The sequence below is a fragment of the Coregonus clupeaformis genome, chromosome 27 (genome assembly GCF_020615455.1).
Source record: "Coregonus clupeaformis isolate EN_2021a chromosome 27, ASM2061545v1, whole genome shotgun sequence".
Lineage (NCBI taxonomy): Eukaryota > Metazoa > Chordata > Actinopteri > Salmoniformes > Salmonidae > Coregonus > Coregonus clupeaformis.
The window spans coordinates 32803075-32924970 of NC_059218.1; the positions used below are offsets into that span (position 1 = coordinate 32803075).

Consider the following 121896-nt stretch of genomic DNA (forward strand, 5'->3'; position numbering starts at 1 on the left):
CAAAAATCTCAAATTTAGACTCCAGACCAAAGGACACATTTCCACCGGTCTAATGTCCATTGCTCGTGTTTCTTGGCCCAAGCAAGTCTCTTCTTCTTATTGGTGTCCTTTAGTAGTGGTTTATTTGCAGGAAAGTGACCATGAAGGCCTGATTCACACAGTCCCCTCTGAACAGTTGACGTTGAGATGTGTCTGTGACTTGAACTCTGTGAAGCATTTATTTGGGCTGCAATTTCTGAGGCTGGTAACTGTAATAAACGTATCCTCTACAGCAGAGGTAACTCTGGGTCTTCCATTCCTGTGGCGGTCCTCATGAGAGCCAGTTTCATCATAGCGCTAGATGGTTTTTGCGACTGCACTTGAAGAAACTTTCAAAGTTCTTGAAATGTTCTGTATTTACTGACCTTCATGTCTTCAAGTAATGATGGACTGTCGTTTCTCTTTGCTTATTTGAGCTGTTCTTGCCATAATATGGACTTGGCCTACCTTGTCACAACACAACTGATTGGTTGAAAAGCATTAAGATGAAAATAAATTCCACAAATTAACTTTTAACAAGGCACACCGTTAATTGAAATGCATTCCAGGTGACTACCTCATGAAGCTGGTTGAGAGAATGCCAAGAGTGTGGAAAGCTGTCATCAAGGCAAAGGGAGGCTATTTGAAGAATCTCAAATATAAAATACATTTTGATTTGTTTAACACTTTTTTGATTACTACTTGATTCCATACGTGTTGTTTCATAGTTTTGAAATGTAAAAAATAGCAAAAATAAAGAAAAACCCTTGAATGAGTAGGTGTGTCCAAACTTTTGACTGGAAGTGTATATAAACAGCATATATATATATATATTTATTATTTTGTATGTTCAGTTCATATTGTATAATGTTAAAGTCTGCATTAAGGTGTCTGTAATATAATATACTTGGAAAAAAAAGTAATGTAGAAATTAATAAATGCATTTCTATAGCGTTCAATATCTTTTTTACTTTGGTGGAGGAGTACCAAGATGTCTGCACAGTGGCTTCAATATAGCGCCCCCTGTCAGTCATCCAGGGTTTATACACATTGTGCAGGACGGATCCCCTCCCACCCTCTCACCTTCTACTTCCTGTTCATTAGTTCCTTTGGGCGGGGAGGGAGGAGTCTGACTAGAGGAGGTGAAATGGTACACTCACGTTCCCAGAAAGAGAACGTCATGTTGTGTCACCAGCTGCAAGCTAATAGTCCCTGTCACCAGTGATTGATTCTACCGCACTTGCAAAGATGGCAGCCTCATTTTTATTGAAGGGACTGTATGTCAAAGAGGATTCTAGGAAATTGGTAAGAGAAGGTAAAGATTTAACACCCCCACCCCCACCCCCGCTCTCGAACCCCCATCTCCATCCAATTTCCTTTAGAAGAAAATGATTTAGACTCTATCCCCCAATCTTATTCTTATTCATTTAACATGTTGTATCTTCGTGGCAGATATAGGAGCTGTGCAAGTGACAGATGTCTTTGTCCAGCCCGGCTGGATTGATGTTGACAACTGAAAAACACCTCAGCAGTCAATCTGCTTCTCAGCACCCCAGCATGAGCTGCTCAACAATGAGGTGGCTGGATATGCAGCGGGAATACAGGATACAGCCGTTTGATAAGGTTGCATAAAGGGAAATTCCTTTGTTGTTGTTCTGTCTTCCCAGTCTCCAAGACAACGTAGCAGCAACAGACAAGACAGTAATGATCCCCAGAACCACAGGGGTGGTTGTTAGTAAGTGGTAATTTTTGTAGTTATGTCAATTACCACATAAATAGTCTGATAAGGATGTACACTTCATTATAAAGACTGTGAAATGAACTACAAAGCATAGCAGCAGCAAAAAAAGAAGTTCATGAAATGAATCTGTGTTTTAGAGTGCCAGAATTGCTTGCATTAAATTTGCTCTCCCTATTAAATAAGACTAATGCATTCTGTGAGTCGTTTCATAACTAGTAAGCAGATACACACTCCTTTCATGAATAATATCAGTAATATCAATAACTGCAATATATCTTCAAATACTTCATATACCTCATATCCACACTGATTGTATTATAGATACAGAAGTGTACACGGGGGATCAATTCTAGACCATGGTAAGTTCCCATAAACTTCATGTATGATTCTATAGAGAGAGACTCAGTGGTGTCAGGGTGAAGTGTCAATGTATTCCTCTCCTTTCTCCTCTGTGATCTCTCTGCTGAGTCAGCTGCTTCTCTCTCTCTGTGTATCGGAGGAAATCAGAAAACGCCTCAGATACTTCCAAGGTCTGTTTGGCACAGATAAGAATACTACTCATTGGTTGTGTTTAGCCTCTGTCCTGCAATAGGACAAAGGCATTTATACTCCAACCTTCACTCTTCATACATTTAAAAAATGCAGTTTCCATTAGGTTGTATGTCGTTGAGTATTTTTCCATCACTTTGAATTATTGTGCAATGCTCATTGCTGACTTGTCAGGGTTATGGGACAGAGGCAAAAAAAATCACTGCCTTTCATCAACAGAGACCTGCATCCCCAGAGGCACACAACATACCTGTTTATAGGAATCACTGATGCCTTTTTAAATTCCTCTCTCAAGGTGAACGTTGCTGATAGTGGACTGAAAATAGCCAGAGGTGGTGAAAAATCAATGCAGTTCTCTCCTGCGCTCCATTTATGTGCAGATGCCTTCCTTCCAACTGTTTATATACTGTACTTTCTATAGCTTTTACAGTAATATAAAGAGCAGACTCCAGAAGCAATCCAGTTGTATAATCCTGGCTCGGTAGACTAAATTGTTGTTATTTTTCTCGTCACACCTTTCTCTATTTTCTGGTAGAGGTGGTCTGCGATCGTGTGTCCGTGCACATCTGTGTGCATGCGTGCACATGTTCTCAAGTACATGGGCCAATAAATTGCCATTAGCCTCAGTCGTGATGTTAGCCGATCCAGGCCTCTCCAATACACCACAAAGGAATAGTACATTTATCTCTTGTAATATTGGCTCTAATGGCCATATTGTAGATTATTAGAAAAGTGAAATATTCCTTTGACCATTAGCATTTAATCTAGATGTGGCTTTCAGGTGACAGCCTGAGTGTGACTGAACAAAAACAGCAATCAAAATCCCAAATCACAATTTGCCAATAATGTCCCCTTCCCTGAGGGTGAAAGGCTTTACGATAGTCATTGTGCTGCCAAGTGAAAGGTTTTACGATAGTCATTGTGCTGCCAGGTGAAAGGCTTTACGATAGTCATTGTGCTGTCAAGTGAAAGGTTTTACGATAGTCTTGTGCTGCCAGGTGAAAGGCTTTACGACAGTCATTGTGCTGCCAGGTGAAAGGCTTTACGATAGTCATTGTGCTGCCAGGTGAAAGGCTTTACAATAGTCATTGTGCTGCCAGGTGAAAGGCTTTACGATAGTCATTGTGCTGCCAAGTGAAAGGCTTTACAATAGTCATTGTGCTGTCAAGTGAAAGGTTTTACGATAGTCTTGTGCTGCCAGGTGAAAGGCTTTACGATAGTCATTGTGCTGCCAGGTGAAAGGCTTTACGATAGTCATTGTGCTGCCAGGTGAAAGGCTTTACGATAGTCATTGTGCTGCCAGGTGAAAGGCTTTACGATAGTCATTGTGCTGCCAGGTGAAAGGCTTTACGATAGTCATTGTGCTGCCAGTGTCTGAAGTACCTGAGAGACGATGAGAAAAGGCTTATTGATGTCACTATGGCACTGATAAAACCCCTCCACCCTGACATTAATGCCATAAATTCTCATTGCATGTCCTCCAATTTCATTCCTCCTCACTTGATGGGATCTATCTTTTGTGAAACACACCCGTGCTCTTGCTCTGCCACCGGCTTTGTAAGGCTGATGGAGAATAAATGGAAACTCAGTTTCTTAAAAAAAAGATTTAAAAAAAACCTTACGTGCTTTCAGTCTACCTCCAAATTGAGGGGACTGAATTGTAAGTAACACTTATCCACTGGACAGTTGCACAAAGAACTGAATGCACAGTTCACAGCAAAGGAACTTTTAGTCCTGATCGGTACTAAAAGCTTGTCTGGGTCAAACCTCTGATATCTTTAGAGATACAAAACATGTTTATCACTGCCACATACACTGAGCGTAGAAAACATTACGAATACCTGCTCTTTCCATGACATAGACTGACCAGGTGAATCCAATCAAATCAAAACAAATTGTATTTGTCACATGCGTCGAATACAACAGGTGTAGACCTTACCGTGAAATGCTTACTTACAAGCCCTTAACTTACAATGCAGTTCAAGAAATAGTGTTAAGAAAATATTTACTAAATTAACTAAAGTAAAACATAAAATAAAAAGTAACACAATAAAATAACAATAACGAGGCCATATACAGGGGGTACCGGTACCGAGTCAATGTGTGGGGGTACAGGTTAGTCGAGATAATTTGTACATGTAGGGAGTGGTAAAGTGACTAATGTAAATAGTCCGGGTGGCCATTTCATTAATTGTTCAGCAGTCTTATGGCTTGGGGGTAGCAGCTGTTAAGGAGCCTTTTGGACCTAGACTTGTTGCTCCGGTACCGCTTGCCGTGTAGTAGCAGAGAGAACAGTCTATGACTTGGGTGCTTTGACAATTTTTTGGGCCTTCCTCTGACACCGCCTAGTATATATGTCCTGGATGGCAGGAAGCTTGGCCCCAGTGATGTACTGGGCCGTACGCACTACCCTCTGTAGTGCCTTATGGTCGGAAGCCAAGCAGTTGCCATACCAGGCGGTGATGCAACCGGTCACGATGCTCTCGATGGTGCAGCTGTATAACTTTTTGAGGATTTGGGGACCCATGCCAAATCTTTTAATTCTCCTGAGGGGGGAAAGATGTACCCTCTTCACGATTGTCTTGGTGTGTTTGGACCATGATAGTTTGTTGGTGATGTGGACACCAAGGAACTTGAAACTCTCGACCCGCTCCACTACCAGGTGAAAGCTATGCTCCCTTATTGATGTCACTTGTTAAATCCACTTCAATCAGTGTAGATGAAGGGGAGGAGACAGGGTAAAAAATGATTTTTAAGCCTTGAGATAATTGAGACATGGACTGTGTATGTGTGCCATTCAGAGGGTGAATGGGCAAGACAAAATATTTAAGTGCCTTTGTTTGAGTGTGTCAAGAACTGCAACACTGCTGGGTTTTTCACACTCAACAGTTTCCTGTGTGTATCAAGAATAGTCCACCACCCAAAGGACATCCAGCCAACTTCACACAACTGTGGGAAGCATCGGAGTCAACATGGGCCAGCATCCCTGTGGAACGCTTTCGGCACCTTATAGAGTCCATGCCTCAAAGAATTGCGGCTGTTCTAAGGGCAAAAGGGGGTGCAATATTAGGAAGGTGTCCCTAATGTTTTGTACACTCAGTGTAGGTCAATGGTAGCTCAAATAAAAAAGAGGAACTCCAGTCGACTAAAACCTAAAGTTCTCCTGTTTGTGTTGTTTGTGTTGTGTTGAGCACAATCCTGTTCTGCTCTTCAAAATGTATACCTCCAGACAGTGTTGTAGTACTCGAGACCGGTTTCGGTCTCTAGTCTGGTCTCGAGACCACATATTGAGTGTCTCAATTTTGTCTCGGTGTCGGATACATTTGTACTCGGTCTCGGACAGTGAGGACTCGTAATTTCTTCCCGAGACCAGCCAAGACCAACGGAGTAAAAAACTCTGAATTATTAGCTTCCATTCAGTCAACGAATAAAACCGCTTTGCCAGGCCAAATATATACACTGCTTTCTTACATTTACATTTTAGTAGACGCTCTTATCCAGAGCGACTTACAGTTAGTGAATGCATACATGTTTTTTGGTTTGTTTTGTTTTTTCATACTGGCCCCCCGTAGGAAATGAACCCACATCCCGGCCGGCCGAACCCTCCCCTACCTTGGATGACGCTGGACCAATTGTGCGCTGCCCATGGACTCGAACCAGGATCTCTAGTGGAACAGCTAGCACTTCAATGCAGTGCCTTAGACCACTGCGCCACTCGAAACTTGAAACATTAATATCTAAACATCTATTATAGCCATGTTTGCACAGTGGCGAACCTATAGGCCTTCAGTGTGTTTCAGATTCATGATTCTGAAAGGACAGCAACCATAATACCAGCACACTCATGTAAGAGAGTGCACTTTTTGTCAAATACAAAGGGCCAGTGGTGTAGTGGAGGGTATACGCAGGTATAAGCCGTATACCCACTTTTTTCAGTGGGCATTGCTTATATTCACTTCTTAATCCCTACTGATGGATATCAAAGTAGTGTAGTGGAGGTATACGACTTATCAATTATGTAGTACAATAGAGAAATCATGCACAAAGTAGCCTACACAATCGCAAAGCACATGAAATATATTCACATGCGCGCCTCACACATAGCCTAGCCATCTGCAGGCAGCAAGAGTGTGCAGCTCACAACTGGTTTTGGCATGGAGCAGCTCACAGAAGAATGACATCGGTAGCCGATAGGGTAGGAAAAGACTGATATCTACCAGTAAATGCTAACTAAGGCAACAATGGGTATGCAAACCAGGTATTTAAAAAGTTGAGTCCAAAGTGTTGGTTAGTCAGCTATTTGTGATGCGCAATTGCCATCATGTGTTGTTTGCATCAGGGGCTTAGACATGGATGGGCCTAGGTGGACAGAGGCTCACCCACTTGGGAGCCAGGCCCTGACAGGCCCACCCAATAAGATTGATGTGGTTTAAGCATTGTTGTGGACATAGACCATCAAATTAGTCTTTCTTCTATAAAAAAAAAAGTGTGGTTTTGACAGTGAAAATCTGACAAATCTATAGGAAAACACATTTTTAAAAATTGGAAAACATAGGATTTTTCACACAGGGTGCCTTTCCTTCGCTGGGCGGGACGTTTGGGAACTTTTTGGCAAAATTAGAGTATACTAACTTCTCCAGGCACCACTACACCACTGCATAGGGCCGATGGAAAGACAGCAGTTACATACAGCATGATGTTAAAGGACAAGCTGTCCATAAACTCTGACATAATAAGTCAGTAGGTCCCAATCATAAAAATACAAAAACACAACCGTTAAGCATTTCCCAATCGAAATGTACAACTATTACTTCCCATTGCCAAAAACATTTCACGTTTAGCACACAAAGTAACTGGTGACCCAAAGTTTAGAGTGGAACTGACAACGTTTTAATTACTTTGCAGATGTGAAACAAACAGACAATCATAATATCAGTAAAAAATATCAAATTCCCAGTTTATGCTACAAAACCAACTTTATAAGAGGTTTTAAAAATAGGTTATATTTTACTTAACTTTCCATGATGTACACTAAGGCATTGTTGGCGGAATAGATGGATGCAGTTCAATGCATGATTAATATAATTCACCAATACGTTTCTTGGTAGTCCAAAAAATATTGTTATCAGCTTGTGAATCACAGCTGGCCTGGTACATTGTTTGCTGCCTCCATTCGGGATGCACTGTTTTAGTTTCAATGACTCCATATTCTGGACAAAAACAGACAAATGTAACTAAGACTGGGAATGTCAATACAATCAAACTAGCAAGGGCAATGATCACAAGTCAGTCATAACGTGGCTAATAGGCTAGCGTATCTATTTATGTAGCAAGCTAAAAACACGGAGCCTAACCTTAGCTGTATAGCTAGCTGCTAGGAGGATGTCTTGTCATGCCATTGGAGGAGTGGGTGAGAGACTGACTTTTTCCCCTCATATCATTAGCATATCTCTTGCGTTCGCACATTCACTCTGGCTATCTACTCCGATTTCAGAGCACTCTGGTCTGACAAATGTTATTTGTCACATGCGCCGAATACAACAGGCGTAGACCTTACCGTGAAATGATTACTTACAAGCACTTAACCAACAACGCAGTTTTCAGAAATATAAGAGTTAAGAAAATATTTACTAAATAAACTAAAGTGAAAAATAAAAGAGCAACAATAAAATAACAGTAACGATGCTATATACAGGGGTACCGGTACCAAGTCACTGTGCGGGGGTACAGGTTAGTCGAGGTAATTTAGGTAATATATACATGTAGGTAGGGGTAAAGTGACTATGCATAGATAATAAACAGCGAGTAGCAGCAGCGTAAAAAAAGTCAATGCCTATAGTCCGGGTAGTCATTTGATTAGCTGTTCAGCTGTCTTATGGCTTTGGGGTAGAAGCTGTCAAGAAGCCTTTTGGACCTGAGGGAATTTTGACAGCCAACTAGCTGAAAAAGTTTGAGAGGGTATATCTAATGTTCTTACGTTAGAATTTGGCTCATCTTGCTCTGGCTAGCATTAGTTGTTGATCTTGTTGTTGTTGATGTGCATAACTGAGGGAGAGGGAGCCTACCTTTTCATGGTTGTTTGATCAATAGGACTGTAAAGTTCCCAAATGTAAGAGGACTCCCGTGGTGTTTACATATTTGCAGAAATGTATTTTGTGGCTTTTGGCGAATGCGTTCTAATGATCTAAAGTCGCACTGTTGCAACTGCCTGTAAACACACAGTCCAGTTTAAAGTGAATGATGGCAGGCCTGTGTGGCAAATGGCTTGTTTGTATAAAGGTCTACTGTAGCTCTGATAGGCTATAGCGCACCGGTCTGTGTAGACTCCGGTCCTGGACAAGACAGATATTTTTATTCCGTTTTATTTACTGCAGTGTCTATTAATTGTCCAAATGCACAGCCACTTTCCCACTCTATATTGCTATAGAATTTTCACAAATGTATACATAATTCCCAAACATTCTAATAATTTATGAAAACTTGAAAAATACCATATCTAAGTGGTCGCTTTTTTTGTGTCATATTCTTCCTGGGGGTGTATATGAACAGATTTTAATAAGATTTCATGTTTCTAAAATGCTGTCATTTACACTTTAAATGCATGGCTAACAACAGCAAGCGTGCTGCAATAACAAACACAGTTCCACTCACCAGATGATGATCATTTGAAACTTAGCTTCTTGTTGAAAGTTATTCTTGAAAAGGGAGAAGCTAACAAATTAGCAACAGCACCCTCTTTGATAACACCTGCTGCAGCCGCAAACTAGCCGACAACAAATGCTAGTTAGCTAGACCGTGGGAAAACTACTGCTCGCTATTGCGCAGTGACCTGTTGGCCTTCAAGAAGACAGAAGTTTCCATACGTTTTTGTAAAACTCATTAAGTAAAAATGTGATTAGTTGATTCCACTTTCACTCCAAAATGTTGTCCTAATACAGTTGAATGGATGATGCCTTTATCTAGCTTCTGATGGCCAAGCCAATGGCTGACTTAGCTAGCTAGATTTATCTCCCCCGAGACAAGCAAATAAAAATCCTTATTGGATGTTTTTTTATCTTCAGTGTTAAAACTGAAGAGATGAAATCAGAACATCATTGAAAATAATAATATTATTATCATTATTATTATAATAATTATTTTATAAATTCTTAGCCCTTCTCTGAAGGCGTAGAAGGCCCATTGTTCCCCACTGTGTTTGGGTTAGTAATAATTTGTAGAGTGGCTCTATTTACCCTCAGCATGCATGTTTTCACTTTTCTGATTGTCTAAAGAATCCATATGTTGTTCTGAAATATGAACACAGAAATACTGGACATTTTGAACTCTTATTATGGTGGTGATTTGACAAAATTACATTCATGGTCTTGAATTGGACTCAAATTTTTCTGGTCTCGGTCTTGACTCGATCTCGGACCCCTTGTCCCCCTCCCGGTCTCGATCTTGACTTGGTCTCGCTTTAGGTGGTCTCGAACACAACACTGCCTCCAGACTCCATTGTTGAAGAATGTGCCAATAAAGACCTGAAGCTAGAAGGGTGGGTAAGACATTGACATATCCATCGCTTCAACTGAGAGCTAGTAGATTGACTCTGCAATGGATAGATTTGTACATCCATCTTTCCACTGCATTTCCCTCAGCCATTTACATAGTTTCCTTTTGTGCTCCATGAACAGCATATGTCACTTTGTTGGCACTGGATGCAGTGTAGCAAATCCAGATAGCACTTACAACATGGGAACACATATATTGCTGGCTGGGGGCAGAATGAACAGGTGTGGAGCAAAGTGTTCCTAAAGCCTTGTGTGTTCATTTAAGAGCTTTCATTTTAAAGGGGATGTTGGGGTCTGCATAAATCACACTCCCATGATTATCTTGTGTGTACACCACGGTATGCATTCAAATGTCTTTGGGTGGAAAGCAAGAGATAAAGGATGTCATGGAAGACTAATTACAATGTGCTGCTGTTTCTGCCCCTAGATGGTTTGCCACCGAATGTATCTGTCAAGGCAGGATTCATAATGAAATGCATCAGACACACGTCTGAAACCAGCCGCCTCTCAGCCCAAACAGATGTTGTGGGGGTGCTGGACGTCCCTTTATTTAAGTTTGCACTCCACATAGTTCCTGGGGGGAGGATGGGAGGTGGGAGAGAAGCAGGGAGAGGAGAGGAGTAGGGCAGGCAGCAGTGTAGTGCTTCAGGGAATCCTAACCAAGGGGAGAGAGGCTGAACAGCTGGTCAGAGTTTATCTAACCTGGCTGAATGAACAGTGAACAGGCAATGCCGGCACAAGTTACCCAGCAGCCATGAGAATGAGTAATGACAAAAAAACTGGGAAAGAGAGAGGGATGCCCATACACTGAAGGAGTTAGGTGTAATAATAATATATTTTTTATTTAACACTTTTCACAGTGAAACAATCCTCAGCAATAATACTACAAAATGGTGGCCAGTAAAGGGTTTCTACTGTAATGACATGTGTTGGTTGATAACGCTCCCTAAAATGGATTTGTGGCAGGGATGAGTTAGTGGCTGTGTCTTACTGCTTTTGGAGTGCTTGTTTAGTTTGTTTGTTTGGGAATGAGAACAAAAACAGACACTGAATATTTGATCCTATCATTGCATCGTTATCTATTCATCAATCATTTGCGCTGCCATAACTTTAATAGACATGGAACTGCTGGGTCTGAGCAGATGCACCTCCCTCGTCACTGGGCTGAGGAAAGAGAAACTATTACATTTTTTAAGTTATGAGATCAAGGGGAAACTGCCCACTTCCATTTGGTCTGTCCTGTTAAAAGATTAATCATGAAATCCATCTAGTCTCCCCTTCTGTGAATTGGAGACACTATTTATTGATTCAACACAACTCTCAAGTAAAATTGACTCCCCTATTTTTTGTGGATGCATGTATAATGTACACTGTGTTGGAGAGTAGTGAACTACATGAAGGTAAATATAAACAAAATATAAACTCAACATGCAACAATTTCAAAGATTTTACTGTTACAGTTCATATAAGGAAATCAGCCAATATAAATAATCTATGGATTTCACATGACTGGGAATACAGATTTGTATCTGTTGGTCACAGATACCTTACAAAAAAAGGTAGGGGCGTGGATCAGAAAACCACCATTTGCCTCATGCAGCGTGACACATCTCCTTCGCATAGAGTTGATCAGGTTGTTGATTGTGGTCTGTGGAATGTTGTCCCACTCCTCTTCAATGGCTGTGGGAAGTTGCTGGATATTGGCGGGAACTGGAACACGCTGTCGTACACGTCGATCCAGAGCATCCAAAATATGCTCAATGGGTGACATGTCTGGTGAATATGCAGGCCATGGAAGAAGTGGGACATTTTCAGCTTCCAGGAATGGTGTACAGATCCTTGCAACATGGAGCCGTGCATTATTATGCTGAAACATGAGGTGATGGCGTCAGATGAATGGCACAACAATGGCTCGCCCACACGACGCCATACACGTGGTCTGCGGTTGTGAGGCCGGTTGGACGTACTGTCAAATTCTCTAAAACGACGTTGGAGGCAACTTATGGTAGAGAAATGAACATTCAAATTCTCTGGCAACTGCTCTGGTGGACATTCCTGCAGTCAGCATGCCAATTGCACGCTCCCTCAAAACTTGAGACATCTGTGGCATTGTGTTGTGTGACAAAACTGCACATTTTAGATTGCACCTGTGTAATGATCATGCTGTTTAATCAGCTTCTTGATATTCAACACCTGTCAGGTGGATGGAGCAAAGGAGAAATGCTCACTAACAGGGATGTAAACAAATTTGTGCACAAAATTTGAGAGAAATAAGCTTTTTGTGCGAATGGAACATTTCTGGGAGCTTTTAATTCAGCTCATAAAACATGGGACCAACACTTTACATGTTGGGCTTATATTTTTGTTCAGTGTAGTTCAACTAGTAATTTAACTATATTTTAGGTTGGTGGTAGTTTAACTAAATCCAATTCTTGGTAGTGTTTTCAGTTGTTCATTACTTTTTTTGCCATGTAGCAGTGTAGCTAACTACTGGAACTACACACTACTTTTTTGGCATAAGATATGGGTGAAGTAGGCAATAATTTATTTTCTTCTTCAGCATCAGACCTGCCTAAATCTCACTTGAAACATAGTTTTTGTGTTTAATAGGCTAAATTACACATTCTTTCAACATCTGACTCCAGAGTGATCTGTTCTTGCAATTTTTAGTCTATTACATTTCAGATTTAGATATGATAATTTATCACAAAGTAGTTTTGATATAGTGAACAACTCCCAGAGATAAAATGTAACATAGTTTTGTTTGATAAAATAATTTTTTATATTCAAATGTAGGAACTGGGTTCTACAGTTTGAACCCCTGCTGTCTCTGGCTCCACACCCACCCCGCCCGGCCATCTAGATGTGTGAAAGTTAGTGTATAAGCTAATGATCCATCATGTATGACATTCCTGGGAGTGTGTAAACTTACATTTTGTATTACCATATCATTTTTGTATGTTCTCTATAGTTATGTACTTGAAAATATATCAATTGACCAATTCGCCACATTTGAGCAGACTCTTAAGACTCTTAAGAGGTTAAACCTTATTCTAAACGTAACGGATTTTACCTAACCTTTTACATAAATTAAGTGTCGTTAGCTTCCCTAACCGCCAAAGTAAATTCTCCCCGTAATTCTCCATTGTTGTTACAGCGCAATAAGCAACCTGGTCTCAAGGAAAGATATATAACACTATACGTCAGCCAAGTTGAAAGATAAGATACATCATCCAATACGTATTATATTGTACGACTGGGTAAGATGTATGACACTATATGTCCTATAATTTGTATGATATTGTACAACCGCTATTCCATTCATAATGTAACCTAATGTAACGTAATATATCATACTAAATGGAGTGTCACAGATTTACGTACAGAATAATACGAATTGCCCTGAGACCAAAAGCATTCCCATGTTCTCCGAGTTTGAGCCCACACAGTACTATTATTGAGCAGGGAGACTGGAGCACAGTGCACACGTTCGATATCTCTAGTATATCAACCTGCTACTGTATTGACATTCTTCCCTGCACTGTACTTGAATTATGTACAGAGCATGTGTAAAACATGCTCTCTCTCCCCAGCATCTCATTTTATGTTGCCTCCCTCAGATCATTACCTTGTGACTCACCCTAATCAGACTGATTAATAGGGTAGAAATACTGAAAAACCAATCTAAATTCAAGATGATGATGATGTTGTAATTCTCTTCATTATCACAAATACTGATGTCAATGTTGTTGTGTTATGTTCAGCACTGATTGGTTAGTGTAGCATCCATGATTCGGATCATCGATTGCACTGTCTGCTTTGTTTGCATGTTGTTTTGGGAAATCACTAGGTGATTTGGTTGTCCCATTTCTAATGTATCAGTGATGTGACTCATTCAGATAAACGTCAGCCTCAACTGAGAACAAGTGTTTGTTTCGTTCTTTTAAAACATAATATTTGGCGAACGAGGATGGCTGAATGTATTTCTACAATATCCCTACCTCCACCAGAGCCGTTCTTACCTCACGTGGGTGAACCAACAATCCCATGGGACAGATGGAAGTTGTCGTTCGAGACCACAGAGAATGGCCACTAGAGGCCTCTAGTGGCCAAATAGCCATATTAGTGTAGCACTCTCTCAAGCAAGTGTCCCGCTTGTGTCGTCTCATTAGCTAGTTTTTGAGGTGGCGCAATCGGCTAAGATGCTTGAGGGAGGACGGTCACGTACATTTGTATGGCATAGGTCCGAGTTCGCGCCAAGTATGGGTCGAATCGTGAGGAAGTGGTACTCGCTAAGCAAGCAGCGTGACATCCTTTACAGTGGTGCCTAGTGACTTGAATTTACTGTTGCGCTCAGCTCACCGCTGGGGTCGCTGTTGAGTACGTTTGAGGGGTGAATGTACCACATGGGGATGTGTGAAACTTACTCCTCAGCCTGAAGTGTCCCGCTTGCGTCGCCTCATTAGCTAGCTTTTGAGGTAGCGCGGTCGGCTAAGACGCTTGAGGGTGGACGGTCACGTGTGTTTGTGAGGTAGAGATCGCGAGTTCGTGCCAGGTATGGGCCGAATCGGGAGGAAGTGGTACTCGCTAAGCAAGCAGCGTGACGTCCTTTACCTTAGCATGGGCAGCGCCATTGAGGGCTTCCACCATTTTAATGTAGTCAACTGGGTGGGACTTCCAACTTCATTGGCTGATTCCTCCTGGTGAGCCTGTTGGAGTCATGTCCAACCAGGTCATCAGGAGGGATCAGCCAATCGTGAAGAAGAAAATGGACTACTTAAAAATTGAGATTGTCTCAGTGGTGCTGCCCATGCTTTCACAGACATTAAAATAGCACAGACACAAAGATGAGTCCTCTATCTATCTCTATGTTAACAACGTACATGCTAGCTACTGGCCTGGATGTGGTTAGCACTGAGAGGAAAAGGGCCATTCTTCTCCACTGTCTCGGCGCCGAGGGCCTGTGCATCTTCCAAACACTAGGGGAAGTGCACACATATGGTACAGCTGTTGAACCTTTGGATGGACATTTCGCTAAGAAACAGAGTGTGCTTCTGAAGAGGCTACATTTTTGGTAGCGAGCACAGCGCACGGGTGAGTCAGTGACATAGTGCGTAACAGCTCTTAAAAGGGCTAGCGCAGTCATGTCAGCTTGGATATCTTAGGGATTAAATTATCAGGGACCAGTTAATTGAAAGAACCTCAAGCTCACTTGTGCGGGAGAGGCTTCTCCTTGAAGATGACGATCTGACATTAGCAAAAGCTGTAGCCGTAGCTTCCCAATTGGAATCAGCAGCTCACTGTGAAACTAAGATGTCTGAGGCACAGACACATGCTTCCAGTATTGTTCAAGCTGTGCAGCAGTCTCAGTGCTCAGACTGTAGCTGTCACTCAGACAGTGACATGAGTGCCCCACACTGGGCACATGCTGGTTGAATCAAAGTTGAACCAACGTGGAAGTTCAGTTGATGAGATCCCAGATGTGTCAACGGTGTGCCAACTGTGGTTCCAATAGACACAATGTACGTGCTCCTCTCGTGCAGAGTAAAAAATATATATAATAATAGTAACACAAGAGGAATAAAATAAAATACACAAGAATGGAGCTATATACAGGGAGTACCAGTACCAGATCAATGTGCAGAGGTACAAGGTATTTGAGGTAGATATGCGGGTGAAAGTGACTTGGCATCAGGATAGATAATAATAAGAGTAAAATAAAGAACAGACCAGCAGCAGCAAATTATGAGTGCAAAGGTGTGTGTGTGTGAGTGTGCGCGTGTGTGTGTATGTATGTATATATGTTTGTGTTGCGTCGGTCTGCATGTGTGTGTAATGTGTGTGTGTGCGTATGTAGTGTATGTGAATGTGTGTTGGTTTTGTGTGGGAGTGTCAATGTAGTGTTCGGAAAGTATTCAGACCGCTTGACTTTTTCCACATTTTGTTACGTTACAGCCTTATTCAAAAATTTATTAAACTGTTTTTCCCCCTCATCAATCAACAAATAATAACCCATAAGGACAAAGCTAAAACAGGGTTTTAGGAATTTTAGCAAATGTATTAAATATTAAAAACTGAAATATCATGTTTGCATAAGTGTTCAGACCCTTTACTCAGCACTTTGCTGAAGCACCTTTGGCAGTGATTACAGCCTTGAGTCTTCTTGGGTATGACGCTACAAGCTTGGCACACCTGTATTTGGGGAGTTTCTCCCATTCTCTGCAGATCCTCTCAAGCTCTGTCAGGTTGGATGGGGAGCATTGCTGCATAGCTATTTTCAGGTCTCTCCAGAGATGTTTGATCGGGCTCTAGTCCGGGCTCTGGCTGGGCCACTCAAGGACATTCAGAGACATGATGCTGCCACCATCATGCTTCACCGTAAGGATGGTGCCAGGTTTCCTCCAGACGTGACGCTTGGCATTCAGGCCAAAGGGTTCAATCTTGGTTTCATCAGACCAGAGAATCTTATTTCTCATGGTCTGAGAGTCTTTAGGTGCCTTTTGGCTAAACTCCAAGTGGGCTGTCATGTGCCTTTTACTGAGGAGTGGCTTCCGTCTGGCCACTCTACCATAAAGGCCTGATTGGTGGAGTGCTGCAGAGATGGTTGTCCTTCTGGAAGTTTCTCCCATCTCCACAGAGGAACTCTAGAGCTCTGTCAGAGTGACCATAGGGTTCTTGGTCACCTCCCTGACCAAGGCCCTTCTCCCCCGATTGCTCAGTTTGGCCGGGTGGCAAGCTCTAGGAAGAGTCTTGGTGGTTCCAAACTTCTTCCATTTAAGAATGATGGAGGCCATTGTGTTCTTGGGGACCTTCAATGCTGCAGAAATGTTTTGGTACCCTTCCCCAGATCTGTGCCTTCCCCAGAACCGTGGCTCGACAATCCTGCACGTCGCCTCCCCATGCCAAATGCAATGGCCCACCCTCAGCAACGGCATAGATGCCCTGACAGCGTTCATACTTAAGCTTCTCTTAGATCCTACGGTGAGTCCAGTCAATCAGCCTCTACAACATATCCGACTGGCTCTACATGAGGAGGTCACAAAGGATCTACACAAGCAGCTGGAGGATGGATTCATCGGGCCAGTGGACGCCTCCCTATGGGTGTCCAACTTGGTCATCGCTAAAAAGAAGTCTGGAGATCTGCAGGTCTGCTTGGATCTGAGAGCGGTCAACAAGGCCGTCATACCTGATCAGTACCCACTGCCGACCATGGAGGAACTGACCACTCACTTCTACAGGTCGAAGGTCTTTACAAAGCTGGACCTACGCAATGGCTACCTACACCTAGATAATAGGAATCTGGCAGCTTTTGTCGGGCATATCAAAGTTCCAGGGTGTGATCTCTGCTAGCTTTAGAGTTATGATCTAATATGTAAGCATTACCAACAGAGCAAAGGTGAAAATGGACTCAAAATGGTCGCCCTCTACTGGTGATTTGCAGGATTTGCAATAATACAAGTAAAATGAAGGTTGTGATTGGTTACATTGCCTGCTGTACCAATTTCTTTGTATAAAATGGGCCATAACTTTAAAGCTGGCAGAGATCACACTCTGGAACGTTGATATGCCCATAGATTATATTATGTTCAACAATATATAGAAACATTAGAAAAAATCAAAAATGACATATTTTCAATATTAATGTTTATATTGTTCAATATTAATAAATTAATGTAAGAATAATTTTATTGAAACCAAAATACTACCTATTTTACAGAGCAAGCGGTAAAGCTTAACATAACACACATATTTTCTTTGTTGTACCTACAGATGAAATATTAAATATAGTCTTAAAGGAGGCCTGGGTAAAGCCAAAATGTCACAAATATTCCAATTTCAATTAATTATTTCTAAATTATGCTATAGTCACTTTCCTGCAGTCAAATGACCAAATCGCCCTCTAGTGGCCTCATGGGTGGAATGTTATTAATATTTTTCATAATTAATAAACATTATTACAAAAAAGCTGCCGGAAATTCTGTGTTTCTATGTCAAACGTTAAAAAATATATATATTTCAGTCTTCTGTATTTTTATTTTTATTTGTATTTGTATTTATTATGGATCCGCATTAGTTCCGGCCAAGGCAGCAGTTACTCTTCCTGGGGTCCAGCAAAATTAAGGCAGTTATACAATTTAAAACATTACAATACATTCACAAATACATTCAAATTGGCCAGAGGTCACACCCATGGGCTTTATCACATCAGGGGCCAAACTTCCTGGATATGCGCTTTGCTCGCTGGGGACTGCCTGCAATTCTGATCACGGACAACGGCCCTCAGCTGGTCTCCGCCAAGTTCAGCTCTTACATCCAGAGCAAGGGGATCAAACACATCAGAACAGCCTACTACCACTCTCAGGCCAATGGAGAGGTTCAATCAAACCCTGAAAAACGGACTGAGAGTTCAGTCAGGAGCACTACAACAAAAGAATGAGAGCACGGCTTCCTGGAATCCAAGTGAGGGATGGGGTCAGGGTGCAACGACCACACCACACAGACAAGCTCCACACCTTCTGGTCAACACCATGTCAAGTTCAACATCAGCTGGGCCCAGCAACGTTTCAACTAACTGACGGCTCTCTCTGGCATGCCAGCTATCTGAGGAAAGTGCCACCTCCTGCATGTCCCAGCTCTGCCATTGATGCCACCCTGAGTGGGGGTGGAGAATCTTGTGTTATGCTCAGCACTGGTTGGTTAGCGTAGAATCTATAATTCGGATCATCAATTACTACAGTCTGTTTTGTTTGCATGTTGTTATGGGAAATCACTAGGTGATTTGGTTGTCCCAATTCTATTGTATCTGAAGCCCCGTTTATACATTTTAGTAATTTAGCAGACACTCTTATTCAGAGCGACTTACAGTTAGTGAGTGCATACATTTTTCATACTGGCCCCCCGTGGGAAACGAACCCACAACCCTGGCTTGGCAAGCGTATGCTCTACCAACTGAGCTACAGGAGCTATACCTGGTACTAACATGGGTCCTGTGTACTGATCTTGTCCACATTCTGATTGTGCCCACATTTTCAGAAATGTGTCTACATGTGGTATTAAAATGTGTATCTTATCCATCCACTGTGTCTGCATTGTGACCAGATGTCCCAGTCCATCCCTGCATGCATGTCTGAACAGATATTTTTCAGAAATAATATTTATGTACAGTTGAAGTCGGAAGTTTACATACACTTTGGTTGGAGTCATTAAAACTCATTTTTCAACCACTCCACAAATTTCTTGTTAACAAACTATAGTTTTGGCAAGTGGGTTAGGACATCTACTTTGTGCATGACACAAGTAATTTTTCCAACAATTGTTTACAGACAGATTATTTCACATATAATTCAATGTATCACAATTCCAGTGGGTCAGAAGTTTACATACACTAAGTTGACTGTGCCTTTAAACAGATTGGAAAATTCCAGAAAATGATGTCATGGCTTTAGAATCTTCTGATAGGCTAATTTACATCATTTGAGTCAATTGTAGGTGTACCTGTGGATGTATTTCAAGGCCTACCTCAAACTCAATGCCTCTTTGCTTGACATCATGGGAAAATAAAAAGAAATCAGCCAAGACCTCAGAAAACAAATTGTAGACCTCCACAAGTCTAGTTCATCCTTGGGAGCAATTTCCAAATGCCTGAAGGTACCATGTTCATCTGTACAAACAATAGTACGCAAGTATAAACACCATGGGACCACACAGCCGTCATACCACTCAGGAAGGAGACGCGTTCTGTCTCCTAGAGATGAACGTGCTTTGGCGCGAAAAGTGCAAATCAATCCCAGAACAACAGCAAAGGACCTTATGAAGATGCTGGAGGAAACAGGTACAAAAGTATCTATATCCACAGTAAAACAAGTCCTATATCGACATAACCTGAAAGGCCGCTCAGCAAGGAAGAAGCCACTGCTCAAAAACCGCCATAAAAAAGCCAGACTATGGTTTGCAACTGCACATGGGGACAAAGATCATACTTTTTGGAGAAATGTCCTCTGGTCTGATGAAACAAAAATAGAACTGTTTGGCCATAATGAACATCGTTATGTTTGGAGGAAAAAGGGGGTCGCTTGCAAGCCGAAGAACACCATCCCAACCGTGAAGCACGGGGGTGGCAGCATCATGCTGTGGGGGTGCTTTGCTGCAGGAGGGACTGGTGCACTTCACAAAATAGATGGCATCATGAGTAAGGAAAATTATGTGGATATATTGAAGCAACATCTCAAGACATCAGTTAGGAAGTTAAAGCTTGGTCGCAAATGGGTCTTCCAAATGGACAATGACCCCAAGCAAACTTCCAAAGTTGTGACCTCTATCCTATAGAAAATGTGTGCAGAACTGAAAAAGCGTGTGTGAGCAAGGAGGCGTACAAACCTGACTCAGTTACACCAGCTCTGTCAGGAGGAATGGGCCAAAATTCACCCAACTCATTGTGAGAAGCTTGTGGAAGGCTACCCGAAACGTTTGACCCAAGTTAAACAATTTAAAGGCAATGCTACCAAATACTAATTGAGTGTATCTACATTTCTGACCCACTGGGAATGTGATGAAAGAAATAAAAGCTGAAATAAATCATTCTCTCTACTATTATTCTGACATTTCACATTCTTAAAATAAAGTGGTGATCCTAGCTGACCTAAGACAGGGAATTTTTACTAGGATTAAATGTCAGGAATTGTGAAAAACTTAGTTTAAATGTATTTGGCTAAGGTGTATGTAAACTTCCGACTTCAACTGTATTTATTTTAAGACATATTGATGGTATAAGTCAATAGTGTCACCTGTCAATCGTTTTAGAGGTTGGGATAAGGATGATTTAAAATCGTTTCGCTGTCCAGATCCGTCTACTACCTCCGGAGGTGGTCAGAAAGATCTGATCCCAATCAGATCTTAATGCGTATTTTAATCGTCTACACCCTTCTAAAATTGTGGCCACAACCAGAAAGTGTACATGATCAGGACAAAGGACGCATGTTAGAACCAGGTATAAACAAGGCTAGAGATGTGACTCATTCCAATAAGCTTCAGCCTCAATTGAGAACGTGTTTGTTTCATTCTTTTAAAAGATAACAAACCAATCTCTTACTGTTAGGACTAATATGCAACATTTTGTTTCCCATTTTTCTAAATGCTGGGGTTTATTTTGTTAAGGGAAAACATAGTAAATACACACATGCATTCCTGTGTGTTGAGTGACAGCCACGGAATCCAAAGACCAAGGACAGATTCAGCATTTTCTGTGTTTTGCACCAGCTTTTGAAACTCAAATTGAGGAGGGAGAGAAAAAGTCAACCTTGGGAAATGTTGTTTTGTCAGTATATTCTCTGTGCCCACGAGAAGGGCCTAGCTCTTCCTACTGCAGTCTGGAAACTCTGGGCCAAGACTGTGGAATTGGGTGGCTGAGGTGGGTGGCAGCTATCTTTGAGAGGCCAAGGAGAGGTGTGGGAGTCAGTGTACTATTCGCCTGACTGCCTACCAACCGCCAATAAACAATCCCCAAGGCTGAATAGTCCCAGCACTGCTTATAAACCAACCTTATATGCTTTGTTGGGGTCATTCTGGGGTTTAAAGGTATAGAGAAGTCTCAATGTGCAGACTCAGAGGCGAGTAACTGAAGGACTATAGCTTGAACAGGAATCTCTGGCTGGATTAAAATGTCAAGGTCATTTCCGATTGAGCCGACATACAGCGCATTCGGAAAGTATTCAGACCCCTTGACCTTTTCCACATTTTGTTACGTTACAGCCTTATTCTAAAATGGATTAAATTGTTTTTTCCCCTTATCAATCTACACACAATACCCCATAATGACAAGGCAAAAACAGGTTTGTATGGATTTGCAAAAATTTCTAAAAACCTGTTTTCGCTTTGTCATTATGGGGAATTGTGTGTAGAATGATGAGAAAGATTGTTTTTTAAAATCCATTTTAGAATAAGGCTGTAACGTAACAAAATGTGGAAAAAGTCAAGGGGTCTGAATGCTTTCCGAATGCACTGTATGCAGCGTTTACCGTGAATGCAGTCTCCACGAACGTGGGAACGTTGCCTTTAAATTTAAATTGAGCTCTAACGCGGATCTTCCACTTTACAGATTGAATCCAGCCCCTCATCTACATAGTACTTTCAGAAGTGTTCTACCTAACTCCTTTTTTCTCTCTCTTGATTATTTGTTGCTGTACTCAAGGTACATGCCCTTGCAACAGCTCAGCTGATAAGTGACGGTAGGAGATGCACCAAGCAGACCGATGGGAAAGTCTATCACGCCTAAAGGACAAAGGTTGCCTGATCCGAATCCTGAGCAGTTTTCCCAGACTGCACTGCTGCAGTAGCCGGCTAGGGAATACTGCCCCATTGATAGAGGCTGGTCCTTTTAAAAAATGCATTAGGGGAATGGGTGAGCACGGGAGCAAACGGATCTGTGTGAATACCTCAGAGATTCTGCAGGATGACCGGTGAACTGATCCGAGAACGTTTAAAGGCCCCCTCCGGAGCTGACACCATGAGAAAGTTAAATGTCAAGTTAGATATCCACACCTGGGTTGAGCCATACTGTATGTTTACTCCTATTCTCAGCTATGCACGTTAAGTAAGAGTCTCTACTGAATACTACTGTTTATTAAAAGATCAGGATGATTGTATATGAAAGCAATCATAGTACTGTACAGATGTAAGATCTTAATTTGACCAGTTTGTCACGGTTTCGGCCGAGGCTGCTCCTCCTCCTTGTTCGGGCAGGCTTCGGCGGTCGTCGTCCCCGGAGTACTAGCTGCCACCGTTCGATGTTTCATGTTTGTTTGGTTTTGTCTGTTTGTACACCTGTCCCTTGTTAGTGTTTGATTTGGTTGCCTATTTAGTTTTCGTGTGTGGGGGCAGGTGTTATGTGGTATTGTTTATTGTCAAGCTGTTGCTCTTTTTGTATTACTCTCGTGTTTGTTGTTTTCCGAGAGTCCGCACTGTGTGCGCTATCTTCATTTTACGCACTGTGTGTGTTGTGCGTAATTTGTATTTTGCCTCCCGGTTGGGTTGGCTGTTCGCCTGTTTGGTGCTGCATTTTGTTAACTAAAGTCTGTTGACGAACGCCCGTGTTTCCTGCGCTTGATTTCCTCACCGCATCTACACTCAGCTACTGACACAGTTTTGTCGCAGGAGTAAAATAATCCTGCAGCAGGAGGATTTGATTATAAAAAATATATACACTACCGTTCAAAAGTTTGGGGTCACTTAGAAATGTCCTTGTTTTCGATAGAAAAGCAATTTATTTGTCCATTAAAATAACATCAAATTGGTTCTGGTTAGAGCCAGTTTGCTTTGTTCTGTGAAGGGAGTAGTACACGGCGTTGTATGAGATCTTCAGTTTCTTGGCAATTTCTTGCATAGAATAGCCTTCATTTCACAGAACAAGAACAGACTGACGAGTTTCAGAAGAAAGTTAGTTGTTTCTGGCCATTTTGAGCCTGTAATCGAACCCACAATTGCTGATGCTCCATATACTCAACAAGTCTCAAGAAGGCCAGTTGTATTGCTTCTTTAATCAGCACAACAGTTTTCAGCTGTGCTAACATAATTGCAAAAGGGTTTTCTAATGATCAATTAGCCTTTTAAAATGATAAACTTGGATTAACAAACAATTCGTGCCATTGGAACACAGGACTGATGGTTGCTGATAATGGGCCTCTGTACGCCTATGTAGATATTCCATAAAAAATCTGCCATTTCCAGCTACAATAGCCATTTACAACATTAACGATGTCTACACTGTATTTCTAATCAATTTGATGTTATTTTAATAGACAAAATAATTGCTTTTCTTTCGAAAACAAGGACATTTCTAAGTGACCCCAAACTTTTGAACGGTAGTGTATATATAATTCTTACTGGAAATTATTTTTAATAGGCTATAGTAGGCTATAGTTTAGGTGTGAGATCTAGTGAGAGAAAAATAAATGCTGGTTTTCAGTGAATTTATGTAAATCACAAGGCTCATTAACATTTCCTGTGGTGCAGGAACATTCTCTGTGACAGCAGAGTGATCAAATTAAGATAACATCTGTAAGTTAATTGTGAGTATATTAGAAGATTATGCCACAAGCCCTCTGTGTAGGAACCAAACAAGGACTGCAGCCAAAGTCCACCATCTTTGATTTGTTTTCCAATTTCAGCCTTTCCAATCTTGTTAACTTGTTTCATAGTATCCCAACCATTGTGCAAGACCATAGTGCCAGAAAGACACACATTTTGTTGTTTGGCAGTGGTAGATGGCCCTTTATAATTATGGATACGACCCAAAAACACATTATACATTGCAGGCTACTCTCTTCATGGGAAATAACATTCATAACCTAAACTCTACACTAAGAACATTATGTGGGCTAATATTCTCTGATGGGTCTGTTGCACCTTTCTATCTACAAGACATTACATTTAAACATGCAGCATCAGTTAACAGGGACTTGTGAAAAAGTATAAACTGTAGTTATTCCCCTTAAATCCATCTCACTTAGAACATCATTATCATGTTCTTGTGAATATTGTTTAACATTTTGAAAATTCTCTGGTTAATGGGAATTAATTTGTTAGAATTATCATATACCATATTTAAAATAAAATAAAAATGAATTTCCTTGGAAAGCCAGTGATCCTGCATAATGTGTACTTTGTAATGCAATGACTTAAAATGTGTGGTAATTTTCACAGCCAGTATGTGTGATTATTCTTTCAGACTCTTCTACCATGGATTCTAATTAAAGGCCAGAATTCAGATTACATGGAACTCACAAACACACCAGACTTACTCTTCTCTATCTGAAAGATCACATCAATGTATTAAATATTAATCTATTAGCATGTTAACAAGATATATGAGAGGGGCTATGGTAAAATGTATACAGCTATTTGCCAGAAAGGAAATACAAATGTTGAAGCAGAACATTGGCTCTGTTTTAGAAGCAGATCTGCTAAAGGGCTGTCTAAAAAGCTGCTGTCTATAGGGACTCATTACCAGCCCATAAGGTACAGATGTAGGATCTTAATTTGAGTCAGTTTGCTACAGCAGGAAAAGAATCCTGCAGCAACAGGAAACATGAATTATTTTTGTGGGTTATAATTAATGGACATTTTTGTAGGGGTTGATACATTTTCCGTAATTGAAGATCAAGTATGACATTTCTATGTGGAAATTACAAACTTCAGAACCTTTTAAAACCTCAAATACACATTTTTAATGTCCTGCATTGCAGGAAAGTTCTCCTGCAACAGGGTGATCAAATTAAGATCCTACATCTGTAGAACAGACCTATTGTCTGGCCATCCTGATCTAACCCTCCACTTCTGCCCTATCGAACTGAAAGTCTGGACTTCATCAGGGGCCTTATCATGCCACACTGTAAGAATGTGTGACACCTGAATAGGTTCAGAGATCCACATTGCTTATCAGCCACCTTGAGTAGAGCTAATATGTAGCTGTCATTAAGTTAATTCATTCATTCATTCAGTAAGATCAGTCATCTGGACAATTCAGTTAGTGCCATGGTTCAACCAAATCTGATTATCTAAAGAAATATGCATGTTTATGCCCCCTCTCAACCCCCCCTTCTGCAATGGTAAAAATCCCCTCTTCTGCAATGGTGTCATTTCGATTATGTGAGCATTTAGAATCAGGCACAACAAAGGACGGGCACTCCCTGGTATTTTCTTCCTCCTCCACTATTTTCTCTTGGAAATGTGTAGTACAGTATTTATTTCTAATTGTATTAGAGGACGCTTAAAATATGCTCCATCACTGCAGTTTAAAATAAATATGTGCAATATCAGTGTCGAAAAAATAATGCTTCCAATATGAGTCATCATTAGTAGCGGGAGCAGTTGCCATGGTGATGTTTCATAGACACAATGCTTGTCATGTTCACTCTGCCCAGCCACCCCATGCCAACCTCATGGTGTACTGCCATGTCCAAACATGGGCCAGAACAACAGAACAGACAGGTGCGATGGGTCACCATGACACCAATGCTAACACGTTAAATCAATCAAGTCAGAAATGTTCACTGCTATATGTGAAAGAGTTCTTCTGGTTTATTTTGTTATGTTCGTTTAGAGAACAGGGATACCAGCTGGCCGTCCCCATGTGTTCATTATTTTTGATTGATCTATTAATTGTCTGGCAATATGGGTGTGACATTTTGTCACTGCTGCTCTCATTAAAACTATTGAATTCTGAAATGACTTACTGCTTGCAACAGAAAGATTACATCTCATTCATATCAATAGTCAACAAATAGTTGATAAATATATTGATTAAACACAAATTATATATTGGTTTTTGTGTTGACCTGCCTAAAGATGGAGCATCTGTGCGGCAAGGCAGAGAAAATGAGACATTTGGCTGAATGGTGACCTCAGGGGGGATGGGAGGAGAGGCAGCACAGCAAGCAGATGATGTCATCATTAACAATAGATTTTTGTAAGTGTGGTCATTTTTTATATGCCTTTGGCGCTGCCATGATTTTCATTCAGTGTGCAAGACGTTGAATCCATTTAGTCTCTCTCTCTCTCTCTCTCTCTCTCTCTCTCTCTCTCTCTCTCTCTCTCTCTCTCTCTCTCTCTCTCTCTCTCTCTCTCTCTCTCTCTCTCTCTCTCTCTCTCTCTCTCTCTCTCTCTCTCTCTCTCTCTCTGTCTGTCTGTCTGTCTGTCTGTCTGTCTGTCTGTCTGTCTGTCTGTCTGTCTGTCTGTCTGTCTGTCTGTCTGTCTGTCTGTCTGTCTGTCTGTCTGTCTGTCTGTCTGTCTGTCTGTCTGTCTGTCTGTCTGTCTGTCTGTCTGTCTGTCTGTCTGTCTGTCTGTCTGTCTGTCTGTCTGTCTGTCTGTCTGTCTGTCTGTCGTCGGTCGGTCGGTCGGTCGGTCGGTCGGTCGGTCGGTCGGTCGGACAGGAATTCAATCTCTCCCCATCGCGGCTGCTGCCATGCTGCTACCCTCAAATGGGAGGTTCTTTACAAAGAGTCTTCCAAGATTGCTTTGGCTCACATTTCAGTTTTATTTCTACTTAAATGACACAATCAGTAACTGCAGGCAATCACCTGCAAGACAATGTACCTTATATAACTGGAGACTCCACTGCCTGGGAAATAGCGTTGTCTGTCTGTTGTTGTTGGGTCATTGGGGTGTGTGTTATTGACTTGCACTCAGCCGTAGAGAGACTGGACATCAGGAGAGTTCAAAGTTTAGAGGACTTACAGGTCTGACCATTTAGTACGATTAAGCACATTAAAAAAATTACCTCTGCCATCTGACAAAAACTGAAACATAATTGTCCCTTTTAATGCATTGTAGCTATTTTTCTGTCTACTATACTACAAGTGTTTAAACAAATATTTGGCACACTGCAATGACATTCAAACTATATCCCAGGAAGGCTATTTTAGGTGGTCGTTGTATCTATTGATAGTTCTGCTCTTGCATATCAAATCCAGTATGCAATTTCCAGATGTTGTATGTGGCCATTGGCCAGTCTCTAGAGCCAATACTTCTGCAGCAGTGATGAAATAGGCTTCATTCTGTTGCTCAGACCCATTGACAGAAACTGAAATACAGGTTAATCCTCACTCCTCCAGGCGTATTCTGAGATTAATGTGTTTACATCTAATTGTAAACGATTTCTCCAACAGTAATCATACGTTTGGGTTAAGAGTCATAGACCAGCATACAGACCTCCAACACTCAAAAACAACAATGTAAAAGCCTATGTTTACTGAACTGGGAGCCAGGTCCTGACAAGAACAATATATTCTGCTGGTGGACGTGCTGTTGGGACATTGCCTAACACTTACGTCCTCTATCATGGGCAGCACATGGGCAACACAAGACCCTCTGCCACATGGACAATGGAAATGAGGGTACCATGTTGAAAGAAAAAAAGTGAGTGTGAGCAAAGAGGAAAATGTCCACTTAACGTTTCTTTTCATTGGTTGTAGATAATAGATTTTTCTTTATGAGATTAGGGAGGGAGACAATGCAGTGGTCTTCATGGCGTCAGTCTCTTCTCCCACTGATGAAATCCTCTAATTTGATTAGGCGACAGAGACTGTTGCGCAATCTGAACCAGTCTTCACTGTGCGAACTCTGGGAGGCTCCTAAAAATAGAACTGCCTGTCAGAATTCCCAATGACAGGATTGGGAAAAGAACCAGGATGGGGGAATGTATTTTGCTAACAAGCTTCCAATCAAATTTGGCATCTGTGCCAAATGGGAGTGTGGGGGCTGATGTTAACTGCCCTGACTGATCCACATCGCCTGCCTGCTGATGCCGTTTGCAATAGACTCATCAGAATACTCCTCCTTATCCTAGATTTGGAACAATATGTTCAATGGGTTTTAAGTGCATTGTATTTTGAATATTCAGATTGTACAGCTGTGTTGTCTATCTATTTTAGGTTAAAATGTTCTCCCTTGGATTTTGACCTATACAATAGGTAAGTGAGCAAGTTCTTCAGTTTTGTTTTCTAGATTGGATACTCAGTATCATCATAGCATATTAAACAGTAAACACCATGAAGCAATCCCAAGTCATGCTGGTGTTTTGGCTGGGCCAGGCAGACAGCTAATGGAAACCCCTAAGTTGTCCTCCAGCCACAACGCTTCACCCCGCAGCCCTTCTGATGAAGCGCCAGTCAACGTCTAACTGGTTTCATTAATATATTAGTAGCAGTGAGGTTTGCTGTAACCTCAGAGCAAAGATGTCATCCAGCCCCCACCCTCATGCTCCTCGTTTGCCATGGCAACATTTCACTCAAGACAGATATGATTTGTTTCCAAGCATGCTTTTGGATATGACTACGTGCTCGCCATTCAATATGCGTTCTGCATTAATGAAAACCCCTGGTGAATAGAGTTTATGTCACTGCACTCCTAGAAAAAAAGGTGCTATCTAGAACCTAAAAGGGTTCTTCGGTTGTCCCCATAGGATAACCCTTTGAAGAACCCTTTTTGGTTCCTTTCTACAGAGGGTTCTACATGGAACCCAAAATGGTTCTACCTGGAACCAAAAAGGGTTCTACCTGGAACCAAAAAGGGTGCTCCTATAGGGACAGTGTGGAATTAATATTGCTAGCTGCAGGTGAAAGACTCCCTCTAATCCTCTATGTAGTCTATTTTCCTGTGCTCTATTTTCTCTCCAGACTTCTTCCCACTATTTCCTGTTTATATTTCCTCCGGCTCAAGATCACAGGGAAACATGAACCCCTTTAACAATACCCTCATGCTGTGAGGTATGGGTGATACATTATCTGAATCACACAGTGCTTTGTTCATACAGAGGATTGTAGTTCCATGTTGAATTACTGTGGTTCCACGAACTATGATTCATTCTTAAGAATTACTTCAATCACATGTTACAGAAACTGTGTGGCCTACATACATATAATGTAATACTTACTCTGATAGGTAGATTGTGGACGTAGACAGTATACATATTAGATCTGATTATATGGAACAGCGCAGTAGTTGCACTATTATTCCGCATTTTGTTTTTTCCTCATTCTAAAACAGTTGGGATAGTTTAGTGGGTTTCAGAACCATGGACAGCTCCACCTATGTCACTTTCCATGGGAGTGATTTCAGCACAGTTCCCCCAATGCAGCTTTTCATGACAAAAGTCAATGGTACATGTTTTCTTTATCCATCAAACTCTTTATCACTTGTAGCAACATACTTTACTGAATATAGAGTCATCTATCATTTTGTGTTTATTCATATTTGAGTTTTGTTATACAGTCATTTGGTCTAATGTAATTTTGAGTCATCATCTGAAACCATATGTCACACAATCATTGGTTAAGCCTGTTTAGTCACAGCAAATGGATTAGCTTGTCAATCTACACCTCACCAAAGGCTTTAAAACAAACCAGGGTGGCAGGTAGCCTAGCGTTTAAGAGTGTGAAGCCAGTAACTGAAAGGTCGCTGGTTCGAATCCACAAGCCAACTAGGTGAAAAATATGCCGATGTGCCATTGAGCAAGGCACTTAACCCTAAATGCTCCTGTAAATTACTCTGGATAAGAGTGAAAGGTCGCTGAATGACTAAAATGTAAAATTATGACAATTAGTCGGTCAGCAATCCATATCAAGAAATGTGGACAGGGCTGGATTCATCCATATCTTGGAAGTATCGCAGAAGACCCACGTTAAAATGGAAAGGTAATTTCCGATTGAGCAGACATATGCAGCAATTTAAATGCAGAACATTGTATTTAAATTTAAATCAAGCTATAACGCGATCTTCCGCAATACTTCTGCAATACGAATTGAATCCAGCGCAAGGCACAATAATATAGATAACTTAAAATCCATATGAACTTGTGTAACAGAAAATCTGTCAGATGTATCTGTAAATCCTCATAATGACAGTCTTCCCAGCAGCAAGCCGATGTTCCACCCAAAGCAAATGACTAATTCCTCAGAGGAGCTTATTTTGTCATGTGTCAGGAAGATTCAGCCTGCTTGTCAATACAGCCTAGCAGCTTCAAAGCTCATGATTATGATGAAAAAAATATTTAATAAATGTGTAATTGATGGATAATATTTTTCCAGTCTACGGACCCATTGAAGGGGTATTTTATTTCCACGGCTAAGGGCTGTTCTTATGCACGACGCAACGTGGAGTGCCTGGATACAGCCCTTAGCCGTGGTATATTGGCCATATACCAAAAACCCCAGAGGTGCCTTATTGCTATCATAAACTGGTTACCAACGTAATTAGAGCAGTAAAAATAAATGTTTTCTCATATCTGTGGTATATGGTCTGATATACCACAGCTGTCAGCCAATCAGCATTCAGGGCTCGAACCACCCAGTTTGTCACGTCCTGGCTCTGGGGACTCTTAAATGTTGAGCCAGGGCGTGGAGTTTCTATGTCATATTTTCTATGTTGTGTTTTCTAGATCGTGTAGATCTATGTTGGCCAGGGTGGTTCCCAATCAGAGGCAGCTGTAGCTCGTTGTCTCTGATTGGGGACCATACTTAGGCAGCCTTTTGGCACCAGTCAGTTGTGGGATCTTGTTCCGTTAAGGTTTGTTTTGTGTAACCTAGGACTTCACGTTTCGTTTGTTTGTTTGTTGTTTTGTCGTGAGTTTCAGTACGTGAATAAAATGTACGCTTATCACGCTGCGCCTTGGTCCGTCTCATCAGTAAACGATCGTGACAGAAGATCCCACCAAAAGAGGACCAAGCAGCGTGTCCAGGAACAGACAGCCTGGACCTGGGAGGAGATCCTGGACGGGAAGGGATCCTGGACTTGGGAGGAGATTCAGGCCGGAATGGATCGCCGTCCTTGGGAGGAGACTGTGGAGGCGCGCTATAGAGAGGAGCAGCGGCAACGCAGAGGGTACCGGCCGAGGAGGAAGCCCGAGAGACAGCCCCGAGAAAAAAATGTGGGGGGGCTAAAAGGGTGGTTGGCGGAGCCTAGGGTTAGAGTAGAGCCAACTCCCCGTACTCAGGCTAGGAAGCGTGTGACTGGGCAGGCTCCGTGTTATGCGGAGCCACGTACTGTGCCGCGAGTGTTCCGGCACAGTCCTGTACGTCCTGTGCTAGCACCACGCACATGTCGTGCAAAGGTGGGCATTCAGCCAGGACGGGGTGTGCCGGCTCAACGCTCGTGGTCTCCAGTACGCCTCCTCGGTCCCGTATATCCTGCGCCAGTGCCACGTGCTGTAGCGCCAGTACGAGTGCACAGCCCCGTACGTCCTGTGCTGATGCCTCACACGTATTGTGTGGAAGTAGGCATTCAGCCAGGACGGGTTGTGTCAGCTCTTCGCTCCAGACCTCCAGTCCGCCTCCACAGTCCGGCCCGGCCCGTTCCGGCTCCCCGCACCAAGCCAGTGGTGCGTGTTCCCAGTCCAGCCCGGCCTGTTCCTGTCCCTCGCACCAAGCCAGTGGTGTGCGTCGCCAGCCCGGTCCGGCCTGTTCCTGCCCCTCGCACCAAGCCAGTGGTGCGCGTCGCCAGCCCGGTCCGGCCTGTTCCTGCTCCCCGCACCAAGCCAGTGGTGCGTGTTCCCAGTCCAGCCCGGCCTGTTCCTGTCCCTCGCACCAAGCCAGTGGTGCGTGTTGCCAGCCCGGTCCGGCCTGTTCCTGCTCCCCGCACCAAGCCAGTGGTGCGTGTTCCCAGTCCTGCCAGGCCTGTTCCTGTCCCTCGCACCAAGCCAGTGGTGCGCGTCGCCAGCCCGGTCCGGCCCGTTCCTGCTCCCCGCACCAAGCCAGTGGTGCGCGTCGTCAGCCCGGTCCGGCCCGTTCCTGCTCCCCGCACCAAGCCAGTGGTGCGCGTCGTCAGCCCGGTGCGGCCCGTTCCTGCTCCCCGCACCAAGCCAGTGGTGCGCGTCGTCAGCCCGGTCCAGCCCGCTCCTGCTCCCCGCACCAAGCCAGTGGTGCGCGTCGTCAGCCCGGTCCGGCCCGCTCCTGCTCCCCGCACCAAGCCAGTGGTGCGTGTGTCCAGTCCGGCACGGCCCGTGCCTGTTCCACCGGTGCCTAGTCCGGCACCGGTCAGCTGCTCCACTCCGGAGCCAGAGAAATCCGCTCTACCGGGGTCCGGTCCAACTCCTGTCAGCGGATCCACTCCGAGCCTGTACAGATCGATCCACCGTCGTCGGGTCCAGCTCCAGTCAGCGGTGCCAGACCAGACCAGGGGCGCAACGGGGAGGTGGAGAGAAAGTGGTGGTCACGCCCGGAGCCGGATCCACCTCCAAGGCGGAATGCCCACCCGGCCCCTACCCTGTTGTGTTTGTGTGGCGCGGTCGCAGTCCGCGCCTTTGGGGGGGGTACTGTCACGCCCTGGCTCTGGGGACTCTTAAATGTTGAGCCATGGCGTGGAGTTTCTATGTCATATTTTCTATGTTGTGTTTTCTAGATCATGTAGATCTATGTTGGCCAGGGTGGTTCCCAATCAGAGGCAGCTGTAGCTCGTTGTCTCTGATTGGGGACCATACTTAGGCAGCCTTTTGGCACCAGTCAGTTGTGGGATCTTGTTCCGTTAAGGTTTGTTTTGTGTAACCTAGGACTTCACGTTTCGTTTGTTTGTTGTTTTGTCGTGAGTTCCAGTACGTGAATAAAATGTACGCTTATCAAGCTGCGCCTTGGTCCGTCTCATCAGTAAACGATCGTGACACAGTTTATAATTAGACATATTACATAGAACATACTGTATCTGTTGAACCTGTATCCAGGTAATAGGCAGCAGTTGACTTCGGGAACCATGTACCTTTGCCTCTGTTTTACATAGTCCTTACAATCAATCACTATTTAGTTATGTCTTTTCATGTGAACTTGCAGGTACTTAGAGAGAACTAATTCACTGGCTTCACCCCTGCAACTGTAAACCTAAAGAAAGAGGTCTTCCCTGAGCAGTGCTCCATAGGCTTGCAGACTTGGAGCATCTCCCCCCCCCACCCCCCCACAAGTATATTTGGGAGACAAAGATGTGCTGACCCAGATTTGTCATTTCGGATTTATTGAGCGGAATCACATAACAGCAATTGTGTCATCTTTTAGGTGGTGGGGTGGCTGGGTAGTATCAAATACAGAACATTACATATTTAAAGTCTTACAAAGTAGTTGAGATTAAAGGCTGGTGGTGTGAATATTTTCCTGTGGTGTTGAAGGGCCAGGAGAGGAGAGGAAGCGCTGCTGGTTGGATAACTAGCACAGTTAATCTTTCCCCCTCAAGTACTCAGAGCCAAACCTATTCTTTCACACTGAGAATGGAAGATTAAGCCCAGTCCATGGACCTCAAGCTGGCCAGAAGGGCAAGAAGTTGAGCTCAATCAGATGAGATAATGTTAAGTAACTTTTTAAAGTTTAGGAGTTGAAAGTGCTTCTCTCCCTCTCTTCATTCACACTGTTAAAGACATACTCCAGAGGTTTGAAAACTACATCGTTATTTTTTAAACCTCCCGTTTTGGATCAATATGTTTTGACCATGTCAGTTTACAATGTATGGCTCATACATGCATAATAAACCATCTACAGTCCTTTCCCAGCAGGAAAAGGCACAGAATCTTTACATTCTAACTTGCCATCATTTAGTGCATGACATCTACACACTCGTTCCTGTCATGTAGTGAACGCGCACTCTGAGTGGCTGCATGCGCTCACCATTAGTTACTTTGATAACAGTGAAAATACATTGAATACATCGATCAAATCCATGCATCAGAAGTTAGAAAACATCCAAAATTAGAAGTTAGTAGTGTAATTTCTCTCTTTCAATGCATTTCTCTGCAAACTAGAACATTTTGTGTGCTAAAGATGGCATTGTAGCCACACAAATACATTTAGAACATAAGCGTCAACCCGATTAGAAACCCTGTACTGATAATCTTTAGTTCCTAAATGGTGTCGCTGGTGAATTTTGGAATATATTGCACACACAGGAGGTCGGTGGCACCTTAATTGGGGAGGATGGGCTCGTGGTAATGGCTGGAGCGGAATCAGCGGAATGGTATTAAATACACCAAACACATGGTTTCCATGTATTTGATGCCATTCCATTTACTCTGTTCCAGCCATTATTATGAGCCATTCTCCCCTCAGCAGCTGTCACGAATTCAGCCGAGGCTGCCCCTCCTCCTTGCTCGGGCAGGCTTCGGCGTTCGTCGTCACCGGAGTACTAGCTGCCACCGATCGATGTTTTCTGTGTTACACTTGTCTTGTCTGTATTGATCACACCTGTTACTCATTATGTTAATTTGTTTCCCTATTTTACCCTCTGGTTCCCTCATGGTGTTGTGCGTGATTGTTCGTTGTTTTGCTGTCTTTTGGTGAGCCGGTATTTGCTCTTCCCTGCGTGGAGGATTTGCTCTGCTATTTTGTTCCAGTAAAGAACTTTGTTATTATAGTTCTGTGTCCTGCGCCTGATTCCATCCTACCGCTACACCCAGACGCATGACAGAATCACGCACCATTGTAATGGAGTCAGCAGGCACGTCCATTCCTTCAAGCTCAGTGGAGGAACGCATCCAGCAGCACTCGACCATGCTACAAACTTTGGGCACAGCTATGGATCGAGTCCTGAACACTATGGAGCGATGGGAGAGAGGAGGTTTCCCAACATCTCCTCTTCCTCCAATTCCCCCCCACGTCACTGTCCACCCATTCTAACACTGGTTCCAGTGGGATTCGGCTCTCGCTCCCGAGGGCATATGATGGAACAGCTGCCGGGTGTCAGGGGTTTCTGCTCCAGGTGGAGCTCTACCTGGCAACCATCCACCCGGCTCCCTCGGGATACGAGAGCGTGTCCGCCCTCATTTTCTGTCTGTCAGGGAAAGCACTCGAGTGGGCCAACGCGGAGGGGAGGTATAGATGTGGAGTCTGTGCGCTATGAGGACTTTACCCGCTGTTTCCGGGCTGTATTCGATCATCCACCGGACGGGAGAGCGGCGGGAGAGCAGTTGTTCCACCTCAGACAGGGGAGGAGGAGCGCACAGGACTTCGCATTGGACTTCAGAACCTTGGCAGCCAGCGCGGGATGGAACGAGAGGGCCCTGATAGACCACTACCGATGCAGCCTACGGGAGGACGTTCGTCGGGAGCCTGCAGGGACACCACTCTTAACCTGGACCAGCTGATAGACTTATCTATCCGGCTGGATAACCTGTTGGCCACCCGCAGACGTCCGGATCAGGGTCTGTCCAGTCCACCCCCCAGCACTTCCGAACCTACACCCATGGAGCTTGGAGGTGCTGATGTAAGGGGGACCGGTAAGGGGACTGTTTCCTGCAACAACTGTGCCCGCAGAGGACACACTGCTGGTCGGTGCTGGAAAGGGTCCTCAAGGAGTCAAGACAGCAGGCAGGGCCTCTGATGGACCATCCCAGGTGAGTAAGCACCCAACTCACCCAGAGCTCCCTGTTGCTCATATATGTGTGTGTGTGTGTTAGATTTCCTGAGTTTTCCCCACATTCCCAGCATAAGGCACTCGTAGATTCTGTCTGTTTGCACGTAGGTTAGGGATCCCTATTGTGCCTGTTGATGTGCCCTTCCCCATACATGTCTTAGATAGTCGCCCTTTAGGGTCGGGCCTGATTAGGGAGGTTACAGCTCCACTCCGGATGGAAACGCCGGAGGGTCATGAGGAGAGAATCAATCTCTTCCTGCTCGATTCTCCTGCATTTCCCGTGGTGCTGGGGCTTCCCTGGTTAGCCACTCATGACCCTAATATTTCGTGGCAACAGAGGGCTCTCAAGGGATGGTCACGTCAGTGCTCGGGGAGGTGTGTAGGTGTTTCCGTAGGTGCAACTATGGTGGAGAGTCCAAACCAGGTCTCCACGATGCACATTCCCCCCGAATATGCCGATTTGGCTCTCGCCTTCTGTAAAAGGAAGGCGACTCAATTACCACCCCATCGACAGGGGGATTGTGCGATGAATCTGCGGGGGGGCGCTGCACTTCCTCGGAGTCACGTGTATCCTCTGTCACAGGAGGAGACGGCGGCTATGGAAACATATGCCTCCGAATCTCTGGGACAGGGACACATTCGGCACTCCACTTCTCCTGCCTCCTCAAGTTTCTTTTTTGTGAAGAAGAAGGATGGAGGTTTTATGCCCATGCATTGACTATCGAGGTCTCAATCAGATAACTGTAAAGTACAGTTACCCACTACCTCTCATTGCTAGTGTGACGGAGTCATTGCACGGGGCGCGCTTCTTCACCAAATTGGATCTCAGGAGCGCGTACAATCTGGTGCGTATCCGGGAAGGGGATGAGTGGAAGACGGCATTTAGTACCACCTCTGGGCACTATGAGTACCTCGTCATGCCGTACGGGTTGATGAATGCTCCCTCAGTCTTCCAATCCTTTGTCAATTAGATTTTCAGGGACCTGCACGGACAGGGTGTAGTGGTGTATATAGATGATATTCTCATATACTCCGCTACACGAGCCGAGCATGTGTCCCTGGTGCGCAAGGTGCTTGGTCGACTGTTGTAGCATGACCTTTACGTCAAGGCTGAGAAATGTCTGTTCTTCCAACAGTCCGTCTTCTTCTTAGGACACCGCCTGTCCGAATCAGGGGTGGCGATGGATAATGACCGCATTGCAGCCGTGCGTAATTGGCCGACTCCAACCACGGTTAAGGAGGTGCAGCGATTCTTAGGGTTTGCCAACTACTACCGGAGGTTTATCCGGGGCGTCGGTCAGGTAGCGGCTCTCATTACCTCCTTGCTGAAGGGGGGACAGTGCGCCTGTGGTGGTCAGCGGAGGCGGACAGGGCTTTTGGTCACCTGAAGGCACTGTTCACTTCGGCTCCTGTGCTGGCTCATCCGGATCCCTCCTTGGCATTCATAGTCGAGGTGGACGCGTCCGAGGCTGGGATAGGAGCTGTACTGTCTCAGCGCTCGGGTACGCCCACAAAGCTCCGCCCCTGTGCTTTCTTCTCAAAGAAGCACAGCCCAGCGGAGCAAAACTATGATGTGGAGGACCGGGAGCTGTTAGCTGTTGTGAAGGCTCTAAAGGCGTGGAGACATTGGCTTGAGGGGGCAAAACACCCTTTTCTCATTTTGACTGACCACCGCAATTTGGAGTACATACGGGCGGCGAGGAGACTGAACCCTCGCCAGGCAAGGTGGGCCATGTTTTTCACACGTTTTGATTTCACCCTATCCTACAGACCAGGTTCCCAGAATGCTAAGGCAGACGCTCTGTCCCGGCTGTATGACACAGAGGAGCGGTCCACTTCCATATTTCTGGCTTCTTGTCTGGTGGCACCGGTGGTATGGGAGGTTGACGCGGACATCGAGTGGGCGTTACGCACGGAGCCCACTCCCCCCCCAGTGTCCAGTGGTTCGTGTGTACATTCCGTCTGATGTTCGCGATCGATTGATCTATTGGGCTCACACGTCACCCTCTTCTGGTCATCCTGGCATCGGTTGGACAGTGCGCTGTCTTAGTGGGAAGTACTGGTGGCCTACCTTAGCTCAGGACGTGAGGGTTTATGTTTCCTCCTGTTCGGTGTGCGCCCAGTGCAAAGCACCTAGACACCTGCCCAGAGGGAAATTACAACCTCTCCCCATTCCACAACGGCCGTGGTCACACCTATCGGTGGACTTTGTTATGGACCTCCCCCCGTCACAAGGGAATACCACGATCCTAGTCGTTGTGGATCGGTTTTCTAAGTCCTGTCGTCTCATTCCTTTGCCCGGTCTCCCTACAGCCCTACAGACTGCGGAGGCCCTGTTTACACACGTCTTCCGGCACTACGGGGTACCTGAGGATATAGTGTCTGATCGGGGTCCCCAGTTCACATCAAGGGTCTGGAAGGCGTTCATGGACCATCTCGGGGTCTCGATCAGCCTGACCTCAGGGTTTCACCCCGAGAGTAATGGGCAGGTGGAGAGAGTAAACCATGATGTGGGTAGGTTTCTGAGGTCATATTGCCAGGACCGGCCGGGGGATTGGTCAGTTTACATCCCCTGGGCAGAGATGGCACAAAATTCCCTCCGCCACTCCTCCACTGACCTGTCTCCCTTTCAGTGTGTACTAGGTTATCAGCCGGTCCTGGCACCATGGCATCAGAGCCAGATCGAGGCACCTGCGGTGGATGAATGGTTTCGGCGCTCGGAGGAGACCTGGAACACTGCCCATGTACGCCTGCAAAGGGCTATCAGGCGTCAGAAGGCGAGTGCCGACCGCCACCGCAGTGAGGCTCCGGTGTATGGACCGGGTCTGGCTCTCGACCCGAAACCTGCCCCTTCGCCTGCCCTGCCGGAAGCTGGGTCGGCGGTTTGTGGGGCCCTTTAAAGTCCTGAGGAGGTTGAACAAGGTTTGTTATAGGTTACAGCTCCCCCCTGATTACCGTATTAACCCCTCGTTCCATGTGTCTCTCCTCAGGCCAGTGGTAGCTGGTCCGCTCCAGGAGTCTGAGGTGAGGGGGCACCGGCGTACTCGGTCCGTTCCATTCTGGATTCGAAGCGTCGGGTGGGGGGACTGCAGTATCTCGTGGAGTGGGAGGGGTACGGTCCGGAGGAACGGAGCTGGGTTCCCAGGAGGGACATCCTCGATCCTTTCCTGTTGAGGGAGTTCCATCGTCGTCATCCAACTCGCCCTGCTCCGCGTCCTCCTGGCCGTCCCCGAGGCCGGTGTCGGCGCACGGCTGGGGCCGCACGTCAAGGGGGGGGGGGGGTACTGTCACGAATTCAGCCGAGGCTGCCCCTCCTCCTTGCTCGGGCAGGCTTCGGCGTTCGTCGTCACCGGAGTACTAGCTGCTACCGATCGAAGTTTTCTGTGTTACACTTGTCTTGTCTGTATTGATCACACCTGTTACCCATTATGTTAATTTGTTTCCCTATTTTACCCTCTGGTTCCCTCATGGTATTGTGCGTGATTGTTCGTTGTTTTGCTGTCTTTTGGTGAGCCGGTATTTGCTCTTCCCTGCGTGGAGGATTTGCTCTGCTATTTTGTTCCAGTATAGAACTTCGTTATTATAGTTCTGTGTCCTGTGCCTGATTCCATCCTACCGCTACACCCAGACGCATGACAGCAGCCTCCACTGATTGCACAATAGGCTGTAAGGTTTTTACCAGGTACGTGTCCATTCAATTGTCCCGTTCGCCAATCACAACAATATTGACGCGCTCGAGAAATACATACTAGAGCAAACTTTCACCCACTTTTTAGACAATAAATTATGATCCTACCTTTCTGTTGTGTCAACCATCCATGCAAATAAAATAATTCCATGTGTCCACCTTTTGTGCTTATAAACATTCACACAGTATTTGTATTTTATTTTATTTGGATCCCCATTAGCTGTTGCCAAGGGGTTCACACAGGAATAAAACAATTACATCATACTCTATTATTACAAATTTACGATCTGCATTTTACAATACTACAATAATAAAACATTACAATATTACAATGTGTGTAGAGTGTGTGTGTTAGAGTGTGTGTGTGTGTGTGTGTGTGTGTGTGTGTGTCTCTTCACAATCCATGTTGTGCCGTGAGGTGTTGTTTTATCCGTTTTTTAAAATCTGATTTTAATGCTAGCTTGAGTTACCTGATGTGGAAGAGAGTTCCATGTAGTACTGTGTATTTCCCACACCGTTCTGGACTTGGGGACTGTCAAGAGACCACTGGTGGAATGTCTTCTGGGGTATGTATGGGTGTCTCATCTGTGTGCTAGATTGGTGCTTTCAACACATAAATAACTGTCACAAAGATGCAGTCAATCTCTCCTCTACTTTGAGCCAGGAGAGACTGACATGCATGTTCTTGATATTAGCCCTCCTTGTACATTTAAGGGCCAGCCATGCTGCTCTCTTCTGGGCCAACTGTAATTTGCCTATGTCCTTATTTGCAGCACCATATAACTGGGCAGTAGTCCAAGTGTGATAAAACTAGGGCCTGTAGGACTTGTTTAGTTGATTGTGATGTTAAGAAAGCAGAGCAGCGCTTTATCACGGACACAGCTCTCCCCAACTTATCAACCGTTGCATTAATATGTTTTGACCATGTCAGTTTACATTCCAGGGTTACAACATGTATATGCGGTTTAGGGTTAAGCAAATGATTTGTCCCAAATACAATGCCTATAGTTTTTATATATACAGGACTAGCTTATTACAAGCCACCCATTCTAAGACTGACTGAAGCTCTTTGTTAAGGGTTGCAATGATTTCACTTGCTGTGGTAGCTGATGTGTATAATCTTGAGTCATCAGTGTACAGTATATAGACACACTGGCTTTACTCAAGGCTAGTGGTAGGTCTTAGTAAAAATAGAAAACCGTAACGAGCCAAGACAACTGCCTTGAGGTATACCACACTCTACCTGGTTTACGTTAGAAAACCCTCTTTATTTCGTTAGATAGATAGCTCTCAATTCACGATATGGCAAAGGATGTAAAGCCATAACACATACGTTTTTTCAGTAGCAGATTACAGTTGTGGTCAAAAGTTTTGAGAATGACACAAATATTAATTTTCACAAAGTCTGCTGCCTCAGTGTTTATGATGGCAATTTGCATATACTCCAGAATGTTATGAAGAGTGATCAGATGAATTGCAATTAATTGCAAAGTCCCTCTTTGCCATGAAAATGAACTTAATCCCAAAAAAACATTTCCACTGCATGTCAGCCCTGCCACAAAAGGACCAGCTGACATCATGTCAGTGATTCTCTCGTTAACACAGGTGAGAGTGTTGACGAGGACAAGGCTGGAGATCACTCTGTCATGCTGATTGAGTTAGAATAACAGACTGGAAGCTTTAAAAGGTGGGTGGTGCTTGAAATCATTGTTCTTCCTCTGTTAACCATGGTTCCCTGCAAGGAAACACGTGCCGTCATCATTGCTTTGCACAAAAAGGGCTTCACAGTAAGATTGCACCTAAATCAACCATTTATCGTATCATCAAGAACTTCAAGGAGAGAGGTTCAATTGTTGTGAAGAAGGCTTCAGGGCGCCCAAGAAAGTCCAGTAAGCTCCAGGACCGTCTCCTAAAGTTGATTCAGCTGCGGGATCGGGGCACCACCAGTGCAGAGCTTGCTCAGGAATGGCAGCAGGCAGGTGTGAGTGCATATGCACGCACAGAGAGGCAAATACTTTTGGTGGATGGCCTGGTGTCATGAAGGGCAGCGAGGAAGCCACTTCTCTCCAGGAAAAACATCAGGGACAGACTGATATTCTGCAAAAGGTACAGGGATTGGACTGCTGAGGACTGGGGTAAAGTCATTTTCTCTGATGAATCCCCTTTCCGATTGTTTGGGGCATCCAGAAAAAAGCTTGTCCGGAGAAGACAAGGTGAGCGCTACCATCAGTCCTGTGTCATGCCAACAGTAAAGCATCCTGAGACCATTCATGTGTGGGGTTGCTTCTCAGCCAAGGGAGTGGGCTCACTGACAATTTTGCCTAAGAACACAGCCATGAATAAAGAATGGTACCAACACATCCTCCGAGAGCAACTTGCCATAATGCAAAAGTGATAACTAAGTGGCTCGGGGAAAAGAACATCGACATTTTGGGTCCATGGTCTGGAAACGCCCCAGACCTTAATCCCATTGAGAACTTGTGGTCAATCCTCAAGAGGCGGGTTGACAAACAAAAACCCACAAATTCGGACAAACTCCAAGCATTGATTATGCAAGAATGGGCTGCCATCAGTCAGGATGTGGCCCAGAAGTTAATTGACAGCATGCCAGGGTGGATTGCAGAGGTCTTGAAAAAGAAGGGTCAACACTGCAAATATTGACTCTTTGCATAAACTTAATTTAATTGTCAATAAAAGCCTTTGACACTTATGGAATGCTTGTAACTATACTTCAGTATACCATAGTAACATCTGACAAAAATATCTAAAAACACTGAAGCAGCAAACTTTGTGAAGACCAATACTTGTGTCATTCTCAAAACTTTTGACAACGACTGTATGATCGAAAATGTCAAAAGCTGCACTGAAAACTGTGGCAATATAGTCTGCTACCATCCTCAGTCATTTTCCATCCAAGTTGTCAGTGCCAGGTGTTTTGTCAATATTGATAGACAGCAATATTTGTTTTTACACAGGTACAGTGGGGGAAAAAAGTATTTAGTCAGCCACCAATTGTGCAAGTTCTCCCACTTAAAAAGATGAGAGAGGCCTGTAATTTTCATCATAGGTACACGTCAACTATGACAGACAAAATGAGAAAGAATATTCTAGAAAATCACATTGTAGGATTTTTTATGAATTTATTTGCAAATTATGGTGGAAAATACGTATTTGGTCAATAACAAAAGTTTCTCAATACTTTGTTATATACCCTTTGTTGGCAATGACACAGGTCAAACGTTTTCTGTAAGTCTTCACAAGGTTTTCACACATTGTTGCTGGTATTTTGGCCCATTCCTCCATGCAGATCTCCTCTAGAGCATTGATGTTTTGGGGCTGTCGCTGGGCAACACGGACTTTCAACTCCCTCCAAAGATTTTCTATGGGGTTGAGATCTGGAGACTGGCTAGGCCACTCCAGGACCTTGAAATGCTTCTTACGAAGCCACTCCTTCGTTGCCCGGGCGGTGTGTTTGGGATCATTGTCATGCTGAAAGACCCAGCCACGTTTCATCTTCAATGCCCTTGCTGATGGAAGGAGGTTTTCACTCAAAATCTCACGATACATGGCCCCATTCATTCTTTCCTTTACACGGATCAGTCGTCCTGGTCCCTTTGCAGAAAAACAGCCCCAAAGCATGATGTTTCCACCCCCATGCTTCACAGTAGGTATGGTGTTCTTTGGATGCAACTCAGCATTCTTTGTCCTCCAAACACGACGAGTTGAGTTTTTACCAAAAAGTTCTATTTTGGTTTCATCTGACCATATGACATTCTCCCAATCCTCTTCTGGATCATCCAAATGCACTCTAGCAAACTTCAGACGGGCCTGGACATGTACTGGCTTAAGCAGGGGGACACGTCTTGCACTGCAGGATTTGAGTCCCTGGCGGCGTAGTGTGTTACTGATGGTAGGCTTTGTTACTTTGGTCCCAGCTCTCTGCAGGTCATTCATTAGGTCCCCCGTGTGGTTCTGGGATTTTTGCTCACCGTTCTTGTGATCATTTTGACCCCACGGGGTGAGATCTTGCATGGAGCCCCAGATCGAGGGAGATTATCAGTGGTCTTGTATGTCTTCCATTTCCTAATAATTGCTCCCACAGTTGATTTTTTCAAACCAAGCTGCTTACCTATTGCAGATTCAGTCTTCCCAGCCTGGTGCAGGTCTACAATTTCGTTTCTGGTGTCCTTTGACAGCTCTTTGGTCTTGGCCATAGTGGAGTTTGGAGTGTGACTGTTTGAGGTTGTGGACAGGTGTCTTTTATACTGATAACAAGTTCAAAGAGGTGCCATTAATACAGGCAACGAGTGGAGGACAGAGGAGCCTCTTAAAGAAGAAGTTACAGGTCTGTGAGAGCCAGAAATCTTGCTTGTTTGTAGGTGACCAAATACTTATTTTCCACCATAATTTGCAAATAAATTCATAAAAAATCCTACAATGTGATTTTCTGGATATTTCTTTCTCAATTTGTCTGTCATAGTTGAGGTGTACCTATGATGAAAATTACAGGCCTCTCTCATCTTTTTAAGTGGGAGAACTTGCACAATTGGTGGCTGACTAAATACTTTTTTTCCCCACTGTATGGGGTAATAATCCAACACTGCAGTTGATTACAAGCGATCATCATTCATCATGTAGGCAAATGCTATATTTAATCAATACACAACTTTCAAGGAGTAGGAAATGTAATGCAAACATATAACTGTAACTTTTCCACATAATCACATTCGCTTGCTTGTTTGCCGTACTAGTGAGACCATGCTTGCAACTACAGGAAGTCGGGAACTGGCCAGGAACAACCAAACGTGATGGACAATGTTGATTGGCAAGTGGAATAATGTCCAATGAGGTTGCAAGGTTAAAGTGGGAGGCGGGATCAGGTCGGCCCAGTGTTGTCCAATGAGGTTGCGTTGGGTGAGACCAACATGCACACCCAACATGCACACCACATGAACATCATAGAGTTTTTTACTCTCTTTGGGCACACCCAACAGAGGCTCGAGAACAATGATGTGATGACGTCATAAGTCCCGTGATAAGTCCCGTGTAGCTCAGTTGGTAGAGCATGGCGCTTGCAACGCCAGGGTTGTGGGTTCGATTCCCACGGGGGGCCAGTATGAAAATGTATGCACGCACTACTGTAAGTCGCTCTGGATAAGAGCGTCTGCTAAATGACTAAAATGTAAATGTACACAATTGTGCAACATTTTCGGGGACCCGTTTTGGCTCTTGATCGGTACTTTCAAAACTACTGGCTGAAATTATACAAAACTTCCAGAAAATCTCTTTAATGTGCTTGGGTTTCTCACAGTGTCTCTCTTTGTGCAGTTTTTATTGGTCCCTCAGGGCCCACTGTATTTATTTTGAAAGCAGATCGAAACAGAAGATGACAAATGGCTCAACGTTTGTTGTTTGTTTGCTTTCTTGCTATACAACATTTCCCCCAATTATTTTGCAGCCTGATATTTAGGCCCCAATCTGTGTTGAATCATTATCTGGCTGGATTGTGGCTATAACTGCTACCGTGAACTCTCCGACTCTCCTCCCCGTCAGGGTGCCTCTGTGTTCACACCCTATCTCATTTACGGCTGAGTTTCCCTCCTAAAAGCACCGTCTTCTTTTTCGTTAAACTCTCCTCCCTGTTGGGTCAGAGAGCTACCACGGTGTTGTTATAAAGGGAGAGAGGGAGAGAGGGAGGGTCTATGCAGTATAACCATCCTACTGAATATAGGATGTTGGATGTGGTAATGAAATGTAAACAAGTAGCCTCCTCGCAGCATATGTTCTTTATCTTGGGATTGTAATATTTGAATAGTTTGCATTTCAGACAGCCAAGGGCACTTTAACAAGTCATAATACATACTGTAAAAATGGGTAAGACCTCCTTTGACTACATACAGTGTCTATGAAATCTGTTGTTATGATATGTAAACAAGTTTGTAAGCAAGCTGTTGCAGCTGGCCCCCATGATACTGCCTCTACCTTGGATTAGCTGTGGAGCGGAAGCCTTCTATGTCCCGCAGACAGGATGGGGGTACCTCATGGAGCAAATGGATTCACAGCTGTGCAATGTCCTTGGGGAGGAGAGAGAGAGAGCAAGAGAGAGAGAGAGAGTGTGTGGGGGGGAGAGAGAGAGAGGTTTATTTCAAATTCAACATTACATAGTATCAATAGCAGCTAATGCTTAATTATTTGACAGACCATACATCATACATAAATACACAATACACAAGAAAACCATCAACACAAGAAAATATACAACTTACGAGAGAGAGAGAGAGGGGGGGTTAAAAAGAGAGAGAGAGAGATAGAGGGGGGGGCGGCAGAGAGAGAAGGGGGAATGAGAGAGACAGAGATAGGGACAAGGAGATGAACAGAGAGGGACAGAGGGGGACAGAGAGAAAGAGAGAGAGAGAGAGAGAGAGAGAGAGAGAGAGAGAGAGAGAGAGAGAGAGAGAGAGATAGAGATGGGGGCAGAAAGGGGGGAGGGCAGAGAGAGAGCAAGAAGGTGGGATTTAAAGTGGAAGAATGGGAGAAAAACATTATAATGCTTAACTGCAGTTAAAACAGGTATTTTTGACTGCTTTGCTGATCACTAATTTCTTATAATACCATAATCTTCTTGTCAGATCTGACTAAAGCTTTGGTAATACAGATTATAGCAAGGCTCAGTGAAATTCACTTCTAATAATGGCAGTCTTCTAGGTGTGTGTTGTATTGTTTGTGTACTTGTAGTCTGTCCAGTATCCCCCTCCTTCCCCCATCCTCCTCATCCCCCCATCTCCCCCAAGCCCCCCTACCCCCCTCGGGAGCTGCACGGATGAGCGAGTTCATTCTACTCGTTGGCTGTTCCCCATGCATGACTGATGTTCGGTTGGATATCCTTGACTGATTCCTGTTCTGCGGTGAGGAAGTGTGTCAGAGCACAGCCATCCCCCCAGCACCCCATAGATTTAAGCACCATCATGACCACCATAATCCCCAAGACTCTCCAGATACTGGGGGGGCTTGTCCACTTGGCAGCATCCCCTCTCTTGGGGCCCAGCAGTAGACACCTACCCTGCTAAGATGAAGGCGTCTTTATCCTCCTCTGCCCTCTGCATAGGGAATCCCAATGCCAAGGAGGAATGTGATGTACATACCAGTGTTTATGCTTTGGCTTTAGTTTTGTTTATACCAGTATGTATGTACCGGTATGTATATGTTTCTATGTATCGGTTTACTGTATGGATACTGTATACAGTATAATCAATTTTTCTCTTTATTTATTTCTCACTGGGGTCCTTGAGGAGTTTCATTCAAGGTGCTGTGGAAATTGACCTCTTACGGTCTGTTAGAGCTCCAGTGTCTCTTGTGTCAGTTTTTCTGTTACTGTTTCCTATCAGTTTGAAATACAGACAGTTGGCTGTGCTGATTACAACCCTTTCACCTGAAATCACACAGGATTAGCTCTGATTTCTCTGAGCACTCCTCTGACACGGAGCATCAAAACAACCACAGTCTTAGTGGCAAATTTACCTCAGAAAACTAAAGATCAATAGATGGGCCAGAAGAGGAAGACGGGAATGTCTGGCTGCTGAGGTCCTGCTCCAGGTTTTCATGTTCTCTTTTCCTATTTCTCCCTTTACATGAAAAACCAGCAGACGGAATATACTGTAGGAGCTGGTTAGTTGTATGTTTGGACCAAGAGCAACAGCAACATCTTCTGGTGAGATATGATAGTAGTGAGCACTGAACACAGAAAAATGACGGATGATACCATTCTGATATGAATAAATCTCTCAAAAAGAACATAAGACAAAAATTCACCAACACTTTATTTTAAGGGTACCTAATAAACCATTAATAAGGAATATATAAATTGTGTGTTCACCACAAAAGTGAGCCCTATTTATACTTTATAAATGTTGTGAGTGACCAGTGTAATTTCTCACAATAAGATGTGCATGCTTTGGTAGACATTATATCAGTACCACTACCTGGTAAAAGAATAAGCACACAACACAGGATGTTTAAGGAAATATATATAAATATGTGAATAACTAGCTTACTAACATTTACAAATCTAGGAGTAATGATCAATAAATGGTGAACACACAATTTATAAATGCCATACATGGTTTATTAGGTACCCTTAAAATAAAGTGTTGCCAAAAATTCCACTTGAAAATCCTGTCCATATGTTTTACATCATTCAACATGAAAAAACAAGCAAGTGTTGTTTCTTGAAAAGCAAGCATTGTTTCTTTAAAATACCATCTGTTTGTTGAACATAATAACCATTGTATGAGCTATGGCCAGCAATAAGAGCAAGACTTTTTCATCAAAACTGAAAAATGAGCTGTCATCAGTAGGGGTCATACTATTAGTTATAGCCAGCACACAGCTCTGCTTCAAATGACCACTAACCATGCACTGGGACTTATCATTCATTCAGAATGATGTAATCCACTGACCCCAATTTCTACGTAATTCCTGTTCTTGAGCCGAAATGCTCATTTAGGTTCCACCTCCGAAGAACGACAGAGGCAATACATATTCACGAATTGGGGGTGGGAAGGAACGTCGAGGTGATTTTCACGTGGAGTGGAGAAACACTCCCGAGTGGCGCAGTGGTCTAAGGCATGCAGTGCTAGCTGTGCCACTAGAGATCCAGGCTCTGTCACAGCCGACCGCGACCGGGAGACCCATGGGCGGCGCACAATTGGTCCAGCGTCGTCCAAGGTAGGGGAGGGTTTGGCCGGCAGGGATGTGGATTCGTTTCCCACGGGGGGCCAGTATGAAAAAAAACAAAAAAAACATGTATGCATTCACTAAGTGTAAGTCGCTCTGGATAAGAGCGTCTGCTAAATGACTAAAATGTAAATGTAAACATCAACAAATAGGGCACCGACATCTGTCAGTGTAGTTAGCTAGCATGCTAACCTTCTCTAGCTAGCTAATGTTATCTTTTGTGGCTGTTTTTCTTTAACTACACCGTATTCAAAAGATTAGCCAGCTGGCTAGGCTATGGCTGGTTCTGCAGCTGGGTTTGTCATAAGCATTTAGGGAAAACCACTATCTTTGGCATTTTCCATAAATTGTAGACTCGAATCCGCAATAGAATAGTAATAAGATGAAGCTCCGGTAATATGGATAACTATTGAAAGATTTAGAGACATGCGCTTTTCAACATTGTAATGGACAGATGCAACCTTTAGTAGGTAGGCTGCTGGCAGTCTTCGGCTGCGGTACTTCAAAGCCAAATCAGCCCGTGCTCATGGTTCTCACGGTTCTCACAGGGGAAGTGAAATGATAGGCTACAATGACTTGGCTCAAGATGCATGCTGCAAATGACATGTAACCAGGGTTGCATAGGTTACATTCTAAATGTAATTTCGTTACAGTTACTAATTACCTCTCCAAAATTGTAATGGGTACAGTAACGTAACTTTTGGATTACCCAAACTCAGTAACATCATCTGATTACTTTCAGTTACTTTTAGATTACTTTCACCCTAATTGGCATTAGAAGAAGAGAAAATGTAATATTACCAATTGAAATACATCTAGGCTATTTCAGGATAAATCAATGTTAGAGTTTACATAGCTGGCCATAAATGGATGTTGCATTTTACTTTATGGGTTGGTTATGTAGGCTTCTTCTAACCCATTGCATGCTACTTTAACACAGTTAATAATACGATTAGGTTATATCTTTACATTAAAAACCAAAGTCTGTCCGATTTCCAGTCATTCCAATTAATGTAATACCCCTTGATCTTGGAAATATGGAAATATAGATTAGCCAAATTGTTTACCTGAGTATGACCCAAAACTAAGTACTTATTAGCCTACTCTGTTGTTTATGATTATTTTGTTGTCATGGAGGACCTATTGGGCTCATTGCGTCGACTTAAAAAAGAAATGCTGCTCTCATGGAATGGCATCCCTAATCGCCACTGCCCATATCACTCCCCGCCACATGGCCTCAAACTGCACCATTTTGTTTCTCGCCGTCACCCACTCACTTTCAACATTTAGATAATAAAGCAATTTACCTTTCCATTGTGTTAACAATGGAGGATTGGTTGATTTCCAGTTTTTGGCTATACGTTTTTTCAAGATGATTGATGAGAAAAGTATCATCCAACCCATCGGGGTATCTCACTGCACCCTCATATGCCATATCCTATCAGAGTTTGGAACCAGTTCTATTGGACTCCTATGGGATTATATCCTATAGGATTAAATCTTATAGGATCCTATAGGATTCCAATACAAGATCCAATAGAACAATCCTATCAGATTTTGGAACCAGTCCTAATGTAGTCCTATAGGACTCTACTTGAGAGAAGAAAAAAAATCCTATATGAGTCCAATAGGACTGGTTCCAAAATCTGTTAGGAATCATATAGGATAGGTTTCGAAATCTGATAGGATTGATAGGCAGCTCAAACTTCTTTAATTCAACCATTATTGGGTTAATATACACACTGTCACGCCCTGACATTGAGATATCTAGTTGAGTTGGTCAAGGTGTGAAATCTAATTTATATATTTCTATGTTGGCCGTGTGTGGTTCCCAATCAGAGGCAGCTGTCGGTCGTTGTCTCTGATTGGGGATCATACTTAGGCAGCCATGAAATCTAATTTATATATTTCTATGTTGGCCGGGTGTGGTTCCCAATCAGAGGCAGCTGTCGGTCGTTGTCTCTGATTGGGGATCATACTTAGGCAGCCATGTTGCCTACCTTAGTTGTGGGATCTTGTTTCTGTTTGGCTTGTTTGATGTTTAGCCTCTTGAACTTCAAGTTCTGTTGGATTTTGTTATTTTGTCGGTGTTTATTAAAATAACGACTATGTACGCATACCACGCTGCACCTTGGTCCAATCCTTTACACAACGAACGTGACAGAAGATCCCACCACCAACGGACCAAGCAGCGTGAACAGGAGGAGCAGACATCATGGACATGAGAGGAGATATTAGACGGAAAAGGATCATGGACGTGGGAGGAGATCCAGGCAGGTATGGATCGCCTTCCTTGGGAGCAGACGGAGGCAGCAAGGGAGAAAAAACGGCGACTCAAAAGGTCCCAATCACGAAGGAAGCCCGAGAGGCAGCCCCAAGAAAAAATTTTTTTGGGGGGGCACACAGGGTGGTTGGCGGAGCAGCAGGAGGCCCTGGAAGGGCTGATTGTGGAGAGGGAGATAGCGATAGAAGAAGCCGCTATGATAGATGCCCTCCAAGACCTTTAGCTCAGTACTCTGAGAGAGGAGACCACTGCCTTACGGGAGCTATTAATTAAGAGGGAGCAGGAGCTCTCCCTTCAGAAGGAGGAGCTGCAGGAGGCCCACAGGGAGGAGGAGTCAGTGGAGCTGGCCAAGCAACAGGAGGAGCTGAGAGAGGAGTTAACCCTCCAGCAGCAGAGAGCTCGGTCCTTAGAGCAGAGGCTGGCGGAGTCAGGTTTAGCAGAGCCAACGCCCCGTACTCGCTTTGAGGAGCATGACCGTGCAGGCACCAGGCTATGCGCCGGCTTTACGCACTGTGCCGCCAGTGCGCCTTCACAGACCGGTACGGCCCGTGCCTGCTCCTCGCACCAAACCAGTGGTGCGTGTCTCCAGCCTGGTGCGCCCCGTACCTGCTCCTCGCATCAAACCAGTGGTGCGTGTCTCCAGTCCAGTACGGCCTGTACCTGCTCCTCGCACCAAACCAGTGGTGCGTGTCCCCAGCCTGGTACGGCCCGTGCCTGCTCCTTGTACCAAACCAGTGGTGCGTGTCCCCAGCCTGGTACGGCCCGTGCCTGCTCCTCGCACCAAACCAGTGGTGCGTGTCCCTAGCCTGGTAGGGCCCGTGCCTGCTCCTCGCACCAAACCAGTGGTGCGTGTCTCCAGTCCAGTACGGCCTGTACCTGCTCCTCGCACCAAACCAGTGGTGCGTGTCCCCAGCCTGGTACGGCCCGTGCCTGCTCCTTGTACCAAACCAGTGGTGCGTGTCCCCAGCCTGGTACGGCCCGTGCCTGCTCCTCGCACCAAACCAGTGGTGCGTGTCCCTAGCCTGGTAGGGCCCGTGCCTGCTCCTCGCACCAAACCAGTGGTGCGTGTCCACAGCCCAGTGCGTCCTGTGCCAGCGCCCCGCACTGACACAAAGCCTCCAGTGATGATCCATGGCACGAAGCCTCCAGTGATGATCCATGGCACAAAGCCTCCAGTGATGATCCATGGCCCGAAGCCTCCAGTGATGGTCAATGGCCCGGAGCCTCCTGCGACGGTCTGCAGTCCAGAGCCTCCAGCGACGGTCTGCAGTCCAAAGTCTCCAGCTCCGGTCAGCTGCTTTACTCCAGTGCCATAGCAGTCCGCACCACCGGTGCCAAGTCCAGCTCCGGTCAGCTGCTCCACTCCAGTGCCAGAGCAGTCCGCTCCACCGGTGCCGAGTCCAGCTCCGGTCAGCTGCTCCACTCCAGTGCCAGAGCAGTCCGCTCCACCAGTGCCTAGTCCAGCTCCGGTTATCTGCTCCATACCAGAGCCAGGGCAGTCCGCATCACCGGTGCTAAGTCCGGGTCCGGTCGTCTACTCTTCCCTCATGCCGGAGCCATCCGCTCCACCGGGGTCCGAGCCGGAGCCAGACGTCAACCCCTCTCCAGGGTCGGGGTCTCCCACACCAGGGTCCAGACAGGACTTGGTGCATCACGGGACGACTGCTGGGCCGGGACCAAACGTCAGCCCCTCTCCAGGGTCGAGGGCTCCCACACCAGGGTCCAAACAGGGCTTGGTGCATTGTGGGAGGACTGAGAGGGGGAGCATCGCGCCGGGGTCCAGACCGGACCGGGCGTGCAAAGGGGAGGCAGGATGGGAGAAGAGTTTACTACGTACGTCACGTCCGAATCCGGAGCCGCCACAGAGGCTAGATGCCCACCCGGACCCTCCTCTAATGAGTCAGGTTTTTGCGTCCGGAGTCCGCACCTTTGGGGATCATACTTAGGCAGCCATGAAATCTAATTTATATATTGGTGTGGTTCCCAATCAGAGGCAGCTGTCGGTCGTTGTCTCTGATTGGGGATCATACTTAGGCAGCCATGTTGCCTACCTTAGTTGTGGGATCTTGTTTCTGTTTGGCTTGTTTGATGTTTAGCCTCTTGAACTTCACGTTCTGTTGGATTTTGTTATTTTGTCGGTGTTTATTAAAATAACGACTATGTATGCATACCACGCTGCACCTTGGTCCGATCCTTTACACAACGAACGTGACACACATATACATTTGTGAACAGCCATCCACAACAACCACAATCCGTAATGCACAAATAGTTAAATGAGAGAGCAGCAGTGTGATTTACATCAATGCTCTATGTAGATATCAATAAAACGTTTTATCCATGTTGGCTACACCACTGCTTTCGTCCTTACCTCCAAGCGTTTATTCAAGTTGGATAATCTTTGGATCCCGACAGCAGTCGCACCATTGGAAGACTATTCCCGCCCTTTTTCCGCGATCCATCTAACGCATTTGGTTGTGTCATCATAGTGGTCTCTGACTTCTGGTCACACTCTTTCATGTGGAAAAACGTAAACATCTTATTTCAATGCTGATTTGAATGTCATTGAGAAAACAAAGGTGTCAAATAATTGTTTTGCAAAAAAATACTTTTTTCGCAAACAATTACTTCTAGGATTAAAAGTAATTCTAGAAGTAATCATCTAGTTTTTCAAAAGTATCTGTAATCTGATTACAATATTTTTGCTGGTAAGGTAATGGATTACAGTTTTTTTGTAATCAGTTACTCCCGAACCCTGCATGTAACAACACCCTAGGTGCTTCTGACACGAAACACCAATACAAATGTAACATCAGCACAACAAAATAAATAAACTCAAGGAACTTGTTTTCTTTCACCGGTGCCTTTTCATTATAGGACTGACACTTGTGGCTTCTAGACGCACCAATAGCATTTACATTTTTACATTTTAGTCGTTTAGCAGATGCACTTATCCAGAGTGCATACATTTATTTTTTCATGTAGTGTAACAAAGCGTTAGTGGTCAAAGCCAATCATCTTGGGGCGACGAGGGGAACTTGGTTGAAAAATGCAATCATATCACGCAATTATACCATTTATAAAATGGTTAGATACTGTATATTTTTTATACAGACTAGCTAAAAAAATTAGTGGAAATGTACAATTTATCCAATGGGAATATGTACATTTTCTAGTGAAAAAGTGGAGGTGTGAAAAAACAAGTTTGTACCCCCTATTTTAATTTGCTCCATGACTCAGGCGGCCAAGGGGACACAAGGCTGTTTGGGTTAGCTCAGTTGTGAAGAGGATGCACTTTGCAGCTGTTTCTGACAAATAAACAATGCCATTTAGCATGTTTTGCTAGCACAGACTGGAACATGTTCCGGGATTCTTCAGACAGCATTGAGGAGTACACCACATCAGTCACTGGCTTCATCAATAAGTGCATCGATGATGTCGTCCCCACAGTGACCGTACGTACATACCCCAACCAGAAGCCATGGATTACAGGAAACATCCGCACTGAGCTAAAGGGTAGAGCTGCCGCTTTCAAGGAACGGGACTCTAACCCGGACGCTTATAAGAAATCCCGCTATGACCTCCGACGAACCATCAAACAGGCAAAGAGTCAATACAGGACTAAGATTGAATCGTACTACACTGGCTCTGACGCTCGTCGGATGTGGCAGGGCTTGAAAACTATTACAGACTACAAAGGGAAGCACAGCCGCGAGCTGCCCAGTGACACAAGCCTACCAGACGAGCTAAACCACTTCTATGCTCGCTTCGAGGCAAGCAACACTGAAGCATGCATGAGAGCACCAGCTGTTCCGGATGACTATGTGATCACGCTCTCCGTAGCCGATGTGAGTAAGACTTTTAACCAGGTCAACATTCACAAGGCCGCAGGGCCAGACGTGTTACCAGGACGTGTACTCCGAGCATGTGCTGACCAACTGGCAAGTGTCTTCACTGACATTTTCAACATGTCCCTGACTGAGTCTGTAATACCAACATGTTTCAAGCAGACCACCATAGTCCCCGTGCCCAAGGACTCTAAGATAACCTGCCTAAATGACTACCGACCCGTAGCACTGACGTCTGTAGCCATGAAGTGCTTTGAAAGGCTGGTCATGGCTCACATCAACAGCATTATCCCAAAAACCCTAGACCCACTCCAATTTGCATACCGCCCCAACAGATCCACAGATGATGCAATCTCTATTGCACTCCACACTGCCCTTTCCCACCTGGACAAGAGGAACACCTACGTGAGAATGCTATTCATTGACTACAGCTCAGCATTCAACACCATAGTGCCCTCTAAGCTCATCACTAAGCTAAGGATCCTGGGACTAAACACCTCCCTCTGCAACTGGATCCTGGACTTCCTGACGGGCCGCCCCCAGGTGGTAAGGGTAGGTAACAACACATCTGCCACACTGATCCTCAACACGGGGCCCCTCAGGGGTGCGTGCTCAGTCCCCTCCTGTACTCTCTGTTCACCCATGACTGCATGGCCAGGCACGACTCCAACACCATCATTAAGTTTGCCGACGACACAACAGTGGTAGGCCTGATCACCGCCAACGATGAGACAGCCTATAGGGAGGAGGTCAGAGACCTGGCCGTGTGGTGCCAGGACAACAACCTCTCCCTCAACGTGACCAAGACAAAGGAGATGATTGTGGACTACAGGAAAAAAAAGAGGACTGAGCATGCCCCCATTCTCATCGACGGGGCTGTAGTGGAACAAGTTGAGAGCTTCAAGTTCCTTGGTGTCCACATCACCAACGAACTATCATGGTCCAAACACACCAAGACAGTCGTGAAGAGGGCACGACAAAGCCTATTCCCCCTCAGGAGACTGAAAAGATTTGGCATGGGTCCTCAGATCCTCAAAAAAATTCTACAGCTGCACCATCGAGAGCATCCTGACTGGTTGCATCACCGCCTGGTATGGCAACTGCTTGGCCTCCGACCGCAAGGCACTACAGAGGGTAGTGCGTACGGCCCAGTACATCACTGGGGCCAAGCTTCCTGCCATCCAGGACCTCTATACTCAGGCGGTGTCAGAGGAAGGCCCTCAAAATTGTCAAAGACTCCAGCCACCCTAGTCATAGACTGTTCTCTCTGCTACCGCACGGCAAGCGGTACCGGAGTGCCAAGTCTAGGTCCAAAAGACTTCTCAACAGCTTCTACCCCCAAGCCATAAGACTCCTGAACAGCTAATCATGGCTACCCGGACTATTTGCACTGCCCCCCCCACCCCATCCTTTTTACGCTGCTGCTACTCTGTTAATTATTTATGCATAGTCACTTTAACTCTACCCACATGTACATATTACCTCAACTACCTCAACTAGCCGGTGCCCCCGCACATTGACTCTGCAACGGTACCCCCCTGTATATATAGCCTCCCTACTGTCACTTTATTTTACTTCTGCTCTTTTTTCTCTCAACACTTTTTTTGTTGTTGTTTTATTTTTACTTTTTTTGTAAAAAATAAATGCACTGTTGGTTAAGGGCTGTAAGTAAGCATTTCACTGTAATGTCTGCACCTGTTGTATTCGGCGCATGTGACCAATAACATTTGATTTGATTTGATTTGATTTGATGCTGGTGGGTGTTAACATTCAAATAAAACCCAGGCCTGAAACACACGCCATTGACACATATTTCTATTAATAACCCACTTCGGATTTCCCACTTCAAGCCCAAATACAGTGCCTTCAGAAAGTATTCACACCCCTTTACTTTTTCCCAATTTATTTGTGTTACAGCCTGAATTTAAAATGGATTCAATTGAGATTTTGTGTCACTGGCCTACACACAATAACCCATAATGTCGACATTTTTACAAATTAATTATAAATGAAAAGCTGAAATGTCTTGAGTCAATAAGTATTCAACCCCTTTGTTATGGCAAGCCTAAATAAGTTCAGGAGTGAAAATTGGCTTAACAAGTCACATAATAAGTTTCATGGACTCACTCTGTGTGCAATAATAGTGTTTAACATTATTTTTAAATGACTACCTCATCTCTGTACCCCACACACACAATTATCTGTAAGGTCACTCAGTCGAGCAGTGAATTTCAAACCCAGATTCAACCACAAAGACCAGGGAGGTTTTCTAATGCCTCGCAAAGCTGTCATCAAGGCAAAGGGTGACTACTTTGAAGAATCTAAAATCTAAAATATATTTTGAATTTTTTTACACTTTTTTGGTTACTACATGATTCCATATGTGTTATTTCATATTTGTAATGTCTTCACTATTATTCTACAAGGTAGAAAATAGTTTTAAAAAATAAAGAAAAACTCTTGAATGAATATGTGTGTCCAAACTTTTGACGGGTACTGTAATGTCCATAGACATTATGGACAGTATGTGGATAGAATATTTAGTATAGCTGTAGAATACGTAGGATAGAATAGTATATACCGAATACAGTAATAGTTGAATAGGATGGCATTGACTAGAATACAGTATATACAGTTGAAGTCGGAAGTTTACATACACCTTAGCCAAAAACATTTAAACTCAGTTTTTCACAATTCCTGACATTTAATCCTAGTAAAAATTCCCTGTTTTAGGTCAGTTAGGATCACCACTTTATTTTAAGAATGTGAAATGTCAGAATAATAGTAGAGAGAATGATTTATTTCAGCTTTTATTTCTTTCATCACATTCCCAGTGTCAGAAGGTGCTGTGTGTAGATGTGGTGCAGGAAATCAAGCGCAGGACGCAGAAGCTCAGTCCAACAGACTTTAGTGAACAAACACTCCAAAATGATCCAAAAAGAGCCAAGAGGCCAGCGATTACGCACACAGGCGTAAACCACACACAAAATAATTACGCGCACAACAAGTGCGAAAACTTCTCCAAAACAGAGGAGGAACGAAACACAGTCAAAGAGACAGTTAGCGAAATCACACATGCCACATGACAAACAAAACGAGAACTTATAGGACACACTAATGAACGCTAAACGATAACAGGTGTACAACATAAAGACAAAACCAAACGAACATCGAGACATACAACGGTGGCAGCTAGTACTCCGGGGACGACGACCGCTGAAGCCTGCCCGAGCAAGGAAGAGAGGCAGCCTCGGCCGAAACCGTGACAGTACCCCCCCCCCTTAACGCGCGGCTCCAGCCGTGCGCCGACCCCGGCCTCGGGGACGACCAGGAGTACGCGGAGCAGGGAGCGTCGGGTGACTATGATGAAACTCCGTCAGGAGAGACGGGTCCAAAATGTCCCTCCTCGGCACCCAGCACCGTTCCTCCGGGCCGTACCCCTCCCACTCCACAATATATTGGAGACCCCCCATCCGACGTCTCGAGTCCAAGATGGACCGAACGGTGTACGCCGGAGCCCCCTCGATGTCCAATGGGGGCGGAGGAGTCTCTCTGATCTCATCTTCCTGGAGTGGACCAGCTACCACCGGCCTGAGAAGAGACACATGGAACGAGGGGTTAATACGATAATCACTAGGCAGTTGTAACCTGTAACACACCTCGTTCAACCTTCTCAGGACTTTAAACGGCCCCACAAACCGTCGACCCAGTTTCCGGCAGGGCAGGCGGAGGGGCAGGTTTCTGGTAGAGAGCCAGACTCGATCACCAGGTGCGTACACCGGCCCCTCACTGCGGTGGAGATCGGCGCTCGCTTTCTGACGACGGATGGCCCGCTGCAGGTGGACGTGAGCAGCGTTCCACGTCTCCTCCGAGCGCCGCACCCACTCATCCACCGCAGGAGCCTCGATCTGGCTCTGCTGCCATGGTGCCAGAACCGGCTGGTAACCTAACACACATTGGAAAGGGGTTAGGTTGGTTGAGGAGTGGCGGAGAGAGTTCTGGGCCATTTCTGTCCAGGGCACATACCTCGCCCACTCCTCCGGCCGGCCCTGGCAATAAGATCTAAGAAACCTACCCACATCCTGGTTAACACGTTCCACCTGCCCATTACTCTCCGGATGGTAACCCGAGGTCAGGCTCACCGAGACCCCCAAACGCTCCATAAACGCCCTCCAGACTCTGGAGGTGAACTGGGGACCTCGATCAGACATAATATCCTTGGGTACCCCGTAGTGCCGAAAAACGTGGGTGAATAGAGCTTCGGCGGTCTGTAGGGCAGTGGGAAGACCCGGCATTGGGAGCAGACGACAGGCCTTAGAGAACCGATCCACAACGACCAGTATAGTAGTATTCCCCTGCGAGGGGGGAAGGTCTGTGACAAAGTCCACCGAGAGGTGAGACCATGGTCGTTGTGGAACGGGCAGGGGTTGTAACTTACCCCTAGGCAGATGTCTAGGCGCCTTACACTGGGCGCACACCGAGCAGGAGGAGACATAAACCCTCACATCCCTGGCTAACGTTGGCCACCAGTACTTAGCGCTAAGGCAGTGCACTGTCCGGCCAATACCAGGATGTCCAGAGGAGGGTGACGTGTGAGCCCAATAAATTAATCGATCCCGAACCTCGAGCGGAACGTACGTCCGACCCTCCGGCACTGTGGAGGACTAGGGTCGGTACGCAACGCCCGCTCGATTTCAGCATCGACCTCCCACACTACCGGTGCCACCAGACAAGACTCCGGCAGGATGGGGGTGGGCTCAACGGACCTCTCCTCCGTGTCATACCGCCGAGACAGCGCGTCTGCCTCACCGTTCTGGGACCCAGGGATGTACGTGATCTTAAATACGAACCGGGCTAAAAACATGTTCCACCGCGCCTGGCGAGGGTTCAGTCTCCTAGCCGCTCGGATGTACTCCAGGTTACGGTGGTCAGTCAAAATGAGAAAAGGGTGTTGAGCCCCCTCAAGCCAATGCCTCCACACCTTTAGGGCCTGTACCACGGCTAACAGCTCCCTGTCCCCTACGTCATAATTTCGCTCCGCCCGGGCTGAGCTTTTGGAGTAAAAAGCACAGGGGCGGAGTTTAGGTGGCGTGCCGGACCGTTCGCAAAGTATGGCCCCTATACCGGCCTCGGACGCGTCAACCTCGACCTGAAATGGTAAAGCAGGATCCGGATGCGCCAGCACCGGAGCCGAAGTAAACAGGTCCTTCAGTTTCCCAAAAGCCCTGTCCGCCTCGGCTGACCACTGCAAACGCACCGGACCCCCCTTCAACAGAGACGTTATGGGAGCTGCCACCTGTCCAAAACCCCGGATAAACCTCCGGTAGTAATTTGCAAACCCCAAAAACTGCTGCACCTCTTTTACAGTGGTTGGAGTTTGCCAATTACGCACGGCTGACACCCGGTCAACCTCCATCCTCACCCCTGACGCAGACAACTGATAACCCAAAAAGGAGATCGACTCCTGGAAAAACAGACATTTCTCTGCCTTGACATACAGGTCGTGCTCCAACAGCCTCCTCAACACTCGGCGCACCAGGGCTACATGCTCGGCTCGGGTAGAAGAGTACACAAGAATGTCATCAATGTACACGACCACCCCCTGTCCCTGCATGTCCCTGAAGATCACATCCACGAAGGATTGGAAGACTGAAGGAGCGTTCATCAACCCGTATGGCATGACGAGATACTCGTAATGACCTGAGGTGGTACTAAACGCTGTCTTCCATTCATCGCCCCCTCTAATGCGCACCAAGTTGTATGCGCTCCTGAGATCTAGTTTTGTGAAGAAACGCGCCCCGTGCAATGATTCCGTCATAGTCGCAATCAGAAGGAGTGGATAACTGTATTTCACCGTGATCTGATTGAGACTACGGTAATCAATGCACGGGCGTAATCCTCCATCCTTTTTCTTCACAACAAAGAAGCTCGAGGACGCAGGGGAAGTGGATGGCCGTATGTATCCTTGTCTCAGAGATTCGTCTATGTAAGTCTCCATAGCTCTCTTCTCCTCCTAAGACAGAGGATACACATGGCTCCGTGGGAGTGCTGCTCCTGCCTGGAGGTCTATCGCACAATCTCCCTGCCTATGAGGAGGCAACTGGTCGCCCTCGATTTAATGAACACGATCGCCAAATCCTCATACTCAGGGGGAATGTGCAGTGCGGGCACCTGGTTTGGACTCTCCACCGAGGTCGCCCCCACGGAAACACCTAGACATCGCCCCACACACTGGGCAGACCACTCCATAAGAGCCCTCTCTTGCCACGAAATGGAAGGATTATGGGTACTCAACCAGGGAATTCCCAGCACCACCGGATACGCAGGAGAGTCGATCAGATATAGCTGGATCGTCTCCTCATGACCCCCCTGCGTACACATCCTAAGTGGCGCTGTGACCTCCCTGATTAACCCCGATCCCAACGGACGGCTATCTAGGGCATGCACGGGGAATGGGACGTCAACCGGAAGAAGGGGAATCCCTAATTCTACACAAAATGTACGATCAACAAAATTCCCAGCCGCGCCTGAATCTACTAGCGCCTTATGCTGGGAATGAGGTGCAACCTGTGGAAATCGCACAGATATACAGAAGTGCACAACAGAGAGCTCTGGGTAAGTGGGACGCCAACTCACCTGGAAGGACTCCCCAGTGCGGGGCCTGCCGTCTTCTCCCCTAGGAGACCCTCCCCAGCACCTGGCCGCGGTGTGTCCTCCACGACCACAGTTGGTGCAAGGGACGGCCCCCCTCGTGCTCCGACCCCTCCTCTCTCTAGCGCCAGCACCCCCGAGCTCCATCGGGCTCGGCTCGGAGGTGCTGGAGGGTGGAATGGACGAACCCCAATCGGGACGTCCGCGGGTGACCAGCAGGGTGTCCAGCCGGATGGACATGTCCACCAACTGGTCGAACGTGAGGCTGGTATCCCTGCAGGCCAGCTCACGACGGACGTCCTCCCGTAGACTACAACGGTAGTGATCTATGAGGGCCCGCTCATTCCACCCTGCATCCGCCGCTAGAGTTCGGAATTCCAACGCGAACTCCTGGGCGCTCCTCCTCCCCTGCCGGAGGGAGAATAGACGCTCCCCCGCCGCTTTCCCCTCAGGTGGATGGTCAAACACGGCCCTGAAGCGGCGTGAGAACTCCGAGTATGTGATCGTGGAGGCGTCTATCCTCCTCCACTCGGCGTTGGCCCATTCCAACGCTTTGCCGGTGAGACAGGAGATGAGGGCGGAGACGCTCTCGTGCCCCGAGGGCGCCGGGTGTACGGTGGCCAGGTATAGTTCCACCTGCAGGAGGAACCCCTGACATCCGGCAGCGTTGCCCTCATACGCCCTCGGGAGCGAGAGCCGAATCCCCCCGGGTTCCGGAGCTTGAATGACAGGACTGGCCGATGGTGAGGGCAAGGTAGGTGGAGCTGCGGGTGCCCCTCTGTTCTCCCATCGTTGCAGGGTGTTTATCACGTCCTGAAGGGCGGTCCCGATCCGAAGGATCTGGTCGTTCTGCTCGCGGACGCGCTCCTCCAGTGACTCAGGTGCGGCTGCGGCTCCTGCTGATTCCATGATGATGTGTGATTCTGTCAGAAGGTGCTGTGTGTAGATGTGGTGCAGGAAATCAAGCGCAGGACGCAGAAGCTCAGTCCAACAGACTTTAGTGAACAAACACTCCAAAATGATCCAAAAAGAGCCAAGAGGCCAGTGATTACGCACACAGGCGTAAACCACACACAAAATAATTACGCGCACAACAAGTGCGAAAACTTCTCCAAAACAGAGGAGGAACGAAACACAGTCAAAGAGACAGTAAGCGAAATCACACATGCCACATGACAAACAAAACGAGAACTTATAGGACACACTAATGAACGGTAAACGATAACAGGTGTACAACATAAAGACAAAACCAAACGAACATCGAAACATACAACGGTGGCAGCTAGTACTCCGGGGACGACGACCGCCGAAGCCTGCCCGAGCAAGGAAGAGAGGCAGCCTCGGCCGAAACCGTGACACCCAGTGGGTCAGAAGTTTACATACACTCAATTAGTATTTGGTAGCATTGCCTTTAAATTGTTTAACTTGGGTCAAACGTTTCGGGTAGCCTTCCACAAGCTTCCCACAATAAGTTGGGTGAATTTTGGCCCATTCCTCCTGACAGAGCTGGTGTAACTGAGTCAGGTTTGTAGGCCTCCTTGCTCGCACACGCTTTTTCAGTTCTGCCCACACATTTTCAATAGGATTGAGGTCAGGACTTTGTGATGGCCACTCCAATACCTTGACTTTGTTTTCCTTAAGCATTTTGCCACAACTTTGGAAGTATGCTTGGGGTCATTGTCCATTTGGAAGACCCATTTGCGACCAAGCTTTAACTTCCAGACTGATGTCTTGAGATGTTGCTTCAATATATCCCCATAATTTTCCTTACTCATGACGCCATGTATTTTGTGAAGTGCACCAGTCCCTCCTGCAGCAAAGCACCCCCACAGCTTGATGCTGCCACCCCGTGCTTCACGGTTGGGATGGTGTTCTTCAGCTTGCAAGCGACCCCCTTTTTCCTCCAAACATAACGATGGTCATTATGGCCAAACAGTTCTATTTTTGTTTCATCAGACCAAAGGACATTTCTCCAAAAAGTACGATCTTTGTCCCCACGTGCAGTTGCAAACCGTAGTCTGGCTTTTTTATGGCAGTTTTGAAGCAGTGGCTTCTTCCTTGCTGAGTGGCCTTTCAGGTTATGTCGATATAGGACTTGTTTTACTGTGGATATAGATACTTTTGTACCTGTTTCCTCCAGCATCTTCACAAGGTCCTTTGCTGTTGTTCTGGGATTGATTTGCACTTTTCGCACCAAAGTACGTTCATCTCTAGGAGACAGAACGCGCCTCCTTCCTGAGTGGTATGACGGCTGTGTGGTCCCATGGTGTTTATACTTGCGTACTATTGTTTGTACAGATGAACGTGGTACCTTCAGGCGTTTGGAAATTGCTCCCAATGATGAACCAGAGTTGTGGAGGTCTACAAATTCTTTTCTGAGGTCTTAGCTGATTTCTTTTGATTTTCCCATGATGTCAAGCAAAGAGGCACTGAGTTTGAAGGTAGGCCTTGAAATACATCCACAGGTACACCTCCAATTGACTCAAATGATGTCAATTAGCCTATCAGAAGCTTCTAAAGCCATGACATCATTTTCTGGAATTTTCCAAGCTGTTTAAAGGCACAGTCAACTTAGGGTATGTAAACTTCTGACCCACTGGAATTGTAAAACAGTGAATTATAAGTGAAATAATCTGTCTGTAAACAATTGTTGGAAAAATTACTTGTGTCATACACAAAGTAGATTTCCTAACCGACTTGCCAAAACTATAGTTTGTTAACAAGAAATGTGTGGAGTGGTTGAAAAACAAGTTTTAATGACTCCAACCTAAGTGTATGTTAACTTCTGACTTCAACTGTACATGTGAAATGAGTAAAACAGTATGTAAACATTATTAAAGTGACCAGTGATTCCATGTCTATGTACATACGGCAGCAGCCTCTAAGGTGCAGGGTAGAGTAACCGGGTGGTAGCCGGCTAGGGACAGTGACTAAATTCAGGACAGGGTACTGGGTGGAGGCCGGCTAGTGATGGGTATTTAAAAGTCTGATGGCCTTTAGATAGAAGCTGTTTCTCAGTCTCTCGGGTCCCAGCTTTCTGGATGATAGCGTGGTGAACAGGTCGTGGCTCGGGTGGTTGATGTCCTTGATGATCTTTTTGGTCTTCCTTTGACATCGGGGCTGTAGGTGTCCTGGAGGGCAGGCAGTGTGCCCCCGGTGATGCATTGGGCAGACCGCACCACCCTCTGGAGAGCCCTGAGGTTGCGAGCGGTGAAGTTGCTGTACCAGGCGGTGATACAGCCCGACAGGATACTCTCAATGGTGCATCTGTAAAAGTTTGTGAGGGTCTTACGCGCCAAGCCAAATTTCTTCAGCCTCCTGAGTTTGAAGAGGCACTGTCGCGCCTTCTTCACCACACTGTCTGTGTGGGTGGACCAGTTGGTAGAGCATGGTGCTTGCAACGCCAGGGTTGTGGGTTCGATTCCCATGGGGGGCCAGTATGAAAAATGTATGCACTCACTAACTGTAAGTCGCTCTGGATAAGAGCGTCTGCGAAATGACTCAAATGTAAAATGTAAATGGACCATTTCAGATTGTCAGTGATGTGTACGCAGAGGAACTTTAAGCTTCTCCACTGCGACCCCGTTGGGGGCTGAGCACGCCCCTGTGTTGAGGATCAGCGTAGTGGAGATGTTGTTTCCTACCTTCACCACCTGGGGGTGGCCCGTTAGGAAGTCCAGGACCCAGTTGCACAGGGCGGGGTTCAGACCCAGGTCCCCAAGCTTAATGATGAGCTTGGAGGGTACTATGGTGTTGAAGGCTGAGCTGTAGTCAATGAACAGCATTCTTTCATAGGTATTCCTCTTGTCCAGGTGAGATAGGGCAGTATGCAGTGCGATGGCGATTGCATGGTCTGTGGATCTATTGGGGCGGTATGCAAATTGAAGTGGGTCTAGGGGTGTCAGGTAAGGTGGAGGTGATATGATCCTTAATTAGCCACTCAAAGCACTTAATTTACATTTACGTCATTTAGCAGACGCTCTTATCCAGAGCGACTTACAAGTGCTACGGGGATAGTCATTTAGTTCAGTTACCTTTGCTTTCTTGGGTACAGGAACAATGGTGGACATCTTGAAGCAAGTGGGGACAGCAGACTGCGATAGGGAAAGATTGAATATGTCTGTAAACACTCCAGCCAGCTGGTCTGCGCATGCTCTGAGGACGCGGCTGGGGATGCCGTCTGGGCCGGCAGCCTTGCGAGGGTTAACACGCTTAAATATCTTACTCACTCGGCCATGGAGAAGAGAGCCCACAGTCCACGGGAGCGGCCCGCGTCTGTGGCACTGTGTTATCCTTAAAGCGGGCGAAGAAGGTGTTTGGCTTGTCCGGGAGCAAGATTTCGGTGTTCGTGACGTGGTTGGTTTTCCCTTTGTAATCCGTGATTGTCTGGAGTCCCTGCCATATACGTCTCGTGTCTGAGCCGTTGAATTGCGACTCCACTTTGTCTCTGTACTGATGTTTTGCCTGTTTGATTGCCTTATGGAGGGAATAACTGCACTGTTTGTATTCAACCATATTCCCAGTCACCTTGCCATGGTTAAATGTGGTGGTTCGCGCTTTCAGTTTTGCACGAATGCTACCATCTATCCACGGTTTTCGGTTTGGTTAGGTTTTAATTGTCACAGTGGGAACAACATCCCCTATACACTTCCTGATGAACTCAGTCACCATGTCAGTGTATACGTCAATGTTATTCTCAGAGGTACAGTAACCCGGAACATAAAATATATTTAATCAATTTTGAATTCAGGCTGTAACACAACAAATTGTGGAATAAGTCAAGGGGTATGAATACTTTCTGAAGGCACTGTATATCCTACTTTGACTAAAACGACAACTTATTTACTTAAATCGTTGCGCAACATCACGGGTAAGCTTTGGGCATCGTCTTTCAGTGAATTATTATTATTTCTGTTTTTGGTACTTTAAAGTTATGTTGTTTACAGAGGAGGCTGGTGGGAGGAGCTATAGGAGGATGGGCTCATTGTAATGGCTGGAATGGAATAAATGGAAAGGTATCAAACACATCAAAGATATGGAAACCATTTATTCTATTCCAGCCATTACAATGAGCCCATCCTCCTATAGCTCCTCCCACCAGCCTCCTCTGGTTGTTTATCAATCAATATTCAATTACTCTCACATCCTGACATTCTTAGTTGGCAACCTCAATCACCTGCACCATTTGTCAATAATAGTTGTATGTATGCCTGCTGTCATACATGCAGTACCATCAGCTATACACCACTGCATACCACAGATCACTAATACCTTGCTTGAGGAATACATTAAAGCTGCTGTATGATGGTGTTTTCCCTTAGTTCCCTACAATGGCACCTTTCCTCCAGGGTGGTCTTGACCTACAAGCCTGTAACAACTGTACCACCCACGGGGGTAGCAGGTTGGTCATGGCATAAACCAGAGTCAAGGCCCTCTATCCTGCTGAACAAGCTGCAGCGCTAGAACATAAACGACTGCTTATGTCGCTTATGCCTGGAACCAGCCCTGATGTGACAACAGGAGGTGGGAGCTGCATGGGGAAGGCTGGTCTGTCCTCATTACTGGTTTAATACAGCAGAATGGAAAGCCATTCTCCACTGGCCGCTGGTAGCTTCTGGGGATGGCAAGATCCACCCGTCTGTAAAACTTGCCTCCGTCACACTCCAGGACCCAGAGAGAGCTGAGGGACTGCTGCATACATTCAATCCTTGCTTGGCTGTATGGCTGAAAGCTGCTGCTCCGCATCAGAACACCTCAGTCTGTGCTGACTGGGTTACACTGAAAACAGGCCCTTCTCCAGGAAGTCCCACCCAGCCAAGGGGGCGAGGCGACCGTGGATGAAATGACTGCAGATGCAGCCCCTTGGTTATTATTAATGAGAGGACAGGAAGAGATGGCAGGAGAGAGTGAAGGCACATTGGTACATGAAAACCCATTCATGCACCTCTGCACAACAGAGCCACGTTGATCATCCTAGTCATGTACAGTATCTTATCCAGCAAGGTACACCATTTCAAGCCTCATTGACAAGAGACCATTTTTCACAAGAGACTATAACATTTTCTGGAAAAACTTAGTAGTTATCATTGCAACTGCCTATTTCTGAAGGGTGTCCTGATTTTTACTGGACCGACTGACTGGTGACGCGAGAGAGTAGAGGACAGAAAGCATCTCACCCGTTTTAACTCCTTTTTATCTCACTCCCCTACCACTCTGTCTTCCTCACCCGAGAAACCTTTAAATCAAGAAGATGAGGAGCTCAATGGAGTGTATCTGAGCCAATCTGCTGCCTTGTGACAGGGTATCTATGGAGGTATGAGGGGGGCGGCCTTCTCGCAGGCCCTCCTCTCAGATTGATGGTTCCCGCTCCCATAGTTTAAATCTCTACAATAGCCTGGGGCGGCAGGTAGCTTAGTGGTTAAGAGCGTTGTGCCAGTAACCGAAAGGTCGCTGGTTCTAATCCCCGAGCCGACTAGGTGAAAAATCTGTCCATGTGCCCTTGAGCAAGGCACTTAACCCTAATTGCTCCTGTAAGTCGCTCTGGATAAGAGCGTCTGCTAAATGACGTAAATGTAATAGCTCTTGTCTTGAGTCGACACATAAAGACTGGCTGTCAGGGTGGCCCAGGTGACAGCCCCTTACAGATTACAGCATTGGAACACATCAGAAGAGAGTTCATGGATACACCTACATTTCTCGCAGCAACATACTTGAAATTGTGGAAAGGACATTCACTGTTGAAATGTCCAAAATGGTATATACTGTCTATGCAAAGGTCCTCTGTAACCAATATGTACACTGAGTTTTTTCCACATTAAAGAATTTCATAATTATGTTACTGCTGTCAATGAATACCAACAAATGTGTAACTCTGCTATCATTTCATGCTTAGGTAGCCATAATAACAGGCTTATGGAGGGTTATCAGATAAAACTCTGCTCTTGGAATCAGAGACAATGTGCATGTGTTCATGTGAGAGTTAACATGCGTACATGTGGCTGTGGGAAATGGAGTTGGATTAAAGGTCCAATGCAGTCGTTTATATCTCAATATCAAATCATTTCTGGTTAACAATTTAATTGCCTTATTGTGATTGTTTTGTTTTTTTAAATTCAAAAAGAAACAAAATTAGCTTCTCAGCAAAGAGCAATTTTTCAACCAATAATTTTGCTAGGACTGTCTGGGAGTGGTCTGAGTGGGGAGGGGAAAAGTGAAAAGTAGCTGTTATTGGCAGAGAGATTTGGAACTCTCTTTCTTATTGGTCTATTAACTACTTTATCACCTGGTGATGTCATCCCACCAAAACGGGCAGAAATGTCAGGGGGTCTTTTCAAACAACTCTTACACTAAAGGGGCATTATCATAATCTTCACAATTTCACAGTATTATTCCAACCTCATAGTGTGGAAATATATGTAAAACACAGGAAAATTGAGTTTTTTGACTGCACTAGGTCTTTAAATAACAGCTAGCAATCCAAATAGCAGGACTCTGAGCAGAGAGATGGAGGGAAAGTGTGGAGAAACTACAGAAAACGGTTCCACAGACAGCAGAGGGACTCTAGGGAGCAGTGAGGGGAAGAAAGGTACCATCTGATCTGGACCCCAGCCACTGCCTCTTAACTTCTCCCTCTGATTGCAGACTGGGTCCGGAACAGCCATCAGAACAGATACCAGACAAAAATATGGACAGTTTGTACTTTCATGCGAATGCGGGCAAAAAGCCAGTTTGGGACAGTTTTGGGAGATACGTGGGATCCAACTGTACTTGTTCTATTCCGGTTGTCTTCCTTTCTTTCTTGCATAATTGTTGCAATTGAGAATTCCTGTTGGAAGCCATGTACAATATGTTACTTTTTAGAGTATTCCTTATTCTCTGTAAGACACAATCTATAAATGTCATGCTGGTATTGAGGGAATCCAGGGGAAATGTTTCACCAGTAAAACCTTAACATCAAACATTTAAGAGTGGGTGGAGCGACTGTATATCATAGGAGTATATGGATTTTGGCACGTTAAAGGGATACTTCGGGATTTTGGCAATGAGGACTTTATCTACTTGCCCAGAGTCAGATGAACTTGTCTCTGCGTGCTAACAGATACCCATAGACTTCCAGTCATTGCGCTAGTTAGCATTGGCTCCCAAAACTACATCTAATTTCCTTCATACTGGACACAGAGACATTAAAATTGTATCCACAAGTTCATCTGACTGGGGAAGTAGATAAATGGCCTCATTGCCAAAATCCCGAAGTATCCCTTCAAGGTCAGAGAGGTTCAGTGGTTTGTCTGATTGGACAGGTGTTATTAATAATTCTAATGATACGTGGAGGGTGGCAGAGAGGGGAGAGGCTGGGCTGGGAACGATGGAGTGTGGAAGTGGAGCATCATGCAGCAGCAGCTCATAGAGCCCAGGTCTCTCTCTGTCTCGTCCCTGCTGCCTCCTGAGGAGCAGACGTTCCGCTATATTGACTTTAATTTGTTGAAAGTGCCTGATACAGCAAAACATATTTTATTTACTTGCTTGGTAAAGCCCCACCCATCAAATGAACCACTGAACCTGAGAATAGCCTGCCAGACGCTCCTCAAATCTCTCCCGTCCCATTATTTTCTTCCATGAGTCACCTTTTCGTCTCTTTTGTCTTCAAGGAGAGGCTTTTGGACAACAGGAAAGAGAGCATGATAAGCAGCTCTAATTCCTCATTTTACATGCAGACATCATTGGTGATATTGCATTCCCTCTGTTATTAGACTGTAACCATTAAGTATCGACAATAGGATATAAATACACTACCGGTCAAAAGTTTTAGAACACCTACTCATTCAAGGGTTTTTCTTTATTTTTACTATTTTCTACTTTGTAGAATAATAGTGAAGACATGAAAACTATGAAATAACACATATGGAATCATGTAGTAACCAAATAAGTGTTAAACGAATCAAAATATATTTTATATTTGAGATTCTTCAAATAGCCACCCTTTGCCTTGATGACAGCTTTGCACAGTCTTAACATTCTCTCAACCAGCTTCACCTGGAATGCTTTTCCAACTGTCTTGAAGGAGTTCCCACATATGCTGAGCACTTGTTGGCTGCTTTTCCTTCACTCTGAGGTCCAACTCATCCCAAACCATCTCAATTGGGTTGAGGTCGGGGGATTGTGGAGGCCAGGTCATCTGATGCAGCACTCCATCACTCTCCTTCTTGGTAAAATAGCCCTTACACAGCCTGGAGGTGTATTGGGTCATTGTCCTGTTGAAAAACAAATGATAGTCCCACTAAGCCCAAACCAGATGGGATGGCGTATCGCTGCAGAATGCTGTGGTAGCCATCCTGGTTAAGTGTGCATTGAATTCTAAATATATCACAGACAGTGTCACCAGCAAAGCACCCCCACACCATAACACCTCCTCCTCCATGCTTTACGTTGGGAAATACACATGCAGAGATCATCCATTCACCCACACCATGTCTCACAAAGACAAGGCGGTTGGAACCAAAAATCTCTAATTTGGACTCATCAGACCAAAGGACAGATTTCCACCGGTCTAATGTCCATTGCTCGTGTTTCTTGGCCCAAGCAAGTCTCTTCTTCTTATTGGTGTCCTTTAGTAGTGGTTTCTTTGCAGCAATTAGACCATGAAGGCCTGATTCACACAGTCTCCTCTGAACAGTTGATGTTGAGATGTATCTGTTACTTGAACTCTGTGAAGCATTTATTTGGGGTGCAATTTCTGAGGCTGGTAACTAATGAACTTATCCTCTGCAGCAGAGGTAACTCTGGGTCTTCCATTCTTGTGGCGGTCCTCATGAGAGCCAGTTCCATCATAGCGCTTGATGGTTTTGCGACTGCACTTGAATTTTCCGTATTGACTGACCTACATGTCTTAAAGTAATGATGGACTGTCGTTTCTCTTTGCTTATTTGAGCTGTTCTTGCCATAATATGGACTTGGTCTTTTACCAAATAGGGCTATCTTCTATATACCCCCTTACCTTGTCACAACACAACTGATTGGCTCAAACGCATTAAGAAGGAAAGAAATTTCACAAATTAACTTTTAAGAAGGCACACCTGTTAATTGAAATGCATTCCAGGTGACTACCTCATGAAGCTGGTTGAGAGAATGCCAAGAGTGTGCAAAGCTGTCATCAAGGCAAAGGGTCGCTATTTGAAGAATCTCAAATATAAAATATATTTTGATTTGTTTAACACTTTTTTTGGTTACTACATGATTCCATATGTGTTATTTCATAGTCTTGATGTCTTCACTATTATTTTTACTATTTTCTACATTGTAGAATAAAGAAAAACCCTTGAATGTGTAGGTGTTCTAAAACTTTTGACCGGTAGTGTATATATATTCCACAATGACACATGATTTCAGTGGAACAAGAGCATTGCACCCTAGACGATTACATCCAAGTTTGCATACCATAGCATGTACCATGACATTTTTGCCCAACTCTCTTCCCTGGCCCAAATAGAGAAATGGCATCCCCACAAATGAAGCTACAATGCTGTTCTGACCCTGACCCCAATGGAGATTGATTGTGTTTGGTAATGACAACAGAGGCAGAGGGAGATCCGGCCGGTGTGGGGGGGACTGTTTCTCCTGGGTCTATGGTATGATCTCTTTAGCTGCGGCTCAGTGAATCGGCCGCCATATCGAACAAGGCCAAACACTACCTTTCTGTCGATACAAACACAGGGCTGACTGAGGCACAGGAGGGAGAGAGGAAGGGAGTGCCTTGTCGACACACCGATGGAACTGTAGAGCAAGATTGGCAATGGTTCTGAAACTCACAAATCAGGGACTCAATCTCTCTGTAGAACAGTTATGTGGCTTAACCTGTCTGTTGCAAACAAACACATTTGTCATGCAAGGAACAATTAGGATCAGACACATACAGAGACTGTCCCCCTAATATTGTTCTGTTGGATTTCACTATATTCAAGTTTAACCAGGTGTTAAGGATATTCAATTTTGTAAAAACTCTTATGAGGATATAATTTCTTTCAGAAGTATCTCTTTGCAAAGACATTTTAACCATTCTATCTACCTACTGGGCACACCACGTCATTTCAACGTGGAAATGTGGGTAATTTTTGGTTGAGACGTTGACCAATGAGATTTCAACATTTATTCACCCACTCAAAAAGACAGCCAGATGTTTGTTGAATTCCCAACATGTTATCATTATGATTTCAACCATCTAAAAGCACAACCAAATTCCAATGGAAGAACAATGTCTAATTTTTGGTTTAGTTGTCATCTAAATGTGTTATCACTGCTGCACTTTCAGCCATTTAAAAGCACAACAAAGTTCAAATGGGAATACAATGTCAGATATTTTTATTAATTCAACGACTTAATGTGTTATCACTGTGCTTCATCTAATATCACAACCAAATGACCTCGATTGTAGTTGAGATCCATTAAAAGTACATTGTGCCATTAAAAGTACATTGTGCAAGTGATCAATGGCTGTTCGAGATTCTGCACAGATATCTATATTGTGAAGATCGCCACAGACCTGCGACATCGACGGGGCCGCAGTGGAGAGGTAGAACAGCTTCAAGTTCTTCGGCGTGCACATCACTGACAACATGAATGGTCCATCCACAACAGCACCTCTTCAACCTCAGGAGGCTGAAGAAATTCGGCTTGGCCCCTAAGACCCTCACGAACTTCTACAGACGTACCATTGAGAGCATCCTGTAGGGCTATGTGGTGCGGTCAGCCCAACGCATCACCGGGGGCACCCTGCCTGCCCCCAGGACATCTACAATACCCAGTGTCACAGGAAGGCCAAGAAGATCATCAAGGACCTCAGCCACCCGAGCCACGGCCTGTTCACCCCGCTCCCATCTAGAAGGTGGAGACAGTACAGGTGCATCAAAGCTGGGACTGAGAGACTGAAAAACTGCTTATATCTCCAGGCCAATAGACTGTTAAATAGTCACCACAAGCCGGCCTCCGCCCAGTACCATGCCCTGATCTTTAGTCACTGTTACTAGCCAGCTACCACCCAGTACTACATCGGCAGGACAGAACGGCTGACTCTGGTAAGACAAGGGGTGGCGGTCTGTGTATATTTGTAAACAACAGCTGGTGCACAAAATCAAATCAAATACTAAGGAAGTCTCGAGGTTTTGCTCGCCTGAGGTAGAGTATCTTATGATAAGCTGTAGACCACACTATTTACCAAGAGAGTTTTCATCTATATTTTTCATAGCTGTCTATTTACCACCACAAACCAATGCTGGCATTAAGATTGCACTGAATGAGTTGTACAAGGCCATTAATCAACAGGAAAACGCTCATCCAGATGCAGCGCTCCTAGTGGCCGGGGACTTTAATGCAGGGAAACTTAAATCCGTTCTACCTAATTTCTACCAGCATGTTAAATGTGCAACCAGAGGAAAAAAACTCTAGACCACCTTTACTCCACACACAGAGACGCATACAAAGCTCTCCCTCGCCCTCCATTTGGCAAATCTGACCATAACTCTATCCTCCTGATTCCTGCTTATAAGCAAAAACTGAAGCAGGAAGCACCAGTGATTCGGTTAATAAAAAAGTGGTCAGATGACGCAGATGCTAAGCTACAGGACTGTTTTGCTAGCACAGACTGGAACATGTTCCGGGGATTCTTCAGACAGCATTGAGGAGTACACCACATCAGTCACTGGCTTCATCAATAAGTGCATCGATGATGTCGTCCCCACAGTGACCGTACGTACATACCCCAACCAGAAGCCATGGATTACAGGAAACATCCGCACTGAGCTAAAGGGTAGAGCAGCCGCTTTCAAGGAACGGGACTCTAACCCGGACGCTTATAAGAAATCCCGCTATGACCTCCGACGAACCATCAAACAGGCAAAGAGTCAATACAGGTCTAAGATTGAATCATACTACACTGGCTCTGACGCTCGTCGGATGTGGCAGGGCTTGAAAACTATTACAGACTACAAAGGGAAGCACAGCCGCGAGCTGCCCAGTGACACAAGCCTACCAGATGTGCTAAACCACTTCTATGCTCGCTTCGAGGCAAGCAACACTGAAGCATGCATGAGAGCACCAGCTGTTCCGGATGACTATGTGATCACGCTCTCCGTAGCCGATGTGAGTAAGACTTTTAAGCAGGTCAACATTCACAAGGCCGCAGGGCCAGACGGATTACCAGGACGTGTACTCCGAGCATGTGCTGACCAACTGGCAAGTGTCTTCACTGACATTTTCAACATGTCCCTGACTGAGTCTGTAATACCAACATGTTTCAAGCAGACCACCATAGTCCCCGTGCCCAAGAACTCTAAGATAACCTGCCTAAATGACTACCGACCCGTAGCACTGACGTCTGTAGCCATGAAGTGCTTTGAAAGACTGGTCATGGCTCACATCAACAGCATAATCCCAGAAACCCTAGACCCACTCCAATTTGCATACCGCCCCAACAGATCCACAGATGATGCAATCTCTATCGCACTCCACACTGCCCTTTCCCACCTGGACAAGAGGAACACCTACGTGAGAATGCTATTCATTGACTACAGCTCAGCATTCAACACCATAGTGCCCTCTAAGCTCATCACTAAGCTAAGGATCCTGGGACTAAACACCTCCCTCTGCAACTGGATCCTGGACTTCCTGACGGGCCACCCCCAGGTGGTAAGGGTAGGTAACAACACATCTGCCACACTGATCCTCAACACGGGGGCCCCTCAGGGGTGCGTGCTCAGTCCCCTCCTGTACTCTCTGTTCACCCATGACTGCATGGCCAGGCACGACTCCAACACCATCATTAAGTTTGCCGACGACACAACAGTGGTAGGCCTGATCACCGACAACGATGAGACAGCCTATAGGGAGGAGGTCAGAGATCTGGCCGTGTGGTGCCAGGACAACAACCTCTCCCTCAACGTGACCAAGACAAAGGAGATGATTGTGGACTACAGGAAAAAAAAAGAGGACTGAGCACGCCCCCATTCTCATCGACGGGGCTGTAGTGGAACAGGTTGAGAGCTTCAAGTTCCTTGGTGTCCACATCACCAACAAACTATCATGGTCCAAACACACCAAGACAGTCGTGAAGAGGGCACGACAAAGCCTATTCCCCCTCAGGAGACTAAAAAGATTTGGCATGGGTCCTCAGATCCTCAAAAAATTCTACAGCTGCACCATCGAGAGCATCCTGACTGGTTGCATCACCGCCTGGTATGGCAACTGCTTGGCCTCTGACCGCAAGGCACTACAGAGGGTAGTGCGTACGGCCCAGTACATCACTGGGGCAAAGCTTCCTGCCATCCAGGACCTCTATACCAGGCGGTGTCAGAGGAAGGCCCTCAAAATTGTCAAAGACTCCAGCCACCCTAGTCATAGACTGTTCTCTCTGCTACCGCACGGCAAGCGGTACCGGAGTGCCAAGTCTAGGTCCAAAAGACTTCTCAACAGCTTCTACCCCCAAGCCATAAGACTCCTGAACAGCTAATCATGGCTACCCGGACTATTTGCACTGCCCCCCCCACCCCATCCTTTTTACGCTGCTGCTACTCTGTTAAGTATTTATGCATAGTCACTTTAACTCTACCCACATGTACATATTACCTCAACTACCTCAACTAGCCGGTGCCCCCGCACATTGACTCTGCAACGGTACCCCCCTGTATATATAGCCTCCCTACTGTCACTTAATTTTACTTCTGCTCTTTTTTTCTCAACACTTTTTTTGTTGTTGTTTTATTCTGACTTTTTTTGTTTAAAATAAATGCACTGTTGGTTAAGGGCTGTAAGTAAGCATTTCACTGTAATGTCTGCACCTGTTGTATTCGGCGCATGTGACCAATACAATTTGATTTGATTTGATTTACTCAGACCTGCACCTTAGAGACTGCTGCCCTATGTACAGTTGAAGTCGGAAGTTTACAAACACTTAGGTTGGAGTCATTAAAACTTGTTTTACAACCACTCCACACATTTCTTGATAACAAACTATATTTTTGGCAAGTCAGTTAGGACATCTACTTTGTGCATGACACAAGTAATTTTTCCAACAATTGTTTACAGACAGATTATTTCACTTATAATTCACTGTATCACAATACCAGTGGGTCAGAAGTTTACATACTCTAAGTTGACTGTGCCTTTAAACATCTTGGAAAATTCCAGAAAATGTTGTCATTACTTTAGAAGCTTATGATAGGCTAATTGACATCATTTGAGTCAATTGGAGGTGTACCTGTGGATGTACACTGCTCAAAAAAATAAAGGGAACACTTAAACACTGATTGACAATAAATTTCACATGCTGTTGTGCAAATGGAATAGACAACAGGTGGAAATTATAGGCAATTAGCAAGACACCCCCAATAAAGGACTGGTTTTGCAGGTGGTGACCACAGACCACTTCTCAGTTCCTATGCTTCCTGGCTGATGTTTTGGTCACTTTTGAATGCTGGCGGTGCTTTCACTCTAGTGGTAGCATGAGACGAAGTCTACAACCCACACAAGTGGCTCAGGTAGTGCAGCTCATCCAGGATGGCACATCAATGCGAGCTGTGGCAAGAAGGTTTGCTGTGTCTGTCAGCGTAGTGTCCAGAGCATGGAGGCGCTACCAGGAGACAGGCCAGTACATCAGGAGACGTGGAGGAGGCCGTAGGAGGGCAACAACCCAGCAGCAGGACTGCTACCTCCGCCTTTGTGCAAGGAGGAGCAGGAGGAGCACTACCAGAGCCCTGCAAAATGACCTCCAGCAGGCCACAAATGTGCACGGTCAGAAACAGACTCCATGAGGGTGGTATGAGGGCCCGACGGCCACAGGTGGGGGTTGTGCTTACAGCCCAACACCGTGCAGGACGTTTGGCATTTGCCAGAGAACACCAAGATTGGCTAATTCACCACTGGCGCCCTGTGCTCTTCACAGATTAAAGCAGGTTTACACTGAGCACATGTGACAGACGTGACAGAGTCTGGAGACGCCGTGGAGAACGTTCTGCTGCCTGCAACATCCTCCAGCATGACCGGTTTGGCGGTGGGTCAGTCATGGTGTGGGGTGGCATTTCTTTGGGGGGCCGCACAGCCCTCCATGTGCTCGCCAGAGGTAGCCTGACTGCCATTAGGTACCGAGATGAGATCCTCAGACCCCTTGTGAGACCATATGCTGGTGTGGTTGGCCCTGGGTTCCTCCTAATGCAAGACAATGCTAGACCTCATGTGGCTGGAGTGTGTCAGCAGTTCCTGCAAGAGGAAGGCATTGATGCTATGGACTGGCCCGCCCGTTCCCCAGACCTGAATCCAATTGAGCACATCTGGGACATCATGTCTCGCTCCATCCACCAACACCACGTTGCACCACAGACTGTCCAGGAGTTGGCGGATGATTTAGTCCAGGTCTGGGAGGAGATCCCTCAGGAGACCATCCGCCACCTCATCAGGAGCATGCACAGGCGTTGTAGGGAGGTCATACAGGCACGTGGAGGCCACACACACTACTGAGCCTCATTTTGACTTGTTTTAAGGACATTACATCAAAGTTGGATCAGCCTGTAGTGTGGTTTTCCACTTTAATTTTGAGGGTGACTACAAATCCAGACCTCCATGGGTTGATAAATTTGATTTCCATTGATAATTTTTGTGTGATTTTGTTGTCAGCACCTTCAACTATGTAAAGAAAAAAGTATTTAATAAGATTATTTCATTCATTCAGATCTAGGATGTGTTATTTTTGTGTTCCCTTTATTTTTTTGAGCAGTGTATTTCAAGGCCTACCTTCAAACTCAGTGCCTCTTTGCTTGACATCAGTGGTCCTCTGTAGCTCAGCTGGTAGAGCACGGCGCTTGTAACGCCAAGGTAGTGGGTTCGATCCCCGGGACCACCCATACACAAAAATGTATGCACGCATGACTGTAAGTCGCTTTGGATAAAAGCGTCTGCTAAATGGCATATTATTATTATTATTATCATGGGAAAATCAAAAGAAATCAGCCAAGACCTCAGAAAGAAATTGTAGACCTCCACAAGTCTGGTTTATCATTGGGAGCAATTTCCAAACGCCTGAAGGTACCATGTTCATCTGTAGAAACAATAATACGCAAATATAAACACCATGGGACCACGCAGCCGTCATACCGCTCAGGAAGGAGACGTGTTCTGTCTCCCTAGAGATTAACACACTTTGGTGCGAAAAGTGCAAATCAATCCCAGAACAACAGCAAAGGACCTTGTGAAGATGCTGGAAACAGGTACAAAAGTATCAATATCCATAGTAAAACGAGTCCTATATCGACATAACCTGAAAGGCCGCTCAGCAAGGAAGAAGCCACCGCTCCAAAACATTCAGAAAATCACATTGTATGATTTTTAAGTAATTAATTTGCATTTTATTGCATGACATAAGTATTTGATACATCAGAAAAGCAGAACCTAATATTTGGTACAGAAACCTTTGTTTGCAATTACAGAGATCATATGTTTCCTGTAGGTCTTGACCAGGTATGCACACACTGCAGCAGGGATTTTGGCCCACTCCTCCATACAGACCTTCTCCAGATCCTTCAGGTTTCGGGGCTGTCGCTGGGCAATACGGACTTTCAGCTCCCTCCAAAGATTTTCTATTGGGTTCAGGTCTGGAGACTGGCTAGGCCACTCCAGGACCTTGAGATGCTTCTTATACTCCTTAGTTGCCCTGGCTGTGTGTTTCGGGTCGTTGTCATGCTCGAAGACCCAGCCACGACCCATCTTCAAAGCTCTTACTGAGGGAAGGAGGTTGTTGGCCAAGATCTCGCGATACATGGCCCCATCCATCCTCCCCTCAATACGGTGCAGTCGTCCTGTCCCCTTTGCAGAAAAGCATCCCCAAAGAATGATGTTTCCACATCCATGCTTCACGGTTGGGATGGTGTTCTTGGGGTTGTACTCATCCTTCTTCTTCCTCCAAACACGGCGAGTGGAGTTTAGACCAAAAAGCTCTATTTTCTTCTCATCAGACCACATTCCTCCTCTGGATCATCCAGATGGTCATTGGCAAACTTCAGACGGGCCTGGACATGCGCTGGCTTGAGCAGGGGGACCTTGCGTGCGCTGCAGTATTTTAATCCATGACGGCGTAGTGTGTTACTAATGGTTTTCTTTGAGACTGTGGTCCCAGCTCTCTTCAGGTCATTGACCAGGTCCTGCTGTGTAGTTCTGGGCTGATCCCTCACCTTCCTCATGATCATTGATGCCCCACGAGGTGAGATCTTGCATGGAGCCCCAGACCGAGGGTGATTGACCGTTATCTTGAACTTCTTCCATTTTCTAATAATTGCGCCAACAGTTGTTGCCTTCTCACCAAGCTGCTTGCCTATTGTCCTGTAGCATATCCCAGCCTTGTGCAGGTCTACAATTTTATCCCTGATGTCCTTACACAGCTCTCTGGTCTTGGCCACTGTAGAGAGGTTGGAGTCTGTTTGATTGAGTGTGTGGACAGGTGTCTTTTATACAGGTTACGAGTTCAAAAAGGTGCAGTTAATACAGATAATGAGTGGAGAACAGGAGGGCTTCTTAAAGAAAAACGAACAGGTCTGTGAAAGCCGGAATTCTTACTGGTTGGTAGGTGATCAAATACTTATGTCATGCAATAAAATGCAAATTAATTACTTAAAAATCATACAATGTGATTTTCTGGATTTTTGTTTTAGATTCCGTCTCTCACAGTTGAAGTGTACATATGATAAAAATTACAGACCTCTACATGCTTTGTAAGTAGGAAAACCTGCAAAATTGGCAGTGTATCAAATACTTGTTCTCCCCACTGTATATTCAGACCCTTTGCTATGAGATTCGAAATTTAGCTCAGGTGCATCCTGTTTCCATTGATCATCCTTGAGATGTTTCTACAACTTGATTGGAGTCCACCTGCGGTAAATTCAATTAATTTGCACATGATTTGGAAAGGCACACACCTTTCTTTATAAGGTCCCACAGCTGACAGTGCATGTCAGAGCAAAAACCAAGCCATGAGGTCGAAGGAATTGTCCGTAGAGCTCCAAGACAGGATTGTGTCGAGGCACAGATCTGGGGAAGGGTACCAAAACATTTCTGCAGCATTGAAGGTCCCCAAGAACACAGTGCCCTCCATCATTCTTAAATGGAAGAAGTTTGGAACCACCAAGACTCTTCCTAGAGCTGGCCGCCCGGGCAAACTGAGCAAATTGGGGGAGAAGGGCCTTGGTCACTCTGACAGAGCTCCAGAGTTTCTCTGTGGAGATGGGAGAACCTTCCAGAAGGACAACCATCTCTGCAGCACTCCACCAATCAGGCCTTTATGGTAGAGTGGCCAGACGGCAGCCACTCCTTAGTAAAAGGCACATGACAGCCTGCTTGGAGTTTGCCAAAAGGAACCTAAAGGACTCTCAGACCATGAGAAACAAGATTCTCTGGTCTGATGACACCAAGATTGAACTCTTTGGCCTGAATGCCAAGCGTCACGTCTGGAGGAAACCAGGCACCACTCATCACCTGGTCAATACCATCCCTACGGTGAAGCATGATGGTGGCAGCATCATGCTGTGGGGATGTTTTTCAGTGGCAGGGACTGGGATTCTAGTCAGGATCGAGGGAAAGACGAACGGAGCAAAGTACAGAGAGATCCTTGATGAAAACCTGCTCCAGAGCGCTCAGGACCTCAGACTGGGGCTAAGGTTTACCTTCCAACAGGACAACGACCCTAAGCACACAGCCAAGACAACGCAGGAGTGGCTTCGGGACAAGTCTCTGAATGTCCTTGAGTGGCCCAGCCAGAGCCCGGACTTGAACCTGACCGAACATCTCTGAAGAGACCTGAAATAGCTGTGCAGCGACGCTTCCCATCCAACCTGACAGAGCTTGAGAACATCTGCAGAGAAGAATGGGAGAAACTCCCCAAATACAGGTGTGCCAAGCTTGTAGCGTCATACCCAAGAAGACTTGAGGCTGTAATCGCTGCCAAAGGTGCTTCTACAAAGTACTGTTTTTGCTTTGTCATAATGAGGTATTGTGTGTAGTTTGTTTGAGAATAAAAAAACTATGGAATCAATTTTAGAATAAGGCTGTAACGTAACAAAATGTGGAAAAAGTCAAAGGGTCTGAATACTTTCCGAATGCACTGTATTAAGAGAGCTCAATAATAATTCTCACAATAACACATTGGTAGTAGTCAGTGACAAATATCAAAGCTAAGCAGGGTTGGGTTTGGTTAAAACATCGTTGATTCTTCCAGTTTGTGCCTAGTGGGTATTGATCTTACCACTTTGTTTTGACGAAATCAGAGATCCAGAGGAGCAGAGATTGTGATCTACAGTAATATGGGTCAGAGGTCAAGTATCTCATATCCTGTCTCTCTCCAGACCACAAGGAGCTTGCTCATCTGTGACGGCCTCTCATTTCCTGTTATAGCAGCCTCACATCACTCAATGGATTGACCATGCATGATGTGCTTTACTTGTTATCTGCAGTGGGACTAGTAGGGATTCGATACCAAATATAGTTGTTTGCTGCTACAAAATGAGTACAGTGTCACAGGACAGAAATAGAATGAGTGATAATTTGATATTGCACACTGCCCTAATGTGGAGTGCATTTCACATTCGGTTGCTGATTATTATATAATCAATACATGCTGTAGATAACCATGCCAACAATAAGCCTTGAATTATTCTTTCCAGAGGAGAAATAGTCTGTGGCTACTGGCTGGTGATGTCATATGTCCTGTCCATCTTCAGGGTTAGAAACCTCTTTACATTACATCAGTCCAAGTCAGATAGCCTCTCTAATTCCAGGGCATGCAAGAGACAGTATAATATCCATCCGCCCATGTGAAGGCACACATCCCATCCCTCTCATAGACACACAAATATAAATAAACAGTCTTATCACGCACACAGTCATTCTGGTCTCACATCAAACAATTACTTTGATTTCAACTAAAGACCTCTTGTCACAGTGGCCTACAGTATATGTTCTAACCCACGCCTGGTCCTAATTCAAAGTGACATCTTGTCTTTGTGACACAGGAAGTGCAGTGACTGTGGCACGCTTGGTGCACATGGTTGCCTTGCAGAGTTCACAATAGGCTCCTCTACCTCGCTCTATTATTTGGGACAAGTTGATCTGTGTAAGAGGGCTGAATGGCCCTTCTGCTTCATTTGTTGAAAAATGTTTGCTTGGTGTTGTTTAGTCACAATCACAGTAATGGCCTCTGCAGTTATAAATGTGATTTCTCCCTCATCATGATGTGGTGGGTTGCCTGGGCTGTGACAGGCATTTATTAAACACAAGTGGGGGAGAGAGTTACTGAAGTTAGGATTTGCCCACTTTATGAATCAGCAAAAGTGTTTCCTAGAATTATTGTAGAGCTTACTGATGACACTGTCCTCACAGGTTGCCATAGAGAGAGTGAGAGGTCAACATGTTGATTGAGCTGCTATTTACATTTTTACTGCCGCCAGAGAAGAAATAGACACACATACACACACACTCACACCAACCAAGTTTTCAGATGTTGGACTTTAATGTGGTCCTTGATTCATCATGGTACCTGGGAGGCACATTTGGATCCTTCTCAGCAGGGTAAACCGACCGACCGTGAGTCCCTCTATGCTTGGTAGTGACAGCGTGACAAAAAATCCTTCCTTTCATACATGGAGCCACTTAAGTGAAATGTTTAAAGGCTCAGTGCAGTCAAAAACATGATTATCCTGTGTTTTATATATATTTCCACACTATGAGGTTGAAATAATAATGTGGAACTGTGAAAATGATGATAATGTCCTTTTAGTGTAAGAGCTGTTTGAAAAGACCGCCTGAAATTTGTGCCTGTTTTTGTGGGATGGAGTTTTGGCCTGCCTGGTGGCATCACCAGGTGGTAAATTACTTAATAGACCAATAAGAAAGAGAGTTCCAAACCTCTCAGCCAATAACAGCAAGTTTTCCATTTTCCCTTCCAAACTCCGACCACTCCCAGACAGTCCTAGCAAAATTCTTGCTTGAGAAATTGCTCTTTGCTAAGAAGCTATTTATGTTTATTTTTGACCATTGTAATTGAAAACAATCACAGTAAGGTATTTAATTGTTACCCAGAAATAATTTGATATTGAGATTAAAACGGCTGCATTGGACCTTTAACAGGACATGGAAAATGCACATATTTCAAAAAGGAGACTCATGACACCACCCCCCCCCAAGGGTAGGTAGACTGCATTCATTTCAGCTTAGCTCAACACAGCTCACTGCAACAAAAGGCAACTGTCTGCAGCCCAGCTGAAGTCACAAGAGCCTGTCTGAGCACCAGTGTTATCATCCATCCAGACAACCACAAGTGAACCAAGCAGCCACATTTCGACTCATCTGACTGAACACATATAGGCACCTTTCCTGCATTTCTGGCCCAAACACAATTCACTAAACAGGGGAAGATTGTCAACCAGAGAGGGTTGCCTGGAGAAGCGTGGGCCAGGGTTCAGGGCTGGGACCAGAGAGACCTGCTCCTGAACAAAAACAAGGGGAAGTGTCACAGCTCACTGTTGTGTTCTATCAGGGGAGCTACTGCTGGTGTATCTGAAGGGTTCACCTGTTCATCTTCTCTCTCATATCTCATTTTATATACACTTCATGACAAAAAGCATGTGGACACCTGCTCGTCGAACATCTCATTCCAAAATCATGGGCATTAATATGGAGTTGGTCCCCCCTTTGCTGCTATAACAGCCTCCACTCTTCTGGGAAGGCTTTCCACTAGATGTAGGAACATTGCTGCAGTGACTTCCAATCAGCCACATGAGCATTAGTGAGGTTGGGCACTGATGTTGGGCGATTAGGCCTGGCTCATAGTCGGCGTTCCAATTAATCCCAAAAATGGGGTTGAGGTCAGGGCTCTGTGCAGGCCAGTCAAGTTCTTCCACACCGATCTCGACAAACCATTTCTGTATGGACCTCGCTTTGAGCACGGGGGCATTGTCATGCTTAAACAGGAAAGGGCCTTCCGCAAACTGTTGCCACAAAGTTGGAAGCACAGAATCGTCTAGAATGTCATTGTATGCTGTAGCGTTAAGATTTCCCTTCACTGGAAGTAATGGGCCTAGCCCAAACCATGAAAAACAGCCCCAGACCATAATTCCTCCTTCACCAAACTATACAGTTGGCACTATGCATTGGGGCAGGTAGCGTTCTCCTGGCATCCGCCAAATCCAGATTCGTCCGTCGGACTGCCAGATGGTGAAGCGTGATTCATCACTCCAGAGAACGCATTTCCACTGCTCCAGAGTCCAATGGCGGTGAGTTTATACCACTCCAGCCAACGCTTGGCATTGCGCATGGTGATCTTAGGCTTGTGTGAGGCTACTCGGCCATGGAAACCCATTTCATGAAGCTCCCAACGAACAGTTATTGTGCTGATGTTGCTTTCAGAGGCAGTTTGGAACTCGGTAGTGACTGTTGCAACCGAGGACAGACAAATTTTACACACTACGCGCTTCAGCGCTCGGTGGTCCCGTTCTGTGAGCTTGTGTGGTCTACCACTTCGCGGCTGAGCCGTTGTTGCTCCTAGACGTTTCCACCTCACAATAACAGCACTTACAGTTGACCGGGGCAGCTCTAGCAGGGCAGAAATTTTACGAACTGACTAGTTGGAAAGGTGGCATCCTATGACGGTCCCACGTTGAAAGTCACTGAGCACTTCAGTAAGGCCATTCTACTGCCAATGTTTGTCTATGGAGATTGCATGGCGGTGTGCTCGATTTTATACACCTGTCAGCAACGGGTGTGGCTGAAATAGCCGAATACATGAATTTGAAGGGGTGTCCACATACTTTTGTATATATTGTGTACTTCCATCTAGAAAATTGAAGTTATGAAATGGTTTACCGGAATTCTACGGTTCTGTGGTCAATGTAACTCTCCAGCCCCAAGGCTATGAATGATGGACAATAAAACTAGCATAGAGGAAAAGATTGGCTCAGAACATGTCCACATAAAGCCTTTTTAAAGGCTATCTGTAACTCACAACAAGGAAACGAAACATAGATAATCCATGCAATAGGGTTGGAATAAACCCTTGTGAGGAATCAATGGCTCTCATAAGAAATCAGTGGTCTGACGATCTCTGGGAGTGAGTGTCCTGTCACCGTGGTTCAGGCCTGGGAAATGCAATCACATTTTAGTATTCACTTTGACTCCTACCTCACCTATACAACCACCACGGGCGGCTGTAACTGCCACATTCATCTTTTTTTATTTTCATGCGTGCTGTGATTTACGACATCACAGTTTGTTATTAAATGTAAATAAGTAAATCACAAAGGGGGGAGCCGACACTGCTGCTGATTGTCCACGGTATGCAACAAACTGCTTCAGATCTTAACTAAGAGCGGAGAACCATTCTTGTAATGGAAATAATACATCTCAGACAAAATCAAAGATTGGGACCCATAAAAAAGATGAAGGTCCTCATGGTAGAGGTGGTGGCAGAAACACTAAGACAGATTCTCAGAGAGCTCTTCGGGCCATGAGCTGGAACTGGTAAATAAACACAGGCTCTAGAAATATCAGGATCCAAAATGTATCCAAACAATGACAAAAAGAACATGGGTTAACAGTAGTATAGTATCTATGTATCCAAATTATTTGGAATTAATATGGGGTTGGGGGAATTTATTTTTTTCCTTTGTTGTTCAAGAGCATAAATGCTCCTGTTATATTCAGCCATTGGTAGCATGTTTATTTTAGCGTTTGGTTCAAGAACAGGGAGGCCAGTGTAAAGCATGCAGAGTGACGTTAGTGAGTGACGTCCTTCAACAAAGCCTAGAGGTGACGATAACAACACAGACCAACTGTTGGGTAATGTCTTACTTTCCTAATCATTCATTACTGCTGCAGTGCTTGTTGTAGCCCTGAGTGAAAATAGGAAGAAAGCCATTTTATGGCTTATAAAAGTGTTGAATGCAAAGTGTTGACAATGCTGAGTAAGAACTTAAACATTCATAAAAACAGCAGCTCTTTGCTGTATTGGTCGACAGTCTGTCTAGTCATGGTTTTAAACGTTTTGAAATCTCACAGTATCAATTTTGCTGTAGCTTTCGTTTATGCCTGCTACGTTACTGCAGACATGGTAATCTGAGCCATCCAATTGGCCGGCGATAGATTTATAGTGCACTTGATTCGCTCTCTGGGAAGGCAGAGTTTGTGCCTTCAGACACATGAAATGGTTCAACATGGCAACAGTCGCCTACCCGGCGCGCATTGCAGCTGAATCGGGTGCACCTGCTGACAACAGTCCGAGACAAATAAAAATAAAAATAGGAACACAAGGCTTTATCGTAGGGTTTTTTACAGAAATGTTTGACGATTGACTAGGAATGCATTGGATATCTACCAGTCGATCGCGGCGGTTGGTTGGTGACCACTGCTCTAGAAAGTTCAATCTCGTGCTTTTCTCTGTGGGATATTTCTGCCGGGAGCTGCGAGGCAGTCTCGGGGCTACTGTGCGCGCGTGCACGCGCTCAGTTTACAGGGAGCATTGGTCTTGCCCCTTCAGTTGAAACTTGTGCCCCTCAGTTTTAGTTTTATGTCCCTATATAAAAATACCAAAAAAGTTCAAATATGTATCTCCACTGCGTTGTGTTAGCACAATGGACAGAGGACGCCAAAGTGTGTGTAAGGGGTCTATGGAAAGCCACTGGGGCGCAGGGTTTCCGTTAGCCGGTAATTTGGCATATAAAATAAATGAAAAGCCGATAATTAAAATTGTAATTGTCCGGAGCTGGCCTGCTGCTGAGGAGAGAGAGGAGCATTGCCCTAGGCTACTGTTGATTGTGAAGATGGAGGCCTTTTTCATTGAAGTAAAACGAAAGTTAGAGAGTATGCCTATAGTGAAAAGTCTACAAGGTAGGTCTCCAGACTGCGACCATTTAGTTGCATTTTGCGACCCTGGCTGTGGGAGTTTAAAAACTGTATTGGTTGCATCAGTGTGGGCTGCACATTAATTTAGTTTGTATTATTTTGGTAAGACAGCTGCATTCACATAGGCTGTTTGTAATAGGTGAATTACCCTATCTATCTTGTAGACTATATTCTTTACTTCAGGGCGGCAGGTAGCTTAGTGGTTAAGAGCGTTGTGCCAGTAACCGAAAGGTCGCTGGTTCTAATCCCTGAGCCGACTAGATGAAAAATCTGTCGATGTGCCCTTGAGCAAGGCACTTAACCCTAATTGCTCATGTAAGTCGCTCTGGATAAGAGCGTCCGCTAAATGACTAAAATGTAAATGTAAAAAAATTACCAACACGGCCTTGCTTTCGTGTGTAGAACGCAGTCCATTGTGCTGATACAGCGCATCGGAGATTGGTGCGAAATCTGTAGCCTACCTGTCACTTCAAAAGGACTCAATGATCTGAGTCTCGGCATTTGAACTTTATGTTTATTGTTGTATAGTGTGATAAGCAGAATTCAATATAATTCGAATTTAATATAACGCCGATTTCAACTTCCCCCTTAGTCACTTTATCCTGGCGCCGGGTCTGCATGGGGCAGGTAAAGTTAATTTAATGTACACAGTAAATTCCATAGTGTTAAATATGCAGTGTCAAAGTACATTGACTCTTACAGAGTTATTACTACAACAGTTGGAGTAAGATACCGCCCAGTGTTGGTGAAAAAGTACGTTGTTAAAAGACGCAGTGTCAGACGTACTCTGGAAAGCTCCGCCCACCTACGACTCGTCTCAAACGGACCACACATTTTCACGGCGCCATTTTCTTCATGTGGAATGACTGCGGTAAGTTTCTCCTAAGCGACTATACACACATTATTTGTCATTTTAACAGAAGCAGCATTTAAGAATTACTTTATATCGTTGCTAACAGTGCACTCTAGTTGGTTTTAGGTCTTAAAATGTCGAATTTTAAAAGGCTAACGTTAACATGTTGTGACTGACTTCTGTCCAGTCCATGTGCCAGCAGTATTAAGCTAACGTTAATTAACATTAACTGACGAACATAACGTTCAAACTAGACAATGTCAGCCCGATTTATTGTAAGTTATGTTAATACAACGTGGAGGGGGGATTGTGTACTTCTTGTTAACGTTCAGATATTACAGGAACATAGCAAAGACTAAGGGGAGTTGGCTAAACTAGCTACAGTTAGCTACGTTAGCTTGACTGGCTAACTATGTGCGGGTGGCATGGATTTATTATGTTAACGGCGGGTAGACATTAACCTTGGACACTGCTTAAGCGGTGTGCCTTTATTTTTTCCTGGATATTATACAAAATGACTTTCGGGTTTCAAAGCAGCAGCAGTACTGTTAAAATACTTAAGCACTATCTTAGCACACACTTATGGTGTAACGTTTAGCTAACATTATTCAATTCAATGTTATTTATATTGTCAAATCATAACAAGAGTTATCTCAAGACACTTTACAGACAGAGTAGGTCTAGACCACACTCTATAATATACCAAGACCCAACAATTGCAGTAATTGTGCGGGCAAGGCGGTAACATTAATGTTACAAGGATGAAAATCAGACGTTATCCTTTTTAATGTGTTTGACAGTAACTTCAATTTAACTGGCCATTTCTGCAAAAGTGCTGATCATTTCTCAGCACTTTGGTGGCTTGAAACAATATTTTTTCTTATATTTGAGGAAATACTGCTAAAATAAGACCATCAACTTTTTAACTGTGAGAAATTGTACTGATACTATTTGCAGGGAGCATGCTGCTTAAAGCTAAACTTGGAGATGTCCAAAAATTTGTCAGAATAACTGAGCCAAATCTGAAAGACTTTTTGATTGCAGGTAAGAATTTGACAATGTTAGTAATAACTGTCTGAATTTAGCTGTTTAAAATTGATATACTGGAATATTCCTAAAATGATGGGACATGTTAAGTTCTCAGGTTTTTGGAACTGGTCCATTTTTGTACGTCTAAATTTCTTCTGTTTTGCCCTTGGTAACTACACTTTAATTGTGGATGCATTGCTTAAGGTATAGTTATGATGCTACAAAAAAAAACATTTTAATCACTTAATAGTGTTTGTTTAAAACCTATTTTATAGGGTAAGGTAGGTGTACACAGTGAAATTATTATATAAATAATGATTTACTTTTGTTTACACAAGCTTTTATCCCTGTTTTTTCTAGCATTTGCAAAGTTTGGTGTCCCAGCTGTAACAGAAGGTGTGAAAATTGTTGACAGTTCAGGGACTGAATTGGATGATGATGTTTTTGAGGATATTATAAAGGATCCCTCAACTGGGGTGCTAACCATCAAATATGACTCAAGTTTGTTTCAGTTAATTAGACTAATTAATGAATACGTTATTTCTTTGTTTTATGAAGTTCATGGTGTCTATTAAATAAGTGTCTTAGATTATGAGGGAACTATATATAATTCTTTTTCTTCTAAAAATCATGGTTAGAATCTGTCTCCATGGTGGCCTCTTCTGAGCAATCCCAACCATCATCCCTTGATACCTTGGACTCTGAGGATACAGTCATTATTTCAGATAGCCCCTCCAGAAAACGCCAGAGGCTGGATACAGAAGCCAAGCAAGTAAGACAATTCTGACATTTTAAATTCTGTTCTTGAATCTGTTCTCAGAGAATTAAAATTACATTAATATACATTGTAAATTACATGGTTTCAAAACATTTTTGAAGTCCTGATTAGGGATGTCCCGATCAAGTTTTTTTAAGCGCCCTATCCGATTAAAAAAAGTATCTGCTGATATTGAGTCCTGATCAGATACTTTTATTTATTTATTGATAATACAGTGCACACTTCGAGTACATTCAAGTTATTGTCGCTGTCTGGAGGGAGTTTCTTACCATTATTGGCTTTTTCATTGGATTTTTGTAGCACTTGCAATCTTTGAGATTGGATCGGGACATCCTCTGACATCATATTAGTTTATTTCCAGTTTATTTGCAGTGGACATAACATGCAGAATTGTTATGCATTTTGTTTTAAGTTGGTGGAATCAGCTCTTACCAACAAAACCGGTGGGGAACGTATAATAAATGAATACAACCGAACCAAGTCCTTGACGGATGAAACAAGACGCAAAATGGTGAACATGCTGGCAGCTGACATGACAGAAATGAATGGGTAATTTGTTAATAGTCCTTGTGTTCTCAATCTGTAAATCTAAATCTGAATCTAAGTGAATATGACTGCACAATCCTTTCTTCTTCAATTTTGCAGTACATCTCCACCCAGACAGGTGAAAGAAATGTATGCCAAAGGAATAGTGACCTTATTCCCGTACCTCAGTGACCCATTCTCTAAGAATGGCTATGTGAGTTGCACACAGTAATAGTTGTAATGTTAAATATTATTGGAAGTTTTTGAATCCTACCAGACCATGTTGTTTTCAATGAAGTATCCATTTTTGTTATCCTTTCATCCTTCAAGGAGCATTATTATGATGGCGAGAGTGGAACTGGGTACTTGGCCTGGAGGATTAAAACTATTCAGAGAGGCACCGCCAAAGACAGGCGATCATCATTCGGAGGTAATACTGGAAAATGTATGGAACAAAACAGTTGCTAGATCAATAATTGCATTTGTTGCACTATTTCTCAGACATATAGTATAATGTGTAACTACATCCTTCAATTCTGCTAGCTCCCTCCCTCTTAGCAAATTTAAAGAAAATATGCATCAGAGACCTACAAAGGACTGTGACATAGAGGGGTTGCCTCGACACTGACTGGTCGAGGCAACCCCTGGCAAACTGGCCTTGCAAACTTTAGGGTGATTTAAACCAGTAGATGGCATTTTCATACATTTTTCAACCCACAAACTGCAGATTTCATAAATTGTGAAGAAATAATGTCAATATTAACACCAGCATTGATGCAGGGCTCCACACTAACTTTTTTGTCTTGGTTGCACTTGTGCGCCTAACTTTTTTATTTAGGTGCACCAGCACAAAATGTAGGTGCACCCAAATTTTTTCCTTGCGTCGCCATTAACGCCACAATTTCAAGGTCACCTTTTTATCACGCTCCATATACATTCATATATATCATGTAACCACCCCCCCCCTTTGCTGTCCTCTGCCCCTCAGATGGCCAACACCTGTAATTTGGCCTTCTTCCCATTTGGCCTTGGCTAAACCAGCTTGCCACACTCCCTAGCATCAAACATATCATTCATATCATTTAGTTTACAGCTCAAAAAGTATATTTTACAGTGGAGTACTTCCTTTAAAAAGTTAGCCAGGCTACTAAAACTTTTGACATGATTGAAATTTTCCCGTGTTGTGTAGAATCAGCCAAAGGATCAACTGGTGAAGACATGTCTGGAGGACCGACTGTCAGACGAGAATCCCAGTTTGTTCCAGAGACTGCCCTGACTGATGATGAGTGCAACAAAGCAATCTCACTGATGAAACATTCTGCTGATGCAGACACAATCAAGAAGAAAATGGAACTGACGTTTGTGTATCGCCGCAAAATGATCCTCGACCCCCAGCAGTCAAGCAACATACTGTCTGAGTTTCCACGTTTTAAAGACGTCAAAAGCTTGGTAATTATGTTATTTTGAAAATACTATGACAAGTGAATTGTTTTGTAAGACATTGTAGTGATACTAGCTAGCTAAACTAGCACGCAATACAATTTGATTGGCTGTCAAATAACTGAAATTGTCACCAACACCACCCCACTCCAGGTTGAACAGGATTTTGTTCTAATGTTCGGAGAGGATACCTCAAGCAAGCTTCTGGAAAGGTGGCCGGTCACGTTCAAGAAAAAGATCATCAAACAATGCAGAAAGCTTCCATCCACAAGTGAGCTTGAAGAACTCTTGCTGGCAGCTGATCCTCCTGAGGATGGCACTGAATTGGATGTTGACTTTGGTAAGATGCTTGTAAGCCTACCTTTTGTGTTGTATTGCAATATCAACATTATGTGTAAACATTTAAATATCAACATAATACTAAGAAGCTGGATCTGTGAAAGATTTACGAGTACGTTCTGTAGCAGTATATTGAACAAAACTTTTGAGATTTGACTCAGCCCTGTGGATGTTTTAGTTAGAGAACTTCTTGTGATGTAGAACTGCTGTCTGTCTGGGGGGTCTTTTGTAAAGAAAACAACGTAACTGAAGTGTGTTAACATTGAACTTGTGTTGTTACAGGTTGGGACAGTGATCTGTCATCGGTTTTACTGCTTATACACCTGATTCCACCCTCCGCTCAGGGTCGGAAGAGACCAGGAAAGGTTTCCGCATCCCAAGCAGAGAAACATCTTGTGGTATTCAAGAAGGTTTGTATTTTTTCTAATTTGTGGTATGAACACCTAATATTAGGCTACAAGTATTCATTCAATATTCATATTCAATAAGAGTAGTGTATTGGCTCTTTCTGCATATTCTACAACTACTTGGCCATTAACTACAGTTTTCCCTCATTTGTCTTCGCAGACCGGAACAAACATTCAAGAGCATCTCGATGCCATCACTACTAGCGCTCAGCCCTATCTCCTAGCTGTTGGAGTTAAGAAGAATGCAATCCACCAGTTCTTCATCATTATCGACAAGAATGCCATACCTTGCAGGTCAACCTCTTCTCTTGTTGCTTTTGACGAACTATTTAAGGCACATTTTGTGTTTGGCACATCCTACAACACCATGCTCCACAACATGTACACTTTCATCCAAACTACAGTGTACAGCATCGATGCTGGCAAGGTCAAAGAGAGCCCTCGTGTTGCTGAAATCAGGGCGAGGTTACTTCATTAGTGCTTGAAGTTTCTCCTCGAACATGAAGTGTTTTGTTTGTCAGGCTGAGTTATCGAGTTCAAATATGCTTGTTAGGCATTTACGATTAGTTCACGGTTACTTGCCTGGAAAAAATCTCCGGCTTAAATGTGCTCAGACTGGATGTGGCTGTGCGTTTGGTACGTTTTCTGGTTTTAGGAAACATTTAAAACACAAAACACACTGAGTATATTGACCAACAGGTTGACCCTGATGTTTATTTAAGCAGCATTGGAGAGGCAGTGACCACTAATGTAGAGGAGACAGCTACAACGTCACGGACAGTTAATGAACACGAGGTAGCCACATCTACTCTGTTGAAAAAGTCCAACAGGAGCACTCTAGATATGTGTGCCTCTGCTGTTGCACAACTAAAAGCAGCTGGATTAAGTCAATCTACTGTAAATAGTTTTGTTTCCTCCATGGAAGAAGTGTTTTTTGAGATTCAAAGTCAAGCTACAGATGCAGCTTTGCAGTGCTTATCTCCACAGGAAACTGAAAATAAGAACAGAATAGAACAATCTTTGCAAAAGTTGGAAAACCCTTTCACACCCTTAAATTCAGAAGCTAAACGAAATAAACACTTCAAAGAGAAATGGGGAATCGTAGAACCTGTTGAAAAGGTGCTTGGCACAAGATTTGACAGCAGAAGAAACAAAACAACTGGGACATACGATCAGGTCGTTGTAACTGACAAGTTTGCATATATTCCTATTTTAGAAACACTAAAGGCCATTTTTCAAAACCCAGAACTTGCAGACATGTTCAAGCCCAGGCACATGCCCAAGGAAGGTGTGTATGCAGACTTGAGAGATGCCGCCTATTTTAAAAAAAAGTCCCTTATTCTCTATAGAAAAAGATGCCATACAGATCCAGCTATTTTATGACGACTTTGAAACAGCAAACCCCTTGGGGTCTAAAAAGGGTATACACAAATTAGGTGCTATATACTTTACATTAAGGAATTTTCCCCCAATCTTTAATTCATCATTGATAAATATTCATTTGGGTGCTCTTTTCCATGCGCAGGACATCAAGCGTTATGGTTTTAATTTGATACTTGAGCCACTTGTCAGTGATCTTAAAGTACTCGAGACAGAGGGACTTAAAGTTCCCAGATTGAAAGATGTGATTCACGGTACCATAGTTCAGGTCACTGGTGATAATCTTGGGTTGCATGGTTTATTTGGCTTTGTGGAGTCATTTGGGGCAAGGTATTGTTGTCGTTTCTGTCTCCTTGAGAAAGATTGTTTTCAAACTGTGTTCTGTGAAGATGATCCAAAAGTTGTACTACGAACTATCGAGATGCACAAACTGCACTGTCAAACTTTACAAACAGATCCTACACTACCTCATATCTATGGTGTCAAACGCATTTGTCTGCTGAATTCACTACAGTATTTTAATACAGCCAACAATTTTTCTGTAGATATAATGCACGATATTTTAGAAGGAGTTGCTCAGTTTGAAGTCAAACTTGTCCTGCAGTACATTAAGGAAAACTTCCTAAATGCTGAACAACTGGCTGGTAGAATACATGCTTTTGACTATGGATACAATCAGCAGCGAAACCGTCCACCTAGAGTAAAGTTGTTTGATGGAAGTAATGATTTGGGGTTGAATGCTATACAGTCTTGGTGCTTATTACGTAATATGCCTTTGCTATTTGGTGATTTAATACAGTCAGATGACCAGCACTGGCATCTTCTACTTTTGCTTCTACACATTGTTAACATTGTATTTTCCCCAGTCCTTACAGAAGGCATGACCATTTACCTCAAACATTTAATCATTGATCATCATCAGCTCTTCAAGCAGTTGTTTCCTGCAATCAATCTCTTACCAAAGCATCACTTCATGATTCATTACCCTCGTAATATAAAAAACATCGGCCCAGTTCTGCACATGTGGTGCATGCGTTATGAAGCTAAACATAATTTTTTTAAGAAGCAATTAAAAAGCTTTAAAAATGTAACAAAAACATTAGCCAAAAAAGCACCAAAGTTGTATGGCAATGTATCGAGAGTCCTTTAGCAAGGAAAGATTAACTTTAGGTTCGGGAAGATGGTAACACTTAGTGAGCTCAAAGAAGGTCCAGATTGCTTTAAAATGTGGGTCTGTATTGTCTACCAGTGTGTTTTCTGCCAAGTGGATCAAACATCATGGTACAGAGTACCGCCGTGACTTCATTATCTGTACTGAGGTAGCATTTGAGATGCCTGTATTTTGTAAAATCAAAATTATTGCTGTGAAAGATGACTGTGTATTGCTCTGTGGAAAACTGATGGAAACAGTGTGTTTTGATTACCATTACTATGCCTTTAAGGTCAGGATGCATCCAGACAGGGTTCAAAAGGTGATCAACATTACTGAACTGTGTTACTTTAAACCTTTTGATGTTCAAATGAAGTATGGAACGACAGATTCCTCCTTGTATGTTGTTCCCTATTGCCATTTTATGGAAACCTAAGGTCAATGTTTTAAAAAGGGATTTGTATTCTTAATATATTTTAGCCTGACATAGTTGAGCTGTTAATAAAAATTTGAAATGCATTATTTTGTGGTAAGTTGTGATTTTTACTCACTTAATGGAGTATTTGGTGTAATTTGACACTAAAAAAGTGTAAAATGAATACTGCTGAGATTTATTTCCGTGACACTATACGGTGTTAGAATTTGACTCTATTTGAGCTTGTTTTTCACTGCAAGATAGTCAATTATCAACACAATAGTGTGTAACATCAACACTTATCAGAGTTATTTTAACCTTGAGTGTCAACTCCATGCAGTGTTAAACTGGACTGGAATCAAACTCAATCAGAGTTGATTTGTTATTTTAGAAGAGTAAATGATTAACTCTTCCAAGGGTAATATTTACACTCTCCAGTGTTATTTAACCTTTAGTGTAAAATTAAAATAACACTATTCAGTGTAAGCGAGTGTTAAATTTTTACTCTATTTAGAGTTAATTTAACTCTAAAATGTTAACACTATGAAAAGAGTCAAATTAACACTATTTCAGGGTGGGACCATATACACTCAGAAATAGTGTTAAATTTAACTCTTTAAGTGTTACTTTAACACTTCAAAATTTACTGTGTATGCTTCCAGTGGCTTCAGGTTTTCACTAAGGGGCTTTAGGAGCAGTGTGTATATGTGTGCGTTTGCGTACGGCCGTGCAGAGGACAGTGTCTGATCGGCCCCTGTCTATTTCAGAGATCATAAAGCACTGTCACTATCTGGGACGTGACTGTTCATCAAGACCCTGAAGCCAGAAATGCACCTGTGTGCCAGCCTCCCGATACTCCCTGTTGTAGCCCTAACCCTGTTGTGTCCCATCATGGGCTGGCCTTCCACCGCAGCTCCCATTCCCTACCCTGTCCTCCCTCCACTCTGATTCATAGAGGCTTGCAGTTTTTCACTCCATTCCTCTCTTCACACTCAATAAAAAGTGCCCTTCTGCCAGGAGTAATAAACACAGAAATTATGGGAGGGGAACTGCTATGATGTCGGTGGTGTCACTTTCTCTAGATCTTCACATCCTCCACAACCAGAGAGGCTTAACAATAAGAGTGCCAATAGTCCATAGGACTAACCAGATCCAGTCCGTGCTTTTGTCGCTTTTATTCTCATGTGCAAAGCTAATATTTGAGAGTACATGCAACCTACATGTGCTAAACGTACAGGATCTAGTAAGATAAAGTAATCAACGTTTTTAAATGGTGTGTTGAGTTATGTGATGAAAATTCAGGCCTGCATGTCATGCAAGCAGCAGAAAAGACCCCTTGATGTGTAAACATCACAGTAAGTAGGCTTGCACTGCCCCCTTGTGGAAATACCATTGTTTGAAATCGAGTACTGTACTGTTCTCTTATGTTCATCATCCACACCATTTCCATAGTAGGGACCATAGTAGTCTAAAAACAAGATGTTTATGCAAATTACCCATTTGTGTGTACAGGGGCTCCGGAGTGGCGCAGTGGTCTAAGGAACTGCATCAGTGCTTGAGGCGTCACTACAGACCCCTGGTTCGATTCCAGGCTGTATCACAACCGGCCGTGATTGGGAGTCCCATAGGGCGGCGCACAATTGGCCCAGCGTCGTCCGGGTTTGGCCGGTGTAGGCCGTCATTGTAAATAAGAATGTGTTCTTAACTGACTTGCCTAGTTAAATAAAGGTTAAAAAAAAAGAAAAAAGGGTCAGTAATAGTGGTGTATGTTTGGTTTTCAATGCCTCTATTTCATATGGACATTTTTATTTGTTGTATTGTAGCATATTTTACAGATTTTTAGCCCTAGTTTCTCTGGCTTTTTTTTTAAGAATTGGGGGTGCTTAGGGAGAAAGGCCAGTTTTTCCAGCACAAACAATGGGCTATGACAATGTGGTTATTTCCATCCACAGAGCAAATTACAGCTGATGCATGTTATTATTAATTCAGCTTTATCTTGACCTTTCCATCAAACCACTGTCCTATGCTTGAGTCCTTGGGGGATGGAAAGATATGCTGTCTACTGTAAATGGGATGATGTCATGGCCACTGGTCTCGCACAAGGATTCCATAGCAATAGCAGACAAAAAATAAATAATAAGAAAAGATAAACAAACCTTTGAAAACTGGAGAGTCATCAGTCAAAAAATATGTTGACGTGCCCTTGAGCAAACCCTAATTGCGCCAGGGTCGCCGTTGATAATGGCTGACCCTGGCCGTGACCCCTCTCCGAGGGTTTCTTAAGGAGAGTTGGGATATGCAAAAAACACATTTCCCCAATTCACAAATGCCTATTAATACACACTTGTGTGAAATAGAACAAATAAGCACCCACTAAATTATTATTATTATTATTATTATTATAATAAAATATCCAATCTGAAAAGCATTCAACCCTCACCATCTGAGGTCAATAAAATTGAATTTATTGCTTGGAATACACCCACTGAAAGAAATGCAAATAGATGTTCCCCTCTGGATTAAATTGCAATGACAGTATTTGAATAAATCTACCACAAATTACAGCCTGGTGCACTTTTTTTTATGCTTCATTTGTGGCAATGGTAGCGTATGACACCTGAAACAGCATTCCCTTCTGTGGCACGTTAAAAAGTCATCTGAAAGGTTTAACGGAGGATGACTTTAGCCATGTATCTATTCTGAAACAATACAGTATATCACAGTTCTATATAACCTTGGCCGGGCTGAGGCAGAAGTCACCATGAATTACAGTAGGCAGCATTGGTGCAGACGCAGTTCCGGGTCAGCAGTTTTTAATAATCAACCTGTCACCCAACCTCAGTTTCCTGAGAATCATGGGTTCCCTTCCCTCCATCCCTATACTAGAGAGTCTCGGATGCACAGTGAATGATGCAGGGAATGCCATCACACATTAGCAATGCTATGATACGCAGAGAACCAGAGCATCTGTGTGTTGGGATGTTGATGAAAATGTGATTACACGAGACCAAGTGAGAATACAGCACATAATATTCACTTCAGTTATCTGGCCAGTCCAGCCTCAGTACCTTTTTAGCATGCATCTGCTGTCTTTGTTTGTATTTTTGAGATGCAGAAAGCCTTGTATCGCTGGAGGACAATGCCTCGACCTAGAGGAATAACATAGAACATTTGAAAATGATTGAGGCTGTAATGAGGATGATTATTGTTGTGATAGTGATTAGGATGACAGCCAAAGCATTTAGATTGCCAGATTTCAAGTCAGCTCTAGAGACATTACATCTAATTTTAACAAAAAATTAATACCGTCTACACCATCTGCCATACATGATGCCTTGTGCTTATGTCACTGATTTTGGGTTGGTATTACTGCTAACAGGGCCCCCTATAGTTCCTTTCACATACCAACTCTTTCACCTCACTAAAGGCTATTTCAGCATTGTGAGGTATCATTGAATAAGTCCATAATGAAGATATGTCTCTCAGGAAATTGCTCATTCTCTCTGCCTGATGTGAATGCAGCAGCACCATGACTCAGAATACTGAACCACTCCAGCAGATGGGCAGAGCTGTTCCTATAGCAACTCTCAGAGAAGGTCAGAAGACAATCTTTTTCAAAGCTAAAAAATAAAATAATCATCATTTCTATTGTACACACAAAACCAGGCCATCTGAAAATGTGGGATTTTTCTAACCAATCAACATCAAAACGTGCTGTTGGTAGATTGCAGACCTATTCCTGTACTAAAAATTAAATGTATGTAGATGTTTGAAATATGACTCTGAAGCCAGTCATATTTAAATGACTGCTCACCCAATTTGAGCTGCATATGAATGTGGTGTAGCCTAGATTTGGAACTGGTATGGCTTCAATCAACTGACACAAATATTTAAGACAGTGAGTCATCAAGAAAAAAAAAGTACGACTCGGTGGGGGGGGGCTGTTTAATCCCTCAAACAGAACCCATACAAGCATAACAAGGCACAACGATGACTATGCAATTGGCTGCTAAATAAGCTAAGATGATTCCACCAAAATACAGACATAAATTGACATGTAGACGTCGTTTAGCTAAAAATGCTGTATTAACCAAACAGAGTAATATCCCAACTCCTCCACCACCCCTCCCTCATATGAAATACTTAATTACAAACCGCCTCTCGTACTGCCATTCTAAGAGAACCAACATATTCTGAGCTTTTCTGACCAAAAGTCTCACATAGAACTCAAACTCTGCAGGAGCTGATCAGGTTAATGGTTTGGAATAGCAATACATTTCCATGAACTAACTCATGAAAACATTCATAACTACAAGCAATCAGATATATGTGTCAAAGGAGATGACTTAGAGCACAAATAAAGAAGCATGAAACATAAAATACTTGAATAAGCAAATACCTGGATATACTACGTCACATTTTAAAAATTGTCAATTCACATAGGGACATCCTTTCATGCTCAAGGTCCATTGTACCTTCCATTCAAAACATAAATATAGGTTGATGAAAATGAAAAACGCATCAAATGCTCAGTGCCAAGGAACTAAAGTGAATTTTAAAAACTACATTTTAGTCTGGGAGTGACAATGTTCTTGAAAATACAGTATAGCGTTTAGTAGTACACAGAGCATGACCTAACAGGAAAACACCCCCTAAGGTGTGTGGTGGCATTGGGAGGCAAAGACAAGTGTTCAGAGCGAAAACTTTGTTCAGATGGAGAAAGATTCAGGTAGATGGTGGTTTAAATTTCACGTCCACAGTTCAGTTAGCCATGATGAGATTCCCTTAGTCATTTGTCCTCGTGTGAGAAGGTGTATGGCACTGCAGAAACATTAGTATTTTCCTTACCTCTCCCTCACATGGTTGCCAGCTCCTGAGTTAGTCTCTCCTTCTCCAGCTGCAGCTCAATGACGCTCTGTCTGTTCTGCTCCAAACGGTCCTCCAGCCACTGCAGCAGGGGACCACTCACAGCAGACATCTGACTGCACAGGTTCTTAGTGAACACTGAAACGTACACACACACACGTCAGGTGGAGAAAGCACAGTCAAGACAGCTGCACTGTCTGTGATATTAAAATGTGCATGCTGATACAATCAAATATCAGTTGTCAACAAATACATGACACCAACCTGAACCATTGTGTATCTTCGTGATCGGATCCAGGTGAGTTAAGCTGCAAAGGAATGAAATACTTAAATTACTCCATTAACAATGAGCAATACACAATGAGCTGCCCTGAGTCCTGCATTTGCAGCATGACAATTTTGTATATTATGGTAGACAAAGGGGAAATGTGTTGTTCAGTGTGGCAGAGGCAGTTGCAGGGGGGCTCAACACACTCCAAAAAAGAGGTACCAGGGAGCGCCTCCCTCACTGGCTTCGCCCGGTCATGTGACGGGCCATAGCCCGGTGCAACCCAGGCCAGTTTAATCAAATACCTTCAATGCATCACTAGTTTCCATCTAGACTCCACCCCTTTTTATCATCTTCCTGAGGAGAACTTCCCCATTCTTTCGAACAAAACTTTAGAAGCCTGGGGTGCGTTCAGTACGACAGAACAGTGTTGAATGTTAAATAATTGAATGGAACTGTACTAAACAACCAGTTGATGAATGACATGATTATGGTGGCCCAGAGGGCAATTGTGTATGGTGTGCTGCAGGAGTTTTGCCATTTGAAAATGGTCACACCCATATTGATCAGGCCACAGCTCACCACAACCACCAAATGTACCTTAAAGGCTGTTGAAGAATGGTGTGCACCGTTTTGGGTTTCCTGGAAACCTGACGATGAATTGCATTGAATTCTACGTCAGTCAGAAATTTGCGTTTGAATGAGTACATTTTCCTCTCACAACCTCTACTAGCCAGAATGTTGAATACAATTATATTTTAATGTACTTTACCGGTTGTCCGTGCGGTTGGTCCTTTTGGCGGTAGGAATGTGAGACATATCCACAGTAAAGTATAATGATATCAACTTTTCAAAGCGCTGGTAGTGCGTTCAGATTTCTATCACCTGAAGCATGCGCACAAGAACCATGTGCACGAGCTCGGCAAATATGGATGTGTCTCGTGCATGTATTTCTTTTCTTGTGCACATGCTTCAGGTGATAGAAATCTGAATGCACTACCAGCGCTTTGAAAAGTTGATGTAATTATACTTTCCTGTGGATATATTGTCTCACATTCCTAACGCCAAAATGACCAACTGCACGGACTTGGTTAAGTACATTAAAATATAATTGTATTTAACATTCTGGCTTGTAGAGGTCGTGAGAAGAAACTTTCCTGATTCAAACGCTCATTTCTGCCCTACATAGAATTCAATGTAATTCAACATTGGGTTTCCAGGTAACGTTTTGGTGAAACATATCATTCAGTACAAACAGTCACGCAACGAAGCAAACGTTGAACCAAAATGAACGCACCCCTGGGCTTCCGAGGCTACATACCTATGAATCTTTCTGTAGGTATCCTGCTCTTCCTGGCAGAGGATTCTTGGGAGCTCCACTGCTGATTCAAGGCACACTTTCCCAATGGCCTCGTGCGGAACCACATGAATTGGGATCTCGATTCTCTCGTACCTTTATCAACACAGATCAGGGACGCAATTCAGTATTTGTGCCGATATTATTAAATGGCTTATTTTTTGTGGACAACTGCTTTGAAAAGGACTGAATCAATTGAATCTTCCTCTAATTAGTAGTCATGAGGGAGATAACACCTAATTTTGTTTAACTGAGATCTGGATAGGATATTAATTTTACTGCAAACAGTGGTTACCAAACAGGGGCACACTTACTCAGAGCCTTTCTGGGCTTGCACAGACTGGAAGCAGGTGTAGAGAACTCGACCGGTCTAAGAGAAAATAATCATTTAATTAATTCAATGCCCCTTTGTATATCAAAATAACTTTCTATATTTTAAATTGCTATCACTTAAACCCTACTTTTGTGTTCTTATCCTCAATGAAGCAGGAGAATATCAGCCCAACAAAGCCCTGGTCCATCATTTGGTACATGGCCTGTGTCCTTACATCTGTTGTAGAAAATGAATGACTCAGACACCGACTGAAACAGTTTGCCATGACAGTGAAATCTAAAGTTGTGGAATTGATGTGGTAGAGGGGTGCTCTGGTTCTTACCCACATGTGATGGCCACACAGTGATGTGGGGGTGAGAGTGGTACCAACCAACTACACGCATCGGCCGTCCAGTCATTTCAGCCAACCTGTAGCTCTTACTAAGGAAATAGATTAGCAAAATGATACAATGGCTGTGTCCTCAGGAATCCTATGAGACCTCTACCTGTCACAGTGACATTTGTGACATCCATGACACTGACGGTCACATTGATATCCTGCAAGACACCACCAGAAGACAGAGATTTAAGTTCATGAATGAGACATGTTGCACAAAGGATATCTCAGCTTCGGTAGCCGCTGAAGATAGCTGCTCAGGCGAGATTTCCACGCGATCCTTCCTCTTGTCTGAGCGTCGGAGAATAATAACAGAATGAATGTGGACGATGCGGTTGTTATCCACCTGTGTAAACAAACCAGGTGACTGAGAAAGCAGAATACTTAGCAGGGTTGCTAGTTAGAATCAATTAAATGTGTCACTCACTATACGAAGTTGGGGACATATGCCAACTGAGAATATGAATGTAACAACAAGGGATGCATGCATGTAGTCTGACTAATCAGGCAGGAATATACACAATTAATTGTATATACCAAGTGTGAGTTACAGCCTGATTAATCATACTAGAATGTATGTAGCCATCCATCTATCTATCTATCTATCTATCTATCTATCTATCTATCTGTATTGCGCTAGTAACAAGCATTTCGCTGCACCCACTATAACATCTGCTCAACGGTGTACGCGACCAATAAACTTTGATTGATTGATAAAGTTATTTAGCTAAAAGGCTAACGTTAACTAGCTAGCAAACGTTACCTCTCCGATGCAGAGTCCCATTACTTCCTCCTTCTCGGTACTTAATGCATGACTCATGCAAACCAAAAAGGCATCTGATTCGAGGTGAACTGCGCTCACTGCCATGTTATAGAACTATAACTGCCTCGTTTTAAAAAAAAAAACATAAATGATTAGCTAGCTATTTATCAAACTCCACGAGCTAGAGTTAGCTTGATAGTTAGCTACTTCCGTATCAAAACGTGTGTTACATCAATAACAGTCCGTTGTTGCAAGGCGGCGGATTTAGTCCATGGGTAAATCTCAATTATATTCTCTTCGCGGCCTCTCTCCTCGCCTCCTTCCCATTGGAGGAGAATATCAGAGGGGCGGGACCTGTGGATTTCTCAGCCAATGGATTTTGAGAAGGAGGCGAGGAGAGAGGACGCGAGGAGAATGCAATCGAGATTCTCCCCATGTGGTCCTAGCTATATTTTACCACTTAGCCCACAAAATCATACACTTTTTATACAGTCGTACGTTATCCACAAACAGAAAATACATTTATAGACATTACAAAATAATGTAATTATAATTATCTGCAATTTAATCAGCAAAGTCCATAGGGCAGCCAATCCAGTCGGATGACATTTGGTAAACACCCGGGATTCCGGGGACGTTTGTAGAGCTCTTGAAGAACAAACAGGTGTAGAATCATGACAGTTTAATATCGTAGGATAATTGCAATATGTACAGGTGGTTAATAGTTTATGCTGGTTGTCCAAGTAATCAAATATGTATATTTGCATGTCTGTGTTTTCTTGATAGTGGTAAAATGCCACAGAAAGATCCTTGTCAGAAGCAAGCATGCGCAATTCAGAAGTGTTTACAAGGTGAGGTTTTTCCACAACATTATCTATTTAAATGATTTCTAACGTGAATAACTTTTGATATATCTGATTGGGTTTCATGTATTACAAGCCCGCTGTCTTTGTCTTCCAGCAAACAAGTACATAGAGAGCAGGTGCGAGGATGTGATAAGAGCTATGCGTATGTGCTGTGAGCACGCAGGTGAGAACTCCATCTGCTGCTCAGGGTTCGCTAGGGAACAGAAGTCTTCAGAGCCTAAACGCCCAGGTGCATCCTGACCTGATTGTGGACACCGGACAACGGTCTTATTTGTGAGCTGATTGTGGACACCGGACAACGGTCTTATTTGTAAACTGTACATAATGACAATGCTTCAAATGTAATAAAGTTGTTTATAATGACAGTAAATGATCCTAGGGGAATGGAGTCCAGTGTTCAAGTACTGTAGCCAGGGGCGCAACTTTTACTGGGGACGGGAGGGACATCACTCGCCCACATTCTGAAATTGCATTTTTGAAAAATTATGTTATTCCCAGTGCTGAGCTAGTAGTGTAACTGACATTTTACGTTAGCTAATGTTTCATCCCCTCTCGAAGGAAGTCAATAAACTAGTAGCTATCACAGCCAGTTCAGCTCTAGCTAGCCTATAGCTATGTCAGGTAGCTGTATCTAACAGCTGTTGTGTGTATGGAAATGTTTTGTAGCCTTTGTTTTGTCCCATTTCAACAGAAGTACATTTGATGATGTACCATTAGCTAGCAGAGCTAGCCAAAGTTAGCTAACTTCAGCGATTATTTTTGCCTCAATCACACTAGACCTGAATGAAACGATGAAACACCGGTCAAACAATTGAAGACTGATATTCTGTTTTTTCAGCGCAATGTGAGTTATTAGTCAGTATAGCAATGTAACGTTATTGATCAGTCAGTTTCCCTAGCTATTCCCTACTTTATACACTGACACGGTATAAACAGCTCTACAGGCTTCACTGTCATGGTGCAGTCAGTACACGACACTATGCTCATCATGTCTTAGCAGGATCAGATGGTGACATGTGTCCCTGCAGGGTCAGACAGCCAGGGAAGACCAGTCTACAGAGCTCAGGGGAATTTTGCAGTGTATTATAGCAATCAGTGAATGGATACAAAGTTCCATCTTGAGTTGATGGGTAGGCTACAGTCTGGGATCTGGGAATAATGGTCATTTCAATTGTTGAACCATTGATTCTATTCATGTATAATATAATAATAATAAATAATATGCCATTTAGCAGACATAATGTATAAATGTTAAATGTAATTCTTTGTCAGGCCTCATCTGAGCAGGATCAGATGGTTGTCACTCTGGCCTTGGCCTAACACACCTGAAAACAATAATGGATGTTTCACTAAGATACTAAAGCTGAGTGGGGTGTGTTGGGTTGGGGCGCTGCAGGGCGGTGGACCCCTAGGGACAGGACGGGGCGATCCAGCTATATTGTGTGCAAGTAAAAGGAGCTCTACAATACTAGTAGGCCTATGATATGAATTATATGGAGGGTGTACTGTTTCTGTGTGTTAATGTGTAGGTGTATGTGTTTTTATACAACTTTTGTTTTCCAAACCTTTCCTTGAGACATAAAAAAAGATGGGAAGGAAGTTGTGTTGGGGAGAGAGTTGAGTTATTGACTAGACTGGTGGGGGTCGTGTGTCCAGGCGGCTCGGGCTGGCTGGGAGGTCTGGTTGAAATTTGATGTAGAGTATGTCTTAATTAATAAAGACAATCAAAAGTCTTTGTACTTTATTTGTAAGACTTGTTCATTTGTTAGGCTATTGGTTAAAGGCGCAACACAATATTGATTATTTAATTATCATTGATCTAGTTCAGTCTTATCAATCACTTACACATATTTAATAATGATCTCTTACCTAGCTTGATGACTTGGCATTTTTGCTTACTTTATGTTGTTCTAAATAGTGATGGCTAGAAGGGCCATGGGTCATATTAGATTGTGTAGAAATGCAGGAAATTAGCTTTAGGTGCCACCAAAAATGGGAGGACCCCCAGACCCCCCACCAAGTTATGCCCCTCCAACTTCTAAAACAAAGTTACGCCCCTGACTGTAGCTGTATTATCAGTGAAACTCTGGCAAACAAAATCATTCTAAAAGACAGTTCACTTTTTTATTACTTCTCCCAGAATTTTACATTTTGTTTGTAACAAAATATTGAATTTTAAACAGTGAAAAAAATACCCATTAAGCTTTTGAACTGCACATTTTACACTTTGCTAAGTACTTGGGTAAGGGTTGCATTGAGGAGAATAACAAACATTGGATAAATAATTGTAGCAAACCTGAATTTATATTAGTGCATTTCCTCATCACACGTGTTCCCTACAAAGAGCTATTGATATCTTCCAAATTGTCCATAGTCATTTGTAAGTACACTGGAATCTTTTATGCTGTGCGGCAGCTTTTGATGGTGCAACTATAATCAACACAATCTGTACTTGAAAACAAATATGACTCAGATTTCAGTCTCAAGCAGGGATTTATAAAGCCAGATGTCCAGTCTGGCTTTCTAACTCCTTGGTCTCAAGTAAGTACTTGACACGCATCCTCATCCACTGGTAAATAAGTCACTAGTGTTGGGGATGGTTAATATGCACACACCATGATTGTCCTTGAATTACACTTTGGAATTTCAATTATTTTTAGGTAAGAAAATATAACTTCTGTAATACCATTACTGCAGCCTCCTAGTCCCCTTGTACAGTACTTACTCATACATGTATTTCTGCTTGTAACTGAGACCCTTTGGTTTGAAGGAACATATAAACACACATACAACCTTGATCTTAACAATTTAGAAAATGAAGGATATTACAAAACAAATCCCACATTAGGGAAAACAAGTTAAAAGGGCTTTGCGCCAGTTCCATCTGACTGAATACATTTATATGCATCCAGATAAACCTATTTTGGTGGATTTCAAACCATCTCTCAAATAAGTACTGTCCCATACCAAAATAATGCATAGGAAAATGTCATAATAAATTAACTAGTAAGACAATGCTCCTACCAAATGTGCACAGGTCATGCATAAGCCTCAACTACAAACATAGTATTTTAAATGGCTGTTTTCAAATGGACACATGCCCATAAGCCCAAAAACACACATCAAGGCTATGAGTTACAGTTTGACATATGATATAATTGATATGTAGTCTACTTGCATATCTAGATAGCTGCTTAGGTTTAAGCTTTTTTCAGCCTTGTATTTGACACAATATTAAATAAAGACAGATTCAATTAGTAGACTTAGGAGGCCAAGCCCAGCAGAAATCCCCCAGCAAAACCTCCTGTGAGGACAATATTCTTCTTCACAAATGTCTGCACCTGAAAAAAATATATAAAAAAACACCAATGCATGGTTAAGTTGTGCAGAGTATTGATAAGCATTGTTCATAGTATGGAAGCCCGTTCTTTATGAGCTTATGAGGCCAAGCCCGGAAAAAAAAAACATTATTAAAGTTATGATTGTGCCATTATACACATTTACATTTTAGTCATTTAGCAGACGCTCTTATCCAGAGCGACTTACAGTTAGTGAGGGCATACATTTTTTCATAAAACATGATGGAACAACAAAAAAAAGAAAACGCATGTTTTTTTGTTTGTATTATATATTTTACCAGATCTAATGTGTTATATTCTCCTACATTAATTTCACATTTCCAAAAACATCAAAGTGTTTCCTTTCAAATGGTATCAAGACTATAGCTCAGCATTCAACACCATAGTACGCTCCAAACTCATCATTAAGCTCGCGGCCCTGGGTCTGAACCCCGCTCTGTGCAACTGGGTCCTGGACTTCCTGACGGGCCGCCCCCAGGTGGTGAAGGTAGGAAACAACATCTCCACTTCGCTGATCCTCAACACTGGGGCCCCACAAGGGTGCGTGCTCAGCCCCCTCCTGTACTCCCTGTTCACCCATGACTGCGTGGCCAAGCACGCCTCCAACTCAATCATCAAATTTGCAGACGACACAACAGTAGTAGGCTTGATTACCAACAATGACAAGACAGCCTACAGGGAGGAGGTGAGGGCCCTGGCAGAGTGGTGCCAGGAAAATAACCTCTCACTCAACGTCAACAAAACAAAGGAGCTGATCGTGGACTTCAGGAAACAGGAGGGAGCACGCCCCTATCCACATCGACGGGACCGAAGTGGAGAAGTTCCTTAGCGTTTAAAGACAATCTGAAATGGTCCACCCACACAGACAGTGTGGTGAAGAAGGCACAACAGCGCCTCGTCAACCTCAGGAGGCTGAATAAATTTGGCTTGGCCCCTAAGACCCTCACAAACTTTTACAGATGCACAATTGGGAGCATTCTGTCGGGCTGTATCGCCGCCTGGTACGGCAACTGCACTGTCCGCAACCGCAGGGCTCTCCAGAGGGTGGTGCGGTCTGCCCAACGCATCACCGGGGGCACACTGTCTGCCCTCCAGGACACCTACAGCACCAGATGTCACAGGAAGGCCAAAAAGATAATCAAGGATATCAACCACCCGAGCCACAGCCTGTTCATCCCGCTACCATTCGATACATAGGAACGGGCTTCCATATCTTTGACATTGTTCACTTTTATACTCTGGAGTAAAAAGGTGTGGATAGCTTCAACATCATATTTGAAACGATAGAATCACAACACCAAAAAGATCATAAGACATGAATCAGATAGGAAACATCCACCATTTTATAGTAGACCATGATGACCCCTTACCTCATCCACTTTTGTCCTGACTTCCTTACTGGGCTTTTCTGTATTCAACTTCAGCTGCTTCTTGGCCTTGTTTACGTCCCGCTCCACTCTCTTCCAGTCCACTTTGATGTATCCTGTGTGATTGGCAATCTAGAAGGAAATGAATCACACCCGCCAATAATGGCAATGTGTCTGGGGTTGTGCCATAACACACTTCCATGTGTCCTAATGTGAAACATGAGTGTCAAATATGTGTTAAATGTAGGTAAATAAGTTGGCCAGGTGTTGTTTAGAACTATGGATTTTCAAACACAAAACAAAATAAACTGATGCAGAGCATTAGAAGTCACGCCCTACCTGAAGCAAAAAGAAGCCTCCACCCACTGCTGAAGCCGCCAGCTTCCCAACTTTCTGGAACAAATACCCAGCACACCTAAGAGGAAAAACAGCTGTCAAACAGAGACCTGCCAAGTCATATAACTGGTTAAATTGTAGAACACCGCAGCAGATTCACATGGCTTTTCCGTTTATTTACTCATATTACACAATCAGGACTGATTGACTCACCAGCCAGACACTCCACCAATGGCAAGCTGCGTGGCAACATCATACTTCTCTGCTACTGGCCCAGAGTTCTTGCCAAATATTTTGTTCCACCATCTCTGTTTCTTGGCATAGTCTACCACCTCTTCACTCTTATCTAGAAGATACTCTACCACCTCCTCACTCTTATCTAGAAGAACAAATCACAATAAAAAATGTGTCAGACCCACCACCATGTAACTATCTAGTTGTAATTTGATATAGCCAATTATTTCATTGATTTCAAAGTCATATGCTTGATTGTCCATGGCTCACATGACCTTGCAGGACACTGTGAAATGCATGTTGGATGGACTCTTCTTCACCTCCAACAGTGGAAATACTGTGTGTCTTATGCTGCGTCTGATGCCAGAAAGTAGACTACACTGACCTTTACAAATCCAGGCCTCTGGACACTTCAAAATAGAGGCCTAAAATAGACCAGCCCAGAGAGACCAGATGGCCATCAGTTTCACTTTCAGTCAGACAGCCTTGTGATCAGCTCAGTAGTCAAGAGATTTGGTCTCAAGAACAAACAAACTGACCTGGCAGACACCAAATCCTTTTTGATGCATACCATAGATAGTGAAACACTTTTGTTCCGTTTTATGGAATTGGCCCTGTTTGTTTTAAGGTCAGTGCTATCCGGGATCCTTGGGACATCCCTACCCTAAAAGCCAATTTATGCTTGATCCAAAAATGTGGACGGAGGCTCCGTATGGAGGGTGTGACGCAATTGCGGAGCCTTCGGAGACATGCAGAGGCCAAAGGATAATCGATGCTTGGCTGCCATTTTACAAAAATAAAAAATAAATGTATTGCCCGCTCTACAAACGGCGATATCGGTCGCTAATACAGGACTAGTAAAGGCCCAGTGCACTACTTATATTCATATACACACACAGCACCCCTACTTCATGTGGCTATGCGGGTAGGCTGTGCTTGGGTAGGCTAGTCTACATGATGAGATTATTATGGATGACAGCAAGAATATTTTTATTTGTCAAACAGCAGTCAAGCGTCGACCATCATGTCACCAGAATAAGACCCTCGATATTTATTGCAAAGGAGCATCATAATCACCAGGTACTTTCACCACCCTCTGAAGTTCATAAATTATTTCATCTGTAGCCTAATAAACTGCATTGTTTCCCGAGTCGTAGTGGGAGGACCACACACACTCCAAGATTACTTCAATATGATGGCTATTATATCACTATTTGCGCATAAAGGAGTTTCCACCGCAATTTCTCGCAAAAAAAGATCCCACCATGTCGAACAAACAAATTATCTGTCGGCATTTATACAATTGTAACGAAACTTCCTGTTTCCATCACGGCTGTCGTGATTTTTTAAATATGGTATGACTTTACTGGCATAAAAAATGTGGATGGAAACGTGGTTAGTGATAGACCGTAAGGAAAATGGCATCCCTTGAGAGGGCAAGAACAAGATGTATGTCAGGAGAAGTGCAGTATTATCATAAGGAGACGTATACTTGGAATACAGAGGAGGAATGGAGGGAAAACGAGAGGCAAGAGGTCTAAGAGGGAGAGGGAGGAAGAGGGTGAGCTTGAATCAGTTAAAAATAGAAGGGAAAAGGGAGATTGTTTGTTAAAGAAGAATGGTAGAAAGTGTAAGCAGAGTGAGCTGAACACCGGATCGAAGACAGGAGGAGAAATGGAAGTGAGTGAGGGCGAAGTATCGGAGGGGGTAGGTGTGGTAAAGTTCTCGGAGCCAGAGGCTTGCACCGAGGGTCAGGATAAAGATGAGTCTGGTAGGAGTGAAATGTTTGGAAAAAGTGGACCCTTGCCTTTTGGCTGATCCATTTGTGGTTTCAGGGTGGGTGAAAAATCAAATCAAATCAAATTTTATTGGCCACATGCGCCGAATACAACAGGTGCAGACATTACAGTGAAATGCTTACTTACAGCCCTTAACCAACAGTGCATTTATTTTTCATAAAAAAGTAAAATAAAACAACAAAAAAGTGTTCAGAAAAAAAGAGCAGAAGTAAAATAAAATAACAGTAGGGAGGCTATATATACAGGGGGGTACCGGTGCAGAGTCAATGTGCGGGGGCACCGGCTAGTAGAGGTAGTTGAAGTAATATGTACATGTGGGTAGAGTTAAAGTGACTATGCATAAATCATTAACAGAGTAGCAGCAGCGTAAAAAGATGGGGTGGGGGGGCAGTGCAAATAGTCCGGGTAGCCATGATTAGCTGTTCAGGAGTCTTATGGCATGGTGGTAGAAGCTGTTGAGAAGTCTTTTGGACCTAGACTTGGCACTCCGGTACCGCTTGCCGTGCGGTAGCAGAGAGAACAGTCTATGACTAGGGTGGCTGGAGTCTTTGACAATTTTGAGGGCCTTCCTCTGACACCGCCTGGTATAGAGGTCCTGGATGGCAGGAAGCTTGGCCCCAGTGATATACTGGGCCGTACGCACTACCCTATGTAGTTCCTTGCGGTCGGAGGCCAAGCAGTTGCCATACCAGGCGGTGATGCAACCAGTCAGGATGCTCTCGATGGTGCAGCTGTAGAATTTTTTGAGGATCTGAGGACCCATGCCGAATCTTTTCAGTCTCCTGAGGGGGAATAGGCTTTGTCGTGCCCTCTTCACGACTGTCTTGGTGTGTTTGGACCATGATAGTTCGTTGGTGATGTGGACACCAAGGAACTTGAAGCTCTCAACCTGTTCCACTACAGCCCTGTCGATGAGAATGGGGGCGTGCTCAGTCCTCTTTTTTTTCCTGTAGTCCACAATCATCTCCTTTGTCTTGGTCACGTTGAGGGAGAGGTTGTTATCGTGGCACCACACGGCCAGGTCTCTGACCTCCTCCCTATAGGCTGTCTCATCGTTGTGGGTGATCAGGCCTACCACTGTTGTGTCGTCGGCAAACTTAATGATAGTGTTGGAGTCGTGCCTGGCCATGCAGTCATGGGTGAACAGGGAGTACAAGAGGGGACTGAGCACGCACCCCTGAGGGGCCCCCGTGTTGAGGATCAGTGTGGCAGATGTGTTGTTACCTACCCTTACCACCTGGGGGCGGCCCGTCAGGAAGTCCAGGATCCAGTTGCAGAGTGAGGTGTTTAGTCCCAGGATCCTTAGCTTAGTGATGAGCTTTGAGGGCACTATGGTGTTGAATGCTGAGCTGTAGTCAATGAATAGCATTCTCACGTAGGTGCTCCTCTTGTCCAGGTGGGAAAGGGCAGTGTAGAGTGCAATAGAGATTGCATCATCTGTGGATCTGTTGGAGCGGTATGCAAATTGGAGTGGGTCTAGGGTTTCTGGGATAATGGTGTTGATGTGAGCCATGACCAGCCTTTCAAAGCACTTCATGGCTACAGACGTCAGTGCTACGGGTCGGTAGTCATTTAGGCAGGTTATCTTAGTGTCCTTGGGCACGGGGACTATGGTGGTCTGCTTGAAACATGTTGGTATTACAGACTCAGTCAGGGACATGTTGAAAATATCAGTGAAGACACTTGCCAGTTGGTCAGCACATGCTCGGAGTACACGTCCTGGTAATCCGTCTGGCCCTGCCTTGTGAATGTTGACCTGCTTAAAAGTCTTACTCATATCGGCTACGGAGAGCGTGATCACATAGTCATCTGGAACAGCTGGTGCTCTCATGCATGCTTCAGTGTTGCTTGCCTCGAAGCGAGCATAGAAGTGGTTTAGCTCGTCTGGTAGGCTTGTGTCACTGGGAAGCTCGCGGCTGTGCTTCCCTTTGTAGTCTGTAATAGTTTTCAAGCCCTGCCACATCCGACGAGCGTCAGAGCCGGTGTAGTACGATTCAATCTTAGTCCTGTATTGACTCTTTGCCTGTTTGATGGTTCGTCAGAGGGCATAGCGGGATTTCTTATAAGCGTCCGGGTTAGAGTCCCGCTCCTTGAAAGCGGCAGCTCTACCCTTTAGCTCAGTGCGGATGTTTCCTGTAATCCATGGCTTCTGGTTGGGGTATGTACGTACGTTCACTGTGGGGACGACATCATCGATGCACTTATTGATGAAGCCAGTGACTGATGTGGTGTACTCCTCAATGCTATCTGAAGAATCCCGGAACATGTTCCAGTCTGTGCTAGCAAAACAGTCCTGTAGCTTAGCATCTGCGTCATCTGACCACTTTTTTAATAACCGAGTCACTGGTGTTTCCTGCTTTAGTTTTTGCTTATAAGCAGGAATCAGGAGGATAGAGTTATGGTCAGATTTGCCAAATGGAGGGCGAGGGAGAGCTTTGTATGCGTCTCTGTGTGTGGAGTAAAGGTGGTCTAGAGTTTTTTTTCCTCTGCTTGCACATTTAACATGCTGGTAGAAATTAGGTAGAACGGATTTAAGTTTCCCTGCATTAAAGTCCCCGGCCACTAGGAGCGCTGCCTCTGGATGAGCGTTTTCCTGTTGACTTATGGCCTTATACAGCTCATTCAGTGCAATCTTAATGCCAGCATTGGTTTGTGGTGGTAAATAGACAGCTATGAAAAATATAGATGAAAACTCTCTTGGTAAATAGTGTGGTCTACAGCTTATCATAAGATACTCTACCTCAGGCGAGCAAAACCTTGAGACTTCCTTAGTATTTGATTTTGTGCACCAGCTGTTGTTTACAAATATACACAGACCGCCACCCCTTGTCTTACCGGAGTCAGCCATTCTATCCTGCTGATGTAGCGTATAGCCCGCTAGCTGTATGTTATCCATGTTGTCGTTCAGCCACGACTCGGTGAAACATAAGATATTACAGTTTTTAATGTCCCGTTGGTAGGATAACCGTAATCTTATGTCATCCAATTTATTTTCCAATGATTGAAAATTGTCTAATAGGATTGATGGGAGCGGCAGTTTACTCGCTCGCCGTCGGATCCTTACAAGGCACCCCGACCTACGTCCACAATATCTCTGTCTCTTCCTCATGCGAATGACGGGGATTTGGGCCTTGTCGGGTGTCTGTAGGATATCCTTCGCGGCCGCCTCGTTGAAGAAAAATTATTAGTCCAATACGAGGTGAGTAATCGCTGTCCTGATATCCAGAAGCTCTTTTTGGTTATAAGAGACGATGGCAGAAACATTATGTACCAAATAAATTACAAATAACGCAGAAAAACACACATATTAGTACAATTGGTTAGAGGGCTGTAAAACGGCAGCCATCTTCTCCGGCGCCCTTGCCCCCAGAGTTGGGTGCTGTGGAATCGGTGAAGATAACCAGAAGTGGTCTGGTGATAAGTGTTTCTGTTGGTCAGAGTGAGCAGGCGCTCCGCGTTAAACGAATGGGGACAAGATGTGAATTGTTTTGCTCTCAAGAAAAGGGCGCCATTGAAAGGAGTGATTAATAGGGTAGCGGTAAATGTGAAAGTTAACCAACTGAAGGGGAAGATTCCCTGTGTTTGTGATGCTCTTCGTTTGGTGCGACGCAGACAGGATGGCGTGTGTGGTGAAACAGAAGAGACATTGTCTGAGAGGAGTGGTGTGAGTAGTAGATCTGTACCAGTACATAGGGATACGCCAACAAGTAATATATGCTTCAGTAAGATTGGATTTTTAGCGTTTATAGCAATGGTTATCAACTGTACTACAGGGATGGAATGTAAGTCGCAGAAAATGTAGGTTGTGGTGGCAGCTGTAGAGAGGTATTTGGGTGTACGAGACTTGACGTCAGAAGAGTTACAGGGTGTGGTGGTGTCCCGTCCTTTCAGGATGTTGGCCTGAGGTAGGACTATATTTGAATAGTGGAGTAGGGTGGTGGGTTTTTAGTGAGTGTAAAGTTAGATGGTAGGGTATTTGTTGATGTATTTATTTATTAGATTTTTTACAAGGGAGTTATACTCCAGTCTAGTAGGTGGCAGTAATGCACCCTTTATCGATGCCAACCGCCGTTAAACCTCATCGAAGAAGAAAACTAAGTGGTTAGTAATTCTACAAGATTGGACAAAATAAGTAGGCAGGGTCCCATAACATGGCCTTCACTATCCCCTATACGACACACCAGTCAAGTGTCATATCAGCTAAGGAAGGTGTAATGCCAAGTATTATATAACTAAGTTATTGCTGACCCAATGTGTGTCGTAGTAAATGTTGTGTAGTTAGGCTAACCAGCTACTGAACTACTAAAATTAGCTAACTACCAACCAACACAACCAGGGGCACTGGAAGCTAGCTAACTACATTTATAGCTGCGAACAACATGGATTTAGTCAGCATTTTTCAAAATAGCAGGCGTTGTGACTTGCAAACAAGGCACGCTGATGCGCATTTCACACTGAGCTCTTGCTATCTAGCTAACTAACTGCGATTGTTAGCTAGCATAACATTTTGCACATGCTAGTTAACTTTCTGAAGGACAGTGTTCAAGTGCATTAACGTAAAGAAAGGCAAACGCACGCAGTTTGCGTGACAGTATTTTTATATTTTCAATCAGATTAAAGACTCAATTTTGTGGATAGTTACCTAGATCAATCTATTTAAATTATTTATTATATTTCAAATATTTGTTGCTAGCTTGTTTCTCACCTTTCTTCTTCTCGGCCATTTTTTCTCAAGTCACTTCGTTTCAACCCGGATTTGATTCCACAGCCCATCCGAAATAACACGTGACGCAGCAGAAAACTGGCCTAGTACACAGAGGAAGAGGCGAAGCGAGAGGCCCAACTCTGTCAAAAATCTGTCTTCTCCAGCAGGTGGCGTTTAATTTCTTTGGCTCTCCAAGCGATGAGTTTTTGTATAGAGGACAATGAATGAGTGTCTAATTTGGTTAACAAAAAATGTAATGGCTTATTTGCTATGTGAGGTTTATTAGATCAAATATTAGTTTCATAATGCTTAGGTTGTTACGAGTGTACTGATATAAGTAGCACACATCCCGGCAACTTTGAGAAAAAACACTTTATATCGGAGTTGTCTCGAGATGACTATGCATATTCATGATATGAGGCTGTAGTATAGTATCTCTCCATTGAATACAGGCGGTGGACGTCAACAGCCCTCATCGAATATTCAAAAAAGTATTGAAATAATTAGATGTATCCACCAATCCAAAGAAAGGATAGGCAGAGCGAGACAGTACCATTTCGATCCCTAGTGCCTCATATGTCCTACTACCCTTATTGTGTTCATGGACTCCAAGTACTGGACAGGTGAAAACTACTCTTTGAGTTAGAATAGGCCTATTTCACAGGTATGTTTGAAAACTTTTTTGTTTTCGTTATGAATTTATCCATGGTGTGAAAGGATGGAAAAGTTATAAGGGGAAGTAGAGCAGAGGACATTGTTTAGGTTAAGGTTGCAGCTAAGTAGATTCCTCTTCTCATCTCTGTCCCTTCATCACACTGGCATGGCAGACACCATGCAGAGCTCCCTTGCAAAAGAGACATTGGTCTCAATGGGGCTCCCTTCTAAAATAAAAGTATAATAAAATCTGCACTGATCTGAAATAACTGGACAAGCCCAGTGCCTTTTAGGCAGGGTTTCCCAAACTCAGTCCTCCGGTGGTGTACGTTTTGGTTTTTGCCCTAGCACTACACAGCTGATTCAAATAATCAACTAATCATCATACTATGAATCAGCTGTGTAGTGTTAGGGCAAAAACCAAAACGTGCACCACTTGGGGTCCCGAGGACCGAGTTTGCGTTGGTGGGAAAAGTACCCAATTGTCAGACTTGAGTAAAAGTAAAGATACCTTAATAGAAAATGGCTCAAGTAAAAGTCACCCAGTAAAATACTACTTGAGTAAAAGTCTAAAAGTGTTTGTTTTTAAATATACCTAAGTGTCAAAAGTAAATGTAATTGCTAATATACTTAAGTATCAAAAGTATAAATAATTTAGAATTACTTCTATTAAGCAAACAAAACGGCACAATTTTCTTGTTTTTAAAATTTATTTATCAGTAGCCAGGGGCACCCTGCAACACTCAGACATCATTACAAATGAAGCATTTGTGTTTAGTGAGTCCGCCAGATGGTAGGGATGACCAGGAATGTTCTCTTGATAAGTGTGGGAATTAGACAATTTTCAAATTCAAAATGTTCGCATTCAAAATGTAACGAGTACTTTTGGGTGTCAGGGAAAATAATGGAGTAAAAAGTACATAATTTTCTTTAGGAATGTAGTGAAGTAAAAGGAAAAGTTGTCAAAAATATAAATAGTATAGATCAGTGGAGGCTGCTGAGGGGAGGATGGCTCATTAAAATGGCTGGAATTGAGTAAATGGAATGGCATCAAACACCTGGAAACCATGTGTTTGGTGTATTTAATACCATTCCACTGATTCCGCTCCAGTCATCACCATGAGCCCGTCCTTCCCAATTAAGGTGCCACCAACCTCCTGTGGTATAGATACCCCAAAAAACGACTTAAGTAGTACTTGAAAGTATTTTTACTTAAATATTTACACCACTGTGAGTTTGGGAAACGCTGCATTTAGGCGTCAAATCAATCAGTGCAGATGAGAGCAAAGATACAAAGAGAGGAAGCTTCTATAGATTATTGAGATGCACTTATGATAAATCCAACCATCCTCATTCCATCAAAAAAAAACCCAGAGCCATATATTATACATATTTAGACATTGTGTAGGCCTACCACTTGTACAATACTGAACAGCCAACTGAAAAATACAGCTACAGGCTACATTGAGACAGCTTTATTAACTTTTATACCAGACACCTTTTATTGTTAATATAATCCCTGATTATCATGTATGGCATGATGATGAATAAGTAGAACAAAAGTCAAATTTTTTATTCCAAGAAATAATGAACCAACCCTATACTTAGTCGAAGGTGTATTTTATTAAACAAGAATACAGTTGGTATAACGGTCCATATACAGTGGGGAAAAAAAGTATTTAGTCAGCCACCAATTGTGCAAGTTCTCCCACTTAAAAAGATGAGAGAGGCCTGTAATTTTCATCATAGGTACACGTCAACTATGACAGACAAAATTAGAAAAAAAAATCCAGAAAATCACATTGTAGGATTTTTAATGAATTTATTGGCATATGATGGTGGAAAATAAGTATTTGGTCAATAACAAAAGTTTCTCAATACTTTGTTATATACCCTTTGTTGGCAATGACACAGGTCAAACGTTTTCTGTAAGTCTTCACAAGGTTTTCACACACTGTTGCTGGTATTTTGGCCCATTCCTCCATGCAGATCTCCTCTAGAGCAGTGATGTTTTGGGGCTGTCGCTGGGCAACACAGACTTTCAACTCCCTCCAAAGATTTTCTATGGGGTTGAGATCTGGAGACTGGCTAGGCCACTCCAGGACCTTGAAATGCTTCTTACGAAGCCACTCCTTCGTTGCCCGGGCGGTGTGTTTGGGATCATTGTCATGCTGAAAGACCCAGCCACGTTTCATCTTCAATGCCCTTGCTGATGGAAGGAGGGTTTCACTCAAAATCTCACGATACATGGCCCCATTCATTCTTTCCTTTACACGGATCAGTCGTCCTGGTCCCTTTGCAGAAAAACAGCCCCAAAGCATGATGTTTCCAACCCCATGCTTCACAGTAGGTATGGTGTTCTTTGGATGCAACTCAGCATTCTTTGTCCTCCAAACATGACGAGTTGAGTTTTTACCAAAAAGTAATATTTTGGTTTCATCTGACCATATGACATTCTCCCAATCCTCTTCTGGATCATCCAAATGCACTTCAGACGGGCCTGGACATGTACTGGCTTAAGCAGGGGGACACGTCTCGCACTGCAGGATTTGAGTCCCTGGCGGCGTAGTGTGTTACTGATGGTTGGCTTTGTTACTTTGGTCCCAGCTCTCAGCAGGTCATTCACTAGGTCCCCCCGTGTGGTTCTGGGATTTTTGCTCACCGTTCTTGTGATCATTTTGACCCCACGGGGTGAGATCTTGCATGGAGCCCCAGATCGAGGGAGATTATCAGTGGTCTTGTATGTCTTCCATTTCCTAATAATTGCTCCCACAGTTGATTTCTTCAAACCAAGCTGCTTACCTGTTGCAGATTCAGTCTTCCCAGCCTGGTGCAGGTCTACAATTTTGTTTTTGGTGTCCTTTGACAGCTCTTTGGTCTTGGCCATTGTGAAGTTTGGAGTGTGACTGTTTGAGGTTGTGGACAGGTGTCTTTTATACTGATAACAAGTTCAAACAGGTGCCATTAATATAGGTAACGAGTGGAGGACAGAGGAGCCTCTTAAAGAAGAAGTTACAGGTCTGTGAGAGCCAGAAATCTTGCTTGTTTGTAGGTGACCAAATACTTATTTTCCACCATAATTTGCAAATAAATTCATTAAAAATCCTACAATGGGATTTTCTGGATTTTTTTTTCTCAATTTGTCTGTCATAGTTGACGTGTACCTATGATGAAAATTACAGGCCTCTCTCATCTTTTTAAGTGGGAGAACTTGCACAATTGGTGGCTGACTAAATACTTTTTTGCCCCACTGTACCTATTGAGGTGTTCTGTTTGGGCACATGCAGCTTATAACGTCATTACTGACCCAGTAATCAGATGTAGCTCTACTTTGATCACACAGACCTTACACTGAGTACTGGGTGAGCATTGGACATCTTGGTGTGAGTGACCCGTGTTGAGAGTCCAGATCTATCTGGAAGATCCATCTTGAAGTTGACCACAATGGAAACAAGTCTTTTGACTTTTTGGTGTATATTATCCTTGACATTTTTGGTATATCTATCTGTTGCCTGGTGTAACATTTTTATGTGTTTTAAATTGTCAAATAAAATAAAATAACGAGTGCAGGGCTGCAGCTAATTGTCCATTTAAATATGTCCAATCTTTGGACTGTGAAAATCAAACCATTCCCTTGAATAAAAATAGATACCAATACACATATTTCACCCATGTTGACCTGCCAATTTCAAGGCAAGTGTTTGCCTTATTGATTACAAACAGCCACTCCTTGACACCCATAAAGACACAAGAATAGATCATTTATTAAACCTGCATCCAGTTTTACATCTCAGTCAACTCAGCAGGGTTGGTCTTAAGCTCCATGTCACATGTTGTGTTTTACATGCTGTTTAAAAAAAACATTATGTAAAAGTGAAAGTGTCTATAACTCTGTGTAAAAGTGAAAGTGTCTATATCTCTATGTAAAAGTGAAAGTGTCTATATCTCTGTGTTTGTATGACGAAGAGGGAAATGTCCTATTCGTTATAAGCATTCATGAGTGATGTTTATGTTTATTGGCTGGTTAATGTAAACATTAAATTGACAAAATGTGACAGTTGACAGCACAACCACTACTTCCATACTGAATGTAGGTTGTCACAATCTTATCTTTCACCTTTCTACAAATCATCTACATTTTATTCTAACTATATGGAATCAAAAACTTACGCTCCATACGGTTTCATATACCAATACCATACCAATATCATGGCCAATACTCATAAACATAAGATCCAAAGAGAATAAGCCATAGCTCATTGTTTGTTTTCAAGGTTTTGTTGTAAAGTGTGATAGTCTGTTGGGCTATACAAGAAGCTGAATATATATACCTCTGCCTATATACAGTGGGGAGAACAAGTATTTGATACACTGCCGATTTTGAAGGTTTTCCTACTTACAAAGCATGTAGAGGTCTGTAATTTCTATCATAGGTACACTTCAACTGTGAGAGACGGAATCTAAAACAAAAATCCAGAAAATCACATTGTATGATTTTTAAGTAATTCATTTGCATTTTATTGCATGACATAAGTATTTGATCACCTACCAACCAGTAAGAATTCCGGCTCTCACAGACCTGTTAGTTTTTCTTTAAGAAGCCCTCCTGTTCTCCACTCATTACCTGTATTAACTGCACCTGTTTGAACTCGTTACCTGTATAAAAGACACCTGTCCACACACTCAATCAAACAGACTCCAACCTCTCCACAATGGCCAAGACCAGAGAGCTGTGTAAGGACATCAGGGATAAAATTGTAGACCTGCACAAGGCTGGGATGGGCTACAGGACAATAGGCAAGCAGCTTGGTGAGAAGGCAACAACTGTTGGCGCAATTATTAGAAAATGGAAGAAGTTCAAAATGACGGTCAATCACCCTCGGTCTGGGGCTCCATGCAAGATCTCACCTCGTGGGGCATCAATGATCATGAGGAAGGTGAGGGATCAGCCCAGAACTACATGGCAGGACCTGGTCAATGACCTGAAGAGAGCTGGGACCACAGTCTCAAAGAAAACCATTAGTAACACACTACGCCGTCATGGATTAAAATCCTGCAGTGCACGCAAGGTCCCCCTTCTCAAGCCAGCGCATGTCCAGGCCCGTCTGAAGTTTGCCAATGACCATCTGGATGATCAGGAGGAGGAATGGGAGAAGGTCATGTGGTCTGATGAGACAAAAATATAGCTTTTTGGTCTAAACTCCACTCGCTGTGTTTGGAGGAAGAAGAAGGATGAGTACAACCCCAAGAACACCATCCCAACCGTGAAGCATGGAGGTGGAAACATCATTCTTTGGGGATGCTTTTCTGCAAAGGGGACAGGACGACTGCACCGTATTGAGGGGAGGATGGATGGGGCCATGTATCGTGAGATCTTAGCCAACATCCTCCTTCCCTCAGTAAGAGCATTGAAGATGGGTCGTGGCTGGGTCTTCCAGCATGACA

The 121896-nt window shown here is 44.0% G+C and overlaps 4 protein-coding genes across 9 annotated transcripts; 2 read left to right on the top strand and 2 right to left on the bottom strand.

Moving 5' to 3' along the window:
* Positions 1 to 44655: 44655 nt before the first annotated feature.
* brcc3 (BRCA1/BRCA2-containing complex, subunit 3) lies at positions 44656 to 103355 on the bottom strand. 3 transcript variants are annotated; one of them, XM_041851122.2, is made up of 9 exons: positions 103132 to 103355; positions 102595 to 102714; positions 102315 to 102402; positions 102120 to 102208; positions 101973 to 102028; positions 101623 to 101754; positions 100298 to 100341; positions 100016 to 100171; positions 44656 to 45492 (listed from the first exon to the last, which is right to left on the bottom strand). In XM_041851122.2, exons 1-8 carry the CDS (start codon positions 103234 to 103236, stop codon positions 100023 to 100025), a joined length of 783 nt encoding a protein of 260 aa, XP_041707056.1. In that variant the 5' UTR covers positions 103237 to 103355; the 3' UTR covers positions 44656 to 45492; positions 100016 to 100022. The 3 variants fall into 3 exon arrangements, with proteins under 3 accessions (XP_041707056.1, XP_041707057.1, XP_041707054.1); XM_041851123.2 differs by lacking the exon at positions 44656 to 45492 and adding an exon at positions 97596 to 98316; XM_041851120.2 differs by lacking the exon at positions 44656 to 45492 and having other exon boundaries at positions 99095 to 100171.
* LOC121541810 lies at positions 87515 to 92883 on the top strand. 4 transcript variants are annotated; one of them, XM_045208145.1, is made up of 11 exons: positions 87515 to 87722; positions 88662 to 88748; positions 89094 to 89129; positions 89372 to 89505; positions 89924 to 90060; positions 90157 to 90250; positions 90367 to 90466; positions 91226 to 91485; positions 91630 to 91816; positions 92098 to 92225; positions 92383 to 92883. In XM_045208145.1, the coding sequence occupies exons 1-11, from the start codon at positions 87707 to 87709 to the stop codon at positions 92698 to 92700; spliced, it is 1497 nt and encodes a 498-aa protein (XP_045064080.1). In that variant the 5' UTR covers positions 87515 to 87706; the 3' UTR covers positions 92701 to 92883. The 4 variants fall into 4 exon arrangements, with proteins under 4 accessions (XP_045064080.1, XP_045064081.1, XP_045064082.1 ...); XM_045208146.1 differs by lacking the exon at positions 89094 to 89129 and having other exon boundaries at positions 87516 to 87722; XM_045208147.1 differs by lacking the exon at positions 88662 to 88748 and having other exon boundaries at positions 87516 to 87722.
* Positions 103356 to 103668: 313 nt separating the features above from the next.
* Positions 103669 to 104370, top strand: cmc4 (C-x(9)-C motif containing 4 homolog (S. cerevisiae)). Its single transcript, XM_041850177.2, has 3 exons — positions 103669 to 103795; positions 103918 to 103982; positions 104092 to 104370. Exons 2-3 carry the CDS (start codon positions 103925 to 103927, stop codon positions 104235 to 104237), a joined length of 204 nt encoding a protein of 67 aa, XP_041706111.1. The 5' UTR covers positions 103669 to 103795; positions 103918 to 103924; the 3' UTR covers positions 104238 to 104370.
* A 1737-nt stretch (positions 104371 to 106107) lies between these two features.
* On the bottom strand, positions 106108 to 115897 carry LOC121541814 (FUN14 domain-containing protein 1A). Its single transcript, XM_041851126.1, has 5 exons — positions 115798 to 115897; positions 109273 to 109438; positions 109063 to 109138; positions 108727 to 108855; positions 106108 to 107338 (listed from the first exon to the last, which is right to left on the bottom strand). Exons 1-5 carry the CDS (start codon positions 115814 to 115816, stop codon positions 107261 to 107263), a joined length of 468 nt encoding a protein of 155 aa, XP_041707060.1. The 5' UTR covers positions 115817 to 115897; the 3' UTR covers positions 106108 to 107260.
* Positions 115898 to 121896: the final 5999 nt, after the last annotated feature.

What these genes read in the sequence shown, in the direction of transcription:
- LOC121541810 (XM_045208145.1), top strand. An exon ending in TGTCCCAGCTGTAACAGAAG is followed by an intron (nt 89,130 to 89,371) that starts GTGTGAAAATTG and finishes AATCATGGTTAG; the next exon opens with AATCTGTCTCCATGGTGGCC. An exon ending in TTAAAGACGTCAAAAGCTTG is followed by an intron (nt 91,486 to 91,629) that starts GTAATTATGTTA and finishes ACCCCACTCCAG; the next exon opens with GTTGAACAGGATTTTGTTCT.
- brcc3 (XM_041851122.2), bottom strand. Translation starts at nt 103,236, where the DNA reads ATGGCAGTGAGCGCAGTTCACCTCGAATCAGATGCCTTTTTGGTTTGC. An exon ending in TGTGTGGCCATCACATGTGG is followed by an intron (nt 102,209 to 102,314) that starts GTAAGAACCAGA and finishes TTTCTACAACAG; the next exon opens with ATGTAAGGACACAGGCCATG. An exon ending in ACCTACAGAAAGATTCATAG is followed by an intron (nt 100,342 to 101,622) that starts GTATGTAGCCTC and finishes ATTCCTTTGCAG; the next exon opens with CTTAACTCACCTGGATCCGA.
- cmc4 (XM_041850177.2), top strand. Translation starts at nt 103,925, where the DNA reads ATGCCACAGAAAGATCCTTGTCAGAAGCAAGCATGCGCAATTCAGAAG. An exon ending in AATTCAGAAGTGTTTACAAG is followed by an intron (nt 103,983 to 104,091) that starts GTGAGGTTTTTC and finishes TTTGTCTTCCAG; the next exon opens with CAAACAAGTACATAGAGAGC.
- LOC121541814 (XM_041851126.1), bottom strand. An exon ending in GAGGCTTCTTTTTGCTTCAG is followed by an intron (nt 108,856 to 109,062) that starts GTAGGGCGTGAC and finishes ATTTCCTTCTAG; the next exon opens with ATTGCCAATCACACAGGATA. An exon ending in TCAGGACAAAAGTGGATGAG is followed by an intron (nt 107,339 to 108,726) that starts GTAAGGGGTCAT and finishes TATTTTTTTCAG; the next exon opens with GTGCAGACATTTGTGAAGAA.